The sequence below is a fragment of the Dermacentor albipictus genome, chromosome 1 (genome assembly GCF_038994185.2).
Source record: "Dermacentor albipictus isolate Rhodes 1998 colony chromosome 1, USDA_Dalb.pri_finalv2, whole genome shotgun sequence".
Classification (NCBI taxonomy): domain Eukaryota; kingdom Metazoa; phylum Arthropoda; class Arachnida; order Ixodida; family Ixodidae; genus Dermacentor; species Dermacentor albipictus.
The window spans coordinates 311,747,541-311,869,436 of NC_091821.1; the positions used below are offsets into that span (position 1 = coordinate 311,747,541).

Consider the following 121,896-nt stretch of genomic DNA (forward strand, 5'->3'; position numbering starts at 1 on the left):
AGTGGAAAGTTGCTGCTCTCCGGACGATCAGCATAGGTCCTGCCAGGCTCTCGGTAACTTTAACGTGCCCCGGTGACCAGTGGCACACGAGAGCGATTGTCAAATGCACACTGATGCGACACATGAGCGTCGTCAACAGCCTTAAGGCGTTCAAGCTCTTCTTTAACCACTTGCCGAATCACCGAAGAGATGTTGTCGTGAGTTGGGACGGACACACTTGAAATGGTAGTGACATTGTCCAAGCGTCCGAACTTGGGTCCAATCCTTCTCACTTTCAGCGCTTCAAACGCACGGCAGTGTTTCTTCAGATCAGACGGAGTACTAAGATCTTCTTTCGTTATAAGAAAATTATAAACATTTTTAGCAATTCCTTATAGCAGATGTCCTACTTTCTCTCCGTCTGTCATGGTCGCGCTGACGATTACGCATAATTTCAAAACAGGCCTCTATGTACGTTATAGAAGTATCGCCAGGTAATTGAGCGCGTCGGAAAAGCGTCTGCTCAGCCTTCTTTTTCTTAGAGATCGGGTCCCCGAAGCACTTGGTGAATTCTTCTACAAAACTATTCCAGCTTGTCAGAACGTTCTCGTGGTTTTCAAACCAGAGGAGCGCGGTTCCGGCGAGGAAAAAAAAACACGTTATCGAGCTGCTTCGTAGTGCTCCAGTGGCTGTGGCGACTCACTCTTCTGTACTGTTTCAGCCAGTCGTCGACGTCTTCGTTCGCCTTCGCCGAAAAGGTGGGTGGCTTTAGCAGCGGTGTCCAGTATCCAGCGTGACCGGCGTGATTGCTGTCTGGTTCGCCGCAGATGGGGTCGGCATTGCCTTCCCCGGAATCGGCCATGTCCGCTGCTTGTGGTCATAAACCGACCAAGCGTCTACTCCATCAGACAGTTGGTAGAGCTGGGTCGTCCAGGATCGTCCAAGATTTGCCCCGCACGTCCACCAAAGATGTTACGAAAGATGTTTATTTACAGGGTGAAACGAAGTCCAAGAGGAAGCTCCCTGCACCATCACGCGTGATTGGTAGGTCTTTATGTTAAATATATAAAAACATACAAAGTGCCTCAAGCGGCCAGTCACGCGGAAATTTTGCGTGTATTCGCGGGCTTCTTTCACGCTCGGAAAAACACTTTTATGGAGCACGTACTGAGCAACACAAAGCTGTATCGGGAGTTTTTCATTGACACCTTTCATCGAGTTATAATATTTGAGAAGTTAATTAATTAGTTAAAACCAATTATGTAATTAGGCGGAACGCAAGAAATAATCTGAGCATCTACAAACGACGGCGAACAAGATTACCTTGGCTCTGGCATTAAGTGGCATCTGCATATTTTAAAATCTTAGTGCATAATAGTTGGGACACCCTGTATATATACAGGGTGTCCCACATAACTTGAGCCAAGAATTCAAAAATGAAAGGCGCGCCGGAAGCGAACTGCACCGAACGCATACTATTCGCAATAGTCTATAATAACTCAGACAATTTTTGTTTTCCCCATAACTCACTAATTAATTAAGTTTATTTACACAACTTTTTCATTATTGGCTGAGGACCACAAGTATCGCAGGTTTGTACAGCACCTTCAGACACCACCGATCGAGTTGTTTCCTTTACGATGAGTCTCACGTAGTCGTTTTTTCCGGGCTGCAAAGCAAGCCCGCGAAATACGAAAGAAGCCACGTGACGGAGCGCTTGCGCAGTGGTATCGTGATGCTCTCAAGCGTGCGTTCGGTGAACAAGGTCGGTTCTCGTCGCATGACGGCGAAAATGCATGCTTCTGGCCGAGTGCTGGCGTTGAGATAGTGGACGCCCTGCCGCTTCCTCGTCGCCAGTCACGATGTAGTTTCTGGTAGAAGCTAGGCCTCTTGGTTGGGCCATGAGGCGGCGGAGGCGAACGCCATCTGGAGGTATTGCAAGGAAACGAGCACACCGCTCCGTGGCCTCCAAAATAGTCGCGCGCCGGCACACTCAAATGGCGGACGCAGTGGTCGGTCTATGCATGGTAGATACGCTGAAGAAAGTGAGTTTTCGCGTAAAAGAAATGTTGTACTTTACGATTTTTCTGCGTATTTTAGCCTGAGAAATTCAGTTATTTCAAACAGCTTCCTTGCGCCGCATGGAGAGCCTGGGTATGGGCCATTCGAAAATATTTTTGCCGGAACGACGTTCGACGGCGGACGCTGACGCCAGATTTTCTGCGATACGGAGCCATTAACGCTGTCGCATTAGTAGAACATGTCCTATCTCATACCTAAGCCGCTAGACCCGAGTGCATCGCGCGCTAGGTTGGCTGGTCGACAGTATGCTGGCGTATACAGGTCGGGCGCACTGAAGAGAGCATGCTGCGTTTGCGCTTTCGCCAAAAGTAAAAGCGCTCGCTCGCCGCGCTCTTGCGCGCATGCGCTGTGGCAACAGTTGATCACCGCACTGCTGCCGACCGCGTTCAGCGCGCCGAACATGAAAAAGAGACAAAATAGAGACGTAATCAACATTTATTCATCGAAGTATTTGAACAACCACGTACAGGCGCGGCCACTGCTAGCGGGAACACAGGAGCCCCTGGCAGCGCTCCGCGGAGCGCCACCGCCGGTGCCTCGTGAAGTATGAGCAAATGAGTGAACATAGCAGACGACTCGCCGTGCTGTTCACCCATCGTCTCGATTGCGCCTGCACCGCAAGACTTCACGAGGCGCCGGTGGTGGGGAATTCCGCGGAGCTACTCCACAGACTCCGTGTTCCCGCTAGCAGTGCATCCACTTGTACATCGACCTTGTCTTTTTTAACGTCGACATTGGCCGACAGTTTTCTTTTTAGATTCCTTGAACCGATTACGGAGTTTTAGATGTACGGCTTCGACACCTCTAGGGTAACATGTCTCTGGCCACTTCGTGGGTTCGTGGGTGATAAAAACAGCGCACTGAAAACGAAGACGAAGAAAGGCGTAGACATAGCACAAATCAAGCGTTGAGTATCAAGTGGAAAAATTATTGAAGGAAACGACTTGCCCAGTTTTCCCTCCACTTTATGGCGCTGCTTGTGTGTATGTAGTCACCTATATGTCGGTCAGCATGGCCAGAGTGGCAGGCTATCACCGCGCTGCCCGCCACTGCACCGGCGATGCCGTGGAGCCAGGTGGACGAAGTTGGCCACGTGCGGCGCATCGATTTCCCTCGCGCTGCTTATGCGTTGCAGAGTCAGAAAGCGTGGCAAATGACTCCGGTAGCAAATGCGAAATGATGTTTCGTCAGGTATTCTCATTTCCCCCCGGGCTCCTACGACTCGAGTGTTCAATTACGTATACACCGTCGCTGTACGAAACTTATTCATGCTTTTGTCTCATTTAATTTACGTCTGCTTTCGATTTCCAGTGTGCTGACAAGAAAGAAAGAAACTATGAAGGATCCAGACTCGCCATAAATGCTGGGAGATTTATGCGCCCATGTGCGCGCGAGCGTTCACAGGAGATTGAGTCTTCTTTTTTCTGTTCCCCAATCTGGCTTCAGTATCTCTTCAATAATACCGACGGTATATTCACGTTGGGCACGTCTGTTCCTAGGTGCACCTGCTGCCGCATATCAGAACATCTCTATGCACATTTACCCCTTCCCCCCTTTTCTTTTTCTCTCTTTTCATAAATGTAGGCACTCTCGAAGTAAATTTAGGTACGTATACCTTGAGAGAAATCGCAGTTAGCGCTCCCCAACGCTTATCTTAATGAAGGCCATGTGAATATGCAGCGTTCGTTCAGCGAAAGCACCAACAGCAGCATGAACGATAACCGTACAGGTTCGATCGACATCGGACGAGGCACTTACAGTGCTGAGCTACGGCTGTCATTAAAGGCAGGACTTACCGGATGCTTTTCATAGCAAGTAAAGCGTAGTTCGTCTTCTTTTCCTTTTTCTTAGGCTTGAATTGCAATAATTTGCAATAATTTGCAATATCAACGCAAAAATCATCCTCCGCCAACGAAACTCACTTAATTTTTCTATAAAATATGATAAAAAAATAAGGATACAAGCCTAAGAAAAAGGAAAAGAAGACAAACTACGCTTTACTTTCTATGAAGAGCATCCGATATTGCAAATTATATATATATATATATATATATATATATATATATATATATATATATATATAAATATATATATATATATATATATATATATATATATATATATATATATATATATATATATATATATATATATATATTATTTGCAATATTAATATGTATAGGGAGAGAGAGAGTTAGGAAAGCGAAAAGTGAAGAAAAGTCAACGCTACAGTTCGCATTACGATCAGGGCACCGCTTCGGTGCAGTAATTCTTTCTGCGCTTTGTTTACTACAGGCAACACAAACCGTGTCTTGGTACGCCTGAACTTACGTCTGACTCGCTCTGTCGGGCTCACGACAAGTTCCTCACACGAACTGCGCACTTTGACGCAAGGTCTCGATGTCGCGTCAACACGCAGCGGCACTGCGAAGAAACACGGTGGTTAATTTTTCGCACAAGGACTTCCAAACTGGTGTGCGAGAATCACCTCGTGTGGGGATGCGCAAGGACTCGGGACATTAGGGGACAGAACAGGCCCGATGACGTCCTTCGACGACAAGGTCCGGCCACGGACTAACGTTAAACACCGTGATGAACTCACAATGGAGCTTCGCATCTGAAGACAGATACAAAAAGCAAAGAAAGGGAGATCAACCAAAGCTAACCCGGTTGGCTACCCTGTACGTACCCGCCGTGGTTGCTCAGTGGCTATGGTGTTGGGCTGCTGAGCACGAGGTCGCGGGATCTAATCCCGGGCACGGCGGCCGCATTTCGATGGGGGCGAAATGCGAAAACACCCGTGTGCTTAGATTTAGGCGCACGTTAAAGAACCCCAGGTGGTCAAAATTTCCGGAGCCCTCCACTACGGCGTGCCTCATAATCAGAAAATGGTTTTGGCACGTAAAACCCCAAATATTATTATTACCCTGTACATGGGGAAGGAGAAAGGGGGATAGCTTTATTTATTTATTTATTTATTTATTTAGTGCATACTGCAGACCGCATTGTAGTCCTTGCAGGACGGGCAGACATTGAGTACAAGACATATACAAGATACATTCGTATACATTCATAAAATATATAGACATTACAATGATATATTGCGCACAGAAACACTTAGTGAAAAGATCAAAACACAATACCTAAATCAATTAATGGTGCAAACAGACCGATGTAAAAGAAGGCAAGGGAATTGCACATCAAAGGCAAGGGAGATTGAGAGCCGAGGACCCGCCCCGCTCATTCAACAGGAAGAACACATTCTATGCAGAAAAAAAAGACAATAAGAACTTACATAAAACACAGTCATATGTTGTAAGGGGCGGGCAGCGAATTCCACTCAGAAATGGTCCGGGGAAAGAAGGAGAACTTATAGCTGTCTGTCGTAGCATAGATAGGTGTCAGTGTATCCGGACGATGGTGTCGTGTATACCTAGTGGAGAGATGACTTAAATATAGTGAAGGATCCAGAGCCAATTTGTGAATAATTAGATTATGTAAAAAATCTAGCCTGTGTTTCTATCTTCTTTGTTCAAGCGAAGGAATGTCGTTGGCCAACATCAACTCAGGCGGGGAATCCAAACTTTTGAACTTAGAATAAATAAAACGAACAGATTTTCTCTGTATTGCCTCAAGTTTGTTAACATTGACTTTACTATAGGGATCCCATGCAGCGCAAGCATATTCAATTTTTGGCCGGATATAGGTTAGGTAAGTGGGTAGCTTAACGTTTGAGGGGGTCTTTCTTAGTTTGTGTCGCAGATAAGCTTCCGAAAGGCGGAAGAACATGTGTTGTCAATGTGAAGGTTCCAAGAAAATTTATTAGTGAACGTTACGACAAGATACTTGTAACTCTCAACTTCCTTTAATGAAACAGATCCCATTTGATACGTGTCCTCCAGGGGATATTTTTATGCGTTATGCGAAGAGAGACAGTTTTATCTATGTTTGCCGCCATGCCCTATTCTTCGCACCACAAAAATATGTTACTCAAGCTAGAGTTAAGTTCCTTCTGATCCTCCACGGACTTAATAGCACTCAGTCATAGCAGTCATCTGCAGTCATCTGCAAACAGCCTTATTTGTGTTCCTCGTTTGACGACGGTAACAATGTCATTAATATATAAAAAAAGAGCAATGGACCCAGGACACTGCCCTGGGGAACACCTGAAGTGACTGGTAGATATCCCGAGTTGTGATCGTCAACTGAAACATACTGTTGGCGATTATCCAGGTAGTCTGTAATCAAGGTAATTATGATGTCCGGAAGGTTAATGTCGCTTAATTTTAAAATTAGCTTTTTGTGAATTACCCTATCGAATGCTTTACTGAAGTCCAAAAACACTGCATCAATTTGACCGTTGGCATCCAAAGCTTTGGCAATTGAATCGATTGTTGTTACTAATTGTGTGGTAGTGGAAAAACTTTTTCTGAAGCCATGTTGAGCACTTGTTAGTATGGAGTGTTCATCTAAAAATTTCTTAGTGCGAGTTGCGATTATGTGCTGGAAAAGTTTGCAGCAAGATGACGTTAATGATATGGGGCGGTAATTTTCGAGCAATAATCGATCGCCTTTCTTAAAGACCGGAACAACTCGAGCCATCTTCCAATCTTCAGGCACTTTCGCGCATAACAAAGATGCTCTGAATAATACAACTAAGAATTTGGCAACAGTTTCGGCGTATCGCCTAAGAAACACATTCGGGAGGTTGTCAGGGCCAGGGAAAGTTTTGGTTTTTAATTTGAGTAACATAGACACAATGCCATGGTAAGATATAAAGTTCGCCTCATGCTCCTCAAACACTGCAGAACTCAAAGGTGGGCCTGATCATGCACGGGAGAATACGCTATGAAAATAAGTGTTAAAATGTTGTGCGATGGCATTCAAGTCGTTAAGAATGGTTCCATTAACTGCAATTTCCGTAAAAGTCTTCTTGCTATCCAAGGTATTCCCAAAACTTATCCGGTGCATTTTTTATAAAGTTGGGCAACGTTGTGGAAAAATAAAAATTTTTTGAATCGCGCACGGCGCATGACAGCTTTCTTTAAAGTTTCGTGATAACGAATGTCCGTGGATGCTTCTTCTTTCTTCGTTTGATTTCGCGCTTTAGTTGTACTATTCCACGCATCATTCAAGACGTACTCTTATTGACTTTCTTAGTTTTAGTGGGTATGAATGTATCTATGCAATGCCTGCACATTGTAGTAAACGCGGTCTAAAGTGCAGACACATCACTACCACTATCTGCAAAGCGCGTAAGACAAGTTTTCATGTAGTCGACTATGCTGGCGTCATCCGCTCTGATGTAATCTTTAAAAGGTTTGGTATTGGAAGTTTTATTAACAGTAGTTTTGACAATGGGCAAGGAAAGTGCAATAAGGTAATGGTCAGATAAGCCATCTTCGATTGACACGGTATGCTCGGAAAAGGTTCGGTTTAAAAAAATAACATCTATTATAGAACATGATGACCCTTGCACACGCGTGGGTTCATTAACAACTTGAATAAGATCATGTGTTAGCATAATGTCAAAAATAATGTTAGCATTTGCATCAGCCTCATTGTTTGTTTGGAGGAGCTCCCAATTGACACCAGGCAAGATCGCAGATCAGAAAAATTTTCTTATTTTGGTAGAGAGACATGTGCTCTTTAAGTTTATTCAAGTAATGTGGTGTATATATCATCAGGTGGTCTATAAAATGCAAACAGAACAAAGCATTGACCCGCCAGCACGATAACCTGACGTATAGGTACTCTAGTTCTGGAGTATCACCGATAAGCGTGGCGCCGATTTGATCTATAACTAGAACCGCTATACCTCCGCCTCTGCGCAGTCTATGTTTACGAAATACTTTGTAATGGGGTGGAAAAACAAGTTCATTTGTTATATCGCTGCGCAACCAGGTTTCCGTTATGACTGCGATGTGTGGATCGTGTTGTAGCAAGTGAATTTCTAGGGAATCTATCTTGTTCACCACGCTACGAGCATTAAAATTTACGATACGCAGACGTTTATCCTTGGCTGAAACTGAATTTCTGTGGATGGTAGGTTCGAAGATTTCTAAACACGAAAGTTCTGAAACGTTGTCTGGATCATCGACGACTCTCGTGCCTATTTCTGCGCTTGCGCGTGACGACGGGTCGTTGGGTGGTATGGTTTTTCTGCGTCGTTTTTTATAACAGGAATTCTTTCATTTGTTTCCTCGCTCCAAATATAAGCTGTCCTATTGACGTATAATTTGTCGAAAGCTAAGGAAACTTTATCACCCTTCTCGCGGTCTTCTTTCGCGCTTGCCCACAGCTTCCTTCTAACTTCTCGAACTGTTCGCGAATAGTCTTCACTTATTGATATAGTAGTGTTCTTCAGCTTGTGGCATTGTTTAAAAATTAACGCTTTGCCTCTTGTATCGAACAATCTCAGGATGACAGGTCGTTTCTTATTTGTGGATAGTTAATGTCACATCCGATCTAAAGACTGTTTCGACGCTTTGTCTTGCTTCGGCGCCAACCGTACGGTTCGGTGTCTGCTGAAGGTCACCGCACAGTAATCCACATCTCGCACGGAAATGTAACTCCGCAAGCGAAATTAGGTCGACACGCTTAATGCACACACACACACACCGTTCTCGGAGATTGCAGCTTCCCGGATATTAACTGCCTTACCCCAATTTATTCTACTAACAGTCATACAGGAGTGAAAGATTTTCTTGATGTTTACATGAACTTTAAGCTCAGCCAATTATTAACTAAACTAACACGTTGTTACTTAGGGAATTGCACAACTACTGGATAGAATACAACACAAACCAGCGAACATGATAGCCTGCTTAGCCTCACTTATCTGAAAGAAATTAGCGATCGCAAGGTCACAGACTGTATTTCCTAAGTATACGCCTACCGCACTCCAAAATTACACGAAACAATTTGTTTGTTTCACACCGACCTACCAAACATGCTCAGAAATAGCCCAAGGTGACCTTGGAAAACCATAAACCCACAAGAAACGTGCCTTATTGTAATGCCACCAAGTTTGGGGAAGTTGTGTAAAACGTTTAACGTACTAATATTTTTAGCTCTGCGTTGTCTTTCGTATTTACTCAAATAGAAGTCATCCTCGGCCTTTTATTTCCACCCTGAACTTTATCATCTACCATGCCTAATAGCTGATTTTGAGTTAATGACTGTTTCATTTATAATAGACCGTTTAAAACTCTATACATTTGCTGGTTTTCATGGAATTAGTTCAGGACGCCCCTGCTCAAGAATACAAGACTAATTTGTTCCGCGTATAGCAGTACTGTTTTCTCAGTCGCTGTCCCCATGCGTTATTCCATTTAAATAGAAGATAAGGAAGATCGCGCCAGTCTTGTAATCAGGTAACAAAAACAGGTAATTCAACTACAGCCCTATTTCTTTAACAAGCATGCCTCGAAATATGGTGGAACATGTAATCGATTTTCAAGTCGTCAAATTCTTGCATTCCAATAATGTTTTCCATCCCTCGTAGCATGGCCTTTCGCGAGGGCCTGCCCTGCGAAACGCCACTCGCTATCTTTGCGCAGGAGATACACTACAATCTTGATTGTAACTCTTAAAGCCATTTTTCTGGATCGCCCACGAAAGTTTTCGGTAAAGTACCAAAACCAGCGCCTAATATTAAAGCTTTCACAGTTAAAGCTGCACCCTAAAGTACTAAACTGAACGCAAACTGAACGACCCTGCGAGAGTGGATGGCCAGCGAAGCTGTTATTTATTAGAAAACCAGTCAAATGCCGTAGATGGGGATATGAAATGTTTTATTGTCCTGCCTAGTCTTAGCACGACACCGTTGTTGAGCATTACGATTTTGCACTCTTCGACGCTTATCGTATTCATGTTGCTCTTCCGGAGTCTTAACTTTGCATGGTCTACCCATAGCAGTCTTGCAATGAACTGAGTGAGTTGCTAGGCAGGTCGCAGTTTCATACACAAATTTTGGTGATGTCACTCACTGATTCGTATGCTGCGATTGCCCCTTTCCTACCGGAGCAGCTTATGCAACCGTAATCTCTACCGGGAAACATACGCGTCGAGAAGGAACGTGCCTTGCATTGTTCACATGCGCATTATCGTTCATCATGCGGCGTTGAGGCTTGTTTTGTGCTTTTTTTTATTTAAATCAATACTGCACTGGTGTGTTGTATGCCTGATTCCAAAAGAGATACGCACTTTTCCGAGGTTCTTTTTATTTTATATATATATATATATATATATATATATATATATATATATATATATATATATATATATATATATATATATATATATATATATATATATATATATATATATATATATATATATATTTTGCTGACGGAAACGAAACATTCTGGCAAACTATAGAGGCTCACAGCTTCGCTGTAAAAAATTGAATAATTTCTACCCGGCCGCTTTCTATCTATCCTTTAAAGTGATCAAGCACCTAACTCTTTTCCGGTAACATCAGGTGTCCCACAGGGTTCCGTTGTTGGTCATCTTTCTTTCCTGATTAATGAATATGTTTTCTCGGATTTCTGCGATACAGTACTTTTGTCTTGTCCAACACATGCAAGACTAATCTCCTTGCACTACAGAGAGTACAAGCCCAAGCACTTCGGACATGTCTTGGCCTCCCGAGATGTTCTTTGAGAGCTGCAACGATTGTCATTGCACAGGAGCAGCCGATCACCACACATGTGGTCGGCGAGATGCTAAGAGCGCACATTCGACACCTTTCTCGGCTACCATCCCACCATTTAGCCGATTTGCCAGTGCGAAGACCACAGGCTACATCCTGTGGTACTGTGACCAGGCACCATGACTCCATCTGGCTTCAAGCCTGCGAAACGCCCAACTTCGGTATTGCAATGTATCCGGCAAATTCACGTCTGCCTCTCAGTTCCTGGGATTGCTAAGAAAGCAGATCTGACTCCACTAGCCCTGAATCATTTATCTCTGCTTCTCCTCAACTCGTCTTATTTCGACCGCATACAAAATTTCACGAACGGTTCCACCAATTCCAACAGCTCTACCAGAGTATTAGTCGTTCCATCGGGCACGGTCTCTTTGCAACTTAAATATTTGCACAATACCACGTCTACAGCAACAGAACTTGCGTCTCTTCAAGGTGCACTCAATTATGTGCTCCAGCAGCCACTAAATCGTTGGGCCCGTTTCTGCGATGCCAAAGCAGCCCTAAAAAACCCGCAGTTCGCCCTACGTACGTCACGCGTTGCACGAGCAGCTAGTGTACGAAATAAGGCGCGCTCATTACCACGTGCTCGAGGAAGGACACGACATCGTATTTCAATGGTTGCCGAGCCACTGTAAAATTGTCGGCAACAGCAGCGCAGATGAAGCTGCGCGCTCGGCTTATCAAAAACATCAGCGGGTTCCTATACCACCCTCATGAACTGGTGCTACGCGGCAACTTCAATCCCTTGCTCGCCACATCACACTTCTACAATCGAATCCACTGGGCTTCACAACTTACACTTGCGCTCTCTCGACCATAACTTGCGACTTCGCCTGCTACCTGAACTCTCCCATCGCGAAACAACTTTTCTGTTTCGCATGTGGTTGGGCGTACGTCGCATTTACAAATGCCTATTCATTCCTAATAGGAACGGCCAACAGGCGTGCAATTTGTGCGGGTGCGATTTGCCACTACAGCACCTAATGCGTCACTGCCCATCCTTTGACGCTCTACAAGCAAAACTCAACCTGTTAGATAATAGGGAGCTCTTGGAGGAAAAGGTCATCGGACCATGGCCTATGCATTCTTGCATACAAAAGGCCCCAAAGGTCTTTCTTAACTTTTTGAAGGCTACTGGACTGAACGAACGCTTGTGGCAGCGGACGTTCCTCTGTGACTGACTCTGCGAATTACTATTCCTTTATTACTTTTCTTCTCTTTCCTTCTTATCTATTCTCCCCCTTTCCCCTCCCCAAGTGTAAGGTAGCCAACCAGGCACGTCCTTGGTTGACCTCCCTATCTTTTCCTCTTCGTTTCTGTCTTTTACTAACGTGCCTGCAGAACGTAAGGTATGTACCTACCCCTTACGTAATACCCCTTTTATTAGGGGTCTTTAAGGCAATAAAATGAAATGGAACGAAGCTTCCATAATGAATCGTACTTGGCCCGACCTTCCTTGCTCTTACTTGCTTCCCTAAATATGTCCTGAGCCATCGTTCAAATATATTATCTCCTTTGATCCGTGCTTGCGTGTTTGCGCCCACACGAATCAGTAATTTAATGAGAGATAGTGAACGAAAATGAGTATGTGTGTGTGCGATTAACTCAACGAGCGGTCAGGGGAAAGAAGCATCAACAGTGAGAAGTGGGAGAATGAATTACACAGACAAACACTCTGAGTACGCGAAATATCCGCGCTTCAGCTGAGATAGGTTCGTTCTCTGTTTGGAAGGAACTCGTTTGCACATTCCTGAAAGCGGGTGCTGTCGCCCCAAGAAACTCGACCCGTAAGAGCGAGTTAGCAGGGAGCAGAGAATCGTCCTCCAACGTGAAACGTAGCGCTCGTACGTCTACCGTCATGCAGTCGGCTGCCTTCGCGTTCGACTGCCTCTCGCAGCGGCCGTGAAACGCGCGTGGCTACACGCGGGCGCACACAAACGGTAGCAGCAGGCGCCGAGTGCAAGCGAGCCTGACAACGCAGGCAGAGGCAAATGACGCACAGGACCACACACGTACGCGGACGAAGGGTCGGCCGCTCAGGCGTGGACACCTCCGTGTTCAACTTGACGCCTGCACAACGCGCGGGGAGTCGATGCGCGAAGAGCCGAGCAAGTGGAGACGAGGGCCCGGGTCCGCAGCCTCGGCTCGCAGTGCCAGTGCGTGCGTGCGCCGGCGTCCCCGCACCCTTGGACACCTGACAAGCAGGGATGCCGAGAATAGCGTCACCGCCGGCGGCAGCCTTGGCCGATGCTCGTCCCGCTGATGCCCGCCCGGCATTAGCTCCTCCTGCCCGCCTTCCACTCCTGGCTCCGGGTCGACGTCGAGGGCCTCCTGCTAAAGGTGAGTGTGTGCCTTAACATTTTTGTGTTTGCTTATTTCCTTTCGTGCCCTTCTTGGTAGAAAGAATCGGTTGCAGCGTTGAGATAGTTATGGGCTATTACGAGGGGTTGCGATGGTGAGACAAGCTTATACATCTCTGCACAGTTGATGTTTCACAGCACGAATTATGTCCTTATTACTTCCTGAATTTTAAATCATAGCAAGATCGAGCGACAGGGAGAAACTTGGTCTCAAAGTCAAAGTCGTGGCCAGTCTTGCCGCGAGACTGGCCGCTCGAGGCACTTTGCGTGTATCCGCGGGCTCCTTTCACGCTCGGAAAAACACTTTTATGTAGCACATATTGAGCATCAGAAAGATGTATAAGGAATTTTTCATGTTGCCCTACAATTTTCTCATCGATACTTTTAATCTAATTATAATATTTCAGAAGTTTATTAATTAGAAGTGATTATCTAATCAGGCAGAATGTAAAAATAATAATTTGAGTATCTCCAAGCGACAGCAAAAAACATTACCTTGGTTCTGTCCAGCTACGTGGCATTCACATATCTTTAAACTCTGGCTAAGGTTAGCTGGCACACCCTGTATATATATAAATGAGATGCGAAATGCAGTGAGGTTAACCGTAATATAGATATCCAGTTTGCTGCCCTACGCTGGGTAAGCGGAGACAGATAGATAAAGAAGAAACGCAGACACAGCAACGAATGCGCGAAGGTACCTTGCCGCATCGTTGATGAAGAGTCTATTGTGCCGCGATGTATAATTATGCATTGGCAGCGAGACATAATGCGTACGCTTCTGTAAGAATGACTTGACGAATGCTCTTGGAAGCGGTCCACTGATAACTCCTAATGCAGAAAGAATGCAAAATGCGTCAATCACTCTGGTTGTGCCATACAGACACACACATACGCTGGGCAAAGCAAACAGTGGTATATTGAGGGAGTATTAGAAAAAAAAAAAGAAACAAGCTGCTGCTGGTTACCTCTTCGCACTAGTATCGCGGTTTCTCCTCCCGACATTTTAGCTCAACATGAGAAAGAGTGTGGTTATGAAAGCTAAAGATGTTAGCCCTGCGCCATGCAAAGTTCACTACTTCAGATGGTAGTGACGGAGATTATACATTTACATGAAAAAAACGCAACTTAATATAATCAATAAAACAGAACCAAATAAAGAGATGAACGAAGGTCAAGCAGTGAAGATAAAGCCTGAGTGTCCTGAGTAGAGCAGCAGGACTTTGGTACCTCGAATTGCGCTCCCATTTTGGTTCGAAACCTTTCGCAGATAATTTGTATCAATCCGTCTACAGGTATATCAAGTAATGAATTTGCTGCTAATCACCCGGCGGTAAAGCGCCGGCAATGACAGAGTACCTCTCTAACGACCTTAGGGAAGCTTACGCTTAAGACGTAATGATGAACTCAGCAGAACTAAATATTTAACTGACCAACTACTTGAATCTACTGGATAGTGACAAGACTTAATGGTCTTATTTTTTCAAGCGATATTGATATGGTACGCCTTTCTTCCTTTCTTTTAAACCAGTAATAGAAGTGTGCAAGTGCAAGCCGCTTGCAATGTGAGCACCTTGTTTGAGTACCCCGCAAGCGACAGCCAACATGGCGCTCTTTTCACGGAGTGCAGGATACGGTGTTTGTTATGACAAACAAGAAAACAGCACGTTCTAACTATTTTAAGATACTAGAACTACGCAGTTTATTCGCTGCTTCTCGAATGAGCAGTGTAGGAATTCTTTAAAAAGAAGTTGGCCTGTTTACGGCTTAAATGAAATAAAGGAGGAGGTTCCTGTTCACCCCTTGGTAATAGGACGGCCGACTACGTTCAAACTTCATTCCTTCGTCCGTTTTTCACGTAGTAAACTGGAGCAGCCGCGGCATGTTCCACGCCGATGTGCTTTCACGGCAGAAAACGTGTTCATCCTCATCAATCAGGGACACTTGCCAACAAACACGGCAGTTTCTCTTTGACATAATGTGGAATCCGAGCACCTTCGTGCATCAGAGCTGATAAAGACGTGAACACGATAGCCTACTTTGACAAAAAGTAATTACTTGCCGTCTGTGGTGCGATTAGGTCACGTGCTGCTGACGTGCTTCTTTTTATAGCGTTTACATCTTTTAAATTGACGCATGCCTCACGCCATGTTAAAAGCGCAACAGCTGTGTCTAATGGGAGCGAAGAGAGCTGCACGCCTGGCTAATCATAGCACGGCGAACATGACGACTGCATAAGTATCGTCGTTCCTAGAACGAATTGGCAAGCGTGTACCAGCTGTCACCTCGGCATCCATCAACCTCGCCGTTCTAGTCGCTTTCTTGGGGAGTCTCGCAACTCTCACGGACAGGCGCTGCATCCTTTAGAACAGTGTTACAAATACATTAGCAGCACATTTACATAACTCACGGATGGTGTGGCTACCGGCGCGGTTTTGCTGGATATTGTTCCATCCGAGCGTCTCTTTCTGTACCATGAAAATTTGTCACAGCGAGTCCGTCAGTTTAGTCTCTCACAGAAAGGTCACGCGTGCTCTGCGCAAAGCATTCGTGGGCATCTCGCAGAGAGGGCGGTGCAAGCTCTTCTCTCACCGATGAACAAAGAAACTTGCATTAGTAAGATCTTGACGAGGGCTATAATTGGTTCATATTAAGAACTGAGGTTGAACAGCGCAAATAAGACAAGGACACGAGGAAACAAATACCACAGACAAGCGCTGCCTGCCAACTGAAAGTTTATTTGAATTTCTACAGTCATTTTATACCTATTCCAGCATAGACATGCCTACAGCAGTCGCGAATACATCTGCGAAATGAGATACTTCATATTCTTTCATTCAAAAAAGCTATTTATTTTTCCGACAAGGCAAGAGAGGGAGCGCTTACACATTTATTTCCTTCCTTTCTAATTTAGTATAAGGGTCTATTATTTCCTTTTCCCTCTTACGTTTTCGTCTCCCTATGAATTTTGTTTCTTCAGATATGGGAGTGCAGGAACGCCTGTTACAATGCCCTGCTAAATGACTCCCATAGCCATTCTTTAGGTTATACTGCTGTGCTGACGAGCTTTGTCGTTGAAACACTGTCCCGTTTGCTGCGGAAAAACTTACTTAGGGCATGTCGATTGCTATATTACATTATAAAGGAAGGACATAAATGTGCAAGCGCTCCCTCTCGCATTGTCCGAAACAAAAATAGGTTTTTTAAATGAAAGATTATGATGTATCTGATTTTTAAGATGTATTCGCGACTGCTGTAGGCATGCCTATGCTGGAAAAGGTGTAAAATGGTTGGAGAATTTCAAATAAACTTCCAGTTGGCAGTCAGCGCTTTTCTGTGGTGTTTGTTTCCTCGTGTCCTTGTTTTATTCGCACTGTTCAACCTCAGTTCGAACCAAACAAACATTTTCTACCGCGAGAAAACGGCGAAATTGATGAGGACAATGCGGCGACGTAACAGCTTGCGATTTCCTTTCATGCTTCTGGTCCCTTCCTCGGCAGACAGAAGCTATGTTGCCAGGTAAATTTTTATTTCCTCTTAGGTGAGAAAGTTATTATTTTAATTGCCTTCTGTTATGGAGTTTAGCGTACAGAAGTTGCATAGTGGGCTATGAACGACGAATCAATGAGGAGCTTACTCAGATTAATTTTAACCAACTGGGGTTTTTTAGCTTTGCACCGAAAGCACGGCACATAGCAATCATTTTTTTATAAGGAATAGTTTGCTGGCTACGTTTCATAATTGCCAGCATCACACCCCGTACGTTGTAGAGCCGCAGTTGCAGGAATTTCAAATTAGCACTCCTCCTTCCCTTTTGTGTCGTTCGTCGGCGTGATCCATCTTTGATCTTGTTAAATCTTTGATCTAGTTAAAAACTTGGTTAAAAACGCCCTATGGAGTTTCCTAGAAGCGCAATATACGAATCTCATTTAACTCATCTCATTTACTCATCACAGGGAACCCTGACCACGAGAAGTAAATTCACAAAAGAATAAAAATGGGTTGGATCGCATATGGCCGACATCGTGAGCTCCTGACTGGGAGCTTACCGTTATCATTGAAAAAGAAAGCATACAATCAGAGCATTTTACCAGTGCTGACATATGGGGCAGAGACTTGGATACTGACAAAGAAGCTTGAGAACAGATTAAGGACCGCGCAAAGAGCGATGTAAAGAAGAATACTAGCCATAACTTTATTAGATAGAAAGAGAGCGGTTTGGATCAGAAAGCAAACGGCCATAGACGATATTCTAATAGACATTAGGGGGGGAAATGGTGCTGGCCAGGTCATGTAATGCGCAGATTAGATAACCGTTGGACCATTAGGGTGACAGAATGGATACCAAGAGAAGGGAAGCGCAGTAGAGGACGGCAGAAGACTAGGTGGTGCGACGAAATTAGGAAATTTGAGGGTGCTAGTTGGAATCAGTTGGCGCCGGACACGGGTAATTGGAGATCGCAGGGAGAAGCCTTTGTCCTGCAGTGGACGTAAAATAGGCTGATGACGATGATGACGATGAACTCATCGCGAGTCGCAAATCACAGTAACTCGACCTCGTTGGCCAGACACCAATGTTCCACGGGAACAGCTCCTCCACTTGGCGCACACCTTCACTGGGCGCGTAAGTAACAGGAGCGCATATCTTGGCCGCCAGCATGAGAGCAGAGAGGCCGCGAAGCATGGATGGGGCAAACGAGTCATACATGAGGACGTACGATGCAACGATCTAGAGAAGACGTCACATGATGTATTTTAAGCTAACGTTGATTTATTAAGCAGGTTCCCCACCCAAACATGGCGACGAGGACTTGTTAACTATAAGCTTTGCGGACGGGCAACCGAACAATGCAGCCATCCAGCGATACCGTAAGGTCAACGTGCGAGCAACCAAAATGCTGTCGCCGGCGAATTGGGAGCTATTTCGGGACTGAACCAGGCCCACGACGCGTAACGGACAGCGTAAGCGTCGGCTCACGCGTTTCGAGAAGATTCGTTCTTTAATTGCGAACGGCAATACCACGTCGTGCACCGACAGGCTTCCAAGCCGTGGACTGCGCTGTCTCACAGGATGCCCATCCGCACCAGAGTTACGCTTCTGATGCCACAGGTGGTGCGGCACTTGCCAGAAAACGCTACTGTCAGGAGCCTATGTGTGTTTCGGTGTACTGAATAATTGTTTGGTAGCGGTATTAATTGTCACAACATGGTAATGCTGTTTGGCTTGTTTTGTCCAATATGTCACTGCATGCTCAAAGCTTGTCAACCCGCTGTGGTGGCTTAGGGCCTGTTTACGCTCGAGCCGCCCATCGCCGCAAGCCGCACCGCACGCGTGCGGTCGCGCGAAAAATTGCACGCATCCAGCACTTGTGCACAAAATACCGTTTACACTATGTACACAGTGCACACCTTACACACTGTAAACCGAAATTTGTGCACAAGTGTTTGATACGTCCAATATTTCGCGCGACCGCACGCGTGCGGCGCGGCTTGCGGCGATGGGCGGCTTGAGCGTAAAGTCGCGTGATCTAATCCCGGTCGCGGCGGCGGTATTTCGATGGGGACGAATTGCACGAACGCTCGTGTCCCGTGCATTGGGGGCACGTTAAAGATCCACTGGTGTTAAAAATTAATCCGGAGACTAGGGTGTGCCTCACATAAACGAATCGTGGTTTTTAACGCGTAAGACTCCGGAATTCAACTCTGTCATTTGAGATATCTTATGTTAATGCGTAAAAGTTGAAGCGTGCTTCACCGAGTGATATATGATATCCGCGAAGGAGTTCAATAAGTTACAACCGTTACGATGTAACTCTTACGATATTAATACCGAGCACGTTTTTATATAATAAATTATGGGGTTTTACGTGCCAAAACCACTTTCTGATTGTAAGGCACGCCGTAGTGGAGGCCTTCGACCACCAGGGGTTCTTTAAGGTGCACATAACTCTAAGTACTCGGGTGTTTTCGCATTTCGCGCCCATCGAATCGCGGCCGCCGTGGCCGGCATTCGATCCCTCGACCTCGTGCTCAGCAGCCCAACACCATAGCCACTCAGCAACCACGGCGGGTGAGCACGTTTTTGATCATGCTGAACATCCTCTTTTTGCACGTTTTCGTTTATTTGTTTTCGTAAACATCTTTAGTTATCAATGGGTGCTGTATAGCATTATCACTAATCGCACACATAGCGCCAGTGAGTTCGCAAGGGTATTTTTTATGTATTCACTTTTCTATCTATGTTCATTTGAGAGCGGAAAACAATCATCACTCATGAATCTATTCACAATGCATATCCATCAGATTCTTAAGTCGAACGTACAAGCTTAGGAGTCAATATATTTTCTATGCGTTTTCGTTTAAGCTTATTTTTATTCTTCATACCTTAAGCACACCAAAGGTGTACTAAGATCTGTTCAATGTGTTCGCTAATATTCTTATTTATTCTGATAATTTTTTAACGCTGTTTCCAGTTATAAAATGTAATTGTATACGTATTTTGGGGCTATAGGCATTTTTTGTATTGTGCAGGGCATTACGTCATTTTAATGTATAATATTTCAGCTGCTAACTGTGGGCTAATAGTTTGCAGTGTCTAGCGTCGGCACAACTTCTAGAACGCTTACAAAATATGACATGCCAAACTGCCACCATATTGTTTCTTTTTTTTTTCGGGAATAGATGGCGAATTACAGACGAAAATAAGAGCCGTGCCCTTTTAAATTATTTCGCTTTCGCTACACAAGAGAAGAGAGAATTTTAATAAATAGAGATGGGCCTGGAGAGCGTGTCTCTAGCGTTAAGAAATAGAAGGGAAGGGAGTGGAAAGAGAAAGAGGGGGGGGGGGGGGGGTGAGTGCCACACACACGCCATAGAGCCGCACCGGGTGCCGGGATGCAGTCAAAGGCGACCATGTCGCCAGGCTTTCCTTTTGGACTGCTCAGCACAATGCCTGTAAATGTGTGGACGAGCATTTGCCAGTAACGCCGGCGAGTAACACCCCTGGTTCCATCTCACCCGGGAGCGGCATCGCTTGGGCAAAAAGTTTCTAGAAGTGTGGGCCCGTCCTGCCGTGATTTTTGAAGAGTCAGGTGGAAAGTTATCCATTAGGTTATGATGCATGCTCCTAAGGTCGCTCGACTCTGCCGTGTGCGCCAGTCGATCTACGGGGTTTTGTTTGGCTCAGTGGAATTCAGAGCTGGAACCGGTGGTGGCGCACCCTTGGGTGGTCGCTCTGCTCCGCGGACGGCTTTGGTGCACTCCATGGTTGTATGCCTTGGCCTTTTTTGCGTCAAGGCAGTCCGAGGGTCAGTCAGGCCTGTGTCCCGTAAGACCGACATGGCTGTTTGTGTGTTGAGTGCAGGAACTATGTGTTGCTGCTCCGCAACAGCCCCCTTGTACGGCAAGGACCATTCGCCTGAACCAAATCCCCCGCCCAGTCAACCCGGGTTGAGGGGGCGAACCGGGGTCAATGTATCGAATGATACTGGGTTGATGAGTACATGAACGTTCATGGACGCGGCGCCTTCAAAGGTGCCAAGTCCTCTTCCCAGGTGACAACGGTTCCGCGAGCAGCGTCCGTCGCGTTGAGTGACAGAGCTCTCCCGCGACGCTCTCGACGTCTCTGGCGCCGTGCACCGTGCCACACGGGTGATCTATGCTGTCAGCTTCGGTAAGAGTCACGCGTCGCTCGCTAGGTGTCATCGCAATGCTACACGCCATGAGCACCCCTTAACACGTCAGACAGCCGAACAAAAGAAACTTCACCCCGCCGTTGCTGCCGCGGTTTTTGCAATAGCATTTAGGAAAAGGGATTATCAATTCAAATATGTACCGATTTCTAATTGTTAAAGCTGATACGGGAGATTCTTGTTTTTATTTTTGGACCTTCTGGTTGATGCGCACAGACTTAGTCAGATCATGAGGCCAATATTTCTAGACGTGCTCGTCCCCTTTGAGATGTCCCGTACCCTTTGGGAACACGTTTCATGTTGTGTTGAGACTTTCCGAGAAACTGATGACTCCGCGTAAAACTCCAGTTTGCAGAAGCACGAGGAGGCATGGACGAGCCGGATGAGGTGGTGCAGGCAGCAGCGGCTTCATCGTACCTGGACGAACTCGTTCCGTACTTGGTGCTGCTGGGGAACACGCTGCTTTTCGCCGTGGTTCGCCGGCTGGCGGCCAGGCTGTCTCCGCTCAAGTGGCGCCTGGCGATCTCCGAGGCCATCGGCACGTGGGAGCTCTGCAGCGACGTCGCGGAACTAGGTTTCGTCGCTTTCGTGTGCACATATACGACGCAAACCCCGAGAATGTCAGGGAAGCTCATAAGAATGCTAAGCGCAAGGTAGCAAAGGTATAGATATGTTATCAATTAAGAGACAAATTTTTTATAATTTGCCTACCACCGGATATCTTTCTATTCATCGTGGATGTATTCATGCACAAAACGCACGCATTTATGTAATTCCTGCAAATATGTAAACGACCCGTTTCAGTCGGTAGTGTGGTGGCACTAAACCAATCACGCACCAGGTCGTGCTTTCGCCGAAGAGTGTACTTATCAGTGGCGTAGCCACGGGGGGGGGGGGGGGGGGGGGGCACATTAAGCACGCGTCCCTTCCGTCGCCCCCCCCCCCAAAAAAAGAAAGAAAATTCTGTTAGTATGTTACTCTGTTTTTTTTTTCTTTGAACAACGTGGTTAACGGTATATCTTGGACACACTGTATACTGTCGGCCGAAGTGTGGGAAATATTATTAGCGACTCTTTTCACAAAGCAGCTGTTGAGTTCACGGTAAATAAGAACTTTCTATCACTAGTCGTGCTTCGCCGACGCTCTTGCGAGCGGTACAGTGCGAGGTCTTTACAATGAAGTAACCTATAACGATGTATTTTGGAGGCCTCAAGCGCTTCCTAATACATGCATTAGGCTGTATAGTAATGAAGTCGACAAACACGTTGCGTCATTACTGTACCCACTACGTATACACCCACGTGTGCAGAGACCGCAGCGGAGTTGCCGAACCTAACCGGCGTGCTGTAGAAAGAAAGTGCGTAATCGTGACGATCCAGACTAGCGCCTTACATCGAACGCGCTCTGAACGCAACCCTGCAAAAGTGCCACGAATAACGAAGGTCGCCCGTTCCGAAGTTGTTACACGAAGAAGGGCAGTGTTCGCATAAGAAGGGTGCGCTCCGCATGCAGGCATCGTGTACGAGCGTCACGGCGTGTGGGTGTACGCGTTGGCCCTGCTCGCGTGCTGCGTGTGGTGGTGCCGGGCGTTTGGCGACGCCGAGGCGTGCCCGTGCGGCCCCGTCGAGGACATGCTGTTCGCCGTCGGACCCGGAGACTACCGCGCCCGGTTGTTGGGCCAAGCACTGGGTGGACTGCTCACCGCTCAGTGAGTCTCCATGCCTGTCCGTACGACGCCGACCACGCGGCGCCCAAGCACCTCAAACGCCAAAAAGTGCACTATTCGAAAAGGAATCATCATTCCTAACAAACTTCTTTATCGAATTAAAGTACAAAAGAATTCAAACCAAAATTTATTTTAATTTTAAAATATGTAATAAGTCCAACGGGCTGGGAACTATATACAGCGAAGCTTCATGTGAATGCACAAAGAGTCGAAACACGAGTGCACGCACGCACGCACAAGCGTAGACGCACACGAATTATGCCGAGCCGTTTGTTAAGCGCAGTTGCCGACTACTAGCGAGTACGATGGCAGCCTTGAACGCACCAGGGTTTCAGAGGCAGCATGCGCGTACGTACCGTAGCGTATTTCGAATACATTCTATTTGAAAGAACCGTTTACTCCCTACAGTGTAGCCGCGGATGAGCGAAGGCGAGCATTTTTTTTTCTTTACCTCGCGTGGCCGACGCTGCCACGCATGCGCGGAGGCGAGCGTCATCTGCTGGTACTAAAGGGAACCCAGCGGCGAGCGTGCTCCACTGTGATTGGTTGGTCAGTTCGGCAAGGGCGGAGCTAGGCCGCAGCTCCCACGGTCACGAAACCTGGCGAGGTTCTCAAAGAAAAGCTTCGCTTTTAAAACCCGACGTTTCGGAGCACGACCGGCCCTTCTTCTGGGGTGGGATGGCATGAAACGTAGCAGTGCTTATTTGTGTTTTTTGACGCTTTGACAGGCGCACGGAGAGTTTTCGCAGTCCTTGAGAGTAAACAGCAGGAAGTGCTCCTGACGAACGTTTGACGCTTATTTGTTCTTTAATTCCATTGTTCCCAATTAGGCAGATATCTCACGAATGTTTAACTTTTTACATATTAATTGCAACAAATTAAACATCACCAGTAAAATTTTCATTCGACTTAAAAACAAAAAAAGGATTGTTATAATGACTGTCGACGCTATATTTGATATTGGATGAAGTTGAGAGTATGACGGAGGCCCGTCTGGTCGGGTTGATGCATACTTAAAAGGAAGAGGTCTGGACACCGACCAAAAATTGTTTAAAATAGTTATTTACGTTTCGGCTCCCCCACGGGAGCCTTGTTCACAATGAAAGAAGCGGCAGAGCTGGCGCCCCTTTTTATGTGCGTCTCAAAACATGATTAAGGCACCTGGCATACATGGGCGGCAGATTGCCTTTGTTGCGATTAAGAGTGTGCGCCGTGGTTGAGTCCCTAATCTTGAGTCCCTAATCATCCAAACCGCGGCGCACACTTAATCGAAACGAAGGCAATCTGCCGCCCATGTATGCCAGGTGCCTTAATCATGTTTTGAGACGCACATAAAAAGGGGCGCCAGCTCTACCACTTCTTATTGTGAACAAGGCTCCCGTGGGGGAGCCGAAACGTAAATAACCATTTTAAACCATTTTTGGTCGGTGTCCAGACCTCTTCCTTTTAATTATATTTGATATTACACTTAAGGTTTCATAAACGCGTTTAGCAAGCGGTATAACGAGCTCTAATTCAAAAACCCATCAACTGTGACACAATCGATGCACGATGAGGATGACGAAGCTATATGAGAACCTTATGGATTGTTACGGCTAATAATCGTATCGACTGCTACGCGCAGTTTTTCATAAAGTAGCGAACTGACATAACCTTTTTCATAACTGAGCCATTCCACCGTCACAAATGTCCCGATTGTTGTGCGACTATTGTATCGAGAAATTCAGGAAATACGATTTATGAGTATCCACCGGGCTTGTGTCTTTAAACAGGTACATAACGTTCATCTGGTCCTGGCATCTGATTCCTGAGCACAAGATCATGGCGACAACGGAATGCCAGACCTCGCTCATGGTATAGTATACGCATGCGCACCATACAGAAACACAATCTGTGTCCACAGACAGCTACGCAGCCCAGCTGTAGACGCGCTATCTAGAAAAATATGAAGATTGACTGATTTTTAACGCCCAAAAGAAACAGGTGGCTACATAGACGGAAATTCATCCGAGACTGGCGTCTCTCGGATGAGCCACACGACAAGCGGACTCAGTGAAACACATTCCCGCGCACTCAATGTTCGGGTTAGTTGGGGGTCACGTGATCAAACGCACACTTAGGAAGGAAAGCGCGCGTCTTCTCCTCCATCCATGCCGTAGCTACGAATGACTGTGCGCCGCTGACGCTTACGCAGCCCGCGAGCCGTATCTAATTGTTGGTAATCATTGGTGGGTGCAATGATAAAGGGCGAGCAGGGATGGCTGCTAACCTCATGCGCGCTGTATTCCTTCCCGGGCTGTATTTCCGCGTCCCTAAGGTTACAGATAGCCTAGCCTCAGTGGTAATTGGAGATTGCTTACTCAAGCCGTCCTGCAGTGGGCATAAAAAATAGGCATGTGACGATGATGCATTGAATTTGTGGTGTCGCAGTGAATCGTGCGGCTGTACGAATTATTCGCGATCTTCGTAATCCCAGCGTTGTAAAAGCGAGGGCTCGTGGTAATCCAGTCAGATATTTACGGGTTTAAATGGTCCATGCATTACACGATGGTTGTTATTTCAATTAGTAATGGAGTGTTTACTGCAATTTATATGGCCCATATAACTAACGTATAGACTCATGCAAGGGCCGCACTTTTCGGCGCGATTTTTACAAGCTTTACATGGGACCGAGCCATTTGACCAATTTTTTTTCAAATCTGCCGTAAAACTCCGCGATCGCTTCCTCTCGCCATCTAGTAGCGACGCGCGAAAGCACGCTGCGCGCGAAATTTCACCGTTGAGCGTAATCGGAATCAGTGCACCGAACGCAATTGCTTCTAGGTTGGATCTTTTCTTTAATGCTGGGTGTCAAACTGGGGGTGGCGACCCTTACATAGGTGCGGCCCTTCCACATATATAAACGGTAAAAATTTTCCATCGAGTAATTCTTTTATACTTTGCTATCACAATGCTGCACCTTTCCGACGAAACTGCAGCCTTTATTTATTTATTTATTTTTCACTGTGAGTTCGACTGTAAGCGCTGCTGCGCATGACTGCTATTGGTTCTGGTTTCAAGTGAACCTCGCTTGGCCTCATTTCGGTTACTGAGTGAATTTTATGCGCGTGCGTGGGCGTGCGCGTGATCCCGATGACCAGAACCGGTAACGCACTCCCTCACCAGAGTAGGATTGGCCACCCTGGTGCAGTACTTGCCTATATGAATACAACAATCAAACCCCGGCCCTCAGTCCCCAGCAGCTGCGAAGCAACTGACCACGGCGGCGGTCAGACCTGCCACGCAGCAGAGGGTGCCAAGAATCCCTGGTTCCGAACAGGCCGCCATTGGAATCTGAACCTGGCAACGTTTAACGCTAGAACGTTATCTAGTGAGGCGAGTCTAGCAGTGCTATTGGAGCAATTATAGGGCAGTAAACGGGATTTAATAGGGCTCAGTGAAGTAAGGAGGCCAAAAGAAGCATATACAGTGCTTAAAAAGCGGGCACGTCCTGTGCTACCGGACTTAACGAAGAGACGAGAACTAGGGGTCGGATTCCTGATTAATAAGGATACAGCTGGTAACATACAGGAATTTTATAGCATTAACGAGAGGGTGGCAGGTCTTGTTGTGAAACTTAATAAAAGGTACAAAATGAAGATTGTACAGGTCTAGGCCCCTACATCCAGTCATGATGACCAGGAAGTCGAAAGCTTCTATGAAGATGTGGAATCGGCGATGGGTAAAGTCGAAACAAAATACACTATACTGGTGAACGACTTCAATGCCAGGGTAGGAGAGAAGCAGGCTAGAGACAAGTCAGTGGGGAAATATGACATAGGGTCTAGGAACAACAGGGTAGAGTTATTATAGAGTTTGCAGAACAGAATAAGATGCGGATATTGAATACCTTCTTCCGCAAGCGGGATAGACGAAAGTGGACGTGGAGGAGCCCGAATGGTGAGACTAGAAATGAAATAGACCTTATACTCTGCGCTAACCCTGGCATCATACAAGATGTGGACGTGCTCGGCAAGGTGCGCTGCAGTGACCATAGGATGGTAAGAACTCGAATTAGCCTAGACTTGAGGAGGGAACGGAAGAAACTGGTACATAAGAAGCCGATCAATGAGTTAGTGGTAAGAGAGAAAATAGAGGAATTCCGGATCAAGCTACAGAACAGGTATTCGGCTATAACTCAGGAAGACGTCCTCAGTATTGAAGATATGAACGACAATCTTATGGGCATCATTAAGGAGTGTGCAATAGAAGTCGGTGGTAACTCCGTTAGACAGGATGCCAGTAAGCTATCGCAAGAGACGAAAGATCTGATCAAGAAAAGCCAATGTATGAAAGCCTGTAACCCCACAGCTAGAATAGAACTGACAGAACTTTCGAAGTTAATCAACAGGCGTAAGACAGCTGACATAAGGAAGCATAATATGGATAGAATTGAACATGCTCTCAGGAACGGAGGAAGCCTAAAAGCAGTGAAGAAGAAACTAGGAATTGGCAAGAATCAGATGTGTGCGTTAAGAGACAAATCTGGCAATATCATTACTAATATGGATGAGATAGTTCAAGTGGCTGAGGAGTTCTATAGAGATTTATACAGTACCAGTGGCACCCACGACGATAATGGAAGAGAGAATAGTCTACAGGAATTCGAAATCCCACAGGTAACGCCGGAAGAAGTAAAGGCAGCCTTGGGAGCTATGCAAAGGGGGAAGGCAGCTGGGGAGGATCAGGTAACAGCAGATTTGTTGAAGGATGGTTGGCAGATTGTTCTAGAGAAACTGGCCACCCTGTATACGCAATGCCTCATGACTACGAGCGTACCGGAATCTTGGAAAAACGCTAACATAATCCTAATCCATAAGAAAGGGGACGACAAAGACTTGAAAAATTATAGTCCGATCAGCTTACTGTCCGTTGCCTACAAAGTATTTACTAAGGTAATTGCAAATAGAATCAGGAACACCTTAGACTACCGTCAACCAGAGGACCAGGCAGGATTCCGTAAGGGGTACTCAACAATAGACCATATTCACACTATCAATCAGGTGATAGAGAAATGTGCGGAATATAACCAACTCTTATATGTAACTTTCATTGATTACGAGAAAGCGTTTGATTTAGTCGAAACCTCAGCATTCTTGCAGGCATTACGGAATCAGGATGTAGACGAGCCGTATGTAAAAATACCAGTGAAAGATATCTATAGCGGCTCCACAGCCACCGTAGTCCTCCATAAAGCAACAGATTCCCAATAAAGAAGGGCGTCAGGCAGGGAGGTACGATCTCTTCAATGCTGTTCACAGCGTGTTTACGGGAGGTATTCAGAGACCTGGATTGGGAAGAATTGGGGATAAAAGTTAATGGAGAATACCTTAGTAACTTGCGATTCGCTGATGATATTGCCTTGCTTAGTAACTCAGGGGACCAATTGCAATGCATGCTCACTGACCTGGGGAGCCAAAGCAGAAGGGCGAATCTAAACATTAATCTGCAGAAAACTAAAGTAATGTTTAACAGTCTCGGAACAGAACAGCAGTTTACGATAGGTAGCGAGGCACTGGAAGTGGTAAGGTAATACATCTACTTAGGGCAAGTAGTGACCGCGGATCCGTATCATGAGACTGAAATAATCTGAAGAATAATGGTCTGGGGTGCGTTTGGCAGGCGTTCTCAGATCATGAACAGCAGGTTGCCATTATCCCTCAAGAGAAAAGTGTACAACAGCTGTGCCTTACCAGTACTCACGTACGGGGCAGAAAGCTGGAGGCTTACGAAAAGGGTTCTGCTTAAATTGAGGACGACGAAACGAGCTATGGAAAGAAGAATGATGGGTGTAACGTTAAGGGATAAGAGCAGATTAGGTGAGGGAACAAACGCGAGTTAATTACATTTTAGTTGAAATCAACAAAAATAAATGGCCATGGGCAGGACATCTAATGAGGAGGGAAGATAACCGATGGTCATTAAGGGTCATCGACTAGATTCCAAAGGAAGGGAAGCGTATATAGCAGGGGCTGGCAGAAAGTTATGTGGGCGGATGAGATTAAGAAGACTGCAGGGAAAACATGGCCACAATTAGTACTTGACCAGGGTAGTTGGAGAAGTATGGGAGAGGCCTTTGCCCTGCGGTGGGCTTAACCAGGCTGATGATGATGACGACGAGGCGACGATGGCGTGACAACCACATGGGGAGACTGAGATGACAACGAGTGTATTGGCGTAACGATTGTTGTAATATGAAACCTGTATGACTTAAGCGTGACGACTACGGCATGACCAGGGGTGGAACTGCTCAAAGTAATTCTGGAGCAATAAAGTTAAATTACGTTTAGAAGCAGTTTGGAGCACATAAAATTGCATTTTGAAGCAGTTTGGAGCAGCCCAATCTGAATTTTGGTGGAATAATGGCAGCGCACTTCGAAACCATGATGAAACACAGAATAAACCAACACGAAGCGCGTCGTAGAAGCGCGCTTTGTAGCTATAGCGCACTAGAATATGAAAGACAGGGGCAGGACTGTCCAAAGTTATTTCGGAGAAATTTTCGGAGCAATATTGCGTTTTGGTGTCGTTTAGAGTAGACAAAACTGCGTTAGTGATGCAGCTTGGAGCAGACTAAATTTAATTTTGGAGCAATTTGGAGACGATAAAATTTCATTTTGAAGCAGTCTGGAGCAGGCCAATATGAATTTTGGTGGAGTAATGGAATACGGGATATGGCAACGCGCTTCGAAACCATGATGAAACGCAGAACACGAAGCGCATAGTTGCGACAGCATATAACAGCAATTATATGGACACTCCAGGCTCATTTCTGCCGTCGGCGTTACCGTGATACTCCATATAGTCTAGGGGCGATAGCATCGTCACCGCGCGCCGTATGCTACATGTGCGAGTAAAAGCATGCGAAGGTGAGCTCACGATGGCGGCTCAATCTCGCGTGTTCGAAGGGAGGAAAGCGGGGAGGATGTGCGCCATCTTCCGTTCCGCGCAAAGCACCAGGGGAGAGGGCGTTTTACTCCGGCGGCTGCTGGGTATGGCGCAGCCCCTATCTTGAAAGCGATCTATGATGGGGACAGAGTGCGAGTGCTGATAGCTTCGTGTGCGCTGTATTTTCGCCGCTTAGTTCGCGTTGAAGCGAGAGGCAGCACGAAGGTCAATTCGCTCGCTGCTGCTGTCACGCTTCCTCACTCCAGCGTTTAAAGAGCGAGTTTCCGCGGTCATCGAGAGAGATGTGTTCATGTTTGCTTGTGTCTGCGTGACACTGTCAATTTACTTTTTCACATACACAGCGCTGTGTATGTGCACTCGTCTTGTCCTTTGCGCGGTTGAAAAAGAATGTTACACGAACTTGCCGAAGCTTCTACAGTCGATGAGGATAGCAATAGGGGTTTGTTGGTACGGCATATTTTATTTTGTTATAGCGCAAGCTTGACAAGGACAAAAGAAGGCACATCTGACACACACAGCGCTTTGTACGGCATATCTTATTTTGTTATAGCGCAAGCTTGACAAGGACAAAAGAAGGCACATCTGACACACACAGCGCTGTGTGTGTCAGATGTGCCTTCTTTTGTCCTTGACAAGCTTGCGCTATAACAAAATAAGCTTCTACAGTGTTTGTTGATTTAGTTGATAAGCGAGTGTTTACAAGTTTATGCAGCCGATAAAGCTACTATCTTCCCTTCGTGCAGCTGTCTACTAATTTGCTATCGCAATCGATGCTTCGCCTTTCGGGCGAAAGTGCGACTTTTTGTTTCAAGTCCACCATTAGGTCAAAATGGTTCAGGCCTCGCCCATGTGGGTATAAAAACAGACTGGAATGGTTTTACGTTATACCGGCCCTGCAGGGACAGAGAAGCCCGCCCGCTGATCGCGCGCTTCCCTAATATCTCGCTCGCTCGCAGCGCCGTCAGCCTACGTTTTCATGTTTTGCGCCTCAGCTACAGGAAGCGCCGTGCCGCTCAGCCTAATCAAAGCCCCTCCTCCCCCCCCCCCCCCCCCTCGGCCACGCGCCAACGCCGCTTTTCCTGGTCGGCGGTGGCGCGTGGATGGAAGGGCTTTAAGTCCAACCAACTGCATTCTCGTACACTGTAAATACAGCCACCCAAGTGGCCGCGCGCGCGCCGGCCACTTGCCGGAAGCGCCGAAAAGTACAGTGTTATAAGCGTGCGAATTCTGTGCGGGAAGCATCGGCGCGCGGTATACGGAGCATGAACGGCTGTACTCTTTTTCGGAGAACGAATCGCTCGCTCTTCGCGGCCACTGCCGGAGCACACATGCCGAAGCCGTTCTGGCGCAGCGTGGCGCAACTTCCGTCAATTTCGGATGACAATGCCGGAATCAAGACCATGCAACGACCACTAGCTCGTACTTGGTGGCCCAAGCTATTAGACAACTTGCGTCACCGAGTCTGAATAGGTGTGACGACGACATCATAAAGAGTAAGATCACTAAGCTGAAATGGCGATGTAACGACCACGATAAAATCATGACCAGGAACACATGTAGTAGTCCAAGCAAGTATACAACTTGGACCCCTACTTCAGGCTCGCTAGCTAGCTACTGGGTCGAGGTAGAAGGCGTGACGAGGATGTTATGATGAGGGTCGTCATAACGATAGTAAGATCACGAAGCGGGAATGACGACAATGGAATGATAAAACTGGTACAATACGACCGATAAAACTACTATCCTTACTTTGTACAGCTGTCTACTAATTTGCTATCGCAATCAATGTTTTTTTGCCTTTCGGGCGAAGCTCTGACATTTTTTTTTTTCTTCTAGAGACCGAATCATCAGGAACGGCAGACTGACCAAGAAACTAGCTAGGTGTTCCAATTTTACCAATAATTAGTTAAATACATCAGTAAATATACTTAGATGAATTAAATATGGTTCAGGTAGCATGGGCACAAACCGGGTGACCACAGAAAACGTGAACAGCTGACGTATCTTGTGCATATGGCTCCCTGGACTCCTCAAGCACTCACGTTGTTTCCCAGCAAAAAAGTGAGAAACCTTCTCATGCTGCAGGGCCTATAGTAGGACTTTTCTCGTAATTTGAAAACCGATACGAGGTTACCTCATCAGTAGCTACAACCTTTACATTGTGGCGTTCCCGACAATCTGGCTTTTGAACAATCAAATTTGTGTTTTGAGTACTTTATTTTCGTGAAGTTTTTACAATCTTTGCAAAAACGCTGTTGCTACGAAGGTGCAGGTCGAATGTACACATCAAATGAACCAGAAAGTGCAAAATGTACATAACCAAATGCTGTTGGTGCAGGTCAGCCCGACCAAAGGCGCACTTATCGAAGGCGCAATCACGTGCGTCAGTCGATTCGTGGCCATGCGATCCGTCTACTGGACAGACAACGTGGCCACTGCTATCAACTCCATCACTACGGTGATTCTAGTACTGGCAGGTAAGCCCATCGTTTTATAAGGTTTAAAAGAAAAAAATAGAAGAGAAAAATGAAGAAAACAGAAAGAAAATACAAAAGGCAGTCACAAAGGAACATGATTGACAAGCATACGACTCCTAAGCTACATTGGTGATCGCGATCAAGCCCGACTGAGGTCGAATTTCTCATCAGGGATTGGCTCCCTTCTGCAGCTTGTGCTAAGGAGCAAATTGTAATTGACAAATTCGATACAGGCTGCGTGACCTCCGCATTAGTTACTGCGAGCCAGTGAGCCCTTTTTTGTCACTTTTATGGCCATTCAACTCACTTCTCCAGAGGCAAGATGCGATTACTCCGGTATTTTCTTTTCCTGGGTAAACCGAGCAAGCAAAGATGAGTCATCACTAAACTATGCGAAAGAAATAAGAAACGGATCCTGCTGAGAAATCCAAGCGATAACAATGCAGCGTCAAGGTTGTTATTCCATCAAGGTTGTTAGGTAAATGCTGGTCATGGTAACATTTTTGAGTATCTAATGTAGTGTCACCTGTCCACACAGCCCTGACGACAACAGGCGGCTACTTCAACCCCATCATGGCATCGGCGCTTATGCTCGGCTGTGCCGGAAGCACGACTACCGAGCACTTCACAGTCTACTGGGCGGGGGCCCTCATGGGCGGCTTCATTGGGCGTTACCTTGACATCCGGCTAGAGTACGCCATCAAGGAGAAATATGCCTAGACTGCATCGTCTCCCATAGTGTGTGTGACCGACTTTTCACCACTCATCACATTGCCCGACAGGTATTACGTCCCGCATTTTCATTTTGTCTTTGTGGGATCCATTTGGAACTGTGAACATGACAAAAGCAGCACACTTTTGTTCGCATCTTAGTACAAAAGTGTTGTAAAACTTCCTACAGCACTTTAAGCATCTATTGGAGACCTAAGGCAAACAAAGATTTTTGTACATGATGTACAGTGCTCACGGAATGAAACGCGTCAATTTAGGGCTAAGTAATGCGCATACTTTCGTTTCAACCAGTTCCAGTTCGTGTCACATCGACGTAATTCTGGCGCGTACACTTACATCTGAGTCCTCGTCACCTTTGGTGACCAAAGTCCTAGTGACAAGACATGGTGCTCTCGCGTACTTTGCACATAAGTAGGGTTCTACTAAACGCTCCGTGTCCCATTTCATTCCGTGAGCACTGTACAGGCTGCCATGGCAAAGTTAGTGCAAAGAGAGACCTTTACTATGTTTAAGCTAGACAGTTTGAGTCTACTATAGCTTCAGTGGGCCCAAACAACTAAGACTGGCAGTGCACTGTTTTTCATACGTCCATCTAGTATCCACATAATACACACCATTAAGGATTTTAGTTGCCACAACATTCATCTGATTAAGAGGCACGCGGTAGGGCTGAAGGGGTGGGGTGGACACCAGATTAATTTTCGCCACCTGTCTTTAACTAGCACCTGCCCATCGAAATAAGGCAGCCACGGCCAGAATCGAAACTGCAACCACGAGCTCAGCAGTGCAACATCATTGCCACTAGGTTATCGTGGCGGGTGTACAATACCCAATTCTGTCTAAATATTGGAAAATTGTCAATGTTAAGTGATAGGGATGTCCCTTGCAAATGCACAGAGATTTTTTTCGTAGGCAGTGTATAAGCGAACTGCAAGAAGACTAAAATCATGGACATAAAGAACAGTTTACCTTTATCATGAACACAGATAAGCTAGGCCAACATGCGCATATATTTTTATATAAGCTAGTCATCCCACCAAATTAAAGTTCTAAACAACCAAAGGTATCAGCCATCAACGAGAATGTCTCTCCTTATTCACAGAGGTGTCCTAGCTATGCAATACCGTCGTGTTTAAGTATAGCATTCAACCACTTCCCTTTAGGCCAATGATTTTCCTGATAGAATACATGGTACATATTCATGTCATGAATGGCAGCTTAACAACATACTTGTAAAGTACACAATCAATGCACACTACAAACTGTATCCTACAGGGCTAAAGCTTGGAAGATAACAAGCAAACTTGAGAAGAAGCAAAGGATGACACATGAGTGACTGATTTGAAAAGGTTAGGCATAATGTTAAGTGACAGAAAGATGGCAGTCAATGGCATAGCCATTTTTCTTTCTCTCTTTCTTTCTTTTTTTTTGGTGCTGGGGGAGTACACACTTAATTGGGACAGGGCAGGCTGGTGTTGTTGCATCTCATTTTATGCTGGGTACCTCAGGTACACAGAAATGTCAGAGTGAAAGGGCATGTGCTCGGTGTGCGCTCACCCCCCTTGGCTGTGCCCCTGATAGCAGCACAGGTTCGGAGTCAAATGCAGGCATAGCTGATACTCTTGTTCACATTAGGAGGAAGAAATGAGAAAGAAACAGCGATTTCTTACAGGCACCAAATTATTAGCACATGGTTAAAGAAATGGCAGGTCATGCAATGTGTAGAGCAGACAATCGGCGGTCTGTTAAAGTAACAAAATGTGTGCCGAGGGAATGGAAATGCAATCAAGGGCTGCAGAGGATTAACTGGAGCAGCAAATTTTCAGGCTTAAGATGGAGTTGGCTAACGCAATACAGGCCTAATTGGAAATCACTGGGCCTTTGTCCTGAATTTGACATACCATAGACTGATGATATTAAAATACTCCATAATGATTATAAAGCTAGGGTGCAACTGGGTTATCTTGTTTAGCACACTGGTAGGTTTATTTCCAACTACATTACACAATCTCGCAACAATCATCCTGTGGCATGGCAGAGCCGAGCAGCAGTTAAGGAACAATAAAATCAATCACTATATGAGATTGATGACATGTCCTATGGAATCTCAAGTCACTCATTCTTTAAGAATGTGCATCTATGATAATGAATGACACAGGCTGCATGATGGCAGACGACCCCAAAGAACACCTTTGACTGCAATATCTCCCATTTCATTTCAGCAGCTTGATTGTGCATTACAAGGCTTAGTCAAACTAAGCATCTTTGTCACAATGCTGAGTCTCCAATGTGTCTGGCGATGCTGTCATGAGCACAGATTAAAGTACAAATGAGAGACTTTGTTCAACCTTGCACATTTAGTGCCTGAACATGTTTTCAACATCTTTCAAACAACAGTGATGCATTCTTGTTTCGTCATACATGGCTTTCTTTAAAAGGGTGTCACAGGAAGTAACAGTTGGTGAACAAAGTAACACTCAGACCAGAGTCAACGTTTTGACAAAGGCACGCATTTCTATTCAAATGTTCAATGTAGACTCCAGGCTATGGCTTCCTTCATACAACCACAGTTAATCAACTTTCATTAATAACTTATTACCTGACAATGCACCACTTTGCTTGCATTTATTTGCCCCTTTAAACATAGCCGACGGGTAGCATATGCTGCTGTGAACATATCAGCCAAGTTCTGCTATCGTATGTGGTGCGTGGAGCACACAAGTGGATCGCAAAGTCACCTTTCTCTAAAACCCTCTCTTTTCAATACAAGGCACTGTCCTCACTCTCTTCTGGACGATTTATTTCATCATTCCCTTAGACGGCTACTATTGGTCGATAGCTGACATCAAGCTGCGGTCAGCAACTACAGCTGTAGATACCGCCACTGCTGCGGGGTGCTGCCACAAGTCCACTGGCTAAGTGCACTGCGGCTTGCTGAGGAAAACCGCATTTTATGTTTAGCGTGTCGTAGGCACCAAAGGTGGGATGCGTGGCGTCTACGTTAACATTCAAAATTAAATTTGAACTGCGCACTCCGATGACATTAAAAGACGGAGCATTGTGGGCATGCTGCACTGCGCTGTAGCCTTCGTAGTGCAAGGCATTGAAGAAGAAACGGGAGCACAGTGGAGGCCGTGTTTGATTATCGATACCTCCACTTCTGCTGAACGCATTGAACTACTTTTTGCGGCAAAGTATTGCTCTAGTAGCCTATTTCCACTTCAAATGCCTTTCTCCACTTCGATAAAACATGATTCAGGACCCGTTTAATGCCTGGCACCTCAGTCATAAATTACAGCTGTGATTCGCGTAGCTACGGTAGCTTGAACCAGTGAGCAAGGTTCCTAGCTCCAGTGCTTCTGTTCTTTTTGTGCCAATTTTCTCGAGTCAAAGTGAACTTAGAGCTGTATGCAGAGCAATTGGATCAAACTGTGGTATGATCCAGGATTTGCTTTGTGGCATACAAGCTCGCTGTGCATTAAAGTGAATTCCTTATTATAACAAACTACACCAACATGTTCTGAATGCTTCGTACAATTTTTCCCATTCATACCTGTTACATAAAATTGCTGTGAGACAAGTAGGCTCTATACACCTCTTTCTTGACCTTAAAATGTGCTGTTTATAAAAATCTAAATTTTGGTTACTCTGCATGCCTTCTTGCAGTGTGTGTAATCATTCATAGTACATTAAAGAAAATTTCAAGCTGTGCAATATGTGCTCCGTCATTCCTTACTGCTTGGCACATACTTTCGATAACATTATAGTGTTGCTTTCTACTCTTCCCACTTCTGGTGTCATTGCTAAAGGTTTGGGAAAGGTGCTTTTGTAAGTAACTCAGAAATTATGAAACTAAGACCTAGATGACTGCCACACTTAACATTTTGCCTACACCATCATGGCTAGAGACACACATTCAGTGAATGCACTGCTATTCAATTTTAATGCTCATTAAAGTCATCATCATCATCAGCCTGGTTAGGCCCACTGCAGGGCAAAGGCCTCTCCCATACTTCTCCAACAACCCTGGTCATGTACTAATTGTGGCCATGTCGCCCCTGCAAACTTCTTAATCTCATCCGCTCACCCAACTCTCTGCCACCCCCTGCTACCCTTCCCCTCCCTTGAAATCCGGTTCGTAACCCTTAATAACCATATCGGTTATCCTCCCTCCTCATTACATGTCCTGCCCATGCCCATTTCTTTTTCTTGATTTCAACTAAGATGTCATTAACTCGCGTTTTTTCCCTCACCCAATCTGCTCTTTTCTTATCCCTTAACGTTACACCCATCATTCTTCTTTCCATAGCACTAAAGTAGCTTCCTTCAAATTCAACATCAGTCCCAGGAAGGTGAAAAGAGCCAGTACTGCTGCAAGCTTGGCCAGCCAACCAGAACTTCAGAATGGTATTCAATTAACTATGTGGCAAGTATATGAAAATGCTTTATCCCAAGGTTCTGAAATATATAGCAAAACAGACAACAGATTTAAAAGTGCTCATACCAGGATTCTAAAAGATTCCCTGAACTTTGTGCAAAGGTGGTAGCTGTTCATGTACACTATGTACAGCTACAAACACACAAATTGGGAGACCTTATGGCAAGAGCCAATAGAGGCATGCCTTAGTACAAATTCAACAAAGTACAAATACATGATTTTGTATTTTTAAACACAATCTTTTTAAGTCCCTGTCCTTTTTACAAACAATGTAGAATAGGTATATATATATATAAATATGTAAAATACAGTTAAACCTCAATATAACGAAAAGGGTAAAATTGGCACTTCGTTAAATTAAAATTTTTTTATCATGAAATTCTACCTTTTATGCAATTAAGTACATTGAAAAATGTTTCATACATGGAATGCTGGATGCATGGATGGATGAATGTTGTTGTGATCCTTTAGGACGCACGTTAGCGCACAGCGGGCCGCACCCACGTCACAACAGAGAGGCCGAGCCTCTCCGCCACGTCGTGGGCCTGTTGGAGAGCCCATAACTGTTCTTTGAGGTTGAGGCTGCGTAGAACTGCATCCCAGCGTGAAGAAGTGTTGCTTTCATCGCCGCGTAACGCGGGACACCGCCAGAGCATTTAGTCTGAATTCGCTAAGTCATTGCATAGTGCACATGCATTTGTTCGAATTTCGGGGTAAATCCTGTGAAGAAGTAGAGGGTTTGGGTATGCCTCAGTCTGTAGTCTACATGGAAGGGGCCACAAATTTTCCCATAATATTGGCAACTGCAAAAAAGAAAAAGAAATGAAACAAAAATAATAATATAAATAAAAGCGAATTTCAACGAGAAAAAATTGTCAATTTTGTTCAATTTGAGAGTCAGCGATCAAACACACGGTATCATGCCATGTCGATGATATCTTCACACCAGCGGTATGTAGCAACGCATGCGATGCTTCCGTGTCCACTCCGCTCCCGTGGCTGATAGTGTCGCCTGCAGCGAGATGACACTATCATGAAAAGCACAGGCTTCATCTGCCTCTTGCTTCAATGCATCTCCAAAACTTGAGATTACGTGACTTCCAGCACTAAACTCACGGCAAGACAGTGGACATGAAGCCATGGCTATCTTGGATCACCCGGCATTTGCTCCTGCCACAGGTTACTTCCAAAATCGGGCGTGCGGGCTGTGCATGCGCTCAGGTGCACTGACAGCCATTCGCAACCACAACCGGGCTAGAGGTGCACGCCCAAGTGGCCCCCTCCCCTTGCTTGCACGCATCGAGTCACCATCCTTCTCTGCTCACCCTCGCACGCTTTAATGGGATTGTCCTGACTTTTGACTGAATGTCCTGTGTCCCGATTTGACCCAATCAGGACGGCCAAATGTGCTGACTGTGCACTTTTTTACTGGATAACAATAAATAGACCAGATCTCCTTGTTATAATGCCTGATGGCTCATTTGCATATTCTTGTTTTTTGTGTTCTCTTGCAGCGCATAAACACAAAGGCGGTTTCATTTTCGCTGAAGTTCAAGTTCTGTTGTAGGCCCTAACAGTTCTCAGTATCTTTATCCGTATTGGTAGCCGTGTTAGTCAGACAACTAAACTTCACATTTCTTTTTGTAAACTGCGGCATAGAAGGACTAAACAAATTTTTTAGCTTAGTTGTTGCACATACAGACTGGTGGCTCCTGGCACTGACAGGGTCGGTCTTCGCCAACCGCCCCATTCACTTCAATTCGCTTTCCCACTCGCCCCCCCCCTCCCCCCCCTTCTCGACTTCTTCCACTCAAGAGTTGGGAACCTTATTTTGCTCGTGCCCACATCATACCTGCAGCCATTCTCCATCACACAGCACATGATTTGAGAGATGCATTGGCAAGCAACTGCATGTAATTCAACCATTTGACCATCTGCATTTGTGGCAGTTTCCACTGTCTCAGTATTTCTTCGTGGTGGCAGTGCCATTTCGTAATATTGAGAATGTGTATAGATAGACTTTGTTATATTGATGTTCAAAATACATGGTGTTATGCTGCATGGACAAGTTAGAAAAATTTTAATATTTCGTCATATCAAGAATTTAGTAGTTATATTGAAATTTGTTATGTTAAAATTAAATTATGGGGTTCTACGTGCTAAAACCTTGATCTGATAATGAGGCATGCTGTAGTGGAAGACTCCGAAAAATTTGGACCACCTGGGGTTCTTTAATGTGCATCTAAATCTAAGTACACGGGTGCTTTCGACATTTCACCCCCTTCGAAATGTGGCTGCCGTGGCCAGGATTCGATCCCGCGACCTCATGCTTAGTGGCCCAACATCATAGCCACTACACTCCGTTCCGTAACTAGCAGTTACCACTATGGAGGCTAGAGAGACTTCTTGCAGTGGCTTTGTTTGCATTTGAATATAGTTTGATGTTTTTTTTACCGCAATTGTGCACGAATGTTTTGTCATATAGACTTAGTATATTGAATGAAACAAGTTTTAATCCTTAGAAACGAGCACACTGTGGTATACAGCTGCTAATGCGCTGTTTTAAGTCATTTTTATTCTTGCTGTTCTTTTCAGGGTTCTTTTTTATTTGTGACCTGTTGCAAGGCACCTCGCGTGCATGCTTGCGCAAGCAAACGCCGTTGGCATGCATCAAAGCATGGACGGAACGTGCGGAGAGGTTACTTTCCTTGACTGCACTTCTTGTGTAGATTCCACAGTATTGACTGCTATGTATAAAACGGAGTACATACTATAATACCCCTGTCAAGTGGGCAAGCTAAGTGCATTCATAAAAAAAGGACACATAAGTTCATTTTAGTTCTTGAACAGCTTTTAACACAATAATCAGAACAGAACTTGCTCATATTCTGTTTTAGCAGTATCAAATGCAGTCTCGTCGCACACCACTATATTGCTCTGTATTGGCTAGACATTCATCTTGGCCGGCATTGACTTGCAACACTCTTACATTAAAAATCTTCTCGTTTTTTTTATGAGAAGATTACATTATGGTTGTTTTTATATAAAATACAACCTAAAACATTAACTTTTTAAAGGTTTCTTTCTTCTTAATCTACATCTTTAAAAATCTCCCTCTTAGGCTGTCACCAGTTTTTTTTAAACTGCGGGTGTGCTGTTTTCCTGTTTAGCACGGTGTATTTCCTAAAGTGTCACTCAAGGTCCCAAAGTGCACTCCTCGTAAGTGCACTTCACTTGCCAGCTTTACAAAGGTGTTAGCAACCACGGCGGGTGAAGTTTGTTATGTCGAGGTTTAACTATTATTTTGCTAGCAGGATATTAAATAGCACTAATTGATACTTCTTGCATAAACATTGTCTTGATTGCTGACATAACACACCAATGTACATTTTTCTGCAAGCACTATGTCTTGCTGTGTGGTGAAATGCAGATAGAGCAGCATCTCAAGGATTCTGACACATACAAAAAAAGACATCTGCCAGGAAAAAACTAATATACGATGGCCAAATGTGGTAAGAGAGAGAGAGAGAGATGCAAATGAGAGAAAGGCAGGGAGGTTAACTAGAGTTAAAGCCTCCCTGCCTGGGAAAGGGGAAGTAAAGACGGAAAGAAGAGCGGGGACATAAAAAGAAAAAGGATGTGGTAAGATTGGTATTTAACCAATGACAATGCTGGCGAGACAAACAGAGTGTCATAATATATGGTACGCGGGAGTGCGAAGCATAAACATATGAAGACAGTGCGCCGTGCGGTGGCGAAGAGGACCATCATCATCATCGACACCAATTTGGGAGCGCCGGCAGTGGCGCCTCAAAAAGCGTGGCGCGAGAGTGTGGCCCGTGGCTCGTGGCGTGAGCAGTGCGCGAGGTTCGGCGGTCGACGGAAAGCAGCTTCCTCGCTGGGCGTCTGGCCCATAGGAGCTATCGCCGACCGCGCCAATACGCCACACCTGAAGCAACACTGTCGCCCGCTGGGAGGTTACCTCGCCCCGCTCTTCCGCTGGGCACTGGTCCAGGAGGGCTGGCGGTCCAGAACCGGGGCGCTCGAGCGTTCGGGTGAGCGGCCACAGGGCTACCCCGCCAGCTGTGGACGCGACCCGGTGACTGCGGCCGGCTACCTGAGCCCCGCGAGGCGGTCCGACCCGGCCGTCCAACCCGGCTGTCCGACCCGCCGGCCGGCACTGTTGTCCGTCCCCGCTGGTCACGGCTGTCCGACCCGCCGGCCGACACTGTTGTCCGACCCCGCTGGCCGGCATCGGTTCAACGAGGTCTAAGACACGGCGACACAAGCTGCCACCGGAACTGTAGGCCGATCGTAATCCACCGATACATATAGTGCATGTCGCCTATGAGGCATTTTGGAACATTGTGACGCGTGTGTGCCGTTATCCGTATTGTGTACGTCAATACATGTCTGATGTGTGTTTTTGCTTTGGCGTGCTGCTTCTCCCTTTTCTGGAGTGATCCGGCCCAATAACATCACAAACTGGCGAGCTTGCCGGACTGAGTCAGTCCGGACCAGTCCGGACTGAGTCCGGACTGGTCGAGATTCGGTGAATGCACACGAAGAACTTGGTTTGTTGTCCCCGTACCCAGTTCGGCAATTTTCAGCTGTGTGTCCCGTTCTGTCGCACAATTCACACTTCACCATACGCTTAGGTGGGGCACGGCAGTCAGGAGCCAAATGTCCAAACCGATGACAAAGGGTGCACATAAGTTGCGGTTTCCTGGGAGCTTCAATGTTTTTTCCATCAAAATCCTTTGCGTTATCTGGACAAACCTAGGAAAGGGTCCCGATAACGCAAAGGATTTTGATGGAAAAAACATTGAAGCTCCCAGGAAACCGCAACTTATGTGCACCCTTTGTCATCGGTTTGGACATTTGGCTCCTGACTGCCGTGCCCCACCTAAGCGTATGCTGAAGTGTGAATTGTGCGACAGAACGGGACACACAGCTGAAAATTGCCGAACTGGGTACGGGGACAACAAACCAAGTTCTTCGTGTGCATTCACCGAATCTCGACCAGTCCGGACTCGTCCGGTGAAAGAATCAAAGTATCCAGGAAAGAAGACTCGCCGATCAAGCGACAGCGATGACAAGAACCCTGGGACTGCTGTAACTTTCCTCATCGACGGGATGCCAGTGGTTGAAGGCCGGCTGCTAGGAAGAAGTGTTCGTGTATTACGAGACACCGGTTGTAATACCGCAATTGTCAGACGAGAACTCGTTCCAGAGGTGTATATGACGGCAAGAACGAGCAACGTTGTTCTTCTGGACGGCTCAACAAGCCACCTACCTGAAGCTGTCGTACAAATGAACACGCCGTACTTTACAGGAGAATTAACCGTGGCATGTATGGACGAGCCCCTCTACGACGTAATTCTGGGAAACCTTCCAGGTGTCAGAGGACCATATGATCCAGACTCTAACTGGAAACCTCCCGATGCTCCCAACCTGGAGTCGTCGCCGATAGAAATGAAGCTGAATAAGGCGCCTAGGAAGCCTCAGCATGTATCGAGCGTGGCTGAAGCCCGAACTGAAGAACAAGGCAAGATTCGTCCCGCGTGCATTCCGACAATCGTCTTACGTGGCGTGACAAAAGGACAACTCATTGAAGAACAGCGGAAAGACCCGACGCTGAAACATATTTTTGCGAAAGTAAGCAAGTCGTTTAACTCGGGAAAGGGCCACAGCTACGAGTTCCTGGAAGAAAAAGGATTGTTGTATCGCCTTTACCACCGGGCCACTGGCAGAACCTTTAAGCAGGTGGTCATACCAAAAGCATTTAGACATGGCGTATTAGAAGTGGCTCATGAAAACATCATGGCAGGACATAAAGGTATTAGGAGAACAACCGATCGTGTCCTACAAGAATTTTGTTGGCCAGATGTGCACAGAGACGTAAAACGCTTCGTGAAGTCGTGCGACAAGTGCAAAAAGACAACCGCTAAAGAGAAAGTACAGGCCGCTCCACATCCTCGTCAGTGTGTGCTTGTGTGTGCGTGCAAGAATACAAGTTCGTTCGGTCCTGAAGTCTTAGAAGCGCCGACACAAGACCCTCCAAAGTCAAGAAAGCGCCGGGGACCAGGCCACCGGAAACAAGCCCACAGAGGAGCGCGCCAGGCACGTCAACAGAGTGTTGCGTTGGAGTCTCCTTTTGCAGGAGTATTCTTTTACTGTTAACTACATAAAAGATTGTGACAGTGTCGGAGCTGACTACTTGAGTCGAGTCGCGCGTAATCACCTGTTTATATATCAAAATGTGATTAGACATTGCGACATCTCAAGTGCTTAGTATTTAGTTGAAAGCAAACAGACTTGTGCGTTCGTTCTTTGACTGGGTGCAATGCCCTGTGAGCAAGATGTGTCGTGTACTCATATGAACAATCGGACAGACGTACATGACAATTTTCCTTTTTGTTCTGTTTCTCATCCCGCGTCCTTGTGTTAGAATAGTTGCGAACAACTTTCTCGAAAAGGGGGGTATTGTCATAATATATGGTACGCGGGAGTGCGAAGCATAAACATATGAAGACAGTGCGCCGTGCGGTGGCGAAGAGGACCATCATCATCATCGACACCAATTTGGGAGCGCCGGCAGTGGCGCCTCAAAAAGCGTGGCGCGAGAGTGTGGCCCGTGGCTCGTGGCGTGAGCAGTGCGCGAGGTTCGGCGGTCGACGGAAAGCAGCTTCCTCGCTGGGCGTCTGGCCCATAGGAGCTATCGCCGACCGCGCCAATACGCCACACCTGAAGCAACACTGTCGCCCGCTGGGAGGTTACCTCGCCCCGCTCTTCCGCTGGGCACTGGTCCAGGAGGGCTGGCGGTCCAGAACCGGGGCGCTCGAGCGTTCGGGTGAGCGGCCACAGGGCTACCCCGCCAGCTGTGGACGCGACCCGGTGACTGCGGCCGGCTACCTGAGCCCCGCGAGGCGGTCCGACCCGGCCGTCCAACCCGGCTGTCCGACCCAGCCGACCGTCCCGGCCGTCCGACCCAGCTGTCCGACCCGACCGTCCTACACGGCTGTCCGACCCGCCGGCCGGCACTGTTGTCCGTCCCCGCTGGTCACTGCTGTCCGACCCGCCGGCCGACACTGTTGTCCGACCCCGCTGGCCGGCATCGGTTCAACGAGGTCTAAGACACGGCGACACAAGCTGCCGCCGGAACTGTAGGCCGATCGTAATCCACCGATACATATAGTGCATGTCGCCTATGAGGCATTTTGGAACATTGTGACGCGTGTGTGCCGTTATCCGTATTGTGTACGTCAATACATGTCTGATGTGTGTTTTTGCTTTGGCGTGCTGCTTCTCCCTTTTCTGGAGTGATCCGGCCCAATAACATCACACAGAGCAGTTAGTCCATTTAAAAAAACTTCTTGAGGTATTTACATTAGCCAAATGACCATCTTCAATAGAGAATCATGTCCAACAATAGAAGAGCAGACGATGAGCAATAGCACAGGACAGATACTTCCCGAGTGTTATGAAGGGTCCATCCTGTGTTTGTCGGCTGCTGTTCTTTCGACGAGCTGCTTTTCTTGGCAAAGGAAACATTGACAAACTAGCCTGCGTCACACTCTTCTCAAGTCAAATGTATCATTCTTTAATGTTCTAGTCCTTTTCTGCCATAAACCTATGCACCAGATGACGACACCATGACAAGACACATGTCTTGATACACATCTGCATTTCTTTGTGCACTATAAGGCTTGGATTTCTATTGGGTGCCTTCATGACTTAAGTGGCTAAGAAAAGCATGAACTACTACAGCATAACATATGTACACCATCACAACACAGCCATTCCCAAGATTTACAAAAAGCATTTGAAATTATTTTATTGACTCTCTTCATAACGTTTTTCTCGACATTACTCTTCCTTGAGATTTATTTATGCACAAAATACCTGTTTATGTTTATTTTTTTGCTCAGGTATTGCTTTCCTTATAATTCTTTTTTTCTAGTTACCTAAAAGAATATCTTATCGCTACTGCAGCAATAGTAAAATAAGCTTATTTCTGCAATATGTAGAAATTACTTATTGCATTAAGATATACAATACTTAAACAATTTTTCTATTGAAGAATTGTTAGCTCAGAATGAATAAAGCATATTGTATTAATCATTAGGCCACTGGCACCACCTGCAAAAACAGAAAGACAATGAGAAATCCACCATTATAAAGGTAGCATGAGCACATACGCACATAAAATGCAATGAAAGATGTCACCAAAACAAAGCCTGCTCATTCGCCCTATGTAATATTTGCATTGATTACTCATGTAGCAAAGCATCCCAACTGTAGTTAGTCATTCGGAAACTTTCTCTTAATTTTCAACAGAACGGAGCAGACATGAATCAAAGTTAAAAACTCAGACCAAAACATTATCAGTTACCAGACATGATATACCTTGAAAAGTAAACTGTCATAAATGCCAGCAGGGACCATTTCACAGCTCACCACCAGAAGGGGGCTGGCACATGGTTGTAGTGGTTGGCTAGAAGTCATGCCAACAAATGCAGACAATCACAAGTGATACATTCTTATGCAATAGTCAAGTGCCTACGTACGGGGGGAGAAAAAAGGGGGGAAAAAGATGTTTTGGTGCTTGAAAGCGAGAAGGTGATTTCAGGCAGCCATTCTTCTACTATGGTCCAGCAGACCTGCTGTGGAACTGCGTACAGCATTTGTATACTTTTTTCAGGCAGAAAACAACAGTACAAGTCTGGCACAGCCTTTTTTGCTCTTGATAATCGTTCCTTTCATCTTGTAAAAGCTCAGGTGTCTGCAGTGCCATTGTGGCTTTCCTGCCTGGAAGTGGTGGCAGTGAGATGCAAATCACTGTGGCTCAGCTGCCACTCAGCATATGGCGGCAATGATAACATTTTTTGAACAATGTAGCCAGGTCTCACCACATAACACTTGAGACTTAGCAAAAAGTTGCTAAGTGATGATGATGAGAATGACTTGCTCAGATATTTGTCTTTTTTATGTATTCATGGTTTTGAGAGCCTTCATTGTTTTGTAAAGGAAAACAACTCCCAATGTTCTAAGACACTATCAAATTTCAAGATTGTGCTTTGCCTAAAAACGTGGCTTCGATGCACCCCGGTGGCTCACTAATAAGCTCTTTGGTATGTCTTTAGAAGTGCTCACAAATCACAACTGTCCACCATGGGATAAAGTGGCTGGCGAGGCACTAAGCTTGGCAAAAGTCCTTAGAGGAAATTTATCACGGCTATTTACTATTTTCTGCCTATCTAAGTCAATTTAGCAACTTTCTCATTAAGTTTCTGACACTGATACATGGTGGGTCAACCATCAGCCCACTTTTGGAGGGACTGATGTATTGACAAGGTTTAACAGCATAAAGAAACACAAAGGTTATTGCAGGAGTCGTAAAGCCGGACTCTGGATTAATTTTGTTAACCTGCATTTCCTTAATGTGCACCCAAAATGCAGCTGGAAATCAAACCCATGATCTCCTGGCACCTCTCAGTGGTGCTACAATGGACCCATTGCTGGAAGTACAGGCCTGTTTTGACATTGCAAAATGCCATGTAAACATGACTGCTTTGATATGCGTGCTTTTTCACAAGGCCCCACTAGTGTCCCTGTGAAAGCTGCTGCAGGCTGTTTCTCTCTTTCTCTTTTAACTAACTGGTACCAACCGTAACATTTATGCTCACCTCCTCTTTTCTCATGAGCTGTACAGATGTGGTGGCCTGAGTGGTGTAAAGGAAAGGTCGGCTGCCGTTTCCGACGAGTCGCAAGGTGAGATGGGGCAGTAACAGAGTGGCACATGACTCACGAGACCATTGCTCCAGCACTGAAATTAGCAAACATGCAACCGAAATAAAAGTAATGAGCATGACTTGTCAATTAGTTCTATCTTGGGCTGATTCAGTCATAGTTGAGGAGACAACAAAGGCAGGCCAAGATACAAACACCAGGAAAAATATCAGTGGAAGACAAACATGCATGTTGACTTTGACGCTGGTGTTTGTTTTTGATTCTGCCTGTTAGACTGCTCCATCAACCTCCTTGCATCACAGAAATCGATATTAAATTATGGGGTTTACCATGCAAAAACTGCATCCAACATCATCTCGTCTTAGTGTGTAGGTCATGTTTAGGCACATTAAACAAATGCAAAGGTGCACAGTGAAATCTCGGAAGTGACAGTTGCCATTCAACAAGTGCATGTTAAATAATGCCACTATAGCAGAGCAGCACACAGGGAGCTCACCATGCTAACGCAAATTAGTGAACATGCTTAAATGATATTGTGCAACAAAAAAAATGACACAGACGTGAGAGAAGACGACACACCATGCGCAATGGATTACCAACTTGCCCGGAATGCTGCTCTCATTAAGTTCATTTCTAGTTCAACGGGCCCTTTTCTAAGATGGATTACCAACTTGCCCGGAATGCCGCTCTTATTAGTGAACATGCATCCAAAGTGACAATTGATGAGCAAGAACAAAAACTAATGGCTTCTTGCATACAACTTCAGCTGAAACATCCTGCAATGGCAAGTTAAAAACCCCAATGGTACATGTATACAGTCGACCTCCATTAATTTGAGCCTGATGGAACTGACTAAATTGATCGAATTATCCAGTCGGGCAAATCATGCATGATGCAGAAAAAAATTCCATAACACATTGCTGGTTCATTTAGCTTTTGCCTGATATTACCACACCCCCGAGTCAAATTCACATTTACTTTCTATATTTTTAAAGTAGAAACCTAACACAGACCAGATTATTTAGGAAAAAGAAAAAAAATTGGGCAAAGGCCCAATCGTGTTACACGATGGCGGCCAGAAGAAAGGAGGTTAACCAAGGGGCCTGATATTTATTAGTCATATCATAAGAAGCTAACAAACACTGACACCAAGGACAACATAGGGGAGGTTACTTGTGCTTAATAAATGAAATAATAAAATGATAAATTAAGGGAAATGGAAGTGGATGAAAAAGCAACTTGCCGCAGGTGGGGATTGATCCCACAACCTTCGCATCTGCGAACGGCAAGATCTACGCCGAACGGCAAGAAGCTTAACAGCGAACATTGAAGGAGCTAGGCCTAGTATATGCCGCGGTAGTGGCTATGGCCGCCAGCGGATCTGCATGCGAGAGGGCCGGTTCAAGGCCGCGAGGTAATCAAAACGGTGGTGGTGGAGGCTCTGATTAATGCCGTTTCGGACCTGCGGTCATGGCAAAAAGTCAAGAAAATCGGATGGCAAAGGGTTCTTGCATCCGAAACTTCAGACAATCTTATGCATTGACTCTATAGGGCACGTGGTGGTGCCGCGAAGCTGTCCAAATCATCGGGTGTGTCCCAAAAATCGGGCGTCAAGAAAATCGGTCCTTGACTGTACACTGGCAACTCCTCCAGACAACGACACGGCATCAAAGACAATTTGTTACGATTCCTCTCTGTTACTTGAGCCAACATTACCACAATTTTTGTTCCCTTTCAATAAATTTACAGCTAATTTTCCCTGATAGGATCACAAATTCCCTGAGTTTTCCCTGAGTATCTTCAGACTTTAATATCTCTGAGAATTCCCAATTTTCCCAGTTTTCCCGGTTGGTATAAACCAGCATTAAGAAAGCTCACTAAAATTATTTCCATTCTGTGAAAGTAAATTCTGCACATCTCGTATCTTCCAATCACAAGCATGAGAGGCATGCTATATTTTTCTTTTATAAATTGGGGGTGCATTACATTCAAATGTACTTTTATTTTCTTACTTAAAACCTGCGAAAAGTGGTTGCGCGTTAGATTTGTGGGCGCATTAGAATCGGATAAATACGGTAGATGGTTAACAACAACCAACATAGGGGGATAAACACCCTTTCACCTCAACTTCTGTGTTTTCTCAATAGTGGATGACCATGTAAGCAAATGTCAGTCTAACATTATTTACTCTGAAGAAACCGCATCCGACAACACCAGTAAGGATCTTGCAAACTATCCACGAGTATCCAGTACAATAACAAATAGAGCTGCATATGTTTGCACATACGAACATAGTAACCATGAAAATACAGCACTTACCACAGTAAGCAGTGAGCCACCTTCAAAGCTATTACAGAAGCTTATCAGCTGAGCTGATTCACCAGGGGGACCTGATATAAAGCCACTGTGTGAAAAACAGAAGCAAAACTTGAGCCTTGGCTGCTCACTGTTCAGAAGGGAAAGGATCCTGCATGCCTAGCTAATCTGTTAACCATCTATATAGTACTTCTTTTTTGCTCTTTCTTGGAATAATGAACTATGTCCACAAAAGCTCTTGTATTCTCGTACACATCGCTTCTAACCTAACAATTTACCTTGTTCATTCAATTAAGTGGACAAAAGCAATCCAGGACTTTTTCAAATACTATACGTAGTTATTACTAGGGTAACCTTAGCTGCATTTTTCAGTTAAGCAAGACTAAGCTTTCAGAACAATTAATATTTATTCTTTACATGCACCTCCAAATTGTCATATTGGTACATGCAGTCCAATATACTGGAAAATGAGAAAAGTTGATTTAAAGCAAAATCCAACAATTCATGGAAGTTCAGTCCCTCTGTGGGACAAGCATACATTGACAAAAGATTATTTTTTTTTATTTCTGTGCCATTAAACAGTTGTAACAACTTGTGTAGTTGACAATTTACTGGGACAGTGCACGAGAAGATTGTAGTCTCGACTCACCATGGAAACATCTGAAAGACAGGTGAGGTCTTGGTCCTAAAGAGTGCGACATACTCGCTGCAATCTGCAGAAGTCCCAGAGAGGTTGCCATTCAGCAAGCATCAAAAGTCGACACGTACAGTAAATTACAGCTATACTCCGTTTCAGTAGTTCCGTGCAGGGATGAGGAAGCTACAGGCTTCTTCGACAAATCAGCGGGGCGAAAGCATCTTAAAGGGGCCCTCCTACGCTTTGTCGTCTGCTGGCGGCAAGCTATACAGTGCAGGCAGAAGTAGCATCTATTAAGACTGCAAGTATTGCAAGAATTTAAGACTGCAAGTATGAAATACAGAGAAGAAGGAGGGTTGCAGAGAAGACAGAAGCGGAGGGTTCAGAAGGAGCACTTGGCCAGCATGTTGCGCAGTATGATGCCGCCATCTCATGATCTCTCTTGTAACATCCACTTGTACATAGTGTACTCGCTAACATTCAACAGCGCAGTCGTATTTTTAATTAGAATTCGTGAACACTTACTGCACTCCTTCCACACTGCTCCAAGCATGTACAACGTTGTACAGTGTTGGGGCTGTGCCAACTACACCTATGAATTTAGCTACTGTGAAATCAATTACTTGTTTGTGCATTTTAAATTCAAGTTAATGCCTGCACCATAGCACAGCATTCATTTTTTTTCACTGCATGTTTTTATTAGAATTAGTGGAGAACTTCAACATCACAGAGCATCAATAAATATTTTATTAAAGAACAAAGTAAAAATGTGCAATAAACTGCCTGGCAGTTTACTGAAGCATAGAAGCTTCTAAGTAAACACCTGTCGACAGCTCCACTTGCCAATGGGTTCCAAATTGTGGCACCACATCTTGCTAAGCAAGAATCTGCGCTCGCAAGTTGCGTAGCCTTAGCTCTGATGCCCAGAACTACTAAAACAGAGTAGAGACACACATTGAGACGGTCGAGCACTTAATGGTCTAGAATGCAACCGTGACTGCTTCAAGGCCAATGTGGAGGCAAAAGGGGAAATATAAAACCTTATTCGGCAATGATTACTGGGATGTAGTGATTCTTGTAGTGAAGTGCTAGGGCTCAAGTGCTAGTACAACAGACAGGTGCCGTCTGTATGGGTGAAACTGTGGCCATGTTGTTTGGAGTTCCCTTACACAAGTTGAGGAATGCTTTATATTTAACTTAATTCATTACTATGTCAAATGGGCATACTTACGGTACAAATGACTGGTCTCTACTGTTCTCTGACTAAGTTTGCAGCAATGCAGAGCCCCCTCAAAATTGAAACAAGAAGCACGGCTGAGCTAATTGCTCCACTGCTCTCCGAGCAAATTGGGGGAGCCACATGACCAAATTTCGGTAGATTTTGGTTGCATTTCCAGCTCGAAGGCCCTCGCAGTTTCTATGTGTTTTGATCACTAGTGCCACTGCATGCCCAATGTTGTAAGTGTGCCCCACTGTGTTCTCTTTCCCTTCTGCTGGAATAAACTAAGTCTTCGTTTGGTCCCCTTAGAAGGAAATCCCCTCTTTTTCTGCGGCGCTCTGCACCCCAGCTGTCGAGCCTTATTCCGTAGGCCCTGCATTCTGGCCGCCCCGTCAAGGCAGCAATACAACTTGGAAACACTACAACTGGCAACGAGGATGGGATAGCTCACTTTTTTTTAAGGGAGAGGTGATGTTACATCCTCAGTTTCGGTTTCGAAGTATTTATTCAAATGAGTTTATTCCAACAGAGGAAAAAGGGAACATGGCAGAGTATACTTACATCATTGGATGCAGAGTGACACTAGCAATGAAAACACTTCGAAACTGAAACTGAGGATATAGCAATCCCCTCCTAGTTGTGAGCCTCAGAACGCTTCGAGTTGGAGCACAGTGCTCTGAATTAGCCAAGATAATATGTTCTGAGCACTGAATTTGGAAAACCAAATGTAAAGCATGCCACTAGAGCATAATAAAGTGCTCTAAAGTGACCAGTCGAATGTACTATTGTGTCACTTTGAGCAATGTGATTTACAAATTGTCAAACAAAAAAGTGCAGCGACAAGTCGCTGCAGAGTGCACTTAATAAATGTGTTCAGCAAACTTGCTTCTCTTTGCCTGGCTTCCTCGACCTGTGCAGTTTCACGTACAGCAAGCGGAACAGAACAGTAAAAAACAGAGTTATGCATTTTTACACTAATATTTTACCCTAACGGCGTCTGTTTTTAAGTGACAGCTTGTGCTTTAACTGCTAACTCGTTACAGCCACCGTTTCGTGTCTGACATGCAGTCATCTTTTTTCTGAATGCGCTATTACAGTAAATTCGAAAATTCTTTAGCTACACTGTGGTGTTGCTACTGAGGAAATCTCTGTGAATCCCAGTTGAGGTGCATTTCCCACAGTGAAAAAGCATAAATGACCCCTTTACAAGCATTAACAGTAGAACTTCGTTGATATGTTCCTCGTTGTTGCGTTTTTTTTTTTTTTACTGCTACATCACATTTTCATGGTCCCAACCTACCCGTTGACTCCTATGTAGATACATTGCCACTTTGTAATGTTCCTGCATCTTATGTTGCATGTGAATGTGGCAGTCACGTAAATTTAACGGCAAATTCACTCTCGCATGTTGCTACGAAGACAATAAATGCATACTCGCAGTTAAACCTGTCAAGTCTCACCCATGGACCAGCCCCGAAATGCCGGAAGTATGAGATTGTCAGTCCCAATTAGCATGTTTTGACGTGGTTGTTGTACTTATCGGTACCCCAGTCATCTATACCACAATACAACCGTGTTACACGGTGAAGCACAAGCAAAGTATTGTCACAGAACATGGTTTGTGTACCTTACTTGTACATGCATGCATGCACCGCCTCTGGACACAGTACAAGCACCAAGACATCCAATATCTGTACTGCCAGCCATTGAGAGCTGTTTCCGACGTTGCTGAGGCATTTTGGGGCCTTCTTCACTGTTGTGTTTGCCCGGCTGTAAGTTATCTTTCTCTGTGGTTCTTGAAACAAGTAATCAGTGGGGTCCTACTCTAATCATTGAACTTGCTGCTAAGCATAAAAAGACTGAATAAATATCAAAGGACAAAAAGCTTACCTCTAAAAGAAATGGCCAAGCGCTCTCCATGCTTGTCCCAGGCCATGTTCTGCACAAGGCCTCCTACCCTGTGGAAAGCAAGTTCAAGCAAATAATACGTTCAGAGTAAAAAACCTCCATTAAAACCAAAATTGACTGCACAAAGCAAAATGTGCAAGTACGCAAGAAGGCACTTAATTTTAGTGATCACTTTCAAGAAACGAAAAGCACTAGGCTCATCATACGCTCTGGAAATACAATGTCACCTTCATGATTTCTGCTTTGTAAAAAAATGTTATCTGGAAGGTTGTGCTATAATAACTGGGAAGCTTTACGTATTGACTCAAGACATAAAAAATACTGCAATTACCCAGGGCAATAACACAGTAGTTACAATCAGGTGATCTGATAAGCCAAGGGGAGCTCTGAGGGGGACGACAAGGGCAGCCAACACCTCAATACTTCCTTCTGTCCAACCATCGCTCTTAGCACTATAGATTGCCAAGTGATGGAGCGCCCTCCTGCACCCCTAACAAAATGGGAAATCATGCTCTGTCTTTACAACAGAAAAATCCTGGCACTGCCCCTGCTGATAGCCCATCACATTTATGAAAGGAACTTATGACGTGGCTAAAATTAATTACCTCTAGTATGACCCAGTGCTTTAGGCCAAATATCTAATGCAATGGCAAATGAGGCATACCATGAATTTCTGCATATCCAATTGTTCGTTTTTACAATCATGTGTTTAGAAATACAGTGTTTCGAAATGCTTTAGGTGAGATAACTGTGCCAAACCATTGTACAATATCGAAAGAGAAAAATGCACAACCTTAAAAACAACAGACTTCCGAGAGGCATTATTCAACTTGCTTGACCATCAGAATTTTTTATAAAGTGCTGCCGAGGCAGAGTGACTGCAGCATAAACTGTGCACCTGATTCCATCAACAGCATCGGACTGCAGTGGTAGGTCCACCTCACTGAGGTCAGCCACAGGTAGACCTGTCCCAAAGGCAGTATCCGGGTGCGGAGACCAAGCACTTGTCTCGCCTTCATCCTCATCCACAGAGGCTGCAGGCGGAGGTGGAAAGCTCAGCGCGTAGAGGGCGGGTCTGCCAGCAAAGCTGCACAGCAGCCATCGGCCGTCGGGGCTCCAGCAGGCTGTCTGGCAGCGGCCCTGCTGAGTTGACCACCGGTCAAACTGCCACTGCTTTGTATCCCATACCCTGAAGCATCACGAAGCAGTGCCATATTACTGAAAGAACATGGGCTTCTTCTGAGAGAACATGGTCACCAGCCAACAGAGACTCTGCATAGAAGCTCACACAGAACACATACAAAGCGCATGAAGAAAACAAGTCCTCGCAAACAACACTCGAAAAGAAAGTGAAGAAAAGCAGTCGTACCAACAGTCCCTTGAGGACCAAATACAGAAGAGATACAGAAGATGACACATTAAAAGAGATCAAATTTTGGAGTTTCACATGCTGAAGCCATGACTAATTCTGAGGAACACTGTAGTGGGGGGCTGCGAAATATTTCTGACCACCCGAGGTTATTTAACACTCACCCAAAGCAGTGTTCTTGCATTCAAAACCCATCAAAATTTGGCCACCACAGCCAGGTTTGAACTTGCGACCTCAAGTTCAGCAGCATAATGCCATAGCCACTGGGCTACAGCAGCAGTTTTCCCGTTTCTTAACTTTCTTCATTTTATACTGTGACAAATGCTAGACTACTAGAGCATCTGGCACCTATGTTTTCAACAATCTGTGAGCAGCCACAAGGCGGTCAGTAGAAACCACCCATCTGAGGGCCCTAATTGGGAGTGCACATTTAGTCTCCAAAATTAATCAGCAGAAAAACAAGACAACTCTCAGCTTTCTCACAGGTGGTGAAAGTGCCCTAAACATACAAGTTTCATTAAGATCAGTGGAAGTAAAAAAAAAAGAAGAACAAGAACAAGAAGACCCACACGTGTTGCCTTTAAACTGACCTCCTACATCTCACGTCACATAAATTAGGCCACTTCTTCCACCTTTTTTGCCTTGACATTATTAGACAGCGGCAAGTCATAACCATTGCTAAAATAGTGGCAATGACTACCAATGCTTGCTTACTTAGCTATTGTTTATATCCTTCATTAGAGCCTAATTTAAAGGGCCCCTGAAACGCTTTGGACAAATTTTGCAGATGCGTAAGGTACAGCTAAAGTTAATCATACACACCACAACTTGTGTGAAACATCTTATATTAAGAGAGGTACGGACAATTACAAGTTACCCTCCTCCATAGCCATGCATTTTCTCCTCAACTTGTTCGCCGAGTGATCAGAGCTAAGCTCAGGCTTCACTGGTTCTGCGCCACCAGGTGGCTGCACCGTGCAGATCATTCACGATTGCGCTTCGGCTCATCCCGTGAAACGGCAAGGTCAAGCGGCCAGGCCCTGTCCCCTCGCTTGCGTTTACCCAAATACCAGACTCACAAAATGCTATTGTGGTACAAATCCTCCAGTATAGAGGGACGGCCCCAAATGCGCAAATTCTGGTGCCGATCGGATAGCGATAGTCAGATGCACTGCAGCCACTCCGCTCGTTTGCTGCCTTGCAGAGGGACACGATGTTGCAGCTTGACATATTGCCAGTCTCTACGCTTGCAGCCCACAATGCAACAAAGTCGATTCACGGTGCTCACGAAAAGAGAGACCGACACTGAACGTGGTGCTCTTGTCAAGACGGAGCACGTTGTAAAACAAGCCTTGCTGTGTGCCGGAAGTGCAAGTGTAGTAAGAAATTGTTCTTGTGCATTCTTTCTGTTATTTTCTTTTTAAAGAAACAAATTACCTAACATTCCAACTATTACGAACATCATTTCTTCACGATAAAGGTGGAAAATTATTGATGACATGCCCTGGGCAGCCAATCGGATAGCTCGCCCTAGTGACATCAATTGGGTGATTTACGTCATATGGGTAGGGGTGGCTGAAAATTCCGCTGAGCAGTAAATTTTGAAAACCTCATAACAAATTACACGCTTTACACAAAGCATGTAGATGGGTCAATTATAGATTAGAAGGACCTACTTTAACGACTCAGTACGTTTATACAAAATCGTCAAAATTGTTTCAGGGTTGATACGGACGACGAATACAGCCGAAGCAGAAGAAGTGGCTGTGGCCCTCGCACTCGCACAACCAGGAGTGAGGACTGTGGTCACAGACTCCAAGACCGCCTACGCAAGCTACCGCAAGGGGAACATCTCTCCCGCAGCACTAGCAATCCTTACCAAACGCAAATCACCGGGACGGGCCGTTGAGCTTGTGTGGGTCCCGGCTCACTCGCAAGTGGAAGGCAACGCACTCGCCGACCACTATGCCCGAGAACTGTCAATCCGGGCCAAGACAAGCCAGAGCTACCCCGTGACAAATTACAAAGACATCACCCAAATGTACAGAGGCGGCAGATGTAGACTTCCCTGTCCGCATCCGAAACTCAGCCGAAGGCAGCAAATGATCGTGCGACGCACGCAAGCGGGGTCGCTAGCGCATCCCGTGCTCTTGCACAAGATGTTCCCAACAGAGCATGACACTTCATGCCCGTTTCGCAGACGATCAAAAGGCACTCTAGCACACATCGTTGCAGAGTGCACTAAGCTCAAGAACCCCCCACCATCTGCACTACCCCCCACCCTCCCTAGCCCCAACCCCCCAGAGCGATGGGAGACTTTGTTGTCCAGCCCCGAACTACTGACCCAGCTCGCGCTGGCGGCAAGGGGCCAGGAACTGCTGGACGCATATGGGACCTGAGAAGTAGGTTCCATCCCATCTGGTGCCAGCACGCACCAACTTTTACTAAGGGCCCAATAAAAGTTGATTCTCTCTCTCCCCTTAATGTCACTCTTCTTTATTTAATTACTTCAGCTAGCCTCAGGTAGAAGTAGGCACTACAGAGGGAAGTCTGTTATAAACAGTACAAATAAAAAGGTACCTTATTAAACAAAACAAGTATGTCGGCTAAAGATTCAATAAGTTGGTCATGATCTTGAATAGTCACTGCTTGTGCAAGAAAAGTGCAGGAACTACGGAAGAAAAAGAAGTGCCGAAAGTTTCAAAAAGCTGTTTTCATTTATGAAACAGTAATTTTCTATGTGATGATAAAAAATGTTTGTGAACATTTCAAAAGCTCTTTTACGACCAGCTACCACTGCAATGACTTCCAAATACCACGTCAGTATCCTGCCATATGCCACTGCACATGAGAGTAAACCAAGTATAGCCAACGAAAGTGACATTTCATTTGTACATCTCACAGAAGCCGATTTATTCTTTCATCGACTCCTTAATTTGTAGGACAAGTGTTGACTGCAATAGCTTTTCTTGCTTAATCGCACTCATCACCGACACAACTTTAGGACTGCTGTACACCATGCCATTTGTTAATGTGCTTACTGTAATTTTTTTTACTCTTTCCGTAACACCTTCAGACCTTGATAGTATGTGAAATTATTAAACTGACTGATTCCTGAGGCTTGAAGTTCCAACGCAACACAGGAGCCGTGAGACAAACACCACTGATTTCGACCACTTCAGGTTTTTTTATAGAGCATCCGATGCTCACTACACCCACGCATTTTTGCATTTCATCTCCAATAGAATGCAGTTGCAACAGGTTGGAATAAAACCCTCAACCTTGTGGTCAGTAGCATAATGCCACAGCCACTGTAGTTGCCGCATCAGCACTGGACAAGACACACTTGGCTGGGATCATGTTTCGATTTGCAGTGCATAAACAAAATGGCAAAAAATAAAGCATGAGTCATTCACTTGTCTACACAAGGAGCAAAACTCTCACCTGAAAAGACTCTGTGGTGATGCAGCGAAGAGTCGAGAACCGTCAGGCGACCATCGAATAAGAGAGACTCCTCCGCCAGCTAGACGTGTCAATGGAAAGCACTCTTCCATAGCAACATTCCAGATCTTGACAGGAAGGAAATGACACAGCATTTGCAAATGCAAATGGCACTAGTGATTTTAAAGGGCATAAGTAAAATGAGGAGAGCCCTTTGCTTCAAGTTAGACCATTCATCAGAGACTAGTTTTTACACTTATGGTCATGAGACAATGGGCAAAAATCAACTTAATCAAGTGAAGAATCAATGTAGTGCAACTCTGCCAGCATCAGAGGCATTTTAATGCGGGAGATTGACATGAAAATGCTGCACTTGTATTTATCAACAAATATGGCATAGTTTTTGCAGCTGGCAGTGAGAATAAATCACCGGCAGTTTTTATTGCAATAAGCAATTCTAGGAAACCATGTTTATAAGTAACATATGTAACATATCGTACAGCTAATTTTGCCAACTCTGAGTGGCCATCATGCACAAATGGAAAGAGACAATCAAATAAGATATGGAATGAAAAGAGTGAAAGATCTGAAGATAAGACTAGCAAATTTTAAAGGATGCAAGAGAATTTTAACTGGTGCAATACAATAGATTCTTGTTAATTTGAACTTGCAGTTTATTTGAACTGATGCTGTGGGCCTGTCAAAATTACATATATGAGTGTGCAAAAATGTAGAGTAATTCAAATGCATGAATGTTTGTGACAATTAATTCGAACATACGATGCCGCAAACCATGCCCACAGCAGCATGCCAGCTCAGTAGTGGTGCCTTTGACCCGACCACGCACAGCCTGCTGCACCTGTCTCTTGTTGCAAGTACTATATTTTCATAAGTATGACCCACACCTAAAACAAAAACTTAAACAGTAAAGTCGAAGTGGAGGTTATATGTAAATTTTGCCTAAAAGTGTGGCTTCAGGACAACACATGCCACACTGCCTTGAAGCCACACTTCTGGAATACATAATTCGTGTTAGCTCGGTGTACCTGCGCCACCTAAAGGCCAGACCACAGGTACGCTTGCCGGTATGCGCGATTTGACAGCCTTACACCTGCCGCACCTCGCAAAGAATGCCAGTTTGTATCTAGAAGTGATGCATGCCAGCACACACACTTATCTCACTCATAGATGCCTTGGGAGACATTGTTTCGTACTTAGTTATTGGCGGTGCTTACTGCAGGAACACGGTGACATGCTCATGCGATTTCTACCCAAAAACCTGCATAACGTGGAATAACCTCCCATATTGTCACTTCCTTTGTGGATACATTCCTTTTAAAATCTTTTTTATTGAATATGTATGACATTGCTTGACTGCTTGGTTATCTTTTAATGCATGATGTGTGTTGCATTATTAACTTTATGCTTTTGTACATATTGTACATATTGTATACCTTCTCGATTTGCAAATTTTTGTTGTTTGTCCCCTCCCCTCTGTAATTTGCAAACCTTGGGGTTACAATAAAGAAATAAAGTTATGGAATGTTTCAACTTTTTAGATGTGCTTGTTTTATCTTTAGAGTTGCTAAGTCAGCGCAAAAAGGAAAGAAAAAGCACATTCTCGCATGACATAAATCAGTCTCACTGAGAATTGATTATACCATGTCATAGCTGGGTACCAAGGAGTGTAGAGACATGAGGCAGCCCTAGTGCCGATATTGGAGAGGAGATGATCTTCGCACTTGCGCCATTTTTTATGTGCATGAAGCTGTGGTGCACCGTCTGTGCATGCATGGGTGCGCAGACACAAGCATGCACGCATTGACAAGCATGTGCCTGGCCTGATCTCAAGTTTAGTAAGCTTTATTGAATGAGCTTCCTTTCATTTGAACTCCGTTTAATTCAAACAAATTTTCAGGGCCTTCAAGTTCGAATTAACAAGATTCGAATTCAATTGCCCAAGATCAAGTAAGTGAAGGTTTGGTTAAGACAAAACTCGTACAGAAGTTATGAGAGAATCAATAGGGGATCTAGACAGACTGTTCAACAAATGCCTCGATGAAAATGAAGTCTGTGAAGAATCAGTAAGACAAGTGAAGCCACAAAAAATATCTCCAAATTAAGGTGGTGGTACCACAGCAGCCATCTTGCGCGTACTAGTTTATATTCGACCACTAGACGATGCCACTCAGTCATGGCTGAAAAAGAAATGCTCCGTGCCGTAGCTGCGTAGCAAAGCGCGCTGACGGGAGGCAGCCCAAGCGCGTGATAACAGAGAGGAGTTGTTCACAGAGATCGCGCCATGTTTCAACGCATACGAGATGTGCCGCACCGTCTGCACATGCGTGGGCATGCAAACACGAGCTTGCGCGCGTCTGTGTACATGTGGTCTGGCCTTTATATTAAACTATTTAGGATGCTGTTAGGCTTGACACTGTTTTTTCTGGGATTTAAAGTGCTAGATTTTCAATTAAAACAAAAGAAGAAGACTCAAAGGCAGCAACGAGTTTGAGCTTGTGATTATCAGCTTTCTTTATGATCTCTATCAGAATTTATATAGCTTGAAGGCAACTAAATATGGGTGCAATACCTGAAAGTTATACATTGCCTATGAGTGACACTACAGTGGAGGGCCACAAATTAAATTTAACCCTCTCAGCACCTTATAGTGCCCTTAATCTAACTACACGAGAATTGTTGCACCGTCTCCATTTGAATACAGATGGATCAGGTCAGCTGGACGCAGCTGCTGCAAGCTGGGAAGGCAATCAAAAGATGTCGCGCTTGACAATGTGCTACCTGACACATTGAACATCCACAGAAACTAGGAATCATGAAAAGGTTACAAGAACTGAGTACTCACAAGAAGTGAGCAGTCAGCTGCAGAAGCAGAAGCCAAGAGTGTTCCCTTAGGATGCCATGCAATGCTGCTGACTGGATTGTGTCCCTCATGAGAAAGAAGTGATGCATATGCTGCGGATGGCCTGTCAGAAAAGAACAAAGAACAGCAACATAGGTGCATTATTTGCACCAATCTATCATCAGCCTTTTATCTTGCCATATCACTCATGCCTTTTTAAGAGGGCATTTTCAAACCCAAGCCAAGCTGATCAACAGACCAGCTGATTAGGTTTGATGTCCTGAAACAACCCAAGGGCTCTGGGGAACATAGTAGTGAAGAGCTCCCTGTTTATTTTGATAATATGACATTCTTTAACATGCACCCATAGCTTGGTGAACAAGCATACTTTGCTCCCATCAGAATGCCACCATACATATGCTTTAACCTGCAAAATTAATTTATTCAGGGCTGTAGCACTTTCTAACAACACCAATTTAATTTTAATCTTTATGTTCCAGAACAAACGGGATACTGGAATAACTTTTCTGAATATGTGACCCTCAGGCTATATTTTCTATCATTTGATCTCATTTTTCCATTCTTTCCAGCCTTCATCATTGGCTTGAGCACTGCTCTGCCACCAACGTTACTCTTATTCACCACTTGGCAGGCATACTGGATGACCAAAAAAATAAAGAATGAAAAATGAAATGGATCGATAATGTCAACACAGTTACCAAAAAAATTTAATTATGGGTTTTACATGCCCAAACCATCTTATGATTATGAGGCATGCCGTTTCGGGGGACTCCGGAAATTCGGACCACCTGGAGTTCTTTAACGTGCATCAGCACATTTATGAGAACCACAGGGTTTGAATACGGTTGACAGCCGTTAATTCAACCATTGAGAAACCACCAGATTTGGTCAAATTAACAAATGGCGGCAAAATGAACCAGTTCAAATATTTTTTTTATTGCTTGAAATAATCTATAATGTCTTTCTGCTTCTTGATCTTGAAGCGCGACTCAAACGCCATGTGATGATGATCGCCAACATGTTTAAACGCTGCCTCGAAGGCGGAATAGAAGGATAAGTAAAGTAAAACAGCTTCATGTCTAGGGAAACAGTAGCGTAGTCTGCTGAATTTCTTGTGTTTTCAAACCTTAGTAATAGCTGCAAACATGAAGGGATGCCAATAAGGGTCGAATTAACCTTAGTGGTACGCATTCGCACTTAAACTAAACTTTTTTTTTCAGATCAATGCATGGTTTCTCACCAGGGCCTTCCAGCATGTTCGAATCAAGCTAAAAGTATAATTAACAAGTGTCTGCCATACCTGCAGCGATGCTCACTGTATCTGTTATACTGTTCTAGAACAATTTACCCACACATCAGTGTAATAGTATTTGAGCATTCGGGGCTGACTAGCATATGACTCATTACACTATGATGATGAAAGGACTCACCTGGCAATAAGAGACGTTGGTTCTACTTGCCAAAGAAGGACTCCCTCCTGGCAAGCAACAGCCAGAACAGCGGAGCTGTAGGGCCTGGAAACAATGGTACAACCCTGGAAACTGAATAAGATCTTCGGAATCTCCATTTAAAAACATAGTAACAAGACATTAAACACTTTACCCTGCAGAAATTATGATGCACTCTTGCAGAAATTAAAGGGGGAAAAAATGCTTTACCTGACAGACTCATTTTTGTGATGCACTATTTTACATTTACATTTTAAATTTACATTTTACATTTACATTTACATTAAAATTTAATTATAAATTTACATTAAAAATTATTAAATTTACATTTTAAATTTACATTTTAAATTTACATTTTTCTAAAGGGCCCCTCACCAAACCACATAGGAAATTTTGCTTATACACGGCAAGTTGTTAGGTGCCCTCTAAGGCATGTTCCACCGCAATAATTTTTAACAGTGGAGCTGTTTTAAGTCGAGCCTTCACCATCCAGTGTCCGGTGTCACGCAGGGAAGCAGGTTTCAGAGCTCACCGCCAGAGGGCGCGCTGGAGGTACAAGCGGGGCCCCACCGGCATGGGAACAGACCGATCAGAGGGCGTACCAAGGTGGGGGGGAGGAGAAGGGTATAGGAGAAGGTGGTGTTTCACCAGTGCACGCCCGTTTGCCCCATGGATTCCGCTCGCCACGAGCTCGCACAGGATTGGCAGCGCTGACGTGTCACAAATCCCAGGACTCGAGAGTGAGAAGCCCAAGCAAAGCACCAGTGAAGGGAAGCCGCTACCGCCTAGGATCAAGAACAGGAATTGCAAGCCAAGCGCCGGTAGAGGCAAGCCAACACCCACTTTCAAGAGAAGGCAACCCAAGTCAAGCACCAGCAGAGGCAAGCTAACACCCAACTTCGAGAGTAGGAGGCCTAGCAGAGACGTTGACACAGAGAGGTTCCTCCCATGGAGGGAGCCGATGGATGGTTCAAGAAAGAATTCCTCGACCGTGAGTGGGGCCAAAGCTGCAAGGTGGGTGGCAGACTGTGGTTTGATCACAAGCTCACGCAACTGAAGAGTGTGCGCAATCTAGGACCAAAGCTTGACTCAAGCAAAATTCCGACAATGAGACAAAAGCTTTCATGAAAATTGCGATAAACACAAATTCAAACTTGAGAAAACAATCACTGGCTTTACTTTTTTTACATTAGTTTATTAATAGCACAGGTAGAAATATCTGATGTGGCGCAGACCAATGATTTCGGGAGACAAACGTCACCGCCAACATAGACACTCTCTCCACTTGCCCCTTTTAGCCTCCGCAAGCAATATTCTCTCTCTGCGTTCTTCCATACTGGTGGTGAAGGATCACGTCACGAGCATCGCTTCTTGTTTTTTGTTGTTTTCTCTCACACGTTTTTGTTAAGTGGTGCACTGCCGGTGACGGTCTCGTATGCGAGCTATTCCGTTTGTCTCATTTCATGTGGCGGACGATTTCTCACTATGCACAAGAACACCGGATTAGCAGTAAAAGTCAGTGCCACAATCACGAGCACTGAGGTATGCATGAGAGCATGAAAGAGCACGATCACAACACTGGAAAATGGTAGAAAATGACGGTTTCGTTCCCTGCGCACATGACTGCATGACGTGGGAATAAGCAGACAAAACGGAAGTACATCCCTCTTGCTACGTTACAAAGTAAAACTAAAGCACACAGACATTCAGTTTGTATGCTTTATTATTTCTCTGACCTTTAATTCGTCTATTGAAGCAATAGATCAAACAAATAACTGATGTTGCCTTGAATAATTCTCATAGTCACATGTCAATATGAGCGACATTACAGCATTGCTATGTACGTAGGTGCACTTGCGCGACAGATGCCGACTGTTTTAGGCTTGTAGCGCAGCTCGGAAGAGCAAAAGAGTAAGGAGGTAGGGGAAATCAAAGGGAACGGAAAAACAGAGTGAGCGCCACAAGCCTAAAACATTCATGACATACCAACTCGCCCAAACTGCCACGCTGCAGATGCCGACTCTCCAGCTAGGAGTGCAGCGCCCGCGAGGAGGAGAGCAAACGGCATTTGGTTTGAAATTTAAGCTCTTTCTGCGGCGCGTAGGGATGTAACACTTAGCAGACATAATCGTTGACGCACATTGTATGCACTGTGCTTGTCAGCTCAAACTGGCCGGACCTGGTGAGGGACCCTTTAAAAACGACTTTTATTTCGTTCTCTCTCTGACCCCTCTAAATGTAAGCCAAGTTGTAGATGTGTTTAGCTGATGTCAGGGGGACCACACAATGTAGCATAAATCTAGAAATGTAATTCTAGCCTTACTGAAATCAGCTTGACTAGCTAGGATGTCTAAGCAAGAATGTCTTAACGATCGCTTACGAGAGCACTCAAACAATGTTGACAAACTGGCAGTAACTGTGGTCATCTTACGGCACACTGCAAGCACTGCGGCTGCAAACCTTTGTTTACAAAGACTAGAGTGATGGCCAGACATTCTGATCAAGTGACAAGGGAACTTCTAGAGGCGTTTGAAATGAACAGAAAGAAAGATTGCGTGAGCTGCCCTTCTGTCGCATTGTCAGAGAAGGACGTACTGTTCTTGTCCTGGTACCAGTGGCTTGTTATGCTGTTAGGTGGTCAGTGATGTTGTGGTGACGTTACACTCCCTTCCCATCTTCTATTGTATGGTGCTATATATATATACTGTGACCATGTGCAACAAAGCATTAGTTGTTAGTAGCACTGTGTCCTGTGTGCTTTCTCTTGTGTCATGCGTTTTTGCAATAAAAACCATAAACATAGAATAAGCTGCCAAGTTTCTGAAAACATTTCCTATTAGACTGCCAGCATCCAAGCTAGAAGTATAATCCCATTAAATTTTGCCAATATGCTTTAATATTTTATTAAAAACCACATAAATGCACTTCTGAAAGCCATGAACACTAATGGCACACCACTGGCAGCAGCAAAAGCAAATAAGAATACCATGGAGAAAATCAACAAAGCAAACTCGCAACAAGCAGGCAACCATCTTATCTCTACATCAATTTTGCCAAAACCTTTAAAGACTAGAAATTTTCACCCTCTGAAAATTGTATCGATTTATGCCAGAACTGAAAGATTTAAACATAGCCTCTTTTCTCATGCATTCGGATGGTGAAATATGTTGCTCAGGTGATGTTAGGTCTTTGTCAATGAAGGAATTTGTAGCTGCTATTGATAGCTGCTAACATTGTCTTTATGTTGAATGAGTATTTTGCAAATATTTGTGTTTACCCCATTCCTGTGATAACCCTTTGTAGGGCTACATTATGCACAAATAAAAATATGAACAAACAGGAATGGCAAGAGTAACAATAATATTCTGGATGGCAGTTTACCTCCCAAGGGTATGCACGGGCCATGACAGTCGTTCAGGAGGATAAAAATTGTTTAAACCATGTGAGTTTTTTTAAAAACTTACTGAAATTTCAGCATAGGCAGGTTGCCTATGCTGAACGTAGTTCCCGCGCCTACAAGGGCGCCCCTCGCGGCGGCAAGCGCGGAACTGGCAGGATACGATCGGCCCACTTGCGTTCGGAAAGCCTGTCTGCGCATTGTTTCGCGCGTAGCTGTTGCCTTTTCTGAGCAATGGCGAAGTGCAACACGAGCTGTTGCGTAGTGTGCTGCAACAGCACGTACACCAACTCACGAGAAACAAAGTTTTACAGGTTTCCAAGCCGACCGTATGACGGGACACCTGCAGTGTGTACCAGGATATGCAGCAAACAAAGTAGTTTGTTTCCACACTGTACCGCAGTAAAGCAGTGGAACTCTTTCCCAATCCTCTCCCATTCAAAGAGTGCTAGGGCTTGCTGAGAGATTTGAGGAGGGGTTGCAGCTGTTTGAGCTGGAACCCCTCCCTTCTGCGCCCAGCATATCAACTAAGGGGCAGTTGAGATCACCAAAATTTTTGACGGTGTGGTCTATTGGAACCTTCTTTGCACGCACTGGAAAATCGCAACATAAAAGTATCGCACTTCCAGTAACTTAGGCGAAAATATTTTCCCAGCGTAGTCTAACACAACTGGTAAGCTCCTCCCCTTTTATTGTGTTTGGGGAGAGCAACGTTAGAATACCTCGGGTAGGTCTTACGAGTCGTTCGTACGCCCCATGTTCTTGGAAGAGATGTTTTGGATTCGTATTTGCTATCCTGTATGTACAGGGAAACTACCGCGGCGTCCTTGCACTTCCCTGCTATGCCAGCACGGCAATCGCAGCTCCCCGCTAGGATTTGTCTGCTGTCGCTGATCTTCAAGAATCAATGTCGCCTACAATTTCATGCGTCCACGCCGTAGATAACGAAGTAACTTATGCTGAGCTTCACGCATCTCGCTGGTGCGTTATTTTTCGTTTGCGGAATACACCTAGCAGTCACTTCCGATCAGTGCGAGTTCAATACTTCCCTCACGTCGTAGACGTGCCCCACTTCAAATAGACGACTTCCTTTCTCTAAATTCTTTTCACGAAAAAAGCTATGAAGATCTTGTAATTCCCGAAACCCGGATAAATTAATATCGGCACGCTGTTTCGCGCCATCGCTACCGTTTGACAGGACGCCAAACACGCAGCGCGGGCTGCTGACGCCGCGAGTAATCCTACCACATTCGCGCAACTATTCGTCAGATGGCGCTAGGGGTTGGAAAGACAGGGCGCCGCCTAGCACTTGCAACGTGCCCATACAGACATTTTATCGTTCCTCCTCCATGAGAGTGCAGCAGCAATGGTGAGAAGTAAAATCCTGTTCCAAGTCATTAAAATTGTTGCACGTGCATAGCCACAGGGCAGTTCACACGCACGCCAAAGACAAGATGTCAGGTGTGAATTCCAGGCACCTGAGAAAAACACGATGTGCTGCATATTTGCAAATATACTACATCGATATGCTTCATGCACTGTGCCATCTGCTACTGAGATCGTCCCAGCTCCTCCTTTTCATTTGCTATTACTGTCTTCTATCTTTAGAAGGCTTTATTCACTACCTTTGTCACGCGTAAAACACACTTACAGTTACCGTAGCTCTTGGTGCAGCCACAACACTCTCAAGCATCACGAAATATTGCCAATAAGCAAAACCAGACACCTCAATTATATCCCATTGTACAAGACAACTGAGTTGCCCACGAGAAACAGAAGAAAACCTTACTTCCAAGCCATGTCAGTGATGTTCCTCTGGGACCTGTGCTTCAGCATGGGTGTAATGCTCATGTTGGGGGCGTACACACGAACCATGTCACCATGTGATGCCACAGCAAACTTGGGGCACTGGGGGTGCCAGGCAAAGGCTCTTACATGGCCCCTTGACCTGTGACAGAACATGCAAATTGCAGGTGCATCTGTGATTTGTCAGGCCTTGAGGCACATCAAGTTCATAGCAGTTCAGAGTGCTGCACTTGTGTGTCCAAGTGCCAGCCCATGCCCAGTGGTAGATTCAGCTAACTGTATAGTGCACATAGAGAATTGAATAGGCCTGGTGCAAATCTAGTAAATAATTTGTTACACTGCAATGAGGGAAGAGAAGGGAGGGTTGAAAAGTAATGTGAAGCGATAGGAGAGGTACTACAGATTTGCGTGAGAGAAAAAAGAATGAAAGACAAAGTGTCGCAGGCATTCGTAGAAGGTCTTTAACTGATGGATGCACAGCAATGATTTTTTTATGCTTATCACATATATATATGCTGCCTCTGCAACTAGGCAGCCATAGCAGCACACAATGGCAAAAATACAATCACATATATTTAATACAGGACCTACGGCACGATAAGTCATTGTCAGGGTTCTGCACACCATCCAACAAACAAGCAAGACTACAGCAAAGCATAGTGCCAAATCTGCAATTCAAATAGAGCTCCATTGCTATAAACGACTATGAAAAAGGACAAAACACTCACCAGTCCAAGGCCAACGAAAACTCCTTGCACATATTTTCACTGGACAGCTGAAACAGGTTACATTCAGGCTGTGAAAATGGGTCAGTTTGAGTTGAATAACAGCCCAAATTACTGACTAAAAAGAATTGGGGCAGTGACCACTTGTGTCACAAGCAGCCGAACCAAACCTTCTCTAACAATAAAAGGAGCTGTTTTCACAACTGCAAAGGTGAAATTTACCAATAAAGCTTAGTTTATACTAATGTCACATGGAAAATTCTGATGTCGATTGAGTGCAATTGGGACCAAATTATTCGATCGCAATTGCATCCTTTGTGCAAGCTGAGGAAGGAAGCCAATTTCAATTGAGAAATTCAATCCTCATCAGGCTCAATTGCAATTGAAAGTGCCCCATGTGACCAGCACATTAGAACCGTTTAATGCACTATTGCATTCGACACATCGTAACCAAGATGCATGTGGGCAGTCGCAAACCTCTCTTTCTTGCTCTTGGCATACAACTTGCATCTTAGCCATTTTAGCTTGCAGATTAGATGTAAGCAAGCACTTGCATAAGCTGCGAAGATGTGCAATTCTGCAGTAAAGTAAAACACTGATGCAAACAAAAGCAAAAATATCCTAAGTGATCATGCTATCCACAGTGGAAGTGACATGCTTCCTATTCGAAGGAAACGTTAAAAAAAATAATAAACACAACATGTAACGCAGGCACTCACCAGCAGATGTGGGAAGAACAGCCCCTGCTTGTAGAACCATCTTGTGCCTAAGAGAATACTTCTTGCAGCGAATCGTGCTATAGACAAAACTGGAAAAGAGAGCAAGCAACAAATTTGGCGGAATGCAACTGCAATCATCACAGGTGGCCGCTGCTGCTCAAGAATGAAGGTTCACATTGCAGATGCAAGTAATGAATTCATCTGCTGTCACTCACCAATGGATGATTCATTGTATGTTGATAATTGTTCCAAGAAGCCAACAAATCCCTTCTCTTGCCTGAAATACACATAACAGGTATAATCCACTGCAACAGACATGTCATTAAAGCAAAAAGTGGTACTGAGCCTTACCATGACACAAACGCTTGTTTCCAAACTGATTCACGTTGCTGAAGAAAAGCACCAGCAGCACTTTCTGGAAAAGCAGGGTGTCTTGTGGTCTCACGGACTATGGATACACGAGGATATGCTGAAAACTAACCAGAGCAACTTTTGTTAAGGAGAGTTTGACACCTCAATTCAAAGTTTTCTTATATATATAGAATTGTGAAAAGAATATTCACAAGTTCAACAACAAAAAAAGAGTACTATTATTTTACAAACGTGCCGGCCAGTGACCCGGCCTTCATCAGAGTGAATGGGACAACAAAACATGTTAGCTTAAAAAGTGCCAGAAAGAGAAAAAGCATTTGGGAAGGACAGGTTGCTCCAAACGAAGTGTTAGTGAAAACAAAACTTTAAAAACTGAAATAAACGGTTTTTCAAAATGGGGAACTAAAGCATGGACAGAACACAGCATATGCGTGGCTGCAAAAAGTCACAGACAAGGTAGTGTTGTTCTCACCCTTGAAGAAGCGGGCAAGAAAAGAAAAGAAAATACAAGGAAAAAGAGAAAATTTGCTTTCTATAGTGATGGAAGGGAAAAACATGTGGGTGGCTACGGTGAGCCCCGCCTAAGACAGCGCTCTTCCCAGTCTTGAAGGATTGAAATCATTTAAGTTAAGGAGAAGCCATTCTGCTACAGACTTGTAGTGCGAAGGGCATGCAACACAATAATGGCTCAAAACGGTGTCAAAAAAAAAAAAAAGAAGGTAAAAGAGGGCACGTCAGCGTGAAGCAAGGACGGAAACTTAGTTAAATTACAAAGGATTTTATTTCAACTTATAACAACATTATTCTAATCAGAAGGTAGGTACACGAGTTTCCTGGTGTTTTTATTACTATCCAAGGTAGTGATATTGAACTTGCATATAATGCAGGACTCACAAATTTGCCGGCTGTGGTGTGAATCAAAGCCTGACTCCGATATTGTCACCTTTAAGTCATTGAAAGAGTGGCTAGGAAGGTTATGTTTGGATAAGGGAAGGTTCAAGGGTGTTCTTGTGTATGACTTGTGATTATTAAATTGTATCCTGAAAGGTGTCTCTGTCTGACGAATATACTGTCGATTACAGGCAGTACAGTCGAGCGCACTTGTAACAATACCAGTTTTAACAACTGTCAACCGGTTATAACAATAAAAAGCTGCTGCACCGTCAACTTTCATATGTTTCCTATAATGAAATAACCAGCTTACTACAATGCCCCCATGCCAAAAGGTAATTGAATGCGAAATCCTTGAAAATAAAGCAAGAAATTCGAGCCACTGCACCCTCGTCCGCTGCGTACTCATACAAAAGAACCTGATAGAGATCTAAAGAAGGAAATGACGCTTAGATCACTGTCAGGCTCTATTGTATAAGTGCATGGCGTTCGTTGGGGCGGCGGGCGAAGGCACAGCGTCTCGGTTTTCTCTTTTTGTTTTTCATTTCCAAGGATTTCGTATCCTATTACCTTTTTTCCAGCCTTCTCCACATCACCAGCCTCATATGCCTCTCTCCTGTTGCCCTTCCACCCCTCTGAACACGAATGGGCCCATATCTCTATGCTGCGCCACTCTCCAAATCACGAATGGACCGCGCCAACTGCACTGGGAGCACTGCTCCCAGAGCACTGCCCCTCATTCTGCACAGTTGTTGACTTGAGTGGTTGTGGCACACACCACAGTGGGGGATTGGCCATGAATTGGGTGGTTAAATTAGGTGTATAAAAACAAGAAAATTAATGATTTGAACGTTGGAACTTAGAAAGTAAAATTCTTGTGAAAGTAAAAAATCAATCAGAAGAAAACCATGAATAAAACAACACTAATATTAGCTAAATAGACAAATAAATAAGTAAATAAATAAATAAATAAAAGAAAACTATGCTGGGGAAGGGGGACAATCGGTCTAGCATGGCAATCGATTAAACTCAAGTAGGAAATTTGGATTGCCAAGCAAACATTTCTGTGGGTGAACCAAATAATAGAGGCTCCAAAAAATAGGATGATCAAAGGCACAGATAAATCAAGGCCAATATTGCGAAGCACCATTTCCAGTAATCTTTTTCTTATTACATAAAGATCCCCACAACACAACAGGAAATGGTCTATTGCCTCCACTTTGCCACAGAATGAGCATATATGGTAAGGGAACCAGACCAGATCTGTGTAGATAGAAGTTTAACGTAGATATACGGCAACACAGCCTTGTGATGGACACTTCAATTTTTCGTGTTAGGTGAAAATCTGTGCCAGAGGCACAGAAGATGTTGATAATCCATACAGTTAGTTATTGCAGAGCCTGACACTGCCTTTGTGATGACCCTCCAGCGAAATTTAGCAGCAGTGGCATGAGCAGTCAAAGGACAATACGAGAGAATTGGGCCACTTATCGATGCCTTGGCTAGAGAATTTACAATTTCATTTATAATTAGTCCTTTACCTCCGGGCACCCAAATTAAATGCACACTTCTCAAGTATCCAGGTACCAATTAATGAAATGTTCTCATTATGAGAGATTCATGAAAAGCAGTAAGAGATGAGCACAGTAATAATGAATCAGTGACTATCATGACTGATGTAATCGATGGGCCTACATCGCATAGAGAAAGCACCACTGCCATGAATTTGGCCAAAAATATGGGTATAAAATCTGGCAGCAAAAGAGAAAATATCTCATCAAGAATTGGGGGGAAATATAGCTACACTTGACTTCTCTTCACCGTGCAAAGCATCTGTCCCAATTACGATGTCTTTTTAAGGCTCTGAAGATGATGTTGTAATAGACCATCTAGAATATGATGTGGAAGTAATTTTGCATTATTAGGAAAAATGTCATCGAATTGTATATCAGTGGCAACAGAGTTGTCGGGAATCGGAAGTACATCATTGATGCGCACGTTCAAAGGGTCTAGTAATTGGTGCACAAATGTAATTTGAGGAGTACGTAACTGCGGCCAGTTGACAAAAAAACTATGCAGGCTGAGAAAAAGATATTGTTTGAGAGCGTTGCAGTGGTGATTCATAAATTCTCTAGAATGTCTGCGCTGTCAAAAGACCCAACCTGCATGAAAGAAGAACATGGGATTCTAGATAAGAACAGAATTCAAAACAAACTTAGAAAGCCCTAGACAGAAATCCAATGCTTCCCTAAGAGGATCAGAGGGCAGGACTTGTAGGCTGGAGCTCCAGAGATGAACACGCAACCCAATTCTAATACAGGACAAACGTACATATGATATATCATAAGAAGTGTATCTAATAAAGGGCAATAATAAAGCTTCGCAGTTGAAGAAAAATTCGTCCTGGTCCGGGACGAAGCGTTTCTTTCGAGGAACCCGTATGGGCTTCTTTTGTAGCACTTAGCTACATTCGGGTGGATGTCTCATTTTCCCTTTATTATATTCTCCCCACCTTATAGCTTTCCGCAGAACTATTACATCAGAAGTGTATCTCTTTTCAATCCTATTGACGACTGCACATTCAACGATTGCTCAGTCTATGGTACCCGTGCAATATGGCAATTGCACGGGTACCTTTTCCAATCATATGATCCATGTGCGGGCGCCAGTTGAGAGAAGCGTTACAAATCATTCCAAGGTATTTAATAGGATCTACCTGTGGTATGTCTTGACGCTGGTAAGGCAATGAGATGTGTACTGGGTCTGTATCCGAAAAACGAGAATTGCTGATTTTCTGGCAATGAATAAAAACTGATTGACATCTAACCACTTCCTCAGGGCACAAAGGTAAGTTTGCAGTCGAAAATAAGTACGACTGCAAACTACAACTGTAAACATAAGTAGTTACTTCTTTATGATGGGGAATTGTGCTCATGCGTATATTCAAAAGCACCGGGGGAAGACTGAGCCTTGCAGTACTCCTCTCGTTTGCTTATACATACAAGAAAGCTGCTTTACAGCAATAGAATTCTCTTCTACCTAAAAATGAATGTATCAACGCTACTACATACCCAGCAACACCACAGGATGTTAACTGATTTATCAAAGCAGTCTGCTCCATAGCATCATATGCTTTCGCGATATCGAGCATCACTAAAGCAGCATATTGCTTATGACGTCAAGCGAGTTGTATGCGACTTTCAAAGTCGACATGGGCATGCCAGATGGAGCCGCTGGCCCTGAAACCAATCTGACAGGAACTAAGAATTGAATTATCATTAACAAATTTGATGCTACAAAGGTGAGGAAGTTTCAATTAATTTTACTACTTTTGACATAAGTGCAATGGGCCTAACATTCTCCAATGTCTGGGAAAGGGAAGAAGCTGTGTCTCTGTCGGGGCCTGGGTTAAGTTCAACATCTCCGGAGAGCAAGAGGATTAGATCGGACAGAAACGCAAAGGCAACGGCTTCATAGTACAGACGCACAACTCTACCCCATTTCAAGTCGCAGGGGCACAACACTGCGAAGACACAACTATTGTCACTACGAAATTTTTTAGTATTTTGTAAGTAACTAACCTGGAAGGTTAGGAAAGCAATGAGCATCTTGCGTGCAACATAATGAAACACAGAGTGCTGTGGGGATACAATAGGCACGAAGTGCTCTGTGGTATGTGGAAAGGTGTAATGGTTCCAGAACTTACATTTGGAAATAACAGTTGTTCGCTTTAAATCAGAGGTACAATCAGGACTCGATGGCAACCAAAGGTCAGTGGGACACCTCGCATTGGGTGCTCATGGGAAGACTACAAATGAAGCTGTGCAGGGTGATATGAGCTGGACAAGTTTTGAAGTGAGTGAAGCTCACAGTAAAATTGATTATGAAGAACGACTGGGGAATATGGCAGAAAGTAAATGGGCTGGGAGAGTGTTGAGGTATCTGTACAGGAAAAGCATTGATTCACAGTGGAGGAAAAGAACTAAGAAGCTTACCAGCAAGTATGCGACCTGTAGGGTGAGCAACACGGCAACAAAGAACGTCAAGTGGAAAGTCAGAGAGGCTGAAATAATGTCACTGGTGGCAGCAATGGAAAAGAAACCTACCATGAGTAACTACTTAAGAGGAAAAAACGAAATCAGGAAAGAAACAATTTATGATAACTCAAAGGGAAGCTCATTACTTTTCAAAGCGAGATCAGGATGCCTTAGAACACGCACCTATAAAGCGAGTATAAGGAAGAGGAAGCATGTGCTCGCTGTGATAAAGCTAGGAAAATGATGGAGCATGTTTTATTGGAATGCGAAAATATCTGCCCAGCGGTCTATTTAGGCACCACTGGCCTTCTTGAAGCTCTTGGGTTCAGCGAGAGCAGGGAGAAAGTAAACATGTCCGCAATAGAGATTAGTAAGAGGCGATTGGAAGATTGGTGGAAGAAAAGTAGGGAAATGACAAAAAACAAAGACATACAAAAACAAAGTTCACAATAGGGGGTCAGAAAATTTGGTTATGGGAATTCATAGTGGGTGTCTGTTTTCCTTTTCTTTTTAATCTAGGTAGGACATTAGCCATTATAATAGCAAGAGCTTGGTGGCACAACCCACCGCCCCGTTCCAAAGGGGACATTCATAACATCCATCCATCCATCCATCCATAAGGCTGCAGGCACCAACAGTACACTGCCACTATAGCCTAATATATTATACCTAAGGGAGGGCACATACACAAGGTTAACCCACGCCAGCTATGAAAATTAGGAAGTGATGGAAGAGAAGAGACAATAGGAGAGTAAAATAAAGTCGATGGGAAAGAAAAAGATAGAAGAGGGGGACAGAAAAAGGTAAATGCCAATTTCCTCCAGGAATGTAAGTCTGGAGGCGTTGTTTGTGTGAAGCAGAGGCCAAAGAGGTAGGTTGTCTCCGCCAGGAGAACCTTAAAGCTCCGAACACCCACCATCGGCTCAAATCCCAGAATCCCATTTTCCCCAGACATGGCTAAGCCGCGCACAGCTAAATGCGAGAGGGGCCAACCCTCATGTGCTCGGGTGCATGGTGTCGCAAAACACCAAACACCTGCTGGCGCACATGCCCCTGCAGGGAATCTGCCTGAGTGCATGCATCCATATTTAGAAAAGTATATGTAGTGAATTCGATTAGATGTGCGATATGACAGCCCTGTTCTAAAATGATGATGATGCTTAAAGAAGTAATTACTTTCCAAGTGATTAGAGAGAGAGAGAGAAAGGCAAAGGAAAAACAGGGAGGTTAACCAGAGATTATCTCCAGTTGGCTACCTTGTATGGGGGAGGGTCAAGGGGATGCGATAGGTGAGGGTGAAGGATAAAAAAATTTTAAAATAACCTACACACACACGCACATACACAGAAACTGTTTCTGTGGGCACTGTCACACAGCCCGCAAAGGCGTTCCTAGTGTTACGCAGTGTCACCATACTTCCAAGTGTTTAGCCACAATTAAAAAGGTTATGTGCTCTAGGTAGCTTACTGAAAACCCTTGTTAGTGACATTGGGTGGTAACAACATGTTAGCAGTGCTCTTATCACCAGACTTAAAAATTGGTATAACTTTATGAACCTTCCAGTCATACGGAATCACGGTGTGTACGGAACTTACCCTGTTGAGAGTGACTGTTGAAATAACTGACAAAGGGCTGTATAGAGGGCACTGCTTGATGTTCCAAAATTTTTGAGTTTATGCCATTAATGCCAGAACAAGTCAATACCTTGAAGTTGTTAATCAACTCAGCAACACCGGTGGTTGTTATATTGATAGGGGCCATGTATGGATATTTCAGCATTGCCATTTGTTGGGCGTGTTGGTAAACTGAAAGCATATTTAGCGCCAGCAAACAAGGACGTCAAATTTGAAAGGTGATTGCATTTGTGAATGGTCTTCCTATGTATTGTTATTAGAACTGTTATCGAAAAAAGAGCTCAAGCTATCAGATGTTGTTAGCATTATTTATTGCCTTCTATGCAACAATCATTACTTTTTTTGTGTGTGGTTTCGTGTGGTCTTGTTCGTGTCTGCGTTGTTTGCTCGCCATGAAGTGGCAATTCATTTCTTTACTGTGTCCATTCGAGTGTCATGACAGTATTTGTGCACAAAAACTTGGTTTTCGGTTATGCTTTCCAGTATAGCCTTAACTCACATTAAGAGTAAAGTACATTAACTGAGGCAAGTCTGCCAAGAGCGCTGCCAGGTATCACACTGCTGACTGCATCAAGAAAACATGCCTCTCCTGACAAAGGGTTAAGTAGGACTGAGGTTCTTTGCGCAATGAGCATGAATTAAGTACGTTGAAAGCTCAATGCTTTCAAATGTCATGCGAGTTTATCCGATACACTAGAACAATTTTCGTTTGGTACGTACCACAACACGACAAACGGTGGCTGTAGCACTAATTTGTTGAGATCCTAAATCCGCCCTTAGAAATGCCAGTTGTGCACCGCAAGATTGCAAACGCGTTTTTGTTATATTCAGTAAGCGATAACTAGACTCACTAATGATTTCCATTGCTTCGCTAAAATAAAACAAAAACTACCCGACGTTTTGATGTCTGCAAAAGGTAGGTTTGCGCTTTCTCTCTAGCGAAAACTACAAAAGTATTGACTACATGAAGACAACTATATGAAGGTGCAGTTAATATTAGAAAAGAACACTACAAGGCAGTCGCGAATAGAGCGCTGTTGTTCATTCTTGTGGTTTCAGTGGACAGGTATGAAACCCAAAGTAGCATCACTTGATCGGACCACTCACTCGTTCTGCAAGTTCTCTCCATTCACTTTCGTTTCCTTCGTGCAAGTCACCGTCCTTCTCGTACAGGGTGATTAAACCTCTCGCTGGCGGCCGAGGGAATGACGACAGGGAGCACATTATGGTGAAATGTCGCGGAAAAGGATGAGCAAAATTAAACTTTGAAATGTAACATTCCCGCCATGACAGATGCGAAAGTTGCGGTAGTTTCCAGACCACAGAACGAACACCCATGTAGAGTTATCGGACAAAAAAAAAATTAAACAAGATGTTGTACTGCATTTCCAGATTATCTATAGAAGCATTTCACATATACAGCTTTTTTTTTTCAGAAATAACGCAGTACACGAACGTGCGAAATGCCTACATCCACATGTGTTCGCCTCGCATCTTGCGTGATGGCGCTGTTTGGCGCAGTGTTTGAGCGCGCAAAGAGTGTCGAATCGTAGAGCACGCAAATTATTGTCGCGACTTTCATGTGAGACTTTTCACTGTCGCCGAAGGCTGTCGTCATGTCACTCCCTAAGGATGCTAATGAATTTAATATAATTGACGACGTAAGTACACTGAACAACATTCGATCCTTGCTACCTTAGTTTTCGCTGCCCAGCACAGCTGGCTTCGTGTGTCATTATTTGCATGGTCTGGAATTTTGCAGAACTTTTGGGATGAGTTCAGCGACGACAACAACTCATTTAGTAACACGAATGGAGTCAGCAGCGCCTCGAACAGAGGCGGCGCTCTTGCAGTACCCGAGGCGCATGCAAAGTGCAACAAAGCAACCGCCGATGATTGTAAGAAAACGGTCACTACAGGGCCCGAAAAGAGAACCGATGATAACTTGTTTGTTGCCACGGGTCTGTGCGCTGAGGACCTTCAGAACTGCTTCGACGACGATTTTGATGAGTGTGCCAACGAAAGTGAGCCTAAAGGAGAGGTAGGAAATAGGCGCTCGTGTTCAGACCCCGACGCCAACATACTACCGGAGATTCCATCGGATATGTTTGATGACGATTCAGTTGGTTGGCTCCCAGAAGAACATGAGGCTGTGCCAAGAAAGCGGAAGTTCCCAGGCCCGGCTGGCATACTTCCCAAGTCTGTGAGTATGCCGTGCGACTCTAGTGAGTTATGCCCGCACGTTTGTTTCGTGCACACCCAGGTGAAAATGTTCCCATTCCCAGCTGGATTATGAAACCGGAAATTCCTCCCAGCTGGAAAATATCCAGCTAGAAAGGCTACATTCCCAGTCAAATTCCAGCCGGAAATAAAAAATTTTCCAGTTGGAATCATTTATTTCCAGCTGGAAATGGGAAAGTTTCCAGTTGGAATCTTGAATTTCCAGCTGGAAATGGGAAATTTTCCAGGCGGAATTTCTTATTTCCAGCTGGAAATGGAACATTTTCCAGTTAGAATATTTTATTTCCAGCTGGAAATGGAAACCTTTCCAGTTGGAATCTTTTATTTCCAGCTGGGCTGTCTACCAGTTCCAGCTGGAAATGGGAAATTTTCCAGTTGGAATCTTTTATTTCCAGCTGGAAATGGAAAATTTTCCAGTTGGAATCATTTATTTCCAGCTGGAAATGGGAAAGTTTCCAGTTGAATCTTTAATTTCCAGCTGGAAATGGGAAATTTTCCAGGCGAAATTTCTTACTTCCAGCTGGAAATGGAAAATTTTCCAGTTGGAACCTTTTATTTCCAGCCGGGATGTCGACCAGTTCCAGCTGGAAATGGTAGGCAGTTCTAGCTGATTGTAAATGAATTGGAATAAGGCCTAGGCTATTGTTAGCAATATTTCTGGCTAAATAAATAAGGCGCCATTAGCTTAGGGCAATATATCTAACTCATCGTACAGAAGTACATAGATTTCTCAATACTTCAACAAAAATGCAGAGCTTACAGCTGGCTCATCTGTGATTATTGGAGTGCCTTCACAGAAATTTCTCATCAGCTCAGGTACACAGTAAATGAAAGCAAGATCGTAAAACTGAAAATACTTTATTTCAACTGTCATGCAGCCTTGTGCTAGCACATCCAAACTTCAAATGCGCAGCTTTTTTTTAACGTCCTGAATTTTCTCACTCAGTACACGCAGGACTTTTCCTGATGCCACCGAGGTGTCGACACTCTTTTTCTTTCCCCAGTGGGACAGGCATGCTAAAAGGAAAAAAAAAAGAAGTTAGTAAGAACAGTTCAAGCACATAAGCCTACCCTACCCCCCCCCCCCCCCCGCCCCCCAAAAAAGCTCACCAAACACCGCATCCAACTTTTCAGGTGTTAGCTGTTTGCATGGCTCCCCTTCACCGTGTCTTGTTGGTCCCAGCCTACCACTTATCGAGCGCTGTGCTAGGGTTTCAATACCCCAAATAACTTGTGCAGCTTCCCGCACAAGAATTGAAGGTTTTTTATTGCTAAAAAGCTTTGCAGCTTGTGCGGTTGTGATAAAAATGTTGTTGCAGAGGTGGAACTAAAACAAATGACATGAAAAAAAAAAGGTTATAAAGAGCCTTAAGCAAATGAAGTGTTCAGCATGCTGTTTGAGGACTACTTACACGTCCATCAGGAGTAGCAGTAAATGATGGTAATGCACACTCCTGTGATGAGTTTTCAGGACCTGCTAATAAATATTTTTTAAATATATGTTATAACAAAAACTCTAATCTGAAAAGGGTAGGAGGCAAGTGCCTCAGCACAATAGTAAACTTTGTTAAAGCACAACCGGAGTATACATTTACCTGCAACATACTCAGGAGTTTCACCAGATGGCACCCCGAGCTCCTCTGGGCAACCGGGCTCCCCAGTTGTAATGCCTGCATATAATTTTGAACCATACTCAATAAGGCTAAGCATAGGGATAGCAGATTTAGGCAACAAGAGACAAATAGGTGGTCACGATAAATTCTCTGTACAGAACTCAACACAGGCTTGCAATCAACAGGAAAGCTGCCAACATCACACAAATGTCAACCTATTGTTGCGTACAGCAAAGCAAAACATTACAAGGAATTAACTGCCCTTGAATAGAATGCAGAATTATGCCTTTTTATAGCATTTCACGGTGCCTAGTGCCTGCTTGATTAGTAGAGACATCACAATGTATCAAAAGGGTGGCCTTGATATTATGGCTTGCTACTCTGTGGTAATAGTAAAACACTTCTCAGCAGCCATGGAAAACTTGCACATGCAGTTGCATTGCAGTGTTATGAAGCTATGCTGAATGAAGTCTGCTTCTGCAAGCAAACCACGAAGCAACCACAGTTTCTTGGCACAACAGTGTTACACATACATGTGTCTTGCGCATCACACTGAGGAGGCCCTTGAGGTGGAGGCATCTGCACACTTCTTTCTGCTCCTGAAAATACCACAGGAACATTGGCATACAGCACATGTTTGTGTGTCTAAACACGTTATTTCTACATATTCTTGTGCAATCAAGCATTCAATAATGCATCACATGCTTACGTGCTTCCTCCCTGATAGTGTCCAGGGTTTCCTGAACTGTGAACACAAAGGTGTTTCTTATTTAACAACACAATACTTGAATTCATTACATATAGCCGCAATGAAGGTCAGGAATAAAAGAAAAATGTAAATTTGTTAACTCACAATATGTCATCTGGCTCACGACTTTAGTTTCGAGGAACTCGACTTGTTCCTTGAGAGCGGCATTGTTTTTCTGCTCTTGTTTAAATAGCATTTTCCAATACTTTATTTCCTTCATGGCACTTCTCAGCTGACTTGCCGGAATTAATGCTTCATCAGAGTCAGAGCTTGACTCTGACTCTCTGGCTGCAAGTTTGGCCATTTTCTGCACAATAAAAATGAATATTACTGTTGCACAATCAGGCCTCTAACAGATGCACCATAAAGTAACCCCATGACTATGCACATAGTCAAATATAAAAAGTGAAGCAGAAAATAGTCCTAAAGAAGGACTTGTAAACCGACAACTACATATGTGCATTATTGCAGCATATTACTGCACATGATTTCAAATGGCCAGACTAAATATGGAAAGGGCTCACAGGAAAGGTAAAAACCAATTCGCACCTTTCCGGCAGGAGCTGCAGAAGGCTTGGACTTTTTCTGTGCTATGGTGCTTTTCTCCACTGCAGCACCAGTGCCTGAAGTAGGAAGCTGGAAAATTTCATAACACTGCATGTAATACATAAAGGCATATGGCTAGCACCCCAGGAAAAGTTCCCGCACTACCTTTGCATGTTCTGCTTTATTTGCGTCTGCAACATTCTCAGCAATGTGCTGCGTGTACCGCGAAAGAATACTCGTGTACTGTTGCTTCCTAGCGGCAGCCTTCGTTTGTTTTTGCTTTTGCAATTCCTGCAACAAGACATGCATATATACTGTGACAATCAAGTTTCGTATTGGCTTATATTTTTACTGAAAAAGGGACCATGAAAATATTGCTTTTGTAACCTGTCTTGCTGTTTTTCTTGTTGCCTGCTCCTCCTCCCCTTCCGAATCAACATCAGACGGATTGAGCTTAGGTATTTGAGGTCGCTTCAGCTCAAGTTGCCGCTGCATCTCCTTTTTTGATGCTGAAATGCAATTGAAATGAAGGCATACTTATCTGTCATGCACAGTGCTACACAAATCATACCAACCTAATGAAAATAGAGATGACATATATACTACCTTGTCAATTGGGCAAATTTCACAAAATAATTCTGTTTTTACGTGACAAATTCCAACTTAGTTATGACAACCTGGGGCTCTTCAGTGCGCTCCCAAACCTAATTACACAAGCATTTTTGAACTTCGCCCACAATGAAATACGGCCGCGATTGAACTAGCGAGCTCGAGCTCGGCAGCGCAATGCATATATAATCAGTAAGCTACAAAGGCATTTAATGCAGCTATATGGAGCATTTTAAACAGCTAAGCGTTATATTAGTGACCACATTGAACAATGATGCAGCAATATCGCGGTCGATAATTTCGATACCGGTGCAGCTCGATCCTGATCGAAAGTGGCAATGTGACACCGGTATTACACAGAACCTTGATGCAAATCTCTCATGCCCATACATAGCAGGACGCGTTTTCCTATGCGACTCTAGATAATCGGCTGCAATTCCCTCGGCGTTGTAGTTCGATTTGCCGTCGTTAGTTAAGCCCCTCGCCTAGCTAATCCCGACACGCGATTCTCTGCCCAGGACATCGCTATTCGACTGCATAAATATCATCGCAGTAACGTAATAAGCGCAGAAAATGTTAGGTGTTTGAGAACACACACAAAAAAAGGCTCAGTGTGACGATCTAATTACTTTCCAAGAACGCTAACGAAATAAGTACAGGACGAATGCCGGAAGAACAATCATTTTCTCAACACACATTGATGTAGACAATTTCAAGTGCCTTCCTTAGGCATTATGTGCCCTCCTGGAGCAGTTGTTCTAAGGGCCTACAGCGTTTTATGCCTACAGCACTGCTTCGATTGCACTGTCAAAGCACGTGCCAACAGTCGTACCCAATTAGTAGAAATAGAATGCGCGTAAAAAAAAAAAAGTCACAACGCGTTTAATCAAACGAACACAAACCACTCACCTGCAAGTTTCAAGATTTGCACAACGTATTCACCGCTGTTTTCTTTGTCAGATGGATCACGCCAATACGCACTGTAGGTTGTCCGGTTGTCAAAATCTGACTCATCTTTGGGGTTAAAGCTTATAATATCTTTAACCGGGATAGTATACAATTGGTTGTTGCCAATTTCCTCTACGAAACGCACGCACGCGAACATACTATATAGGAACTTCTGCCGCAGCGACGCAAAGAAAAGCCAAGAACTCCAACACGCTGTTACGGTTCAACCACGCCGCCACTGCGACATAAAATAAAGACCCAACATAAAGGAAGGAAGCGGAAGTGACGAAAACAAAAACGTCATGGATTTCATGGTTGCTAACAACGGGCATTTCAAAATGTAATCCGCAGGTATTCAAAAAAATACGCACGAACAACAAAGAACACGTTATTTTGTGCTTTTTTTATTAAGGATAAATAACTGTGCTTGGATTTCGGTAGCATTTTACATGTAGTGTTAAAATAGTATGACCACACGGCCGCTGCTTGTAGCAGCTTGATGTAACACTAGTAGTACGCTCTAGCCACCATGGCCATACTGTGTCTATTCCACGACCTACTGAACTACAGACCTGCACAGATCTCCCTCCTCCAGCACGCCTGGTCTAGTTCGCCCCTTTTGCCGCTAGGGAAAGAACGTACGAGCAGAGTGGCGCTAGTCATAAACTGTTCACTGTCGTCTGCTTCTGCGATCTGTTCAGCGCTTGTCTTGCCATTTCGGCAGGCACAAAGCGCTTGTTTTGGCGGTAAATGAATAAATTCACAAATATACAAAAGAAGACATATTTGCGAATGCTTTGCGTTTGAATAATGAAACTAGAAGACGATGAGCGGTGCAAGAAATGTAAACAACGAGCATAGGTGGCCGCTGCAATGCTAGATCAACGGCATAAATTTCCCTTTCCTAGCCTCCTTAAGAGACTGGAAAAATTGTCTTAAGAAGATTTATAGGATAATCTAGCTTTCTTTAGTTGATTACAGACAGCCTAATGTCGTAGATGACATTAGGATTTACTACTGTGTGCCGTATTGAAAGGAAGATGATCTGGTAAAAGTATAGTAAAAGTATTCACTAGTAAGTCCTCCAACCGATATGTGCAATAGTCTGATCGATTCTGTTTCAAGGGGAGGTGAGCATATCTTGTTTTTAATATCGTTGGATGTCTAGCTCAGTAGAAAGCTTTCAAAAAATTAAGCGCGATCCCAGTGCTTTAACACGTGCTGCAGTGCAGGCCTAAAAATCGTGTCACGGAACTCTTTTAAAACTGTAAAGCTAGCTTTTCCGCGTAGTACGGCGGCAGAATAACGGTGGTGCTGAAGATACGTACGCAGTGAAGCTGTGTGCGTAATTCACTTTTTGAACTCGTGACGCATTCACGGACAACTTTTAAGAGTTAAAATGAGTGGTAATCGTTCTGTCGTCGAACATTACGGTGGCTTCAAGTTTCTAAAGAGCGCAGACGCGAATTTTACAACGTGTACAATGAAACTGTTGGGCACGTTGCGAACTCTATACACAATGCGATTTATAATAATCTCCTTGAAAAAGGCAGTGGGAGCGGCTATTTAACGCTGTTTTAGAGAGCAGCGGACTACGCGCTCCGACATTCTGTAGGTTCGGGCAGTCAACTTTTGAAGTCAGGTGACCGACCAAAGCCTTGTGACATCTCTGTCACTGTGTTAGCAAAAATCGTCAACTAGAGAAGCAGTTCGTAGCAACACAACAGCTTCCGTACTAATTACAACGCCGTACAGCCGCCCACCGCGCAGCAGACGAACAGGTTATAAAAGCGCCACCTACGGCAGTCGGTTGAACGAAAGTGGGCGCAAGCTGCTCCCATAGAAGCCGCATATCTGTGCAGGTCTGGAGTTCCAGTAGGTCGTGGTCTATTCTACAAAGCAATGCGGTTGGTGCGGTCGTTTAAGGGCTACTAGTAATATCACGCTAGCATCGCGAGTGGAGATATTTTTGCAGTGTTTTCAGTCTCGCACGCTTCGGCACAGATTGTGTATATGATGGGTCCACCGAAGAGACGAAAGACATATTTGGATCCGGGATCAAGTGATTCCATACCGAAGACAACGAAATGGCGCCTTCACAATTCATCGTGCAATGCTTCGCAACCCATGTCGCCTCTTCATACACGGGCGAAAGATCGCATTCCTCAACCCGCACCTTCACCGGAGAGTTCGTTGCACCCTCGGCACGATCAGCATGGCGAGGAGCGCGAACTGTCATCTCCAGAATTTTTTAGTGACGACTGCGAGGAAGAAATGGACGATGGTGGCACATCACCGGAAATCTTTAGTTTTAGTGATGACTGCGACGAAGATTTGAATGAATCTGCGTCATTCCGAATGGACGATGGTGCCACATCACCAAGTACACCGCCTCAGGACAGCTATGCATCTGAGAATGTGTCCTCGGAGAGTAATGACACCTTTTACGCAGATTTAGCTGAACCGTTCAATGATGACGGGACACTGACCCGGGGCGATGCCTACATGATGCTCTTGGACGTCGCTGTCAAGTACGGCCTCTCCTGGACGGTAATCGAGGCCATCCAGAAATTGTTCAACAACCTTTTAGGCAAAAAGGCGTTCCCTGAGAGCAAATATTTGTTCAAGAAGCTCTGTGGTGTCGATATCACAGATATCGTGTTTCACTTTTACTGCCCACATTGCAAGCTGTCGCTTGGAGAAACGAAGGGTAGTTTAGAAGAACGACGAAGACTTCAGGCTGAGTGCCAATTGTGCCATTCAAAATATGTTGGACGTGACCTCGTACGTTCGGGCAGTTTTTTTGTGAGCCTGCCTATCAAAAAGCAACTGGAGTTCGTGCTTTCTAGCAAAACAGCTGGTACTGCAGTGATGGATAGCCTGCATAAAAGTTCTGGAAGCACTTCAATGAGTGACATAACAGACGGCTCGCAGTACCGAGTGACGCGGGAGAAAGTTGGCATGGCTGCACACGACTTGACAGTGACTGTAAATTGTGATGGCAGCCCCGTCTTCAATTCATCAAAATACAGCATATGGCCAGTTCAAATAACCCTTAATGAACTGCCACCATTACTGCGTTGGAAGAACGTAATGATGCCGCTACTGTGGTATGGAAATGAACATCCAAACATGACGCTGCTGCTGGAAGCCTTTGTCATTCAGCTGCAGAAGCTCAACACAAGTGGCATAACTTGGACATTCAACGACACGCAGATATGCTCTAAAGTAAGAGTCCTTGATGTGCAATTACCATATATGTCTTGTCTAGATATATATATATTTATGCTTGTCTATGTAATTGTTCGTTTTGCAGGTGTTCTGCATCTGCTGCTGTGCAGATTCACCCGCAAGAGCAGCAATGCAGCACATGATGCAGTTTAACGGCTACTTTGGCTGCAGCTGGTGCTACCATCCAGGCAACAATGTAGATGGTAAGTTTCATACAAGAAGTGTATATTTTGTCTTCCTCGTTATTATAGCATTCACATGTGTCATCGGCAGATTCATTGTTTATCTGAAGTTCAACTCAACTTTAACCCAGCAGTGCAGTACGATTGTGAAGCTCAATAAGTTTCACACGCTAGCAGGTGTATAAAAGCACCCAGAACCCAGTAGAATGTGAACTGGCAGTAGCCAGAAGAATCATCGTTTTATGAATCTCATGTATTAACATATAATCAGATTACTATCATGATACACCAGTGCCACTTGCTTGTCATTATATTTATAGCTTCGTCTCTTGTAATATAACTTCTTGTGCAGAGTGAAATCACTAATCACTAAAAATTGGCATTTTTACTTTTATGAAGCAGTTAGGTTAACTGTAGGTTAAAAACACTGTTCTTAATTTTGTTGAACTACGTGCTGGCACACGGTCAGTACTGGATGTGAATGTCACCTTGGCACTTCTTTTTCTGCAATGCAGGTACAGTCAAGTACTGCTTAAGCGAGCCTCATCCTGACCGCACAGATGAAGAGCTAGTGGCAGACATGACAGCTGCCTGCCACACTGGCTCCACGGTGAAGGGTGTAAAAGGCCCTTCTCCTTTAATCAATCTGCCTGGATTTAGCCCTGTGTGGTCCTGGTGCCCTGACTACATGCACTGTGTGTTGCTTGGTGTTAGCAGGCAAATAACCGAGTTATGGTTGTCAGAGTGTGGAATGGACTATTATTGCGGAAGTCCTTCTACAATGAAAGTCATTAATGAAAGACTTCTCTCAATCAGAATGCCTGAGTGCATCAGCCGTCAGCCAAGGGCACTGACAGTACGAAAGTACTGGAAAGCATCTGAGTGGCAATATTGGCTGCTGTACTACAGCATGCCGTGCCTCAGTAATGTACTGCCAAAGAAGTATCTTGAACATTGGGGTCTCCTTGTAAAAGGAATGTTTCTCCTTTTGAAAGATTCGGTGTCACTGTTAGACGTAGAGCACAGTGCCCGATTTCTCACAGAGTTTGTAGTTGGTGTCGAGTTTCTTTACGGTCAGAAGAACATGACCTATAACGTGCACCAGCTCCTTCACATCCCAAAGTCGGTGGTCCTCTTTGGCCCTTTATGGGCACACTCATGTTTCAGTTTTGAAGTGAACATGGGCAAGCTGCTGCGACTTGTGAGTTCTTCTAATGGAGTAGCCCTCCAAATTGCTACACGGCTGCTGCTTCACAGCAGTTTGTTTGCCCTAAAGGCATTGGCGACTGACTATGCATTGTCATTAATAGAAGCGAAGTCTAAAAAAATAGTTGGCAAAATTGTTCCTTTGGGAAATGGTGAAGCCGTCTCCAACAGTTTTCTCCGTGCTCACTCAGCATTGCTTGGATTTGAAGCAGTGGAGTATAAGAGAATAAATGTGAGCGGTGCCATCATTACTTCAGAGAAGTATATTAGACACGTGAGAATAAATAGCACAGCCGTTATCTTGGCTGATGGTACTTATGCTAAGGTGAAAAGAATATTTTGTTGTAGACATGGCTCTACTGAACGGTTCTACATAATGTCAAATGTGTACTCAGTCAATGCTTTGATGCCAACTGAACACATAAACATTGCAAAGCAACAATATGAAAGGCTGTTTGAGATTGATGAGCATGCCCGCCCTTGCATATACTTTGCTTTTGGCAGTGAAGAATTATTTTGTAATCTGATAAATAGCTATGAGTGGTCATAGAAAGGCAATTCCTGATTGATAAACAGCGCTCCAAGTACTATTGTGCTGTGTTATCGTTCCAAAATCTTAAACAGACAAAGCTTAAAGGGACAGACAACTGCTCAGTACATGAATCAAGATAACCCTGCTGATAAAATGATTCCTTCTTGTAGTGGCTAAAACGAGCCATGTTTTTTTCATTAAATGTGGATTTATATAGTCCATCACTAAGTAGCAAAAAGTGACTTTTGGCGGTCCATGTGGTGAAAACATGAAGCTGCATAAGAGGTCCACAACTTGACCTTCTCCTAGTGTATGCGGTTCTTGCTCTTTTTATTAGTATTGTAATGCAGTATACCTTTTATTATTATAAGTTTGTCCTAACTTACAATGTGCAGATAAGCCTTCATTTGTAGTGATCAGAAAAGTGGCGCTGCCTTCGTTTTTGATGAGTCGGCTTGGCTCGTCTATCGACAGAACAACGATGGGGGCCAGCCAATCATGACAGGAGTGTACTTGAGGAAAAACATGGTGCAAATAAAAGAAATGTCTGTACGATGGCACGAATTTATTGCACCAGTTTTTTATTTCCAAGAGTGGTTGAAAAGGTCAAAATGTAGGTAGTTGCGACAGTTACACTCACTCCTGTGAAAGCAGAACAATGGGTGGCTTTAACAGTTTCCGAGGCGGGCTATCGACATCACTCTCACTTCTCGGCATTGCTGGAAGAGGGGCTCTTAATTTTTTAGGGGCTGCTCAGATCGAAAAATTCTCTTTACTAAACATCCATGCACTTTTGGAAGTAACCGCAGCAGATGTAAACACTATTTTTTTTTTTTATTGCGATGAAGGCTTGCCCTTAAGGCATAATTGTTGGAGCGTATATGTGTATTATATGTGTGCTGTGAGGCCTGTGTTGTGTATGAATTGAAGCAGTGTTTTGTGAAATTTGTTATCATGTATCCAGCGGTCATAGCTGGTTGTCACACTGTAGCGGAGGCCGGCTTGCAGTAGGTGACGCGAGCGTTCCGACTGTAAACCCGTACATGTCCATATTAGGTGGTATGCATCTGATTCCACCACAGGAACGGAGCAGTATGGACACGTAGCACCCAGTGGTAAATGCGACCAGTTCCACCTTGAGACAACAGCCGGTGTAAGGGCCACCCCGGCCCGAAGCCTCCTAAGCACAACTTCCTCCGCCCTAGTAAGGTGAAGGGGGAGGGAGCAGACACACGGTGGGATAAGAGCGCGTGTGTCCTGCCGGAGAACATTTTTACGGGCTCGCAGCGAGTTACGGGGTTGGGGTGGGAGGGGAATAGGTGGAGGATCAGGATTAGGAGGGCAGTGTGCCTGCTGGTCAGCAGCAATGTTGTGAGGGTTCGCTGAATGGCCTTGAATCCAGTGTACCTTGACGCAAGTAGCTGTCTTACTATTCATAGTGTGTATTCTCTCGCAGATTTCCATCGCCTTATCGACCTTCTTGAGTTCCTGAATAGCCGCTAAAGAATCCGTGAAGATGTCTAGTTGCTTGATGGTAGGCAGCTTAGATGTCGCATCTTGCATAGCGTCGTGGATGGCTTGAAGTTCCATTACTAGAGCGCTGGCTTCCGTAGATAAATAGCGCTGGTGGCCGCTGATGAAATTATGCGTTGTACTCGGGAATGATGTCCTTCCGCCGTCTGGGAGAATGGTAGCATCCGTATAGACTTTGCAGGTGTTAACGCATGATGCATCGACGATGTTGTGTTCGTCAATAGTACCTGTTGTATCGCTGCGTCGTAACTTCGTTGGCTTATTAGTTGTGATGCTGGTGAATTCCCAGGGAGGCATTGGGCAGGGCTGATTGTCAATCCGAGAGCCGCGGTGAAAATGAGCATGCAGCGCAGCAACAGCCGGAATAAGTTGCTTTTTTATTTCACGTGCTTTTTCACGTTGCAAAATGAGCTCTGCAATTGTGTTGAGCTGGGCATGTTCCTGTAGGGCTGGTATCGGAGTGATGCGGGGCAGTGCTGTGATTGTGCGCATAGCATCGCGATTAATCGTCTCCAACTGTGCTAGCTGTGCCAACGTCAGCCGTTGAAATTGTGCTTGATATAAAATTCGTGGCTGCAAGACTGCACGCACCAACCGTCGAGCTACATCGGTACGAGCTCCAGCTGCTTTTGCTGCAATGCGACGAATAAGGTGAAGTGTTTTTGTCGAACTCTGTCTGGTTTTACGGAGCCAGTGTGCACCACTGCCGGATTGGTGAATATCGAGACCCAGTATGCGGACCTCAGAAGCCTCAGGGATTGTCACTGCGCCGAGTCTAAATGTAAAGGGGTGCTGCGTGATTCTTGTGCGTCCTTTCTTGTTGGCCACCACAACATAGCTTGATTTTTGGGCGGAAATGTCCAATCCTGCTTTCCGAGCGTAGTTGTTCAGCACATCAAGGGCTTCTTGAAGCTGTTGAGTTTGTCTAGATATATCTTTATGCACGGACCACAAAGTGACGTCATCTGCATAGATTAAGAACCTCACATCTGGAATCCGATGTAGTTGTCAGGCTAGAGGTATTAGAGCAACGTTGAAGAGAAGAGGAGCCAGAACCGAACCTTGTGGGACTCCTCTGTTCGATGTGAAGTATCCTTCTTGCCTTCCATCTACTCTAATCGCAAATGTGCGATTCTGAAGGAATGAGCAGATGAATCTTATCACCCGCGGTGGAAGTCCCAGGTCGGTGAGGTTGGATATAGTGATTTCATGGTCTATATTGTCATAAGCTTTCGTTATGTCTGTTGCTACTACCGTGCGCACAGCGTGACTGTGTGGAGAAACCTGTAAAACATCGTCTGATAAGATAGAAAGTCCGTCTTCAGTTCCCAAGTAAGAACGGAATCCAATTTGAGCAGGATGATATTTATCGTGGCGTTCAAGCCACCAGGAAACTCGTGTGGCCAGCATCTTTTCAGCGAGTTTGCAGACAGTTGAGGTTAGTGAAATTGGCCGTAAAGATTGCAGGCTATTTGGAGACTTTCCTGGTTTCGGAATCGCGACAACAATTGAGTGCTTCCAATCAGGTGGAACGTTTCCAGTCTCCCATACTTTATTAATAGCCTGAAGAAGTGCGTCGAGAGCTGCTCCTTCCATGTTCTTGAAAACCTCATAAGGAATACCATCGGGACCAGGTGTTGTTCGTTTCTTCGAAGTTTCAATCGCCGCTATTAGTTCGGCCATGGTGAAAGGGCTGGATATATCGGATATGGAAGTTGTGTCACACTCATCAATTTCGGGGCAGTTTATCGGTGACGCTTGGTCGTAATTCGGGAAAAACGCTCTAGCAGCCTGTTCTGCAAATTGATGCGGCGCACTCTGCATCGCCAACCTAACGCTCGCTGCAGGGTCAGGTTGCTTATGACCGCGTTCCATTGACCGGAATGTGCGCCAAAGTGCTCTGTTTCCAATGCCCGATCCAAGATTCTCGCACCACTCATACCATCGTCGTCGAGAAAGTTGCTTTTCGTGCTGACGCGCCTTCGCCGCTATATGGTTAGCACGTGTACGGCTACCTGGTGCATCGGGATTTCTCGACACATACAATTCTGCCTGACGTCGCTTTGCCCAAAGTTGCAAAAGGGTGAGGTCCGGTTGAGGTTGTTCCTCGTCAACTGTGGTTACAGTGGTGTTCCTCCGTAGCAGTTCTTTCAAAGCGGGAAGAATTTCTGAGGGCTCTGAGGGTACTTTATCAGTCGATGATTCCCGAAACTTATCCCAATGCGTGACTGTTACTCATCGTCGAATTTTCTTTATGCACGTTCTGTGCAAACCAATTATTATTGGCATATGATCACTGCCCCATGTATCTGGTTCCACCCGCCACTGCGGCATTCCAGGACCCAACCACCACGTGAGGTCTGGGGCGTTTGTTCTAGATACTGCGGGCACAGTACAGGTAGCCACAGCATGATGGTTCAGCAGTGTAAAAGTGGCATCGCTCATGATGTTTTTAACTTGGTATCCTCTTCGGGAGTTGTACTTGTACCCCCATTCTGTATGTGGGGCATTGAAGTCTCCACCCACGAGAATAGGAATTCCCGGGTACGTAGACCGGAGATGGGCTATCCACCCCAAGTTCAAACGTGTGCGCTGCGGTCTGGCGTAGAATGACACTAGAATGACAGGAGTCTTCACTGGTCGTGTCAGGACCCCGACAACTTCTTGATTACCACTACACCATGGCTCCAGGTCAATCACTGTGTGAGCAATTTGCGATGATATATAAACTGCAGCTTTTCCCGGAGCTGAAGCCATTGTAGTAGCACATCTATCTCTAATAGATGGGTTATGGTACCCATTAAAATTGGTTAGGGAGCATAGCTTATTATGCTCTTGAATAAGCAGTGCCCACACATGTAGCTTATTGTATTGAAGCTTGGTCTTAATTTCTCCTAACTTGGAGTTTAGGCCCCGACAATTCCACTGAAGAATTCCATCCTGTGACAGCTGCTGCAGAGAATTAGCCATGATGCAGGCAATTCTGAATGAGTAACGTTAGCTGAGCGAGTTGATCTAAAACTGCTGTCCAAACAGCTTGGTTGACCTGTGGTGCCGGACGGGATCCAGGCGTAACGGTGGCATTAGCAGTGGTTGAAGCGTCACGTGTCGGTCCTATTTTCTGACGACGCAGAATTACCAATTCTTTATGTTTGCGTAGTCGCTCAATCTCTCTGGCCAGTGCGTCTATCCGAGCGTCAATGTCATCATGGTCATCATCTGACTGATGCAGAGGTTCCGGTAATTTCTGTTTCTTTGTCTGCGACTGCTTGCCACGTTTAAGAACAGAAGAATACAGTTGTGTTTCTGGGGCTTTTTCTTCTTCTGCCAGGAGCATCTCTGGCTCTTCTGCAAGAACCTCATAACGATTGTGTGTTGTTACTATAGTCGTTTTTGGTATAGCCTTTCGTATCCGGATTGTGGCCTTCTGTTTAGTCGGACAATTTGTGCTTGTCAAATCATGCTCATCAGATTTACATAAGCCACATCGATATCGTGGTTGGCCTTCTGGTGTGAGCTTTTCTGGATCAATAGTACGCTGTGGGCAAAATGCTTGCATGTGTCCACGTTGAAAGCAGCGGTAGCAGAATATTGCTCGAGGGAGGTATGGTTTAGGTCGCAATATGCAACCATAGTAATAAAACCGTTCTGGGATACATTGAGGGCCCTGTACCGTCACTAAGCATGTACGGCTTTTGCCCATGAATCTAGCTGCGAGCACCCTGTGTGTCGTGGAGGTCAATTCACGACATATTATCTCAGGGGTGTCTTCTGGGTCAATGCCATAGACAACACACCTCTGTATATTAGGGCCCGATGCAAAGTAGCACTGCACAGGCAGGTGTTGATCTTCTGACAGCGGGATAGATGTTAAAGTGCACATTTTCTGCACATCACTGAGAGATGCCAAGTGCACAGTGATCGAGATGTAAACACTACCGAGGGTGAGCTTTGCGTTGCACCATAAAAAACTAGGTCCTTAAAAATCGATTCAGTCCCCTTTAAAAATAAAGAGCAAGAGCTTAGCTACCTGTATAATTAAAGCTCCCACACAAACAATCCGAAAAGGTTCAGGTGTAGTGAAGGAATTGCATGAAATATAGTAGAGCGTTTGGAAAGTGTCGTATATTTCGAACAGGGATAGGAGCCATAGGACTTGCACCAGAAAGTTTGAGAAGTCGCTTATACAGCTTCCCTGCCCAACATACGAGCTGCTCAGATTGGCATACATCGGCAAAAGCTTTTTTCTTCTTTTTTTTTCTATTGCACAGCTAGAAGGGTATCCTTAAATTCATAACAGCATTGTTATGACCAGTCGTTTCGTATTATTTTCTGCTCTCGTCAGCTCTCGCTCGTACTTGTTTGGTAATTGATTGGTTTGGTTTCATATGCACTTGTTTAGATTGTCATGGTGAGAAAGAAATGGGTGAACAGGTTCACAAAACAATTCACACTGCAATAAATTGTGCAAAAGCAGTGCACTTATACCAGCTCAACGCACAGAAGTGCTCACAACTGCGTGCGACGAATGCGAACAGTAATATTGTGTCGGTGTGGCTTCACCCTTTAGAGTGAGCTGGCGGCCCCGAACATTTAGTGCCGCCCTTCGGAGGATGGCCAAAACACACGCAAGTTCTCGGCGCACCCTCAGCACAGTGAGGCGCCACCACTCGCACACCTCTCATAATATTCTTGCTCTGTGATGTTGCATTACGTATTGAAAATCTGTTCTTTCTCTTTGTGTATAGATATATGTATATATACATTTGTGTGTCTGTTTGTAAGATACCACGATTTGTCAGAACCTTTTTTGCTATATGTGAGTTGTTCAATAATTAAAGCTATATACTATGCTATTTTTCATAATTGTCCTCATTGGCTTGTATGCCATGCTGTAACAGTAGTAGAGGCATTTGTAAGGCAATGTAGCCTTCAGCCTTTCACCTTGCGTGCAAGGAGAAAAAAGTGCAAATTCAATTCAATAAAGCATTGTAATAAAATTACACTTGTATATTCTCATTTTAGTAGTGATAACACCACATGATCTGGCACGCATGCTTATAATGTTATGCAGACATATGTTATCTGGCCAGAATAACATTAGGGGCTGAGCAATACATTTGAATGTAGAACCTAATTTAATTTTCCCTATTGATCACTTGGTAATTTCTCTTTCAAATGTCTGCAGGTTGATTGTTTTTTCATATGGCCAACATATGCTTTACACTTGCTTTTCATTACGTGCCTTTTAAAGCAAAATGCATGTGAATGTTTTCTTGCACAGATTACATATGTATTTGCCGCACACTACATTACTGTTGTCGCGGTTCTTGAGCTAATAAATTTGCTGTTTGACATTCAATGTGGCTACAAGCAGCACTCTAATGTACTTAGGACATAACTATAGGCGAGTTTATTCATCTGGAAGTATATTGATCTGCATTTACTCCATGTTGTGTATCATAGAATGCATGCAATGATAACGCACTTCTAATTTTCATGTAGTCACATAAGCAAATTTACAAGCTTTATGAATGCATGCCAAACCTTATGTGTTTGGCATGCATTCTGCTTTTTTTTGGCATGATCTGCTTTTAAATATTTAACTACAGCAGCACATTCAAGGCAGTTATGTAGAACAGCCTTTATGCAGCTGAAATTACTTTTGTCCACTGGAACTGCAGAACTTTCAGCTCGACATAACTTATCCCAACTGGAACTGGAAAATTTCCAGCTGGACATATGACTTCCCAACTGGAACTGGAAAATTTCCAGCTGGGCATAAAACTTCCCAGCTGAAACTGGAAAATCTCCAGCTGGAAATAAGACTTCCCAGCTGAAACTGGAAAACTTCCAGCTGGAAATAGCAACTTCCCAACTGGAAATGGAAAACTTCCAGCTGGGAAATGACATTTCCAGCTAGATATGGAAAATTTCCAGCTTGGGGAGCTGTTTCCAGCTAGAAAACAGGCTGGAAAGTGATTTTCCAGCTGGAAATTCCCACCTCATTTTCATGTGGGCATTTAATGTGTGGCTTTGGAAAATGACTTCTTTCTTGGAAACTACTATGCTAAGCGAGCAACGTAGCAGCACCTTACAACGTGCCTTTTTGTAGTTGTCTAATGTTCTTTTTTTTTTTCTTGCCCTGGTTGTAGCGCCCTTCACTGTCATTTTCTGGTTTTGGAATGACCACCGGTGAAGCAAACTCCAGGAAGCCAGAACCACCTGACGTACGTTTCACTTGAAAAAAAAAAAGAGTCGTGTAGATCTTCAGGACTCTTGTGATTTCCCATATTGCCTGAGCAACTAAACAACATTGGACATAACTGTAATCCTGCCAGTGCATCAATAAATAGATAGTATCATGCTTTGTAGGTAATGCACGTGATCTTCAGCAGATATAGTGGTTCACTGGGAAGTCTTTCACTTATGCATAACTATAGTGAGAGCTGCAGTAGTGCACGTTTTAGCCATGCGCCCAACGACCTTTCCCAAACATGCATGCTATACACTTCACTTTGGTGCCACTGCAGTGCAGTCCTGCCGGACAAGGTGAAAACATCAGTTTTAATGTCTATGCGGACAGTTCTAACTTTGCTTTTATTTATGTGCCCCATGCAAGTTAGTACATGTTTTTTGCATGCAGTAATATGGTTAAAGTTGTTCCTTGGTTGAGGTATGCAATGCTAACATAATTTCAGTCACAATGTGGTTATATTCCCAACTAAACAGTGACACATATGAATTAACACTCTGGTTATGTTGAAATAAAGAAGTGCTGCTACTGCGCAATATAGGCCACTTATTTTAGGTTGCAGTCTGCGAGTCTTGTCATGCTCCTTTGCCCATTATTTGTTGTACTCTTGCAGGATTTACTCTGCACTCCATGGAGCGCTGAAGCAGACAATCCACTCTCTCCTTGGCAACATTTAAGACAGGACCTCGGAATTGAAGATTTGAAAGATAGTAACCTCAATGAGTACTCCATTGCCTGGGTCCTCAAGATGGTATTGTAACTAATCTGTTCACCTATTCCATATGAGGAGTGCAAAAAGTTAGAAAATTTAGAAAATGTTTTAAGAGTCATTTCTAGTTCTATAAAGACATGATAAGAGCTGTTTGTTTATAAGCTTAGCTATTATTCCTAACTATTATTGATATCTATACCATCAAAATACATAAAAGTATACATAGAAGCAGCAAACTGCTATCTTGTCTTCTTTGCATTTAAAAATGCATAAGCCTCAAGTACTTGCACCTCATTGCACAATCCCAACTCTCTAGCCATGTGTAAGACACACCCATGGCTGTGAGTAATAGTACTTGCAAACCTCATAATTTTTCTTGAAAAAATAGTGTCATCCGCCCATGTGCCTCCATTGAGCCAAACATTCTTGTATTCATTACAGAAACGACTACAGCAGCTTCCCCGTGGTAAAGTGCCAGTTCTCTGCACATCTATAAAGAATGTTGCAAAGAATATTCTAACACTTCGTGATGGAACAGGTAAGAAAAACCAAGTGTTTGCAGAAATGTTGACTGCATTGTCTGCTAAAAAACCTCTATTGAAATTTTTCCCACTCTTTCCTCTTTGGCACTGGTATTATCATTGGATTGAAATAAACTTTATTGTCTGAAAACACTACATCATTTCAAAGGCCAGTTGGTTCTTTACCTTACCTCACTTCACAATTGCATTGCGTGGTGTACTGTGCAGCATGTGAAATATTTGACACTTGTACAGTTGTACACAACCACACTTTCAAAAGTAGATAGTGACAGTGAACTTAACCATGTGATCATTGACAGAGACAAGGGTTATTTACCTATTTGAAAAGTTGAAACATTTCCCCCCTTTTGCTGACAAAGACAGATGGTTGCACATGCTAACATTGGCACTGACATGGAACATATAGGTCAGGGTCTTGCCAAGACTACCAAGCCAAGATGTGTCCTAACTGCAGCAATGCATGCCAGAACAAAAGAGCATAGCCATGGTCTTGCTAAGATTTGGTAGTTACTCCCACAAGTAGGACCCCAATCACGTGCATTTATAGAGCCTCTCGTTTTGCATCCATGAGAGCAACCTCGGACTCTTTTTTAATGTGATAAGCATTCTTTGGAAATTTCACACACCTTTACAGGAACATCTTTCTACCTATCTGTCTGTGTAGGTCTCTGAACCATTTTCTCTCTAATTTGGGTCATTGGGTAGTCGCTGCGTACTCAATAGTCTAATGGGTACAGCATCGGGCTGCTGCACTGAGGGAACAGGGTTCGAAAACAACTGTCAGACCAGCTTGCATCACTGGGTATGTGCCACTGGGTGCATGTCATTTTCAAAGACAAAAAAATCCTTTAATATTTCTCCCGTACTAAGCGTAATCAATCCCATGACATATATATTCAGACCATCTTGTCTGAATGTATATTGACACTGGTGCCACGTGCAAATTTCGTGGCAGCTGCCTAGACAGCGCAGTGTGTTCGGAGGGAAGCACGAGAGTGGCTGCATACAAGCCTCATACACATTGCGTTTTGGTGGTGGCAATGGGAGGTGTCACTTGATTGCTTTAATGCTAATCGCATTTACATAGACATGGGTCGTGAGATAGGTTCTGCCAAGAATACTTTATCCTGTGCCTCTTTCCGTTTTTCCAATATGGCTTTGGTCAAGGAGTGATTGTATCCTTAAAAGAAAGAATAAACAGATTAATACTGCCTATATTGCCTTTTGTGCTGTTTTTTAGGTTTTTGTTCATAGTGACACAGAGAGACTCGTTTCCTGATAGTCAAGACTAAGCTAGCTCCCCTTGTCAAGCTGTAGCACAGCAATCTTGTTTTCCTGCTTGGAAACCTAGGTTACGCATGCTAAGTTGCAGCACGTTTTTTTTTTAATTTGTTTTATTATTATTTTGCTTAATATCCAAGCTAGCTTTGCAAGCCCTCCTAGACTTTGCCGACTGTGACTACTGCTTACTTGTTGAATAGCTCAACACAACACACGTGTAACAAGTCGGCATATACGCGTAGCCATCTGTACTGCCCTACTGATGTGCCTCTCACCGGCTCAGTTCTCTGCAGAATTAAGCAATGAAACAAAAGCCACTTAATTAATTATCCTCATTGCAAGAAAAACATACTTTCAAGCGTATCAGTTCTTTAGTTAACCGAAAAAATTTATTTGGCTCTTTCTCTCAATTCCCTGATCAGAGGAGTATTTGGCCTCAATCGCATACATACTTCTCTCATGCCAATGCCTACTAGCTCTTTCAGGCATGTTTTCACATGAGAGCATGTGTACAAAAGTTCAGGTCCTGTGGTCAATGGCGTAGCGCTGTGTCATGTTTCTCTGCTGTGGAGAATCAGCTATGCTTTAATCCTCGGTGGTGTGTTTGGTGCATGAAAAATTAAAGAATACTAAAAAAATGTAGATTGTTGCTATGTTTCATTATGGAGGTACAGCAATGGATGTTTGCGTTAGTCATTTAGGTGTTCTGCAAACACAGGCAATGGCAAATTTATTTAGTTCATTTTAAATGCTGCAGTCTCCATGTTATGTGAACTACTATTTGAATAATACCTAGAGGACAGCTGAAGTGGTGCTGGCAATGAACACTTCAGGCAAAAGAAAACGCGCGTATGAGTAGAACATAATTGATTGGAGGTAAAACCACAACAGTACAGTGTAATAGCAAAAGTCGCTTGCTACACTGGCTGCAGCTGAGAAATAGTTCATTTGTGAAATTTAGAAAACCTTGGGGATGGTTTTCAACAAAAATACTACTTTAGCCAGTACGCTGGCTATACAAGGCTAAATCCTAACATTGCAGAAGATAACTGAAATGGCTGGCCAGTTATAAAACGGCACTTAATATTACAGCTTCTATTAATATATGTTAGTTCTTATTGGTGTTTCTTTAATGTAGCAAAGGCATGAGTGAATAGAAAGCAAAGTTAAATTGTGAGAGAAACCTGCAAAAACAGTAAAGTGTGCAAAAAGCGGCTTTACCATGTTATTGTAAGTAACAGTGTTTCAATACATTTCTTTTTTGAAGCTAAATCCGTGACTACATTCAAGTTCGTCTTACTTTATTTGCCATTTTCAACTTAGTTTTGTGAAATGCTTTATCACTAGGTGAGATTCTGGCAACTATTGACAAAAGCTGTCAAGATTACAAGCCCTGCCTGAAAGCAGGTGCAGCCTTTATTCTTGTGAAGGTGAGACTGTCTCTTTTATTGCCCAACATGGTAGTTGCCAAGCATGCAAGTGCTATGATGAAATCGCTTTCAGGACGACTTAAACAACATTCAAAACTGGTGTTAACGTTGGTTAATGGTCCTCAACCCTACTGAATGTTAAGCAGTGTCGTTCTCTCGCCAATGTAAACCCCTGGTATTTCAATATGAAATTGCTAACCAGCAAGTTGAGACTGTAACTAATTATAAGTGCCTGGGTGTTACCATTTCAAATGATCTCGACTGGTATGTGCATGTGACTAACGTGACCTCATCAGCTAACAAATCACTTCGGTTCTTACAACATCACATAAAAAATGCTCCACAGCATGTGAAACTATTAGCTCATAAGACACTAATACAACCCAAACTAGAATACGCACCAGCCATTTGGAGCTGTCGCCAGAATTTCCTCATCAGCACCCTTGAGGCTTTTCAGAATCGTGCCATCTGGTTCATTCACTCCGCTTTTTCATACGATATCAGCGTAACTTCGTTAAGAGCATAATCTGGCACACAAACCTTTTCCCATCGCCGTCTAATTGCCAGCTTATCATTATTTCATAAATTTTACCATAGTGTACTTAATTGTGCACCATATATCTTGCCACCATTACACATATCCCATTGCCTAGGACATTCCTTAAACGTAGCTTGTCTACACACGTGTACTATCACTTTTGCATATTCCTTTTTCCCTCGAACAGCCAAAGACGAACGGCCTTATGCACAGCATCGTTTCTATGCCCAGCTCATCTTGCCTTCATAGGAGCACTTGCCTCGCATTACGCCTAATAACAGTGTCCCTTTTATATTCGTTGTATTTCATATTCTTTGTAACCCACCCATTATGTAATACCCCCAGATGGGGTCTTTAAGGAAATAAAGTGATAGTGAAATAGCCAAGCAATGAAAGAAATATCTTTGTTTGTTCTTTAGTGGTTTGCCTAAATGTAAACAGTGATCAAGAAGTATAAAAATATGTGAAGGATGTCGTAATGGTGCAGCCACAGAGTTATGGGATTAATTTAATAGCAGGATACCCTCTCTTTTTCTCGTTGCTTCTTTTCTTTCACTTTCACTCTTGTAGAAATGCCATAAACATACTTTGTGTTTTACATTTCAAAAAAGCATAGTGCGAACGAGTGGATCTTTATGCATGAATTGCTTTTTTACACGTGGATGTCATAGAAAGCAGCGCACATAAATTTTATTTGTGCCTCAAGGCTGAAATTAACATTGGCGCCAGTCATACCCAAATGCTACAGACCACAACAATTCAAAATTGTAATGCAGCTCATTCTTTCTTTTCCATAGGCAAGTGTTTACGTCAATGACCAAGGCCAGCATTGTCTTGTCCTCACAAAGCAGAACATTGTACAAATCTACAGCTGTGCTGAAGATGGCACCTCTGATGTGAGCAGAATCGATGTAAATCCCATGACATTGCAAGACTTGGAAGGCATCTGTGCTCAGCTGGAGCGTGAAGCTCTCGAAGATGCTGCCAAGCATGAGACTAGGGGTTCAGAGCACCAGAACTCTAGCTGGGGCTCTTGTGGATCCCCGCACCTAGAATCATGTGCCAGGAACTTTTCACCAATACCTCATGGTTCAAGGAATGGGAGGGCACAGTGGACTCAGGGCAAGGAAAGTGCAAATCCAGGTCTCTTTTCTAACAAGGGAAATACCGATGCTCCATTGCAACCAAGGAATGTTGGCATAAATTCGGGGCGAACATGGGTTGCAGCAAGAGGCGCAGCTCGTACATCACACAGCCCCATAAGTGCAAGACCTGCATTAGCTCGGGGAGCAGGAACAAAGAGGCCCATTGCATGGTTAAAGGAGGATGTAATCGAGCTTGATGGTCCGCTGACCTCACCATGCCTCCCAAAAGTTCCAGCGTACAAGCCACCAGTGAGGCCCTCGGCAGCAAGCTCAGGTCCCAAGCCATCATGTGACATGTCATCTGTTATCAGCTTGCTGAAGTCTTCTGCTGCAAGCGTGTCGCAGGTTGCATCACAGTCTGCTTTAAACAGTACAACTCCAACAAAGTGTATGATGAATAATGGAACTAGTACATCAGCGAATGCTGCAGCTGGTGCAAATTCCTCAAATTCGTTGATCCCAAATGATAATGACACAAGTGTGGAAGAGCTTCAATGGCTGGAAGGTATGTGTGATCATAATACAGACATGTTTCATTTTTATTATCATGATCGCTTGCACAGCTTTGCACATTTCTTTGTCCTGCAGATGCTTAACATTGTCATTTTGTCATATTTAGTCTGATGTTTGGCATCAGACTAAATCAGACAGCATTTTGGTTCCTGCTTCCAGAATAAAACTCCTGTCAAATTAGGGTGGCAGTGAAAGCTCACTTTCTTTTCTTCATTTATTTTTCTGTTTACTTCTGTTTATTAGGTTATTCATTTATATTACTTCATTTGCCCAAACAGCACCTACAGTAAAGTTAGGTTACCAGCCATGAAAAGATAAGAACCCTGAACTGACTACTTCATAAGTTGCCTTCCTCGTATTATGCCACTTTTAAATTTTTTTCTGAACTATAGCTCCATTTTGCTAAATGTTCAACTGTTACAGCGTTAAACCAGATGAATCTAAGGAGCATTCGTGACAGCATCCTGTGTTGTAACTTTCCTGTTTACAGTAGGCTCATTTCAGATAAGCTTGGACAAAGCATGGCTGGTCAACTTTTTTTGTCTGCTTAATAGTTTTTATATCATTGCTTGAAAATCGAGGTTGAGAGATCTGGTCTGAAAGGTCCATACAGCGTCTGAAACTTTAGTCACCGTTCTGTATCCACATGCTTGGTGACAGGGCCAAGGCGAAGTCCAAATAGTCGTGGAGGTCCGAAAAATTCGTCAGCAACTGTATTTCCTCAAAATGGAAGATCTAATAATTGCAAAAAGGCACACAAAATAAAAGAAAGGAAAAGTTGCAGCTGGAAGTTTGCTATTAATTTTATGGCTTAAGGGGGTTACAGTTAAAGTTCCTTCTCAGTTAACCTTTCAGGCACTCCGGCAGTTAAACAGTGAATGAAGACTAATGAACATTTCCTGTTTTATGTTTGTTTAATGTATTTTCAGATGACGCTGATGACATCTTTCAGACCATCGATGATGTGTGCCTTGTTTAAGCAAGAAAACGAGCCTTACTTCCAAGGAGTGTTTGTAAGAGAGTGCTAATTGTTTCACAAAAAATTTATTGCCATTATGCCAATCTTGTCTGGTCATTTTTACCATCTGGAGATTACGTGTAGGCCAACACATTCTTGCAACTTCCTGAAAGGTGAGCTTTAGCAAACTTGCTCATGGTAGTCCCATTTATGTTATTTCCTCTAACTTGCACTGGGAGTTTACAAGTACATTGCCTGGAGAGCATACTGTAAGTGACTGTGTTGGTAGACACGCACAAATTTTGGATGCACTTGAAGTTTCTAATACTGATGCCAAGCTGTGTTTAGTTACATGTTCTACAGTGCTTGATGCTGGGCTAGTTGTTTGTAGCACTACAGACAAAGCGATTTCAAGAAAGTGCAGTGAAATAGAGTATGTGCTGTATAAAGCTAGCAGCTGTCCTCTCATTTTTTTCTGTATTGTATGAACAACATTGTTTACTAGGTCACATCTCTTGTAGCATATGTACTTGCACTGCAAACTTGTTGCTGCTACTGCACTCATAAGTCATATGGGAACCATGCCAAACGTTCAATCCAAATGCATGCAGAAACCAGATAAACTCTGCTGTAAAACCCTAAGGTTACCTGCCATGGTTGCTCAGTGGCTATGGTGTTGGGCTGCTGAGCACGACGTCGCAGGATCGAATCCCGGCCACGGCGGCCGCATTTCGATGGGGGCGAAATGTGAAAACACCCGTGTGCTTAAGTGTAAGTGCACGTTAAACAACCCCAGGTGGACGAAATTTTTGGAGTCCTCCACTGCGGCGTGCCTCATAATCAAAAAGTGGTTTTGGCACGTAAAACCCCATAATTTAATATTAAAACCCTTAAGTTATAGCAGTACAATAGTGTAGCAGGGAATTGCCCACCGTGGTGGCATAGCAGCTGTGGCATTTCGCTGCTTAATTTCGAGGTCACGAGATCAGATCCAAGCTAGAACTGCCGCAATTCAATGAGAGCAAAGTGCAATAAAGCCTGTGTGCTGTGCTAAATTCCCCAAGTAGTCAAAATTAATCAAGAGTTCCCCACTACAGCATGCTTCATAATTAGATGGTCGTTTTGACATGTAAAATTTCTGAATGTTTCAGTGTTGAGAGCCAGTGAATGTGTGCAGAAGAAAGTATTGTGTGCTGGTGGCAGCAAGATGGACCGAGGCACAGAAGCCGGTTGTCGGCACTGGGCACTGAGGTAGAGTAGGTGCATAGCAAAAACTAAATTTTGGCACTGAATTTCACCACTTTGAGCATAAGACCCAGAAAGCAGACAGATAAAATGAGCTGTCTACTTTCAAAGGGCACAATGGCAATGGCAGGAGGCTGACTGGAAGGTAAGCAAGCTTCAGGTAGAAGCAATGTGAAAGATAACCAGCAAGCGAAGCAAAAAGTGTTTGTCGAAAGGCGACAACAACGCAAGTAGGAGGGTCGAGATTGCGTGCACTGTAGTTCTTAGAGTTTTATGTAGTTCTTAGAGCAACTCCAGTTGTATGGCGGTCCCAGCTGCAGCTTCAGCATTGCCATAGTATCCCTGAAACACGAGTGATGGCATCTTCCACCACACTTGTAATGAGTAGTTGGCACCATAGCGGATAGTGTAGGACTATGCGAATCACAAATGATGTCATGAGTCAGGGTGTTTGTGCTATGCCATTTTTATTTATTCATTTATTTATTTAAATATACTTTACAGGCCCTTAGAAGCATTTGTAAGGGCGAAGAGTTCACTCAAAGATTATAATATACAATAATTAAAATGCATATGTGAATACATATACAAAAAATACAGTGTAACAAATGCATTAACACGCAGTAATGCGGTGTCAGAATTGTACAATGGACAAGCCAAATGCTTTCAAACACGAGAGGTAACTGAACAAAAAACTTTCACAAAGTAAAATATAATAAATAGAATAATAGAGCGAGTGGGAAATATTTGGCTTTAACAAAGCAGTATTTAAGGGATAGTATCACATCATGAACGGAAAAGGCAAGAAAATATAACACGTTAGGTTATGTAGAGTTTGAAAAATGCGTTGTTAGAAGACGGTGGACGTTTTCTTGGTCAGTCTCATAAGCGATGGAGTTAGGAAGATCGTTCCAAAGGTGAATGGCTCTTGGAAGAGTGGAGTAGTTAAATGAATTAGTTTTTCTGTAGGTGCGCATAAAATTGAACTGATTGCACAACTGGTGTGATATGTAATGGGTGCAGTGTTGCCCTAAGAGTGGGAGTACACCCAGTCTGCGCTGTAATGTGTTCTAATGCATGCCTTTATGCGCGGCACAGCACCTGCTGTGGTTGCTTAGTGGCTATGGTGTTAGGCTGCTAAGCACGAGGTCACAGGATCAAATCCCAGCAACGGCAGCCGCATTTCAATAGGAGTGAAATGCGAAAACACTCGTGGTACTTGGATTTAGGTGCATGGTAGAGAATCCCAGGTGGTCCAATTTTCCGTCGTCGCCCACTACAACGTGCCTCATAATTAGATAGTGGTTTGGCATGTAAAACCCCATAATTTTTTTATGTGTAACACGGAGTTGGGACAGTTCCTCTCACATACTGACTGAGGCCAATTCTTGCTTACAACTATACATATTTCAAGTGATAGTCGACACATGTAACATGGTTGGCTGACAAGCTAGTAAACTTGTTGCAATTACTTGACCATTCTACAGCAAGGAAATGCATGGGAGCAGCAGACTGTGCAGAGAATGTCAGCGTGACTCACAATTATTTATATGTGCTGATAAAAACAGTCCAAACAGTTTGGCATTATGACGTAGTACATGCACACCTGCCCCTGAGCCTTCATGAAGCAAAACAGCAAGAACTCACCTACTTTTGAGGGCCCTTTACTTGCCTTGCACAGTGCATTCAACTCCAGACTGCATGCTTAAGCGCCCGTGCTTATATGTACTTTTTTCCCTCATACTCCAAACACTTTTCTGGGCGTATCTAATCCTCAGCAAATGAAATGTGACAGTGCAAGTGCTTGACCTTGAGTACATTGCAGCACCATAAGCTTATGTTCTGCTGGGGCTAGTAGAAGATGTGTTAATGCCTGTCGTGCTACCGTTTTATTGCGATTGTGCAGTTTGCACACTATTCAAACGTCTTGGCCTAAACTATCTGTAAATGAAAATTTTTTTTTCTGGCACATCAAATGCATGTAAAATGTCCTGATGAATGCTGGCTTTACCCAGTAGACAAATCAGCACAGCCTCTGTGGCGACAATGTGCTTTCGTTAATAGATGATGATAGCCTAGGGAAATCATATGCATTTATGATGCAATTTTTTAAGGGGCCCTGAACCACTTTTTATCGAAGGCAACAAATGCATTTGAAGTTAAATTAGTTTATTTCAGAAATACCTTGCTGCAAAAGAAGTTCAATGCATTAGTCCAAGCGGAGTTATTGGCAGTCAAACGTACTGCTTACGGCACTTCCATTCCTTCTACAATGATTTGCACTGTGAAGCCTTCAGCAGAGCAAGGTGTGTCTACAACGCGCCGCCTGCAGAACGTCAGCATGGTGCACAGTTCAAATTTTATTTTGGCTCTTCACATAGAAACCACTGTTTTCGATTTTGGCGCCTACGACGTGCCAAATGCAGTTGTCCTCACCGAGCCGCAGTGTGCTCAGCCAGTGGACTCGTCGCAGCACCCCGCAGCAGCCATGGTATCTATGCTATGTAATAGGCCACGGCTACATACAGCTGCAGCATTTGCTTTGTGCACGACTGGGTTTAAGTACGCGCTCGTGCCCATATGCTCCTGTCTGGCAGTGGTACATGGTGTGGACTGGCTTTGTCCTGCACCAGCTTAAGTGACGGATAGTAGTCACATCCAACTTGAACATTTTGAAGCTCATTGTCAAGACGTCCAACCAGGAGCGGCCAGGTCGGCCATCACACTAATAAGCAGGGTAGCCAAAGTTTAATTCCTACGTGGGCTGCTGTAGCCAAGCATGAGCAGACCATAGTTTGCTTCTTCCTGAAGTATGTAATTATTATTGAAATTCAAAAGCATATTTTCACTTCAGCCTGTTTATTAAACTGCGTCAATAAATATGCACAGTAACAATAGGAAGAAGCGCACTGATCCAAACACCCTTCTTGACTGATGTCAGCCAGTAGCAGCCGCGTATGGGAATCTGCTATATTACAAAATAAAGTGTCCAAAAAAGAGTGAATATAAGGCTTCTGTTGAAAAGAAAGCATCTGAGAGAAAGGTGACCTCGAGCTCCGCTAGTGAGATCCATATGCCGTTCACAACTGCGAAATCTGGCCAAGATGTTCACAGCAGCGTATGCCGTCCGCAGGTAGTTTTTTCACCAAGTCGGAGGGGTGGTTCAGGGCCCCTTTTGCGAGCAAGGCAGGCACGTGTTTAAGTTAGTGGTGGTATAAATGTAACTTCGTGGCTGGTCGTCCCCCTGCATTCATCTCTTGAGGATTCCGTGTTACCAGCAGTTATTGAGCTCATCTGCACATCGTTCCCCTGTAAAGAACAAATAATAAATATAAGCCCCTTATCTCTAAATAAAAAAAAAAAATAAGAACTTAAGAACTTCAGAAGCAGTGTGCGATGAGGTGCGGCCTCTCTTTTTCTTTCTTTTGCCTCACTAGAATAGCAAAATAAAGTCAGGCAAGAGATAACTACTACTCCATCATGTGCCTGGAGTAATCACAAAGCATGCATCATAAATACCACACGGATACTGCAGCTCCTTAGGGACAATATTTTGACTCGGCAGCCCTAACTACGGGATTGAAAAAAAATACTGTGGGGAGCTTTGGAACACAGTAGCCCGTGTGCACCGATGTAAGTCAGTTCTCACATCCATATTCGCATTCTTTGACTGACGCATCCCTACAGTTTGGCACGACTAGAGTGTACTGGCGTGATGTCAATGTTTACACCAGGGAGTCAAGACGAACAAGTCGTGGCAGACAACAGGTCAGCGCTTGGTTACCATGGAGACATGTCCTGAATGAAGCATTTCAAGAATGCATGGCTGCGTTTCAAAAGGATTGCATGAACCTTGAAGTAAAGCAAACTATGTTGTAGGATATGCAGCATCTTTTAATAAGTACTGTGAGGATGCATGACTCTCGTACATCCTCTGATGTTTTCCCTGCGTGGCTCCTGTCTCCTATAATCCAGCTTTGCTGCATGACTTTATGGCAGCAGTCTGTGCGGTTGCATAATACTACGAGAGATGGCGCAAGTGTTGCGCTGCTAATGCCACCTAACAGCGGGGTTGTGTGGGCGCAAAAGGGAGATGGCTGTTCAGGTGTTCTGTGGCTGTTCCTCTTGGCTCGGGGTCGACAAACGGCACGGACATTCTCCGTGTGCGCCATTCCATGCTTCTGCGAGACCGTCTCGCAAGGCCTAGTAGCAGGCCATCGGAATGGACATACACGATCGTTCAAACACGCCACCAATCACATGACCGTACACGTGAACGACAAAGCGTTGGTGTCCAGCATGAGGTGAACATATTCGCTCAATATCCAGTTGCGGTGAATCGAACTTCCTAGATTTGTCATGCACCCATCGGCATGTTCTGTGGATAGCCAATCGGCTAGCAGCCATTAGTGTATGAAAGGTGCAATAAATACCCTTGTGATTGTTTTTACTAGTGTGTTGTCATTCCTTTGTCCAAAGAGCATGTCGAGACCCGCACAGTAGTCTGTCAATTCCACATAGTGGCTGGTTTATATGAGCAACCACCACCACCAGATAGACTTGTGGGACAATAAGCCTTCCTTCATGGGCTGCGCCCCCCCCCCCTCCAGTACAGCACTGCCTGGATTATCTCAGAGTAATTCTGCACTGAAGCACACCTTTCTTTGGATCTTTACAAAATTAAAGGCCTTCACTGGTGATGGGCGTGACATACTCAATATAAACGTGCACTGTAAGCTCATCATATAACTTTTAATTGGCTATTTAATCACTAATATCTCATGTAAGTACTGTTATAAACAAGTAACAAAGGAGGAAGTTCTCTTGCACACTAATTTTCATTCTGTTCATTAAAACAACCTAAAAAGAGGCTGCATATTTGCTTTGTACAGTGACCTGCATTTTTATTCGGATTACTTTTAACTCTCGTTACAGCGCCTACAGAAATCGATCAATTTGATTGAGAGTTTTTCTATGTGCTATTGTACATTTATGTTAAAATTATTCTGCTAGCAACAACATAGACCCTCTGAAATGATGACTGAACTTAATCTATTTCTCAGATTTGACAATTTCTGGCAGATTTTGGAGTCTGGAAAAAAAACCGTCTGGAGGTATTGTCAAGATTAGCCTCCGTGCTCCTGGCACGTCTTCAATAAATTTAAAAAAAATAGAAATATGTTCTTTAGTCAGCACAGAAGGAAAAATTTTTTAATTGCAGCAGCAGTGAAGACAGAAGCTTCTCTCAAGCTGCCATTTTTCCGATCATGCGTATAGGCTGTTTTAACAGTGTCTCAAGAAACGGTAAATGCTCATGAGTTTGTGTTATCTTGATAATTGTGTTTTGCTAATATCAAGTGCACCTGTATTTTTACTCCCATAGGTTCCTTTTATTCGTTAGCGTTTTGACAGCATATGCACAAATTATTACAAGCAATCCTTCCCGTCGTGTTGGGTTTACACTCGCACAAGAGCATGCAGTGGATTACAGACTAACCTTCGACTGGAGCTTGATTAGCAGTCTAAGCTCTCCCATTTGGAATGCCGCCTGTTCATGTGCTCTTATTCCATACTGTACAATAATGTGCAACATTCCGCATTACTGTAAAGCACTGTACAGGATCTGAACAATGCATGTGGAACCTGCAGCATCAGTTGAATGTGTACTAAACCACCTTGATTGCCCAGAAAAGCTGGTCAAATGAAATAAGCACGAGGAGGTGTCTGCATGCTTCCTGACCTGACAACCAACGTTTAGCAAGCCTAAAGAATGCAGTAAAAAACGAACCAGTGCCTGCTGCAATGAGTAAAAACAGTTGCTCCCTGTACAATTGGAACTTGCTCCTTATCACATTGGAATTCATTATGTAACTGTGCAAACGACAACAGACAAAGAAGGAAACACGCAGGACAAGCGCGGAACTTCAACTCAGATTTACTCCAGGAAAGCCACACATTTATGCATGTATCATAATCACACTTGATAATCATCGGACAACTATCACTTGATATTGGCATGCGAGCGCGAGTGACACAAATTTATACATAAGTAATTTAACTTTTTCACTCAGTGTCACTGAAGAGCTGCTTGCACAGCTGCCAGATTGCATTTTTATACAGTAGGCTTCATAGATCTCTCGGCTCAGCTGTGACGCAAACATCTTCAAGACTTTTGTGTCGCGGAACCTAGGCATGCAATTACGACAGTGGCAACAATGGTCAGCCAGTTTGCCACCCCCCACCAATCCTTCTACCCCTGCGCGGTGCTCCTGCAGTCTGATGTTTAAACACCATCCCGTCTGCCCTATGTAGCTGTTGCCACAAGAGAGGGGTATCTGGTACACTACCCCTATTCTGCATGGGACAAACCTGTCAGCATGCTTGATACAGCATTCATTTCTTTTCTTCCTTCCCTGCACCATGTTACACATGCCTGCCAGTTTCTTGGGTGCTGTAAAGACTACCGGGACTTCACATTTTTCAGCCACTATTGAGGCGGTGAGAGATTTGGTGGTAGTACAGGTACGGGTAGAGATTTGGTAGTAGTAGCATGTTGTGTACCTGTAAACAAAGTTGCTATACCCTTGTTTTTCAGCTCATTTAGAGGCTCTGTATGAATTGCTTACAAAGCTTCCCTGTTCCCCTGGGATGTCTAAAAGTGGCAGAGCTGTTATATTTAAAGTGTATTGGTTAATAAGGTGCTTTAGCAATAATTACTGAACGCTCGTCTTCCAAATTTTGTGTTATACCCGGTCTCCTTGGTCTCCTTGGTGAACTATTCAAGGCACGGTGTTTATTTTTGTTGTAGTAGTGAGCATGTTGTGAGATGCGAACAATAAATGTATAATTTGTGTAGGTTAATGACAGTCTTCTGTAGAAAGTTATTCGAAGATTGTCATACTGCCATTATCTGCAATGTTTCCCAGAGTCCTAGAACAGCTCTACAAGACACCAACTTCAAATTCTGCGAAAATAGCGGAATGTTTTACAGCTTGGCTAACATTAGCTGGAGATGTTAGCTTGGCATGCTACTCCAGATGCTGGGTGATAATTATGGAATACATAGTTATCACATAAACACACAAACAGTATGTACAGTCACACAAGCACACATACACAATAAAGCTATCACAAACTTCCGTTATGAGCTTTGGACCACAGAAACACAAGCAGCATTTTTGTGGCACGTAATATGCTGGTAGTGTTTTGCCATGGGCCAAGAATGTGTCACAGCTCCAAGCTCAAGTCGTGCTGCAAGTGTAGGGCCACCTTCAATGTCTGACCCTTTGGCAATTAGCGGCAGCAGTCGCACAGAAGATGTTGCAAGTCTTCAGGAGATTTCACACAGAGCACATTGCTGAGTCTCTCCATTTGTTATTGCATTTAAAGTATATTTTATAGGCCACATTAAGTTAGTTGCAATGAAGGTATGCTTGATCTTGCCTATTGAGACTTTGTGCTCTACAAAAGTCAGAAAATGGGTATATTTTATAGAGGAGTCCATACTGATGGCTTGCATGACATCAGAGGGATCGCTGCAAACACCAGGTCAATGTAGATACCAGAGTCGCCACAATTTCTCGAGAGCAGTACATATAAGGATTTCCGTCAAAGTGTTGTGTGCAGCTCTAGCAGCGCAATCAGCCTGGATGTTGCCTTGTGCACTGCAGTGGGCAGGTAATCACTGCAACAAAACATTGTGGTGCACTTCAAAGGCTTTGATGCACAAGCAACTGATATCTACTACAAATTGTTCCTGCATGCATGGCGACTTCGAGACTGCTGTGCTGTTCTTGAGTTGGAGGAGAAGACCCAAAACTCTGCTCTCTAATCTACGCTGTAAACAAAAGTTGCTCACAGTGCAGCTAGTTCAGTGGCTGTAGCCGAAGTGCAGTGACTGAGAGTGGCAGAAATTGGAATACTGGCAGACGCCGCAGGTGTAACAGAGCATCCGTATAAATCTGATAGTGAGCTCTGTAGCTAGCATTAATATGCTGACAAGCAAATTATGTTGGCACTGGTCCAGTAATATTTTTCCCGCTCTTGTATCTAGACACTGGTGCGATAGTTGGCCATGAATACCATGGTGGCTCCGTCGGCATGGAAGGGCTCTGATAATTCTCCAAAAGCAAGCTCCATACCTCGGGACTGCCACCTGAGGTGGGACACCCTGTATAGCAATAAACGCCAATGGTACATGTATGCAGATGTATGTTGATTTGTGTATATTGTGTATATCGCAAATCATTTTTGTCATAGTTTTATAGGAATTGCCTTTAGTTTGCCCTTTACCCCCATTATCTGCAATGCGTAGATAAATAAGTCACCGTATTCTGTGTTGTTTTTCACGGGGAAAGAAAATGGAAATTAATGGACTTACATTAGAAACCTTATTCTGTACTGTGCCATTGAACTTCTGGAAGATGAGTTTTTTCAGTCGCTTCTGCTTCGTGCCAGTTGTCAGTGGTGTCACTGACGATCTGTTGCTCACGCCAAGTTGTGCCTGTAAAATGTTCATAGTGTCTGTGATATAGTGCCATCATCTTTACCACACGTTCCTTTCTCTAATGTACCCTGTCATTCCTTCTGCATTTTATATTTCCATCTAACTATATGGCAGTGTTTTATGTTTTAATCAAAGCATTCTCTGCTATGGAATAATACTACCCGTGCTACCTCTTATGCTTAATGCATCCCAATAAGCCTGAAAGATATAACAACGCAAATAAATAAGTGTATACTTAAAAACAAGAATATCTTCTATAACTAGACTCTTGTAAAGGAAAGCTTCTTACTGCATTCGCATAATCAATAAAATACACGGTGTTACAGCTAACTTGTGCCTAGCTTTAAAAATTCCACGTATGAGTTACAACAACACAACCAGTTTATTGTTCTTCACTCTCCTCTTGAGCAAACGAAAGTATTTTTTACTACGAGCTTGAATCGTTCATCAATTTCAGTGCACGTCATCCATAGAATACCCCCATTTTCTCCAAGTATGAAATTGCTGCCCTCTTGGGTCCTCCTAGGGTAGCTTGTAAACTTTGCAAGCATTTCATATAATGCCACTTAACAGGTTGAAGACAAGGGTTCATCAATTTTCATTTAGCCTCTAATTAAACATACATTCCAAATTTTTCCACATATCACCACAAACATTTCACAAGTTTCCTCAAAATATAAACTTGGTGAGTCATAGGCAGAGAGTTTTCATTTATCCAGGGGGGACCGACCAGTTTTCCAAACCCAATGTATATACATATATATATCTTGTACTTGAAGAAACTTCGTGTGACGTCGAGGAATGGAGTGCTGAAGTGACGGCGTTATACAAGTATATACAAGACCTCATAGTATGAAACAGTTCAATTTCATAGGCTGAGTCCTCTCGGTGGTGCAATCTTCTTTCGTGTAACTATCGGATACTTGGCTATCACTAATACAGCTTTGCCTTTCCGGCGAAACTGCAGCCTCTCTACCTCTTTTTTTTTCTTTTTCTGCGAGTTCGAGTATAAGCGCTGCTGCACATGACTGCTGTTGATTCTGATTTCGAATGAATCCGGCTTGGCCTCATTTCGGTTACTGAGTGTATTATACAGTGATCCCCAACTATCATGCACTAAATTAGTACGCAATTAGTAAGCTCCTGAAAATACTGCAGTTAGATGTCCCTTAGCTGTGCCTTCAAATGCCTCATTGACACTTTGATAATTAGTATAGTACGTCTCGAGTTAGATAATTACAATTGCATAAATAAATTTCAGTAACCAAAAAATTACTGGCAGCTACTCCACTGTACTGTAAACAATATGCACAAGGTTTTCTTCGAGTAATGCATGGCTCTTTTCTTCAGATCTTGGTGTAAGATAATTAATTGGGACACAATGTATATATTTATAGCTTTTGCATGCAACTTACACTGTTCCACCCCTAATAAATGTTGTGAATCATTTGAAATAATTATTCAATTTGAGTTCAAATTCAATTTGAATTAATTAATGTTGTAAATTACTTGCAATTATTTGTTGTAAATGTTTTTTTTTTTTCATTTTCGTGAGTCGTTAGCATTGCTTACTGGAAAGAGAGGCAATACTGAGACACAATATTCACGTGCATTTCACACGCCATTGATAAAAAACGTTGCCAAAGTGGTAATAAAAGTAAGTTTTTTCATGGTCAAAAAAGCATGCAAAGCAGTTTGGAGTGTGGTGAACATACAGGAACATATTCATTCTCTAGGCATAGGCGTCTCTAGGCATATGTCAGTCAGCGCTTCATGACACTGAAATATCTTTTCTAGATACGACCTAACACGCGGAAAGTTTTGGTGAGCTAAACTTGATCAATAGTCATTTTTGTTTTCTCTTTTTGTCTTTTTTTTCGTTTGTTTATTTTTATTTTTCTTATATAATCTTTTAAAAAAATAGCGCAGTGTCCTGTCTTTTCTTGTGCCATTAGCTTGTGTCCCAGCAGTACGCGCTTTGAATTTAGCCATGCTTCCATACCAACTCGCCCATCACTTTTGATCAATTTAATTTGAGCGTGATCGAGGTCACGTACATATACTAGGATATGGCACATGAAATGTTCGTTTTAAACAATAATCGCTCGAAACGTGTCTCATTTCACAAAGGCAACTTAAGTAAGCATATATACTGATGTGAGTATGTATATTGCATGCAGCTAAGATGTTCACTGGACATCCTTTCGCTGAAGTCCATGGGACATCCACATGAGTTCCTTTTTTGGACTTGGGACTTTAGTACTTACTTGTGATGTCTTTAGGACACAGTAGGTCGTGCCCACGACCCACTGTATACAGTAGGTCTTGCCTTAGGACATTTCGTGTTGTCTGGGTAAACTAGCACCGCTTGCGAGATATGCAACTTCAACATGTGGTATGCACTACATTGACTTTCCAGTCAAGTTTTCAAAAGCACCCCTCTAACAGTTCGGGAAGGCCTAAACTGGAACGCCGAGGCATACTTTAGCAGATTTTGGGCAAAGATATCTCGAAAGTGGTGCTATTATTTTAATTTCTGCTAAGCAGGCATGACCACTACTCTTGTGCTTCAATTTCGCAGTGACAACATATGCCATAATGTGAACAATTAAAATTTTGGTTATGAAGTGTTAGGTAATTGGGGGAATTATCATAGAACTTTTTCTTGCTGCTAATGTTTGCCTAGCCACGTAGCCTTCCGCGAAAACGGCATGTGCCTATATCATCATCATATTATTATTATTATTATGTCAACTGCAGGATTAAGGCTTCTCCCAGCGATCTCCAAATACCCCTGTCTGGCGCTAGCTGATTCCAACTTGCGCCTGGAAATTTCCTAGTTTCATCACTGCACCTAATTTTATGCCGTCCTCGACTGGCGTTTCCATTCCCTTGGCACCCATTCCGCAACTTTAATGGTCCATTGGTAATCTGCCTTGCGCATTACACAGCTTGCCTGGCTCCGTCTTTTTCCTCCTTATGTCAACTAGGATATCGGCTATCCCCTTTTGCTCTCTGATACGCACCGTTCTCTTCCATTTTCTTAACATTATGCCTAACATTTTTCATTCCATCCTTCGTTGCGCGGTCCTTGTTCTCGAGCTTCTTTGTTAACCTTCAAGTTTCCGCTGCATATCTTATCGCCGCTGGAACCCAATGAATGTGCACTTTTCAACGTCAGTGGCAAGCTTCCTGTCAGGATTTGGTAATGCCTGCCGTACGCATTCCAACCCATTTTAATTTTGTTAATTTCCTTCTCATGATCAGGGCCCCCTGTGTGTAATTGACGCTTAGAACGACGGAGAGCTGAGCTAGTTGGTAAGGATTCATTATGCAAAAAATAGATGAGGCATGCAGACAGGACACAAGAGTAGTCCACTTCTCTACTCTTGTGTTCCAGCTGTCTGCACGCGTCACCTCTTTTTTGCATAATGAGTAATTGACCTAGATAAACATACTTCTGCACAGGCTTACTGGCAGTCATGACTTCGTATTCTCTTGCCTAGATATGGCACTTTACTTTAAAATAATGTGTTCTGCATTAAAAACACCTGGAAAAAGCTCAACCTCGCATAAACGAACGTGATTTTTACATCTGCAATGCTACAGTGAAAAAAAAGTCCTCACATGACTCTTAGATCAATTAGTGCTTCCCTTCCAGGTGCAAGGTCTGTATTGCAACCTGGCATCAAGATTGTTTAATTCCTTGTCACCTTTTTATTGATTTTATCATTTACTATACTTTCAGTGTGTTCAGAATGCAGAACTTCTGAAAAGGTAGCAAGGCCAGTTAGGGAGTAATTTTCCAGCCATGTTCACCGCCATCGTCGATGCGCTTGGCTCGACAGGTTGGAGCCAGCTGGTGAGAACCAGTAGCATGTCTTCGCAGCAGAAGGATCGACATTTGGGCGAGTTGGTACTGGTTTAACACCTTGAAGGGGCAGCGCCAAAAGACGAAGACAGAAGGTATAAAACACACAGGACAGCGCTGTCCTGTCTGTTCCTGCCTTCTGTCATCGTCTTTTCGCGCTGCCTCTTCAAGATGTTCTTCGCAGCAAATCGTTAAACAACCTGATAATGGCGTCACCATGTGATTACAATATGCTCCTTGAATTCTCCACAACGTGCTCCTTGAATTCATGTTCCGTATTCGACGTTTTGTACACGAATATTGGAATATTTGGGAGAATATGTTACATCCGAGAGACTGTAAGCTATGTTAAACACATTGGTACATACTGATGTCTATGCATTAAACCACTAGTTACTGCTGGGCTAGTTGGTTCATACTCTTTCCTGTCAGATCGCTTCTTCGCATGGTTTTGAGTCTTTTCTACCATGAGAACTATGCATTGTAATGAAGTCCACTTCATGCGGTTACGTTAACCGCTTGCCAACAGACGATGGCGTTCTCACCAGGTTATGATGGGACGAATCCGGGAGAATTGGTTCCACGAAGAATGGGCCACCGTCGGACGAAATCTGATCAAAAGCGCAAATATCATATAGTCGCAAAGGTAGAAAAGAATGAATACTTCGTCCGCATTTCTATGTGATATAAAGACTGTACGGACAGAATTCATGACAGAAACTCTGTTTGACAAAAGATATATGTCGCTATACGTTGTTTTTCTTTTCTTTATTGTTAATTTTGCTGTCACTGTGGTATAAGGCATGTAAGGTACACTTAAAAAGGCGTGTTAGTCAGTAGGAGGGCTATTTGACAAGGCAGAGTACAGCAAGTCACAGTGAAAGGGGCAGTCATTAAGTATGCACGAATACCAGTTCTGATTTCTTGTAGGATAGTTCAAATTAAGCCAATATCCTAAAATATTTGCACTGCAAGTAGTCGTATAGATTTATGCGCTGCGTGCTAAAGCATAAATTTCGAAAGCTACATTAGTGTCTGTTAGATAGCAGCGATTTTCAGGCAACAACATAGCAAGTCAGCCAGAAACTTACGTCACTGCTCACCGAAGGCGACTTGACATTTCGCTCTGTGCCCCGTCTAGAGGAACATTTGCAGGTGATCCTAATCAGGAGACGCTCTTCGACCGGCTTGGACCATCGAACTGATATATTAGATATGATAAGGACAGTGATGAGAAAGATCGCAAAAATGCCCTCCGTCATGAAAGGTCACTTATTACTGTAAGATATGCCTAATCATTCCAAATTGTAAACAGCAAATTGACACAGAACCACTTTCGTAACAACAGATGCCAACGGTGTAAAATAATGAAAAGTATTTCGCATACTAACATCTCATTCAAACTTCTCTGACCATAGCACTCAGATAACGTTAGGAGCCAGTACAACCACCAAAGTGCTGAAATGACCGGAATGACGTCATTGGGTACATATGTGGAGTGTTGATTAGCATTGTCATAATTTCCTTTCAAGAGTTTCGTCTTTGCATACTTGTCAGAAGGCTGATGAAGGATCCCAGGACAAGGACGATAACTGCCCCAAGAAAACTGTACCACAGGTAGGACAGGCGGTAGATGTACTCGATCTGAGAACTGCGAGAAAGGGATAATGAAACAAATTATTTTACACAGCCAGTGGCCTCTAGTATGATTCACCATGAAAGTCCTGGTGTTTACTTGTTACAAGTACGCACTGAAATATGACTGAAATAGATTTCAGTAAATGAAATCTACATAGTGACTATAGTTCACGCCGAAGCAGTACCTGTCAGTGTCTGGAGTGTCGCGGAGTAGTGACAGCATGAACAGTATAGCGGAGGGAAGTAGAAGAATAGAACTCATTTGGATCAGAAAAGAAAGCAACACTTGAACTAACATGATGAATGTGATAATTCTGCCAAATCGACCACTGGCAAGAAGCAAAACAATGCATGCGTGGCAATACGGTCGTAACGCGGATGTCGGGCTTCAAAATGCGTGTGGGTCCTTTGCCCTCTCTAGGCACCGCCAAGAAATGAACCGTATGCTCTTTACGCTGGTATTTATGCATGGCAAAAAAAAATTGTTGCAGACACCATCGGACAGGACTGTGAAAGCAAGCGAATGGCGTTACGAGTGCGGAATACCGACTGTAGTGATCAAATTGCACATTACTAATACTACTGCTGAAATCAATAACAATGTTTGATGATGGCGGCACAAATTATCGTCTACATGTTTTGGTAGACGGCTTGACACGGTGGCGACGGTGTGACGACGACGAAGATGACGGCGTGACGGCAATAGCTTCGCACCTGCGCATTATTCTCCGCCCGTTCGCTCTATGGAGGCCAAATACTCTTCCGATCATTCGCTTTAAAATCATGGAGAACCCACCCAGTGCGGGAGTCGGTCTAAGCGAAGCTGTATATTGAGCCTACAAGACGAAGCGGCGCAGCGGACTTGGGCAACAAGCACGGCCCGTAATCTTCAGCACAGGCGGGGAGAAATAGGGTGCCTCACCACTACGGAAAAACGCGACACAAGCGCCACCACCGACCATAGCATTTAAACCAACACCTCCTTTAATAAAGGAGGCGTTGATTTAAACATTCAGATGGCACAAAGCGAACGAATTGACCTTCGTGCTGCGTCTCGCATCAACGCGAACAGCGCGCGGCGGGCTCTGCCCCGTCGCAGATGGCTTTCACGATACAGCGGCCCGGGCGGGCGCGCGTGGCCGTCCGGGTCGCCCGGAGCAGAACGCACCTCCCGTCCCTACCCTACCCCCGGAGCCTTGCGCGCGACGGAAGACGGCGCGCTTCTTCCCTTTCGTGCGTGAGATTCCCTTTCGTGCATGGCCGACCCGATCTCGCACGCTTTCACTTGCACATACAGCATACGACGCGCGACGACGATTTTATCGACGTTGCGACTTTACACGGAACCCCACGCCGACGGGGGAAATGCGTCTGGAGTGCCCATATAATTTATTTCGCAATGAAAGCGAGAATTAGTCGAACAATAGGTAAAACTAGCGGTACGGGCGTAATTAGCGCCAATATAGTCGAAAATTAGCGACACCGCACCGTAAACTTCACGATCACCGGGATCGGCTTACCTGTCCTCTTAGCCGAAAAAGCGTAAGGGTCAACCGAGCGTCGACGCTAAAGAAGACCAGCTCTACTTCAGTAGGCGTGAAATACGACACGAATAAGACATGAAATGAGTGAATAATGAACATGAAATAGAGACAAATTGACAGAATAGAGAGATACGAATAACATTTAATGATATAATCACTTGACCACAATGTACGTCGACCTTGTCTTCTTTAGCGTCGACATTTGGTTTACGTGGAGGAGGTAAAACTAATATGGTGTGGGCGCAATCAACGCCACTATAGTCTAAAATTAACCATGTTGCACTATACCCAGGTAAAGCGTGCATCAATATAGATATAGACATGAAGAGTGCGTTGGGAAGCTCGTTGGTATGCGCTGGGACGAGACACCGAGGTAGAAGAAGACAGAACGAACGAAGATTAACTGGTTTATTGAAATCCAATCCTGCCTCTTCGAACAATGCACACGCGGAAGCACAATCATAACCGCGTGACTGCAGAACACTTCCCTGGCAAGCCCGTGTCTATACAAAAAAAAAAAAAAATCACGCTCTTTCTTCAAAAGATACAATGATGGTTCGCTAACGCACCTATCTGGGGCATATTTTCCTATCAAGGAAGCTTTCAAGATTTCACGTGCCCTTTGGTTCTTGGCTCGCCCTAGCACCTTCGTCCTATCAAAAATCGGCTTGCACTTCTTCTCACATGACCTACAATGAACTGACAGTCACTTTCCGCTGCCATGTTCTAGTGAGCTCTCTAGTAAACGCCTATTAATACATCTTCCGGTTTGCCCCACATGGAACGTTCCACAGGTCAGCGGAAACTCGTACACCACCTCTGTTCTGCATCGTACATAAGAGCGTCTGTGTTTTATGCCCAATCTATCACTCTTAAGTTCATCTACTTTAAAAGGGGGGCATAAACGCGACAACTTGGAGCGCGCTGAAAAAATCACAACAGCGAATTTTCCGGCCACACTCTTCATCCGATGCGAAGCCTTATGTACATATGGCGTTACCTAAAACTTTCGCCTCTCTCTCTTTTCTCCTTTTTCAACCCCAGTGTCGGTGGTACGGTGGCATATGACCTTCAACAGCGGCTCAGCTATGGCCTAGAGCGGAATCTGCAGAAAATCTTCATTACGGAGATGCTCCACCTAGGAGGAGAAACTTAGACCTTATGGTGATATGACTCGGCAAGAGATGACCTTAAGCATTACACCGTATTACCCCTTTTGACCAGCTTAGAGTGATATGAATCAAACGGCAGAATTAAGGGCCTTATTTGAACGAGGCGAGTACGACCAACACAGGTGGTCCTTATCATTAAAGAACAGCCTTATGTCTATTATCAGACAATTCAAAGGTGAAATTCAACTTGGTTGCTGGGAATTCGAAGGATTCATGAACTTGTTTCGCTACCTCTTGGAGGCCATCGTTCGAGTTAGTATATTCAACAGGGATTAAATGTCGTCCACGTATCTGAAGAGACGAACTATGCGGTCGTCAGTAGGCACCCGCGACCAATCTAATTCATTAGAAAAAAGGACACAGCGCAAAAAAGACAGGGATACAAGAGAGCGACACGCACGCACTGCCCTGTCTGACACGGCACGCCCTATCTTTTTTGCGCTGTGTACTTTTTTCCAGTGAATCACCCAACAAGCCCAAGCTTCCATGCTAAGTCAATTTAATTCGGCTAAAAAGATTTTATTCAGTACCGGCGCAACGTTTGATCCAATTCGTTTACCCGTTTTTGTGCATAAGAGTTATCCTGAAACCTCACGCTGGTTGACGTATGGTACACATCCAGCAACTCTAGGAACCCCTTACGGAGACGCCACTCGAATTTTGGAACGCTACTATTTCAATGCAATCGCGAACCGCCTGGAACAGGTCCTTGTGGGAAATTGAGTAGAATAGCTCCTCGATGTCGACCGAGAAGCCCGGGTTCACACCTGGCAGGTTATTTTTGAGTAGTTCCACTAGTCTGTCTGAGCTAGCGATCTTGTATGGGTCCTCAGGCGCCAGCCCCTTGAGCTGTCTTTGCAGATACCGGCTGACAGTAACCTGCCATATTCTACGCTCCGTGACAATGGTTCTGAAGGGACATTCCGCTTTGTGGCCCTTTGCACTGAAGAACACGGTGAATACTTGGACCTTGTTGTTCTTGTGCTTTGAGATTGTGCTTGCGCATGCGCATTGTTCGAAGAGGCAGGAAGGATTGTGTGGCTTCAATAAACCAGTTGTTGGTCTGTGTTCGCCCTGTCTTCTTCTAACTCGGTGTCTCGTCCCTAGCGGTGTTTAAGGTTCCAAAAGATATAGACATGTTGAGGCAACGCCACCTTACGACACACTTTTGAAGACAAAGTGCTAGCTAATATTATACAGGTTTGGCGCGTCTTAGATCTGCATATCTTGTAACCACTTCCAGAAATAAAAACGGTCCTTTCGCGCCTCCAAAGCGTCGTAGCGAGTTGAAAGAGGTAACAAAATGTATGTCTCAACGAAACAAAAAAGTTGCAGTTTTGCCCGAAAGGCGAAGCATCAATTGCGATATAAACTTATTAAGCAGCTATACGAAGTAAGGACAGTAGTATTATTCGCCATACAAATTTGTAAATATTCGCTTGCTAACTAAATTAACA

The 121,896-nt window shown here is 44.2% G+C and overlaps 6 protein-coding genes across 15 annotated transcripts; 3 read left to right on the plus strand and 3 right to left on the minus strand.

Moving 5' to 3' along the window:
* Nucleotides 1-12,705: 12,705 nt before the first annotated feature.
* Nucleotides 12,706-56,803, plus strand: AQP (aquaporin). Of its 4 annotated transcripts, none has more exons than XR_010565316.2 (7): nt 12,706-13,114; nt 21,174-21,399; nt 22,338-22,533; nt 24,324-24,405; nt 31,838-31,976; nt 32,515-32,758; nt 56,071-56,803. XR_010565316.2 is itself a non-coding variant. In XM_065436069.2 (6 exons), the coding sequence occupies exons 2-6, from the start codon at nt 21,195-21,197 to the stop codon at nt 32,694-32,696; spliced, it is 804 nt and encodes a 267-aa protein (XP_065292141.1). In that variant the 5' UTR covers nt 12,707-13,114; nt 21,174-21,194; the 3' UTR covers nt 32,697-36,422. The 4 variants fall into 4 exon arrangements, 1 of the variants encoding a protein (XP_065292141.1); XR_010565315.2 differs by lacking the exon at nt 56,071-56,803 and adding an exon at nt 39,742-41,581; XR_010565317.2 differs by lacking the exon at nt 56,071-56,803 and adding an exon at nt 37,018-37,105.
* LOC135905082 (aladin-like) lies at nt 44,958-77,039 on the minus strand. The gene is made up of 15 exons (XM_065436055.2): nt 76,807-77,039; nt 69,117-69,241; nt 68,981-69,042; nt 68,766-68,854; nt 68,050-68,096; nt 67,305-67,463; nt 62,101-62,184; nt 60,653-60,773; nt 57,793-57,917; nt 53,878-54,168; nt 52,962-53,029; nt 49,865-49,928; nt 49,219-49,303; nt 46,836-46,975; nt 44,958-45,288 (listed from the first exon to the last, which is right to left on the minus strand). The coding sequence occupies exons 1-14, from the start codon at nt 77,035-77,037 to the stop codon at nt 46,847-46,849; spliced, it is 1,680 nt and encodes a 559-aa protein (XP_065292127.2). The 5' UTR covers nt 77,038-77,039; the 3' UTR covers nt 44,958-45,288; nt 46,836-46,846.
* Nucleotides 77,040-77,176: 137 nt separating this feature from the next.
* LOC135905067 (uncharacterized) lies at nt 77,177-102,567 on the plus strand. The gene is made up of 8 exons (XM_065436052.2): nt 77,177-77,360; nt 77,462-77,902; nt 95,244-95,318; nt 95,958-96,095; nt 96,498-96,594; nt 99,227-99,309; nt 100,645-101,497; nt 102,435-102,567. Exons 1-8 carry the CDS (start codon nt 77,316-77,318, stop codon nt 102,482-102,484), a joined length of 1,782 nt encoding a protein of 593 aa, XP_065292124.2. The 5' UTR covers nt 77,177-77,315; the 3' UTR covers nt 102,485-102,567.
* LOC139057345 (BEN domain-containing protein 5-like) lies at nt 78,780-82,626 on the minus strand. 2 transcript variants are annotated; one of them, XM_070535338.1, is made up of 11 exons: nt 82,366-82,626; nt 81,235-81,356; nt 81,013-81,138; nt 80,851-80,937; nt 80,407-80,608; nt 80,263-80,298; nt 80,087-80,152; nt 79,536-79,610; nt 79,353-79,414; nt 79,051-79,267; nt 78,780-78,957 (listed from the first exon to the last, which is right to left on the minus strand). In XM_070535338.1, the coding sequence occupies exons 1-11, from the start codon at nt 82,559-82,561 to the stop codon at nt 78,842-78,844; spliced, it is 1,305 nt and encodes a 434-aa protein (XP_070391439.1). In that variant the 5' UTR covers nt 82,562-82,626; the 3' UTR covers nt 78,780-78,841. The 2 variants fall into 2 exon arrangements, with proteins under 2 accessions (XP_070391439.1, XP_070391437.1); XM_070535336.1 differs by having other exon boundaries at nt 79,353-79,417.
* LOC139054501 (uncharacterized) lies at nt 84,296-94,472 on the plus strand. Its single transcript, XM_070531560.1, has 3 exons — nt 84,296-85,632; nt 85,721-85,838; nt 86,333-94,472. Exons 1-3 carry the CDS (start codon nt 84,418-84,420, stop codon nt 87,571-87,573), a joined length of 2,574 nt encoding a protein of 857 aa, XP_070387661.1. The 5' UTR covers nt 84,296-84,417; the 3' UTR covers nt 87,574-94,472.
* Nucleotides 102,568-106,308: 3,741 nt separating the features above from the next.
* Nucleotides 106,309-118,895, minus strand: LOC135903712 (uncharacterized). Of its 6 annotated transcripts, none has more exons than XM_070535352.1 (6): nt 117,909-118,112; nt 117,636-117,736; nt 117,177-117,286; nt 116,631-116,696; nt 112,089-112,211; nt 106,309-107,017 (listed from the first exon to the last, which is right to left on the minus strand). In XM_070535352.1, exons 1-6 carry the CDS (start codon nt 118,019-118,021, stop codon nt 106,907-106,909), a joined length of 624 nt encoding a protein of 207 aa, XP_070391453.1. In that variant the 5' UTR covers nt 118,022-118,112; the 3' UTR covers nt 106,309-106,906. The 6 variants fall into 6 exon arrangements, 5 of the variants coding, with proteins under 5 accessions (XP_070391453.1, XP_065290149.2, XP_070391446.1 ...); XR_010564912.2 differs by lacking the exons at nt 106,309-107,017; nt 117,909-118,112 and adding exons at nt 109,937-111,878; nt 118,520-118,895; XM_065434077.2 differs by lacking the exons at nt 106,309-107,017; nt 117,909-118,112 and adding exons at nt 109,937-111,878; nt 118,438-118,895.
* Nucleotides 118,896-121,896: the final 3,001 nt, after the last annotated feature.

Bases quoted from the DNA above. Each gene is read 5' to 3' on its own strand.
- LOC135905082 (XM_065436055.2), bottom strand. From the start codon at position 77,037: ATGGGTGTTCGTTCTGTGGTCTGGAAACTACCGCAACTTTCGCATCTG. The intron at 62,185-67,304 runs GTAAGGTTTTCT...CATTGTTTCCAG, and splicing joins ATCACTGACATGGCTTGGAA to GCCCTACAGCTCCGCTGTTC. The intron at 54,169-57,792 runs GTGAGAGTTTTG...GTGATGCTTCAG, and splicing joins TCACCACAGAGTCTTTTCAG to GGTATGGGATACAAAGCAGT.
- AQP (XM_065436069.2), top strand. From the start codon at position 21,195: ATGGACGAGCCGGATGAGGTGGTGCAGGCAGCAGCGGCTTCATCGTAC. The intron at 21,400-22,337 runs GTTTCGTCGCTT...CTCCGCATGCAG, and splicing joins CAGCGACGTCGCGGAACTAG to GCATCGTGTACGAGCGTCAC. The intron at 31,977-32,514 runs GTAAGCCCATCG...CTGTCCACACAG, and splicing joins GGTGATTCTAGTACTGGCAG to CCCTGACGACAACAGGCGGC.
- LOC139054501 (XM_070531560.1), top strand. From the start codon at position 84,418: ATGATGGGTCCACCGAAGAGACGAAAGACATATTTGGATCCGGGATCA. The intron at 85,633-85,720 runs GTAAGAGTCCTT...TTCGTTTTGCAG, and splicing joins ACACGCAGATATGCTCTAAA to GTGTTCTGCATCTGCTGCTG. The intron at 85,839-86,332 runs GTAAGTTTCATA...TCTGCAATGCAG, and splicing joins TCCAGGCAACAATGTAGATG to GTACAGTCAAGTACTGCTTA.
- LOC139057345 (XM_070535336.1), bottom strand. From the start codon at position 82,561: ATGTTCGCGTGCGTGCGTTTCGTAGAGGAAATTGGCAACAACCAATTG. The intron at 81,139-81,234 runs GTTACAAAAGCA...GTCTTGTTGCAG, and splicing joins CAAGAAAAACAGCAAGACAG to GAATTGCAAAAGCAAAAACA. The intron at 78,958-79,050 runs GTGAGCTTTTTT...TTTTCCTTTTAG, and splicing joins AAAGTTGGATGCGGTGTTTG to CATGCCTGTCCCACTGGGGA.
- LOC135903712 (XM_070535339.1), bottom strand. From the start codon at position 118,021: ATGTTAGTTCAAGTGTTGCTTTCTTTTCTGATCCAAATGAGTTCTATT. The intron at 117,287-117,635 runs GTATGCAAAGAC...CTAATATATCAG, and splicing joins CTTCATCAGCCTTCTGACAA to TTCGATGGTCCAAGCCGGTC. The intron at 112,212-116,630 runs GTGAGAACGCCA...AACATTTTACAG, and splicing joins ATTCGTCCCATCATAACCTG to GCACAACTTGGCGTGAGCAA.
- LOC135905067 (XM_065436052.2), top strand. From the start codon at position 77,316: ATGTCACTCCCTAAGGATGCTAATGAATTTAATATAATTGACGAC. The intron at 99,310-100,644 runs GTGAGACTGTCT...TCTTTTCCATAG, and splicing joins CAGCCTTTATTCTTGTGAAG to GCAAGTGTTTACGTCAATGA. The intron at 101,498-102,434 runs GTATGTGTGATC...ATGTATTTTCAG, and splicing joins AGAGCTTCAATGGCTGGAAG to ATGACGCTGATGACATCTTT.